General features: G+C 47.7%; 3 protein-coding genes, 11 non-coding genes and 1 pseudogene across 14 annotated transcripts; 14 read left to right on the top strand and 1 right to left on the bottom strand.

Moving 5' to 3' along the window:
* Window positions 1-16,003: 16,003 nt before the first annotated feature.
* Window positions 16,004-18,526, bottom strand: LOC146193909 (uncharacterized). The gene is made up of 3 exons (XM_084600652.1): window positions 18,445-18,526; window positions 17,585-17,589; window positions 16,004-16,300 (listed from the first exon to the last, which is right to left on the bottom strand). The coding sequence occupies exons 1-3, from the start codon at window positions 18,524-18,526 to the stop codon at window positions 16,004-16,006; spliced, it is 384 nt and encodes a 127-aa protein (XP_084456778.1).
* Window positions 18,527-27,872: 9,346 nt separating this feature from the next.
* Window positions 27,873-27,945, top strand: TRNAR-CCU (transfer RNA arginine (anticodon CCU)). Its single transcript has one exon. It is a non-coding gene; the product is annotated as a tRNA-Arg (tRNA).
* Window positions 27,946-35,938: 7,993 nt separating this feature from the next.
* TRNAR-CCU (transfer RNA arginine (anticodon CCU)) lies at window positions 35,939-36,011 on the top strand. The gene has a single exon. It is a non-coding gene; the product is annotated as a tRNA-Arg (tRNA).
* A 7,597-nt stretch (window positions 36,012-43,608) lies between these two features.
* TRNAR-CCU (transfer RNA arginine (anticodon CCU)) lies at window positions 43,609-43,681 on the top strand. Its single transcript has one exon. It is a non-coding gene; the product is annotated as a tRNA-Arg (tRNA).
* A 128-nt stretch (window positions 43,682-43,809) lies between these two features.
* On the top strand, window positions 43,810-43,882 carry TRNAR-CCU (transfer RNA arginine (anticodon CCU)). The gene has a single exon. It is a non-coding gene; the product is annotated as a tRNA-Arg (tRNA).
* An 8,750-nt stretch (window positions 43,883-52,632) lies between these two features.
* On the top strand, window positions 52,633-74,966 carry LOC146193904 (uncharacterized; annotated as a pseudogene).
* Window positions 74,967-86,455: 11,489 nt separating this feature from the next.
* Window positions 86,456-86,527, top strand: TRNAR-CCU (transfer RNA arginine (anticodon CCU)). The gene has a single exon. It is a non-coding gene; the product is annotated as a tRNA-Arg (tRNA).
* Window positions 86,528-94,899: 8,372 nt separating this feature from the next.
* Window positions 94,900-94,972, top strand: TRNAR-CCU (transfer RNA arginine (anticodon CCU)). Its single transcript has one exon. It is a non-coding gene; the product is annotated as a tRNA-Arg (tRNA).
* Window positions 94,973-95,160: 188 nt separating this feature from the next.
* On the top strand, window positions 95,161-96,351 carry LOC146193901 (uncharacterized). Its single transcript, XM_084600137.1, has one exon. The coding sequence runs from the start codon at window positions 95,161-95,163 to the stop codon at window positions 96,349-96,351; it is 1,191 nt and encodes a 396-aa protein (XP_084456263.1).
* Window positions 96,352-100,028: 3,677 nt separating this feature from the next.
* On the top strand, window positions 100,029-100,101 carry TRNAR-CCU (transfer RNA arginine (anticodon CCU)). Its single transcript has one exon. It is a non-coding gene; the product is annotated as a tRNA-Arg (tRNA).
* A 131-nt stretch (window positions 100,102-100,232) lies between these two features.
* On the top strand, window positions 100,233-100,305 carry TRNAR-CCU (transfer RNA arginine (anticodon CCU)). The gene has a single exon. It is a non-coding gene; the product is annotated as a tRNA-Arg (tRNA).
* Window positions 100,306-100,638: 333 nt separating this feature from the next.
* Window positions 100,639-100,711, top strand: TRNAR-CCU (transfer RNA arginine (anticodon CCU)). Its single transcript has one exon. It is a non-coding gene; the product is annotated as a tRNA-Arg (tRNA).
* A 157-nt stretch (window positions 100,712-100,868) lies between these two features.
* Window positions 100,869-102,377, top strand: LOC146193897 (uncharacterized). The gene has a single exon (XM_084600136.1). It carries the CDS (start codon window positions 100,896-100,898, stop codon window positions 102,117-102,119), a length of 1,224 nt encoding a protein of 407 aa, XP_084456262.1. The 5' UTR covers window positions 100,869-100,895; the 3' UTR covers window positions 102,120-102,377.
* A 3,337-nt stretch (window positions 102,378-105,714) lies between these two features.
* On the top strand, window positions 105,715-105,787 carry TRNAR-CCU (transfer RNA arginine (anticodon CCU)). Its single transcript has one exon. It is a non-coding gene; the product is annotated as a tRNA-Arg (tRNA).
* A 133-nt stretch (window positions 105,788-105,920) lies between these two features.
* Window positions 105,921-105,993, top strand: TRNAR-CCU (transfer RNA arginine (anticodon CCU)). Its single transcript has one exon. It is a non-coding gene; the product is annotated as a tRNA-Arg (tRNA).
* The last annotated feature ends 19,987 nt before the right edge of the window (window positions 105,994-125,980 follow it).

Below are 125,980 nucleotides of genomic sequence, written 5' to 3'. Positions count from 1 at the left end.
CCGCCTACTGCCTCCACATGCGTCTAACTTTCGAATTGGCATCATCGTCGCATCACCCTGTATTGTTTCAACCATTTGGCAGAGCGTTTAGCGTGCTGGACGATAGCTACATCCCGATGCCTACATCCACGAGTCTAATAGGCGGAACACAAAAGCATGAAATAAATTAAGGGTGGTGTCACCTATGCGCCATCTTTAAGGGTAGGACGCCATAGCATGAATGAGCCCCGTTTACCGACTCTCCTCGTTCGCGTACATGCACCTCGTCACTTGCCTAATTACTAATTCTGTTTTTAAAAGTTGGCTCATAAATTTTAGTTTATACTCGTAAACTATCACATTACATATGAAAGACCACCCAATGTGAACGTACAGAGTAGCCTTAACCAAGCCGTGCCAATGCTGGACTTGAGCGGCGACGGCGATACTGCGTGGCGTATGGAGGCGCCGCGTCTAACTCGGTATTCAATGCTCCGGGTGGGATGGATTTCAATACCACTATCCATTCTTAAAGACAAGGCCCAGTTGGCACCGCCTGCAGCTTGGCCATGTCCCGTGGTTTCCGGACACAACCATGTCACCTGAAAACTGTACACTATGCCACCTACCAGAGTCGTGGCCGTGAGTTTACGCTCACCAATCCGACGCCAACGCCGACGCCGAATTCTCTTGATGGCGGGGCCTTTTTTATTGCAGGGGTGGGGGGGCTTTAAAAGGCAACTTCGAAGGTTTTTCGGTATTCGCATATTCTGGTAAACATTTTGCTGTTTGTTTTCCTCTCCACCTTGACGCACATTGCTAAATTTGGGCGCCGTGCGATAATTGATTCAAGCGCACCTCGACTTTAAGCTACAATTTTCCTGGTCTCAGTTGACACTATTTCTGCGGGCAACACTACATTTATGACGTCACAAACATTATACCCGACTAGTTTCTGTGTGATAGTGAAATGTTGAGGCCTGTATTAGGCTATCTCAGACATTTTATTCTACTGCGTCATGATGTGCAGACTTTATTTCCACCATACAACGCGCGTGCGAGCGTTTTTGCAATAGAGAGATTTAGCTTACGTGATCCGCGATCCGCCACCAAGACCCTCTACCACGCGTGGGCGGGGCGCACAAGCTGATTGGTCTCGACGCGGCAGGTCTATGTGGCGACATCAGTATGTGGCGCCATCTATCCGTGTCAAGGGAATCTGAGCATGCGTAGTCATGGCCTCCGAGATCACCCTCGCGCGCGTGTTTCTCTCCGGCCGTTCCAATCGGCGCGCGCCCCAGCCAAGTGTTGTAAGTTTGTCAGTTCCTTCAGGCGCCACGAGGCGGCAGTGCGCACCTATGCGTCGTAGGGTGGTATCGAGGCACCCTAATGCGTCGTAAAGCGTCGATGCATCGTCCAGCCCGCTCGCGGCGTATCTCCGCTGGCAGTTCTCTCGTTTTTTGCGCGTGTACATAGACGAAAAATTTGTTACGAGCGTGTCACGTAGTCTTTCATTTTTAGCTGGTTTTCGAGCAAAGACTGACCGCAAGGTGTATCCGAAATGCTTCACAATTTAAGTGTTGTGTTTACTACCGAAGCGGAGTGTTGATGTTCTAGCTGCGTTTACATAATGCGTTCCGTTCTACTTAGAATTTGCGCATTGTGCTCGTGTAGATAGTTTTCTTTTCTTGTGAAACAGTTACTCGTCAAGACTACCGCGTGTAGGTGGTAGTCTTTGAGTGCCTAACGGTCACTTGTGAAGCCGGCATCAGTCAACCTTATGAGCGTATGCTCGAGTGGTCAGAGGCATGCATGTTTCTCAGCTGCAAGGTCTTGTTGCAGTTTGGTGAACTGATGAGACATTCCTTTTCCTCCCCATTTTAATCCTAAGGCTTCTGCGCTTGCTTGCAAATAAAACAAATTCCAGTGGAGCGTACATCGCTACACTCCATGTGTAGCGTACATGTCGCTAGATTATGTTGCTTACTTCGAGAGGTGCTCTAGCTTTGTGCACTAAGAAAGGACCACGCCACTGAAACAACGAAGATAATCATAGAAAAGTTGCTTAGGCCACAGCTAATCAACGCAGGAAAAATAGTAATTGATCAAGGAGCTTACCGGAAAAAAAAAACCTGCTGAGCAAGATAGGAGCTGCGGGCATAGTCTGGCGAGTTTTATCTTTGCGAATAGAAAACTACGCAAGTAGTCATCATATGTGGTGACTGAACTTTGTAAATAACGAAATGTTTGTGTGTACTTCTTGATTGTGCTTGTCTATATTGTTTTTCTCTTGTTCACCTCATGAGTTTTGTAAATAAAGAAATATGTACGTCTTTTTTAAATTGCTCACAGTGTTTGCCTCGTAATTTTGTTCAGAAAGTGGCTAGTATCATTACAACCGGGGGATGTTTAGTGCCAAAATGTTCTGATAAGTTTCGCATATCATTGAAAATTAAGGAAATATTCCTAACTAGTGTGGCAGGCGTGTATGCCATTTTATAGTCTAATCATAATTCGTTTGAATTAACTTATTTGCTCGGCTTGGCCCTCTCCGTGTATAGGCATAGGAGCAAAAATTAAAAATAAAGCACTGCAACCCAATCTGTAGCATTGCAAATAAGTGAAAACAAGAAATAAGCTGAAACTCTCGTGATAATTGCGGACATTTATGCTATGGCGGGCCGCGTAGTTTACAAACGAGGTAATAGCTTTTTCTCACTTTTGATCGTATAAGCTGATCCGTTTTTATCTGGATCACTTCCGAAAACCTCGCATATACTCATATGACGGCAGAGGTGCCTGAACGTGCCCCGATTACCCTTCACCTTTATCGAACTTTTTTTTTATTACGCAAGCTTGCCATAAGACATATTGTAAAAACACATGTAAATTGTTTTCCGTAAGGACTCTAGCGAACTTGCGTGCTTACGATCTTCCAAGGTTGCTTTAAAACCGTGCGAGAAAAAAGATAGCTATCGTGGCATGCATCTAAGTAAGCAATAATCATGTGGCTGTGGCGGAACCATTTAGAGAATTCATTTCTTGCGATGGATGTTCATGTAAGTCGCCGCACTCGTAAATACAGTATTTAGCGAGTTAATGAACTCGCAAATGTGGGGCGTGTATATACACACTGACAAAAAAAAAAGAAAAAGAAAAGACGCGGAACCGCAGCAGAGAGCGTCAGAGCACGCATGCATGTTTCGGGCAAGCATGCAGCTTCGGGTAGTCGCTGCCTAACTTTGCGCATGTGGGCCTTATATTATTAGCACTTTAACGATAGCGAAATTGTTGGCTGCTGTCTTGCCCGTGGCAATTTAAAGCTGCTCGACTGTGGTACGAGCGCAAGCTGAGAAAACTCGTGTTTTATAGTTTGTGCCAAGCTGCGGCGGAACACTTGATGCATACAAGGCTCCTCTATTTTTTAAAGGTAGCGACAGGTCTTGATCCAGCCGCCCCTCCCTCCGATAGGCCAGTTGGTTGCACGTGACCTCTTCGCCGCCAAGCTCCGCCCAAAGGGTCCAGCGGTGCTCGCTGCGCCGCTGAAATGTATGGCGGTCTGCGCTTGCCAGCGTGATATTGCCCGATACGTTAAGCAAAAAGTACTTCAGATGCCTCTATTGCATCTTTAGGAGTCTATATGCAGTACTTAATGTTTAAGCGGACGCAAGAATTACATCTCTGAACTCAAATCTTGAAGCGTGCGCGTGACATGCGGCTGCGTCGGTCTGCTGTGCTTTCGGCTGCCGATACAGTGCGGAAGACGCAAAAAAGTCATTTTCCATTCTTTGCGGTGGGCACGGGGGCAGAGCTTGCAGCATGATGTTTTACGCTCATCCTCCTACAATGCAGGTTCTACTTGCGCTTTTCGCGTTTTGGCCGTCAACGTCATCCTGTGGCTCGACACATGTTACAACGCCCCTTGGAACATCAAGCACATCCAAAGACGAAAGTGATACGATGCCCTTCTTCAGCCGAGTTCCTGCCGTGATGCTCGCCTACGATCTACCAGCCGCATCAACCATGCCATCATCTTCGACAACCGATACAAGTGGACCGCCTGTCTGTTTCACCTTGAGTGGGCACGGGGGCAGAGCTTGCAGCATGATGTTTTACGCTCATCCTCCTACAATGCAGGTTCTACTTGCGCTTTTCGCGTTTTGGCCGTCAACGTCATCCTGTGGCTCGACACATGTTACAACGCCCCTTGGAACATCAAGCACATCCAAAGACGAAAGTGATACGATGCCCTTCTTCAGCCGAGTTCCTGCCGTGATGCTCGCCTACGATCTACCAGCCGCATCAACCATGCCATCATCTTCGACAACCGATACAAGTGGACCGCCTGTCTGTTTCACCTTCAGTGGGCACGGGGGCAGAGCTTGCAGCATGATGTTTTACGCTCATCCTCCTACAATGCAGGTTCCGCTATTCAGTCTTCTGTACATGAAATATCAACGCAAAATAACCAATTTCAATCCCGGCTCGATGAACTAGAAGACCGATCGCGTAGAAACAATCTAATCTTTCATGGCATTTCAGACAGTAAAGAATCTTGGCAGGAAACTGAAGCAAAAATAACATCGCTTCTAAACTCGTCATTAGTCACATTTTCAGCAGACTCAATTGATCGTGCGAAGGTTCCTTTGCGCCTAATAAGTGCCGTCCGATCATTGTTAAGTTCGGCAACTACAAAAGAAAAGATACTTGCAATGCGTAGTGATTTCAAAGACAAGGACATTGGTGTTAGTGAAGACTTCTCGGCCTCTACCCGTCTCGCCCGTAAAAAATTAATCGAATTTGGCAACAGTCGGGATGGGTCTCCCAAGTTTAAATTACGTTACAACAAACAGCTTCTAAACCACAAGTGCTACATTTACGATCCCATTTCTTGCAGTGTTAAGGAAACCAAGTCAAGCGATAGCAACGTTAATACCGATGCTACCTCGTTTATTGAAGCCGCAACATAGGAGAGAGTGAGGGGTAGTAGCCATTTAAGAGTAGCTCCCGTTTCTGTTCTTTTTACTAATATTAGAAGCGTGGTTAATAAATTTGATTCCTTATCGTCAGCAGTCAACTCTAGTTCTGCAAACATAGTCGTTTTGACTGAGACATGGCTTTCTACACAGATACAAGATTTTGAAATTTTCTAAAATGCGCGTGACTTCACAATTTACCGTTGTGATCGAAATGGCCACCGTGGAGGGGGCGTTCTTGTTGCTATTTCAAGCGAAATTCCCTCATTGCGCATCCAAATTGACACTAATCTAGAAATAGTCTGGTCACTAGTAACCCTAGGTCATGTGAAAGTGATATTTGGTGCATGTTATCGCTCCCCTTCATATCCCTCTACATTTAATAACGACCTTCATGACGCCATCAACGCGGCTTGTGCATTATATCCTTCGTCCCCCCCTATTCTTGCTTGGTGATTTTAATTTTCCAAATATTACTTGGAACGATCCTTTTCCTAGCTTGTTATCCTTTTCAGCCCAAGCCAAAGAATTTCTAGACGTTTGTTCTATTTTTTCCCTAACACAATTGATATCGCGTCCCACAAGAGTCACCGACCATGTTGCAAACACCCTGGATTTGATTCTAACTAATCGGCCTAACTTAGCTTCTGATATTATATTTCTACCTGGTATAAGTGATCACTCGTTGCTAAACTTCAGTCTCAGCCTGGATTGCCCTAAGCCGAACAAAAAAAGCAAATTGATTCTTGATTACAAAAAAGCCAACTTTGAAGCTATCAATAGAGAATTATCGGCCTTTCTGGACAATTTTTTGACTAACTTTCACGACAGTACTGTTCAGACAAACTGGGATAATTTTGCAGCCAAGGTAAAAGACTTAACTGAAAGATACGTTCCAAACCGCACCATCATTTCAAATAGTCACGCCCCGTGGTACAACGGTCATATCAGACGCCTTTCTAACCGAAAGAAACGCTTCTATCGTGCAGCTAAAGCATCGCCTACTAATTCACGTTGGACGGCTTATAAACTAGCTTCTTCAGAGTACATATCCGCCCTAAAAAGCGCTAAGCGTCATTTTCTTTCCAATACTTTGCCTTCCATGTTGAAAACTAGCGTCCGTAAATTTTGGCGCGTAGTTAACCCTTCCTCTGAAAACTTAATTATATTACAGAACTCGTCTGGCCAACAGGTTTCCAACACCCAATGTGCATCTTTCTTAAACGATATATTTGTTAAAAATTTTTCAAGCGCTCCTAGTCCTCACTTTCCTGAATCACAGAACTACAACTACCCGACCATGTTCCCAATTTTGGTAGACGTAGCTGGTGTTGCAAAACTTATTGAAAATCTCGACTATCATGCTTCTCCCGGTTTCGATTCTATCAACGCTAAATTTTTGAAAAACACTTCCACTTATAGTTCCATCATACTAACAAAGATTTTTCAACAGTCTCTTGACACATGTACATTACCTACGCAATGGAAGATTGGGAAGGTGGTTCCTCTTCATAAGTCGGGAAGCAAAAACATTGCCAACAATTATCGTCCCATCTCTCTAACAAGTACATGCTGTAAGTTACTAGAGCACATAATCTTCAAAGCAGTGACAGTATTCCTTGAATCAAACTCGTTCTTTACAATGGCACAACATGGTTTTCGTAAGTCGTACTCATGTGAAACTCAGCTCTTATCTTTCACCCATAAACTGCACCGCATTCTGGATCGATCCTCATTCGCTGATTGCATATTTTTAGATTTTTCTAAGGCTTTCGACAAGGTTTTTCATAAACTGCTGCTTCAAAAACTTCGTCATCTTAACATTGAACCAAACGTTTTAAAATGGATTGAATGCTTTCTTACTAACCGCTCACAATTCGTATCAGTAAACGGTCATAACTCTTCGCTTTCTGATGTGAACTCCGGTGTACCTCAAGGATCCGTACTAGGACCTTTACTCTTTTTAATTTACATAAACGACCTGCCCTCTGAGATAACTTCTAACATGCACCTCTTTGCCGATGATTGCGTTATTTTCCGTGAAATTAAAAACCCAGATGATATTAACCGTCTTCAAACTGATCTCACTGCGATTGCTACCTGGTGTGAAAAATGGTTAATGCAACTTAATATTAGTAAATGTAAATGCATGCGTGTAACAAGGATTTCTAATGACTCGCATGTTTACTATTTGAATAACGTTCCTTTGGAATCAACAAACTCGTATAAGTACCTGGGCATAATTATTTCATCTAACCTCACGTGGACAACCCATATTGAATATGTAATTAACAACGCTAACCGCATGCTTGGTTACTTACGCCGTGCCTTTTCGAGAGCTCCATCGTCATTAAAGTTATTGCTATATAAAACACTAATACGCCCTAAATTAGACTATGCATCATCTGTATGGGATCCAGGTTATGAAAAATTAATCACCGCTATAGAACTTGTTCAAAATAACTCCGTCCGTTTCATTTATTCTAATTACAGCCGAACCGAAAGTATTACAGCCATGAAGTCCGACCTTCAACTTCCATCATTAAGATCACGTCGCAAAATATCTCGCTTAGTCCTGTTCCACAAGCTCTATCATCATCCTAGCCTGAGTGACGAATTCTTTCTTCAACCTCACTACGTATCCCATCGCATTGACCATCATCATAAAATCGGCCTCGGTAGATGTAATACACACGCTTTCTTACAGTCATTCATACCCCGAACATCGACTGAATGGAACCATCTTCCCGCAGATATTGTTTCCATCAATGATAACTCAAATTTTCGTACTGCTTTAGCTAATATTGTATACTGACAGGACTTTTGCACTGCTTCTTATTGTATCTAATTTTTTGTATTTATTGTTGTATTTTAGATATTTTTGAAATTCATACCCTTGTAAACGATACGGTTATGCTTTGTTCTGTTGTTAACCCACTCCCCTCTTCAATGCCTTTACGGGCCCTGAGGGTATTGTAAATAAATAAATAAATAAATAAATAATAGCAACCGCCTCATGAAATCGGGCGTAAGATTTTCATGGCCACGGAAAACGCCCGACTATGCGAAGTGATTTCTGTCTGCTTAAAAAGCCGTTCGCTTACATGGGATGGCCTTTGTTTGGGCATATGCTATTTCACGAGCAAAATATCAAGAACGCTATGACTATGTAGTCATTACTTGCACTGTGGATGCCTAGTGAAAAGTCACTGCCGTTTCGAGCCTCCTTACTTTCCCGAAGAGATCAGGACTGCAATATTACGCGTGGAGTCAATGCTGCCAAAATGCTCAGAATGAAAAGCCAATGCTTGATTATGCTTATTACGAAAATTTAGTCCGTACAATTGATCAGTTAATTGATATAAATGAAAAATGAAACACTGGAAAAAGAGGAGGTTGCGAATGTGTCAAAGCGATCGAATTGGAAAGTCAAAATTTGCCTATGCTAAATATCAGTGTATAAAATTAAAAAATAAAAATAAAACTTTGTACCATAAAAAGTGAAAAAACAACGTGTGTATGAAACGCAATTGAGCCATTGTTTTAACGGAGGAGTCTCGCAGCTTTGCATCGAATGCTAACAAGTTCCGCTGAACGCGCACAGGGACTCGTCAAGTTTCAAGAGGCGGCATCCAAGTTTACTGGTGATATTATTGCCCGGCAGGCTATAAGGAAACCAATAAAAGCAAATAAATAATAGAAAAGTCAGAAAACATTATCAGTGAGCTCTGTATCACAGCATACCCGAATTTTTTTTGGTATTTGTTGGAAGATATACATGCGTTGGTAATGCACACCTGCAAAAAAACTGACTTTTTCTCCAAAATAAAGCTATTGGAATACTGTAAACGAAATAAACTCCAGCCAAAAAAAAAAAAAGGTTGTACAACGGAGTATATCCGAACAGTTACAAACGCAATGACTCCCTTATTTCATCAGAGCTCTGTGCGCAACGATGTTTCCAAAAGTTGCAGAACACTCGCAGTCTACTGATTTTTTAGTAAGGAAACGAGCCCAATAAGTTTACTGAAATATCGTTTCTACTCATAGTTTGCTATTAATTTCGAAGCATAATTAATGAACAGTTTCCTAGCTGCTGTACTGTTTAAGTAATGTTTAAGTAATTATTCCTGTCTTTTGAAGTTTCCTGAGCAGCAGAGAACACAAATCTGTTGAGTTCACCGGTTTATGTGTGCACAGAGCGCGGCTTCATGAGTACGCGGTATACGCTAGAGTGCCACGCGTCGTCTGCTAGCGCTGCTCCTGGACCCCTCGAGAGGGCGCTCGTGTAGTTGTCGCTACCTTTAAAAATATAGAGGAGCCTTAGGATGGATGGATGGATGGATGGAAGATAGGAGCGTCCCCTTTGAAACGGGGTGATAGCAGTAGCTATCATGCTCATTTTTCTCCATATATCTTAATTATTGATTTGGAATGGTTAACTAACCATCATTCTATTTATTAAATTTTGCTCCTACATTATTAACATTATGTCACTTCTCTGCTTTTAAGCCACCAATCTTCCAGCCGTTTTTTGCTAGTTTCCACCACCGGTTTATTCACCCGGCCACTGTTATCTCTAAACCCCAGAGCTTCAGGAACAGTGATTGCGCCTGCATCAACTTCCGGATGGATACCATTGCATTCGAGTATAATATGGTCAATTGTTTCACTGGAGTTTCCGCATACAGCACATGCGTCATCTCCATTCTTAAATTTCTTTTTGTAGCTGCGTGTTCTAAGGCACCCTGATCTAGCTTCAAAAAGTAGGGCACTGCCTCTTGAGTTATCAAAGAAATCTTCCTTCCTGATCTGCATTTTCCACTTTCGGTATAATTCCACACTCTGTTTTTTTTTACATCGAATTTATCCAATTTTTACCTTCTGTGTTTTTCACCTGTTGCTTAATGCTCTTTATTTCTCCGTCCTTGTTACTAGCATACTTACTAGTTAGTTTCCTAGTTCTTTTCCTCCATTGTGAGTCAACGCTTTTTAGGTACAGGTATTTAAATGGTAATCGGTTACTACTACGAAAGGCTCTCCGTACAGGTAGCAGCGAAACCGCTGCACGGCGAAAACAACCGCGAGACATTCCTGCTCGGTGATGGTGTAGTTGTGCTCAGTCTTGCTTAGAGTCCGACTGGCGTAAGCAATCACATGTTCACAGTCGTCATAGCGCTAAACGAGGACAGCACTGAGGCTTATGCCACTTGCGTCCGTGTGCACTGAAGTTGGAGCAGAAGGGTTGAAATGCCGTAAGATAGGATGGGATGTTAGGAGGAACCTCAGTTGTCGGAAAGGATGAGTCGCATTACCTCACGTACTTGAACTTGTGCAGTGTGCAAAATGTCTCCATTCTGCACAGCTAGTACACTGCAAGTCATGTACTTTGCGCTGTAGCCTGACGAGTCACAGCGACCATCCCCTGCCAGGTCTGTTGTTGTCCCTACAAGCTCACTAGCAAGTTCTGCTTGCCTTTGCTGAAAAAGCTGCAAAGAAGGAGATGTTCAATTTAGAGGCTACAAACTTGCAGTCATGTGGTTGCCTTAATGCATATTAGGATGAGGGGGGCAGGTTTCAAATGCTGCATTGCTTTTCACTTTTCTCACAGCACATTTACTAAAAAAAATATTGCAAAAATTATGCCTTCAGTACTAGAGCATGCAGCTGGTCTATTAAACATGTAGCCAAAGGCAACAGAGATGTGCAGTAGCAGGTGCATTGCACTACAATGCCTCCGCTGTTGCATATATGCTGCATTTTATATGTTTTATATGTTGCATTGTAGCTTCAAGTTGTTGTCATGAAAGGATGCGACATCTAGTTATCGAGTTAATGACATATACTTTGACTTGAATGTTGTATGAGAGATATCCTTATTGTCAAACCTCATTTCTGGCAGGTAGCAAGTATGCCCGTTGGTAGTTGTAGTAGGTCCTCTCTGTGATGCCTTGCACCCCAATGGATTGCAGGAACCGAAGAACTGAAGCTATACCGCAGCCAGAGAACAAGATGCCTGCAGCCAGGAGGACATTTCTTGCTGCTTTTCCTTCAACCAGTGGTTGGCTTTTCCAGAGGAAAGAATGCTGCAGTGAGCATGTCCCCTTCACAGTCACAAGGCTTCCCGCTATGCTAAAGTAAAGGGTTCTTGTTTGCCCGCACATTGTTCAGGTCTCAAGAAGCTGCCGCAGGCAACCCCACGAACACAAGGAATTTTCGCTCTTTGTAGAGGGGTTCCTCAATCGCTGACTGGGCCGTTTCATCCTGATGGTCGCTGAAAAAGAAGTGCAGTGATGTCAGCGATTGGTGCCATGTGATTGTTAATATTATGAACTAATACGTAGCAGCCGTGGATGTTCATCTCGGAATGTCTTGGCTGTAAAATGTGCTAAATAAAGCTGCTGTCAAAGTTTATAGTAGGTATGCATTTTGTTTTTTCATTCTATCAACAGGGAACAGAAAAATGCCATGGCAAATTAGGTACACTTTAGGGCTACGCAACATATATTTTTTTCACAACAGAATCAAATATCCTTGTGCATCTTAGTGACTTGTTCAAATATTTGTGCAAAATTAAACTTCAAAGTGCATGTGATGGCTCCGTAGTAGCTCTAAACACAGCACTAATGTAGACTAGGCAGACACAGCATGACCATATTATGTAAGGAAAAATTGCTCTTTTGCTACCTGACGCAACTGTGAATATCCTAACACCACGTCCGAGATTAGTGGTGTGCAAGGTATGTATGAGGCATGGTCTCTATAGACTCATCAATGCAATATTTGTTGACCCATTGTGAGTATTATCACATCCTTAATCATGTCAAGCCATGCATGAGAGTTATGAACGCTATCATTCGAATGGACTGTGTCACAGGGAGGGTATATTTGCAGGTTTGAATGAGTGAATATGTGACACATAGGTGACGTATTTCGTCAAGTTTTCTTTTTTTTTTTGCCTAATGAACAGTGCTTAAATGACAAATTTTCTTGCCTGCCACAGCCAGCAAATGCACAAAAGTGGATGAAAGAAGTTCTGTTCTAACGAGCGGCCAGTGATAGCAGCCTGCCACCGACTTCTCTGTTGGCAGGCTTCTCTGTTTGAACCTTGGTGCTGACTAGAGATTTAAATCCCATAGACACCTGTGTGCCTGGAAAAATTTCATATATTTAAAGTTATTCGCAAGCACCCCATCTACGTATTTTCACAACACTACAACATCTTTATCAATAATGACTTACCAACAGAATGGCACTCCCACATTGTGTTGCCACAGTATGCGTGCGAGTAGTTGAAGGCCCCGCTGGTGATGCTTCCAGCAGACAGATATTCATAATTATAATGATGGTTGCAGATTTGAAATTTTTCATGCTTTCATTTTCAGGTGCTCTATAGAGTTAACTGCCCGTAACAAAATGCAAACATTGTCAACTTGCTACACATACACAAATATTCTGAAAGTGGAGAACTGATATGACTAAAAAATTTGCACAGACAAGCTGTAGTTTGTGGAGTTTTAAGAGCCCTGAAAAATTTGGAGGCATGTTAGCAGCACAAACAAAAGACACAGTGCAGGACAGTCGACTAATACACTGTTCCATGAACCAATCCAGCAGCTCATTATTTTTGAACGTCGGGTCTCCCATGTTAATCCAGTTAATACATGTGCTCCGAGTTTCTTTTTTTGGTGTGCCAGTGCACACCAAAGCCTTGCATCATCCACTACACAAAATTAACTATTTGAACTGCAAAATAATCTCATCTATACAGGAAGAGCTACATTTTAATTGCTTCCAGAAGGTGCCTCAAGCGATGATCGAGCTTGTGCATGGAAGCAGACATAACATTTGCACTGATTTGCATAGCTTACTTACTCGGGCAATAGAGCCATCATATGCAATATAATACAAAGCTGTTCAGTACAGTTGAAAATTAAGCATGTACATATGTCAAAAGACTTGCATCATCCACTGGACATAATGAACTATCGAAAATATTCTCACCTCTACAGGAAGAGCTGTGGTATTTGGATCACCTCCGGTAGATGCCTGAAGCAATGGTTGAACACGTAACTGCATGAAAGCATAATGACATAGCAACAGTTGTGCTAGTTTATATAGCTTCTAGCAATAGAGCCATCATATATGTGTGCAACATATTCCAAAGTTATATATGTGGCCTAAATATATATAAATATAAAAGTATATATACATTGTTATTAATACCATGATAACAGTACTAACCTGTCCAAAGGAAACCTGTGTAGTGCTGAGGTCTTTCGGGCTTCCTGGCGATAGTGGTTTGCCATGCTAGGAAAAGAAAGGAAATTTGTGCGTAACTAACATTGTGTTATTGGCAATTTTATTATTCTGCACATGAATGAGAATGAAAGGAGACAACAGTCTGCAAGTGCAAGGTCATAGGGGATACCTTTTTTTTTTTATCTATATACCACATGTTATTTTTCCTTCCACTTGGTATTTAATTATCTTTCTGCCTAAAATCGTTACATGACTAATTCTGATCAATATCAACCACAAAAGTATTTAAAAAAAAACACATTTACCTTGGACTCGACTGTTGGCTCCTTTCATTAATTGTATCATAACGAGCCAATTTCCCCTTCAATTTTCCGCTTCATGAATGAGAAAGACATGCATATACAGGTGTTAAAGGCAAAGATCAAGAGTAGACTAAACGCACTGTAAAATAAGCATATCTTTAGGTGGATGGGGGTGGGGGAGGGGGGGATGCAGTTGGTCTGTATTGTTATTAGTGTGCTGGTATTTTTTTATTACAAGTCAGGCTTGGTTTATGGGGTTCAACGCCCCAAATTCGACTCAGACGAGGCGCCGCACAGCACTGAGTGACATCGCACAGCACATGTACAGGTGTGGACGTAAGTAAACGGAGCAGTTAGGCTTTTTCAGTCAAATTAAAATAACGCCTTCCTCACTGGAGATCAGGAAATATTTGTCCGTGAAAGGGCACTTGCGTCTACTACCGGTCCACGCATACCACGACTACCAGTTTCAAATATGCACCGAGTGAAAAACGAAGAAAAAGCGTGCTCCGTTTACTTTTGTCCGCACCGGTACGCGGGCCCCTTGCTGCGCTTCCGTTGAAAAGCGGCCGCTGTGCCTTGGGCACAGCAGTCGACCACCCTAACCCACTGCACCACCCAGGCAAATTATACTGCAATTGTTGTGATCGCGTACACGTTAGTGTATGTTAATTCATGGTTCCATGTGCGCAGGTCGCCTTATCTTTTTTTTTTTCCTTATCCGCGCGCCGCAGGGCGAGAGCTCCCTTTCATACATTTTCAGCGCCTTAACTTGTTGTGGTCCTCTCGCAAGAGCGGTTTGCGCGCAAGGAATCTGCGCCTGCAAAACTTGCGCTAGGCTTCATGCACTTCCATGCGAGACTCCGAGCCATGCTACGCGTGTTTCCACAATAACTCGCAACCCAGAAAACTTACCATTCCAGGGAGAAACTGCGTCGGCAAAGCGTCGGACTTGAGGCGTTGACGTCTCACGTTGAGGCCAGTTTGCTGCGCCAAACTGGGATTATACTGGTATGCGTCACGGGAAAAGTGGCGGCCACAAACTCTGAGCTCCTGGCGCTTGTCCGACGATGACAGCCCGACGCGTTGGAGCCAGCTTTCCCGCGTGACACCTTGCTTTGTAGGGACACGATGTCGCATTATAACATCTTTCCTGTCCTCGGCTTTACAGCCAACTACACAGCAATGGTGGTCAATTGCAAACCAGAAAAAAAGCAGCAGCAGTTGGGATCGCGAGATTTCAAGACTGACAACCGGGCAACACGTGCTTTTGCGAGCAGACGGATCTCTCTCGGCCGGAAGTGTTCCGCTTCTATCAAGATGCGCGCAGAATTCTTACCTTTCTTTAATGTACAATAATAACTAACGAATAAAGTACTACTTTCAGGAAGAATAGTGCTAATTTTAAAATCTATAATTGCAAAAATTACACGTGACGTCTTATGGCCATGGCCAATGATAACGCTAACCCCAATGACGTCGCATGGGCTGGGCGGCTGAAAACGCACGGTGGTGAGTCGCCCAAATCGGCTGCGAGCGGCAATTTTCCGAAGTTATTTGTAAATTACAGCTAACACGCAGAGCTTTTTGAATGTGATCTCGATGCTCACTAAGACCACCTCTAAACACATGTAGCATCAAAATACGGCCGTAAATGGCGTTTCAGGGGCCCTTTCACTGACCTAGCTCAAATATATTATTTTGTAATGCTTGGTTTTATTTATTTATTTATTTATTTATTTATTTATTTATTTATTTATTTATTTATTTATTTATTTATTTATTTATTTATTTATTTATTTATTTATTTATTTATTTGTTTATTTATTTATTTATTTATTTATAGGTACTGCGATCTGGTACAGATCATAGCAGGGTGGGAAAAACAAAAAGAAATACAAGCATATAAACGCACTCAAATTCATAAAATTTGCAGGCACTTTTCAAACATTGGTAAAGAACTTTGAGTTACAGTCTCGCTATTAAGTTTATTCCATTCCGTAATTGTCCTCGGAAAGAAAGAATATTTAAAACAGTTATTTCGCGCGTTCACAGGGGTTATTGTTAGTGCATGCCTTTGTCTCGTATTATAACCTGAAGAGTAAGTAATATAATTGGAAGTGTTAATATTATAATGACCTTTTACGAGCTGAAAAAGAAACTTTAATAGGCAGATACGATTGCGCTCAGTCAAGAAGGTAATCCACTACGCTTCACAAGCTCGCTGACAGACGCACGGCCATATGAATTAAATACAAACCTCAAGTTAGCTGGGACACCCGGTATATATATATATATTTCCAGTATTGTTCCAAAATATCCTTCGCAGTGTGCTCTTATACTGAATATTACATCAGATTTAAGCCCATACAGTTTGCTTCAGATGCATGGCAGCTAAGGCGTGAATGCATGTTCAAGTAAATAATACCTGTTTGTATTACAGTGTGCTGCAGTAAAAAAAAACGTTTATATACATAAAATATGTCAAGATATGACGCACAACACTTCAGAGACAAAGACAACGTACCGGAGCACTCTTGTTTTGCCCACTAAATCTTTCATTTCTGAATACTTCGAAATAAAAAAATTAGTCTTCCGGGCACTCCAGAGCTCTGCTGCTTCGTCTACAGAAGCGGGTGCCTCTGCCAGATCAGGGATGGCATCAAAGTCTGCAGCGTCTGCACTGCCAGCTGCATCATCGACGTTGTCGGCGGCGATGGTACCGGAGGGGTAGGAGGGCTTGCCGAGGGGCCTCGAACAGCACCGACACACGCTGACCGTCTGCAGAGGCAAAGACGGTTACTGAATATATTTGCACAGCACAGCGCGATGCTAAAGAAGAAAAACTCTGCTCTAAAGCACCCACGGCTACTTGTGGCCGCGACTAACAAAAGACGGGACTAGACTCGCGCTTGTCATGCAAGTTGCAATGCATAGACAAGCGTCAGCCCGTGACGTCAGTGGAGGTGCGGCGGCGCTGGCGACAGCAGTGACTTTCGTGGTGTAGGCAAAAGCATAGGCCGTCTGCATTGGAAGCGCGGCGCTTGCTGCGTTTTAGAGCATTATTCCCAATATTCCTGCAATGTGTGGAGGTGTTGGTCGCGCCACAAGGCACAAAAAAGAAAGTGGTACCTGTTTTCACTTGTTTCTCGCGGTCGGATGAAGATGAGAGCGAATGACAGAGGCAATGAGCGCGACAATTGTAGACCCTTCGGCGACGGATTGCCTTGGCAGCTAACGTGCGTTGCACTTCTGCTCTGAAACTTGACCAGTTCGCTTGAAACTCTTAATTGCCGTGATTGGTTTTCGGCCACACGACGAATAGCGCAATAACAAACGCCTGCAGCTCGTTCACGTTTTGGTGTATATACTACCAGGCCATAAGAAGTGTAGGCTTGATATTGCGTGCGCGTATGATTTTAATCGAACGCAGCTAGGAAACCGCGCAGTAAGTTCCATTCATCTGCGGTACTACCCGTGCACATTTTCGTACAAAAAAGGACACAAAAGCTGCTGCAAAGGAAACTGCAATTAGCGGTCACTTCAGCGCGATCATTGACTAAACAGGCCAAGAGAATAGTGAAGTAATTTTTCTCTGTTTTCACTTTCCCGAATATCAACGAGTGACGCACTCTTCATCAACGGTCCTAGAAATCGAATGAATATATTTAGAATCCGGACAAAGTCAAGCAGCGCTATTTCTCAGAGTATTAACTTTTATTTTTGAAGGTCATTAAGATTATAATGAACGAATTAACCAGACAACCAGCTCTGATTGAGCAAGATATTTAATTGTGGTATACACGGTACATTACGTTTATTGTCCCTAAGTAGAATTGGCTATGGGGGATGAAAAATAAGCAGAATAATATGACGCGCATTTGAATAAAAATGTTCCCAATATATTAATATGCTCAGCAGATCGCGCAAGTCGCGCTGCAAGTGATCGTAGACATCGTGGAGAACATGGCATTTACACTAATAGCAAAAAAAAAGAAAAAGAAAGAAAGGAACACCATTATTACGAGCTTTTTATTTATAAATTAACCTGTGAATGCCCCTGACTGCATCTGTGCGATTAAACAGACGTCGAACGTCTTTTTATCGAGCAGGATAAAACAAGTTGGCAGCGCACCCACTAGGTGAATGTTACAAAGAACTAGAAGAGTTCTTATTCAGTGAAATTATATGACTTAATTTGCTGGTACAGTGAGCTAAAAATATGATTTCTAGTTCAGTATAGTTGCCGATAATTTTGTTCTTTAGAGTGAAGGTGCTTGGAGAAGCAGAAAAGGTACCCATCAAAATAGTCGTCAAATGAAAAACGCACTTCCAATCATACATATTATCGTCCTTGCATGCGCTAACAATAGGCTTGTAAGTTGGACAGTGTTGACTAGGTATTAGTTTTTTTATACATTGCGATTGCTCGTTTTCATTTAATTTAATCAGTCACTACAGTCCAACGTTGCTACACTCGCCCACCGTAGCCGCGCGCTCTTGATTCCACGGAGAAGGAAGCCAATGCAGCGCTCTTCTCCAACTAATTCCATCAGTAATCGGCTAGTAAAGTGCTGAACTACTCTCCAGACATAAACCAAACTATTTCTACGCACAAGCAAAGCTTACGCTTTAGAATATTCGCACTCGCGAACTGGTTTCGAAGGCGGCGTCGCTTGGCGCAGTGTAGGCACGCAGCGTTTTTGCCTACACCCTTGTCGCTGCCGATCGCAGCGCCACCTTTGTTTACAAACATGACGCTTGCCTATATGTGTCTGTTTGTATGTCTTCTCCCCACATCGTCACCTATCATGATTATCTTCTTCTCCTTTCCAAGTGCAGAGTAACAGGCCAACCGCTATCTGCCTTTCCAATCAATAAATTCGCCAGCCACGTGCTTAACGCCATCATGCAGCATTACTCACCTATTGCTTCGTAGATGCACCCATTATCATCGGTAATCGCTGACCCGTCGGGTCCAAAAAGCAGGCGAACTTCTTTTCTCATGTCGTTAACATGAACGTGGAGCGTCGTCTGCTCTGCGTTGGGTAGAACGCGCGCCATGCCAGCCATGCTGCACTAATCTCAGCACTACCTTCCGAACAAGTGCAAGGTGTCAGAGAACTCGTGCGGAACTAGGCTTGCACCTTGACAAAACGAGGAGAAGAGTGCAGAGGGCGCGCGCGTCACTGCAAAAATGAGGACGACGGTGCTGCACCATTGAACTAGTGCAGGTGGTGCAGCCAAATCGAAGAGATCTTATATCTCTCCAATATTGTATGTGACGTGACCGTTTCGTCAACTGGAACGTCATTCTTGGCCATGAAACCAGTTTCGGTTTCGATTTCCTTTTCTTTTTAAATATAGTCCCAATTGGAATTTCGAGAAACGGTTTTTTTTTGTGTGTCAGAGTCGGGACGCAATGAGCAATCTAATGCCATAAATAACTCAAAATGATGAAAAGACTAATATTTAGCTCTTGTGTCCTTTCCTTGTCCTCTTTCTGCGTTGTGGAACATAACGCCTACCCCATATCTCGAACCCTCCCTTGTTAAGATGAAATAAACACAGCAGTTTACCTTTAAAGGGTAACATTGGGTCAAGCTTCATATCTCGAGAAATGCTGCACATTTTAATGTTAATTTTTTTTTCATGCAGTAAGAATGCTTCTCGCGTTAATTTGGCAGAGTGTTCGCACAGTGTCCTTTCTTACATGTTTAATAGCAGGAACCCCAACTTTATACTGTGGTCTATGTACGTTTCCTGCAATGTACCCTTCAGAACGAAGAGCGAAAGAGTAGGATAAATATATTGATAAAAACGATAAAAATGAACTCATGTCCTACCTGCGAGAACAAATGTGTTGGTTTGGTCTTATGCAGTTTCCCATCCCAAGGCAGCTTAAGCTATAAAGGAAGCTATTTATTTATTTATTTGTTGATTTATTTATTTATTTATTTATTTCAAAATACCTTACATAGCCCAGAAGGGCATTGAGTAAGGGGGACAGATAATATATATGAAAGGGAAAGGGGTAAAAGAAGATATGGTCCTCACCTGAAATGACTCTAAATGTTTTCGAATGTTTGGATTTCAGCTATTAAATAGAAAATTTAGTAAGATCTAAGAAAAATTCAGCATAATCGATGGGATTGCTTCCAGAGATATATGTGTAAATGTCCAAAATTGTCAAGGAACTCATTGTAATAAAAACACAATTTTATGTTTGCACATATACTAAATAGCTCAGAATGAACCAGCAAAAGACCAGGACTTGCTTGCATCCTTGATATCTTTCCAGAGGTCTGTCTTGGTGTTTATTTTCATTATTTAAGCGCTTTCCCACGTTTCTTGTCAAGCAAGTTGAAATAGACTTCACAGAGCCCCCCTAGCTATAGATGCCGAATATTTTTAAAACATCGATCCGTGTTTTATTGTCATCAGTACAGTACGTCATAGCGTAGCACGTCATAATTTTCAGCGCGTCAGATCAGTCCCACAGTGTTAATTGTTTAAGGACGGCGGCACCGATCCGCTTATTCTATTGCTCATTAAGTTGTGCACTGCCATGGAGGCATATGGTTAGAATGCATGATGCTTATAAAGACTCCAGTATTGGCCGGACATCTAAAACAGCAGTTGGCAAGCTGTTTTTCTTTTTTCTTTTTTTTTTTTTTTTTTGCTGTAGTATAGAACAAGATTACCATCGCCAGTGGCGTGGCTAAAAGTATTTTTCATGGGGCGTCATATGCCGTCGAAACAAAAGACGGTCGAAAAAAGGCCGAAAGGAGGTTGGACGCCGTGGCAGCATTCATAAAATTTCAAGAGGGGGGGGGGGGGGGGGGGTTGACACCGAAACACACCTCTGGCTGTGCTCATGGCCCTTCTAGGCCCCCTGACTGAGGGCATGGTTGTGACCACACCATTTTTGAGAAACCAACACTTGACGCACTGGTGTTGTGGCGGTTGTTGCCCTCATAAAAACAACGATGCCGGGACACCTCCTCTTCCATTGTGTATTCACTTAAGCCATAATTTATCATAATATACTGTGCATAATCAAATACGACAACCTACGTGTTGTCGCTTTTGATTATTTTCTACACGCGTCTAGAAAATGATTCTAACAAAAACCAACTATCACTAGGCTTCACTGCTCTACAAAGCATTCCTGGTTAAGTTTTGCAATTACAAGTCCTAAAAACATGCAGAATTGTAATGTCTTTTGGCCTTACTCTTTAAAAGATGATATATGCACAAGAAAAAATACGGTGGAAAACAGCATGTAATAAAACAGCCGCTTGTCTCATTTTTTTTAATATCACAAGGCGCCGTTTTCAGCGCCATTTGGAGCACGTTGCCGCAGTACCTTCGCTGCACAGTTCTCCTCAAAGTGAACGCTTTTTCTACAACTATAGAAATACTTCTTTCTTGACGGATTTACCCTACGATACCCCCTTACATGCTCTAGCAGCACTTAAATATTGGTGTCTGTTTAATACATTGCATTAATAGCTAAAACCGCTCTCACCTTCAGCGTGGATACCAGTTGATGTATACCTCTTGTCTATGCACGACCAATGAATATACATCAGGAGAGCGTAAGCATGTCAGGGAGTTGTGCTATACATTGGCTGCAGTCTTCCAATAGACCGTTGTGCACCCCTTCTCTGTCAACTATAAATGTGCACCGCCCGTGCCCTCGTGGCCTAATGGATGAGGCATATGTCTCCTAAACCGGGGATTGCGGGTTCGAATCCCGCCGAGGGTATGAAATTTTTTTCTCGCTTTTGAATGCTTCCTTATGCCGGCAGATACACCTGACCTTCACTGCTATTGGAGAGATTTAGCTTACCGTGATCTGCGATCCGCCACCGTGGCTCTCTACCTCGCGTGGGCGGGGCGGTCAAGCTGATTGGTCCCGACGCGGCAGGTCTGTGTGCATGGATGGATGGAAAATAAGAGCGTCCCCTTTGAAACGGGGTGGTAGCAGTAGCTATCATGCTCATTTTTCTCCATTTATCTTAATTATTGATTTAGAATGGTTAACTAAACCATCATTCTATTTATTAAATTTTGCTCCTACATTACTAACATGTCACTTCTCTGATTTTAAGCCACCAATCTTCCAGCCGTTTTTCGCGAGTTTCCACCGCCGGTTTATTCACCCGGCCACTGTTATCTCTAAACCCCAGAGCTTCAGGAACAGTGACTGCGCCTGCATCAACTTCCGGATGGATACCATTGCATTCGAGTATAATATGGTCAATTGTTTCACTGGAGTTTCCACATACAGCACATGCGTCATCTCCATTGTACAAACTTTTTGTAGCTGCGTGTTCTAAGGCACCCTGATCTAGCTTCAAAAAGTAGGGCACTGCCTCTTGAGTTATCAAAGAAATCTTCCTTCCTGATCTGCATTTTCCATTTTCGGTATAATTCCACACTCTGTTCTTTTTTCCATCGAATTTATCCAATTTTTACCTTCTGTGTTTTTCACCTGTTACTTAATGCTCTTTATTTCTCCGTCCTTGTCATTATCATACTTACTAGTTAGTTTCCTAGTTCTTTTCCTCCATTGTGAGTCAACGCTTTTTAGGTACAGGTATTTAAATACCTTAGCTGCCCATCTGTTACTGTCCAATTTCCTCAGGCGTTCCTCATATAATATTTTACTCTGAGCCTCCCGTACTTCGAAAGATGCCCAGCCCATATCTCCCTGTACCGCCTCATTTGTAGTTTTGCCGTGGGCACCTAGTGCTAATCGTCCAACGGATCTCTGATTTGTTTCTAATGTCGACTGTACCTCTGATTTTAGGCACAAAACCGCATTTCCGAAAGTAAGTCCGGGCACCATAATTCCTTTCCAAATACCCCTCAATACATCATACCTATTGTATCCCCACAATGCCTTATGCTTCATTATCCCGCCATTCCTTCGCCCTTTGGCCTTAAGTGATTTCTCATGATTTCTATGCCAATCCTTCGTTTACCCATACCCCCAAATATTTATATTCTGCTACTCTAGGTACAGTCGAACCCGGATATATCGAACTCGAAGGGGATCGCGAAATAGTTCGATATATCGATAATTCGATATACAGAAATCGGCTTGTGAGGGCACTTACGATGCGAAAAAACGATACCGTATTTGTCGCGTAATCAACTCACTCGCATAATGAACCCACCCTCCACTTTTGCACCCGAGAATTTGGAAAAAAAAAATGCGTTAAGGCTAGCTCGCTCACATGCAAGCGACGAGCGGCAGCGACAGAGCGAAAATTTTCAGACTTGTTGGAAGTGCGTCCCTCTCGCCGCTCGAGCCACCGCGGCAGCTCAAAACAAGGTTTCTGGTGGCAGGAAATCGCGAGCATTTTCGCTTGCATGTCGATGGCGCGCGTCAGTCCGTTTCGGTCGTCTCATCCACAGCTCATTGGCAGCGTGCCAAGATGCTGCGCAGCGATAACGTCAGGGCGCGTTTATCTTTTTATAGCTCCTGCGGTGGCGGGGAGCGAACTTGGCTGAGTGCCCGTGATGGCTTGATTGCACAAGCCTGGTTCGATTTATCACGCCTCGCTTGGGGCGGGCGTCATGATCGCAGCAGCTGACCGCGTGCTTGCGCTGATTCATACATGCAAGGATAAACGATTAAAAAAACATCCCCGCAAAAAAAAAATCCCTGCCGCTTTTTAACGTCCGCAGCCGCCATATCTTACGCTACACCGCGCATACAGCCCAACGATAGGAAAGGATGACTTTCGCAAAAAAAAAAAAAAAAAAACAAACGAACAAAAAAGAAACAGAGAACTGGCGCAGGCGCCATAGCCACGTCCGGCGCCGCGCTGCCGCACGTAGAGGGTTCGCAACACACGCTGAAAACGGGCTGAGCTGGCTTGGAGCATGCGTTGCGCGTGCTGAAGGAGAGAGATAGCTCAGCAAAATGGGCACGCCCACGCACATGGCTTGCAAACGTCGTATTGGCGCGCGGGAAACTACAACTGCAGATGCGCGCGCCTTTGGGGAATGGGCGCGGCGCTGCCCAGACCAGCTGTCGCCGAACTGTCCCCTCTAATTCCTCCCGCGCTATGAAAACGGCACGCGGCACACGGCCAAGGGTGATGCGATCGTGCAGTGCGTGGTGCGGAGTTCGATATATCGAACGACCGGAGAAATTGAGTTCGATATATGACGCGGCTTTCCTATACTTTTACATGGGATTTTCAAGGGGATATTTCGTGAGTTCGATATAACCAAAATTTGATATATCCGGGTTCGATATAACCGGTTTCGACTGTATTTCAAGGCCTTGTATTTTAAGACCCTGATCAGTTGAGCCGTTGAGGAGGAGGAGGAAAAACTTTGAATCATCAGACCCGACTTAACTGCGCTGAAACTGAAGCCTAGAGCGTCCCCTTCGTCTCCGCAATACTTAACTAGAGTTTGCAGTTCTTCCACACTCTCAGCTAGCAGCACAATATCGTCTGCATACATCAATCCGGGGAGGCGCTGCTCTACCGCCTTAGCACCTAATCTATATGACAGGTTAAAACCTAGGTTACTGTCTTGTATCTTCCGTTCCAGGTTTATCATATAAAGCATGAACAGCACCGGTGATAGAGGACAGCCTTGTCTTAATCCTTTGCATACTTTGACATCCTCCGTACTTCTTATCCCTTCCCACGTAATTTCTACGTTGTTATCCCGGTATATTTCCTGTAGGAACTAGTATCTCATAACCGATACCTTCTTTTAATATGTACCACAGGATTTCCCTGCTTACGCTGTCGTACGCCCCATTAATGTCCAGGAAGGCCAAACACAAAGGTCTATTTTCCACTCTAGATAATTCGATGCATTGGGTAAGCACGAACAGGCTATCATCTAAGCGCCTACCATTTCTAAAGCCGTTCTGAAGTTATCCGAGTATCTTGTTACTTTCTACCCATGCTTGCACCTTTAATTTCACCGCCTGCATGGCTAACCTGTACATAACAGATGTTATGGTAATTGGTCTGTAGGATTTTATGTGCATCCTGTCTCCTTTCCCTTTATAAATCAAATTCATTTTACTCTGCCGCCAGCTGTCCGGAATTTGCTTATTCGTTATGACTGTTTCCAGAGCTTTTAACAACGTTTCCTTACTCCTTGGACCAAGTTCATTAATCAGCTTGATCGGAATTCCATCTATTCCTGTAGATGTGTTTTTAGGAATACGTTTTTCTGCCATTGTCCAACTTTGATTGGTCAGTTCTATGCTGCTTTGTATTCTGCTATCTTGTGTTGCTTCCTGATTTGCGGAGATTACCCTATCGTCGCTCTTAAATGACTCGGCTATAACTGATGTAATGTAGATCACTGCGTTATCTCCATTTAAACAATTTCCCTCGTTATCTTGAATCCGATCTTGCTTTCTTTGATTCTTCTTCCCTAGCCAGCTTATATGGTTCCAGAATTTTCTTGCTCCGCCTCTAGAGGCATCGTGTATATCAGCCATCCAACGATCGGTGGACTGTCTTATTTTACTTTGGACGAGGGCCTGCATTTGAAGTTTCATTTGTCGATAGGATTCCCATTTTTGGTCGATTTCTTCCTGAGAAGCCTGTGCTTTCTTCGCCATTCGGTGTTCCCTTGAAGCAGCCCGTCGTTGTTCAATAGCTTCCCTGTTTTCCTTATTCCACCAGCTCCGTGGCTTCCTCTTTCCATTCCAGCGGTTTGCTACTTTAACCTCCTGAATTTTACTCCTTATGAGTAGTTCTACCTGTACATAATCCCAGTCTTCCATAGGGCTTTTCTCTATTGCTTCCTCTCTGTCTGCTGCTATCTGCGCTATTTGATCGTCGTTTAATTTTGCTTTTACGTTTTGTCTAAGTTCCATTTCTCTTTTCATCAAGGGCCCCATCTGCAGACTAATACGTTTATGATCACTTCCCAGACTACACTCCCCTTCTTCGTCTATTTCCATTTTTGTGACCTTGCTATAAATTTCCTGCGACATTAGACAATAGTCAATGGACGTCTGCCTGTTGCGGAATTCCCACGTGATTTGGCCTTCACATTTTGTTTCTCTATTTACTATAACTAGATCGTGTCGCTCGCAGGAATCTAGCATTAGCTTCCCGTTACAATTCGTGTATCCATCCAGATCGTCGATGTGGCCGTTCGTGTCCCCCAGCAGAATAATATTGGGCCCGTTTCCAAACTGGCTTATATCGTCACTGAGACATTCAACAAGACCCCTGTTTTCTTGCCTGCATTGATGTCCTGTTCCTAAATAAACTACCCCTAGCCATGTCCTTATGCCGGCAATGGTTCCTCAAACCCAGATATGTTCTTTACAAGATGATTTATTTCTTTGCCAATTTGTTCCCTGGTGTATCAACATACCTACCCCTCCACCCTTTCTTTCCGTTCTCGTTCTGTTGCCCCCTTCCCAGACGTAGCCTTCTATAAACGGCGGATCTTCTAGATCCCTGAGATGAGTCTCGCAAAGAGCGTACACACCTATTTTGTCATCCTTCAACTGCTGTTCTATCTCTAGCCATTTCGCTCTTTTTCTACCTCCTTGCATGTTTATGTAGCTGATCCAAGTGTTAAATTTCTTTTTTGTACTTTTCTTTCTCGACCTACTCTTTGCCATTTTTGGGGGCTCAGCCTCCATTATTACACTTTCTTCTGCTTCATTTCTAACTACCTCTGTGCACGGAGTCCTCGCGGGCCCCCTAAAAAGGCTACAGCCCTGCCTGCCAAGCGCCAGCCGATCTCTGCTCCGACCCTTCTGTTAAAATGAATGCCATCTCGCTGAAAAGCCCTACCAAAGCTTGCTTTATGTACCTCCATGTTTACCTCAACCACTTCGAAACGCTTCTCCAGGCTTAACTTTCTTATGTCCTGATTAACTGTCACCACGTCCTTTTCCATCTTTCCGTTCAATCCTAGCACCTCTGGTACTGTGCATACACCTATCTGCGTCTGCTGTGCTATCTCCCTGATCTCGTCAACTCCCTTAGATAAACTTTCCACCACTCCTGCAGCGTCACCATTTAGGACATCGTTTAGACCCGCGGCTACTATTACCATACTGCGCTCTGCGGAATTCTTCAACAGCCTATTTTTACTCTCTTTTAGCACAGCCCTCATTGTTCTCCCTGGGAAGGCTCCAACCAACACTCTCTTATCACCCCTTACACGTTCCAAGATATCTCGCTTGCACCTGTTCATGTTAGAATCTCCGGCGATAAGCACCTGGGTCTTCTCTCTCCCTCTTCCAACTGTTGGCTTCTGCTTTCGGTTATCTGTGTCCTTATCTCTGAGATTTTCATTCTTCCTTACTTCTTCCTTTTCTTCCGGCGTCTTAGCTGCTTCTAAATAACTCTGGCGGTTCGGATCCGCCTGACCTACTTTGCTTATGCCTTCCATGCCAGTGCTAGCCCCAGCCACATGGCCCGCATTGGAATGTTCGTCCTTGTTGGTTCCAAGGACAAAGTCGGCCCCTTTCTTTTCAATTTGAGTAAGCTGTCCAAGCAGTTTCTGATTTTCCGTCCTTAGCAAACGTACTTCATTTTCTAAATCCTTCACACGAGACACTAAACTGCCCCTTTCTTGATCAAATCTATCTAGACGTGCATTCAGTACGCAACACCGACACAAAACGTCGCTGCCTTCCGCTTCACCTACAGAGTCAAAACCCGTTTCTTTGAGATTAACCTGCGCCTCACACTGAGTACACTTTACCTTCTTTTGATTGCACATCTTAAGCGCTCATCGACTGAACTATAACTATTACGAATTCTTAGAACATACAAATTACCAAAAGAAGACACAAGAAACGACTAGTAAACACGCGTTAAAAACAATTCTGCGAATGTCAATAGCCTAGAAAGAAAAATATTTATCTAAACAAGATAGCTAAACAATGAACGCCAAGAAAACCTAGCTGCCGGCACGAAAAACCAGGCCGCTAGGACCAAGAGCTAAAATCTATTCTTTAGGCTGCACCTAACCTAACTAGCTGAAAACGAAATAAAGTTAATAAAAGAAAGAACTCATCTATTTGACGCTTCGGAAGCTCCCGCTGTCGCCAGTCCACCCGTTTCCGGTAGCCACGTGCAATCGGAGGAGCGATGGAACACGCGTCCGCACCACACGGCTGTCAACTGTCAACCAGACATCCAGTATCCAGACATCCAGTATGTGGCGCCATCTGTCGGCGTCAAGGGGGGTCTGGGTATGCGCAGTGGAACGCGCGGTGGCGGATCCCAGTAGCGGACCGCGGATCACGGTAAGCTAAAACTCTCTACTGAGGCCCTTGCGCAACGCTTGAAAAGTCATCCACCGGTAATGCTAAAAAAAAAGTGCCCTCGTGACCTAATGGATAAGGCATCGGTCTCCTAAACCGGTGATAGCGGGTTCGAATCCCGCCGAGGGTATCAAATTTTTTTCTCGCTTTTGTGAATGCTTCCTTATGCCGGCAGATACGCCTGACCTTCAATGCTATTGAGGCCCTTGCGCAACGCTTGAAAAGTCATCCACCTGTTATGCTAAAAAAAAAGTGCCCTCGAGGCCTAATGATTGGCATCTCCAATCTTTCCTTCTTATCCTCGTCTAGTCGCGGCATAGCTGCAAGAAACTTTTGTTTGAAAGCTTTCATGTCGACCGCATTTTTGCTGAACAGTTCCTGATAATATTGGAAGAAACCATGCCTGATATGATCGTCTTCCGTCGATAGCACGCCCCCCCTTCGATCTTATCAATGCGGCTTTTCTCGGCATGAGCCTTTTCAATTCCCAGTGCCCTTTTCGATGGCATCTCGCCCAAGGCCCAATTTTCCGCTCTTGCACGCACTAACGCTCCTCGGTATCTGTCGTCTTCTATCAGGTTAATCTGTTCCTTTATTTTTCGAATATCCTCTATCCATCTGCCGGGTGCCTTACAAACTACACGAACAGAAGTTCGTGTAGTTTTGCGAGCAATGCCTTCAGCTGGGTTTCTGTAATTTTCTTCTCGTACAGCAGGCAACTGGAGCTGTCAATGGCTTTAATTTTAATCTGTTCCTTGCACAACTCCCACTGTTTCCAGATTTCGAGCAAAGTCCCTGGCCTCACTTTACTCAATTCATTCAATACCACGCGTCTCAAGGCATCATCCTTAAGCAATTTATTGTTCAATTTCCATAACTCCCAGCTAAATGCATTGCTTCGTTTTTTGATGCCGAATAAGCATTGCACCACACAGTGATCCGTGAATGTCATAGGCACAACTCGGTATTCATTGCATGAAGCAATCAAATTCAGCGACGCGTAAATTCTGTCCAGACGCGCGTGGCTAGAACCTTGGAAGTGCGTGTACTGAACGGCACGCCGTCCTTCCAAGCAATCAGCCACATCCTCCATATTCCATTCGCTTGTTAACTGGCATAACATTTCAGTGCTCTTGTCTCTGAATCCGCGTGTGCTGGTTTTGTCTCGAGCATTCAGTACACAGTTAAAATCGCCCAGCAATACTACCTGCCTTTCCGTACTTAACTGCTGCATAACATTCTCGAAAAACACTGTTCTTTCCTCCACACAGTTAGGAGCGTACACACAAATAATGCGCCACTCAACACCGCTGTATACACAATCAGCCACTACACACCATCCAGAAGAGCATGAGGAGTAGCCCTTTACAACCAGACCAGGCAGCTTTTTGACAAACAATACACACCCGGCCGATGTCCCAACTGCGTGGCTAACAATGGCGTAAAATCTAGCCGTGAAACGTCGCACCATGCTCCCAGTCTCTTCCTCCCCGTCAACCTTAGTTTCTTGCACGCCAAGCACGTCAATATCGTTGTCAGTTAAGAGCCGGTGCACGTGGCTCTGCTTCTTTTTGCCTGCCAATCCCCTGACATTTAACGTGGCTACTCTTAAGGTGGTTTCAGGCGCCATTTTCATCAAGGGTGAAGAGACCGAAAGCATGGTGCTTACCTTTCCCGTCTAGCGCGTTGCTAGACGCCGTCTTTGGATCCATCCCCGTCCGGTGCGCGCGGCAGACCCGGCAGCGGGGGCACTTTATCCGCTGCCCGTCTCTCTGACGAAATGTTTGGCCGCGGACGTAGCGTGGACCGCCAGGATTACCCCGTTTTTGCTGGTGGCTCGTCGACGCTGGGGGCTGGCGCATGGTTACCTTCGGGTTCGGACTGTGTGTGGGATCGCTTGGCTGGGGCTGGGACGCCTGGCTTACGAACACCGCTGGTGTCCGAGTGCTCCTTCCCATTATCCTGTTCCATGGCGTTTACCAGCTCAAGTGACGTGCCTTCCTCATTGCTAGGGAGCACAGGTGTAGAGTCTGCTCTCCCCACATCTCTCGCAGCATTGCTGTTTTCTGCCGAGTCCACCGACGAATCTGTCTCCCGTGTCTGCGTTCGCACTTCTCCGGCACCTTTCGCCGCCTCCTCCGCCTCGACTACGTCTATGGTGAGCTCCGCCGACCGTTCCGTAGTTCCATGTCCCGCGGCCGAAGCGTACGAAAGCACACAGGCAGCCTCGTCATGTCCGTAGAGTCTACACTTTGGACAACGCGGTACCTTACATTCTCGTCGAACGTTATCGGTACCGCGGCAGCGCAGGCACTGCATCGCTCGCCCAGGCACCACGACAAGGGCTAGCTCTCCGGCAACTCGCAGCTGGTGAGGTAAGTCGTCGACCTTAATGCCGGGTTTCAATTTCAGGAGCACAGTCCTCGTGGTGGACCCCTTCTCCTTGACGCCTTGAACTCTCCACCTTCCCGGGTCACCTCGGTCACATTCCCAAGAGCAGCAAAAGCCGCCAGGATGTAGTCGTCTGCCACACCGTGCAACATCCAGTGAAGTCGCAGCTTCAGCTGTTGGTCTTCGGGATCGATAATGAGGCAACGGCGTCCCTTAACTTCAGTAAGATGTGTTGTCGGCCTAGTTGGTGCAGAACTTCAGACATGTTATAGTAGCGCGAAAAATACATACACAAGACAGGGTACAGGACGAGCGCTCGTCCTGTACCCTGTCTTGTGTGTGTTTTTTTCGCGCTACTACAAGGTCCCTAAACTTCGAGTTCCTTGAAAGCCGCCAATTTCTTCGTTGCTTCTGTGCTGCTTAACGTCACCGCCCAAACATGGTTGATCTGATACGCCCCCAACGCCACAACGTCGGGGAGCGCACCAGCGTTGGCAAGGGCGTGGCGGAAGTCCTCGACCCTGCATGGCCTGACTCGCACATCGCCGTGTAAAAAAAGTCGTGTTAAAAACATTGCGTCCGGTCGGCAAAGTTGGCAGAATAATCTGATACTCGCTATCATCCATGTCGTCGAGCCTCTTTCCGCGGCTGGAAAGGGCCGCTATCGCCGCTCCGCTGGAGCACACGATTCTGCGACCGTTCACTACGGTGGCTTGAAAAGTCATCCACCGGTTATGCTAAAAAAAAGAGCCCTCGTGGCCTGAGTTTTCAGGCGGCTGAGCCTGAAAATGTTGCTTGCTGGAAACAGCGCATCGGCCGTTGGCCGAGGTCTTTCGACTCCTTAGGACACTACCGAAGCGTGCAAAGTTGTCCTTCCACGCCTGCCCACCGGTAATGTTGTCCTTAATACCGTTTTCCTGCATGCCGACCTTAAGGGTCGCCCCTACCGAGCACCTGACTTTCGAGACGCACTTGCACAGATTTTGGACCTCCGGGAAATTTCGTGCATTGGTCAGTACCAAATGAGCCACGTGTGGATGGTTACCTGCGAGAGTAGTTCTTCAAAGCAGAAGCTAATTAACAAAGCAGAGTTCCCTGTGAAAGGACTTCGGTGCATGGTGTTCGACCCGGATACAAAGAATGTCAAGGTTAAGCTGCTTTGGCTTCCACGCTATATGGAGCACCGGAGGATTGTGGAAGCTTTCGAGCCTTATGGAACGATTCAATCTGTGGAGCGTGAAAAGTGGCGGTGCCCAGGGATGGAGCACATGGAAACGGCGAACCGTGAAATCTCCCTCACGCTCAAGGACGGAGCGTCAGCAAGTACAATTCCTCACACTCTTAATGTTTATGGGGTGCAGGCATTAGTGCTTATCCCAGGGAGACCTCCACTGTGTCTTCGATGCAGCCGGGTAGGTCATGTACGGCGTCAGTGCCGAACGCCTCGATGCACCCAGTGCCGGCGCTTTGGCCATACTGTGGAGAACTGTGTATTAAGTTATGCCGATAGACTGCGTCAAGGCCAGTGGTCACGAGAAGATGACGTGGCGTCCGAACATATCATGGATGTGTCAGAGGTTGTTGATGTAACTGGTGAGTTAGGTCGTGAACATCAAATTGATGGGGACCAGAAGCCTTCTGCACTTCACACCAACTCAGAAGAATTTGCAGTGACTGGCCATCAAGAACCAGCGTCTCCAGAGCCAAAACCGCCGGACCCGGGCCCGCCCGTGAGTGCCACTCAGAGTGCTGCGCTTGCTGCCCAAGAACCACCTGTCATTGAAGGACGTCTGGATATGCCTCCTGTGGAATCCATGGGGAAGATACTGCCAGTGGATGCTCGCCTATCCTCCTTCGTCATTGATTCTCCTTCGTCGCTGGAGGGTAATAGTGAGCCGTCTGTGGCGCCGATCTCTGGTGCGTCCGGTTCTCTGTCGGCTGTCAGTGTGGCAGCGAGCGATGTGCTCCAATCAGGTTCGTGGGCCGAAGCCTTGAGTGTCTCAGAGGAGGACATGGACAACACAGTGCCTTTGAAGCGTCCCGCAGATGATGAGGTGTGTATCGATGGTGCTAGCCAGAAGGCACACTGTGTAGAGGCCACAGGAAGGGTGACTTTAAAGAGGAGGGCGATGTCTGCCCGAAAGGCCGCCAATTTGCAGGCGGGCCACCCCATTCCAGGGGATGATGTTTAAAAGGACTAGTACCAAAAATGGCTACAGTCGCAGCATATCAAGTCGCTACCCTTAACGTCAGGGGTATGCGTAATCGTCGGAAGTTAAGACATCTGTTAAATAAATGGAATGTGTCTGTAGCAGCAATTCAGGAAACAAAGTTGTCCTCCGATGAAGAGACGGAAGCTGCTCTTGAGCCGTTTTTGCCGGAATATAACATCATTGTTAGCCACGCTAGAGGCTTGTCCGGAGGGTGTATGCTATTCCTGGCCAAAACACTAGAGATGACAGCCATGTCTTATTGCATAGATGGCGAGGGACGACTTATATGCTGTGACCTCACAATCTCAGGTGTGCAGTGGCGAATTATTTGTGTTTACGCCCCTGTAAAACAGCGAGACAGAAGGCATTTTTTTCTTTCATTAGTTAATCATTTGTGCACAGATCGCAAAATTATGTTGTTGGGAGATTTTAATTGTGTTTGTAGGGATGAGGACCGATCAGCAATATGTAAGAGATATGACCCTAGTGCTGCATTACTTAACGATTTGGCTTGTGAATATAACCTTGTGGATGTGGGGCAGGAAAAAGGCGACAGTATTCATTTCACTCATTTTCAGTTCTCCTCTAATGCCCGCCTTGACAGAATGTATGTTTCTGCAGACATGTTAGCAAATTTGTTTGGTTACTGGGTGCGGCCCATCTTCTTCAGTGACCATTGTATGGTGTCTCTTCAGGTAGGGAGGTACAGTCGGCAGATACTTCACCCTCGGTGGGAACTGTGGAAAATGAATAACTGTCTGCTCTCAGATGAAATCTTTAAGCGTGCTGTACCTACTTGTTTGAAAGACATATGGTCACGCCATGATCTGTCAGTTTTTCAAAAATGGGACTTGTTCAAACAGGAAACCAAAAACTTCGCAATTGAAGCCTCTGCAAGAATCGCGTTCCTAAAGAGACACCACATTCGTGAGCTTGGGCGCACTCTAACTGAGCTACATGAGCTAGAGAGGGTTAGCCCGGGTGCCTATGTTGAAGAAATTAATAACGTAAAGGCAGAGCTTCAACAAATTGCGACGGAAAGATACAAGGGGGCCCTAATAAGATCTAGGACTCGAAGGTTTCTTGACGAGCAACCTTCACGTCGGGCCCTCAGTGATGAAAGAGAGAATGCTCTTACGAAGGAAATATTGGAAATTCAGTATGGTGGTTGCACATATAGTGATGCTCCTAGTATTCTTGCTGCTTTCTATGATTATTATCGAAAGCTGTTCGGCAGTTGTAAAGATCCAAAACAGGGTTTCGATTATAATTCCTTACTTGAGAACTTTCCTTGACTAGACGATGAGAAATGTGCTGTAGTAGAGGGACCCATCACTTTGGAAGAAATTAAATCAGCCATTTCAGACCTTCAGAACCAGAAATCTCCTGGCCCAGATGGTATTACTAGCGAATTTTATAAAACATTTTCGCCTTGCCTAACGCCTGTTTTGATGGAAGTATTCCAAGCATCTTATGATGTGGGTTTCCTGCCTCCCACTTTCTATTCAGGCCACACAATATTAATACCCAAAAGCAAAGATATTAATCGGTTGAAAACTGTTGAAGGATATCGTCCAATTTCCCTCTGTAATGTTGATTACAAAATTTTTGCCAAGGTCCTTTGTTCTCGTTTGCAGCTGGTTATCATGGACTTGATAGGTTCGCATCAGGTATGTGGTATCAGAGGGCGCAGTATTCAAACACACATCCATATTGCACGTTCAGTAATCGAGACAGTATCAGATGAGACAGGCCAAGTAGCTCTGATTCAAATTGACCTGGCGAAGGCGTTTGATAAAGTTCGGCACAATTTCTTGTTCGCGGTCTTGGAGAATGCAAACATTGGTGACGTTTTGCTCAAAGGCATAAGGCTGTGCTATATGAACTCGTATACAAGACTAATTGTTAATCAGGAGCTAACGAAACCAATACCACTGGAATCATCTGTTCGTCAAGGATGTCCACTGTCTCCATTGTTGTTTGGCTTATATCTGGAACCCCTCTGTCTCAGTATAATTAACAGTGCAGCCATCCGTGGTTTCTCTCTGGCTCAATGTGAAGTTAAGATTTTAGCTTACGCGGACGATATCGCCCTCTTTTGTTCTGACAAAAAGAGTGTACTTGAGGCTTTACACTTGACTGAACAGTTCTGCGATGTATCAGGCGCGGCCCTTAATTTAGATAAATCCAAAGGTTTTTGGTTGGGACACTGGGGCACTAGACCAAGCCAGTTTGGAGGCATATGCTGGGACTGTAGTCCTCTTCAGTACCTAGTGGTTCCGCTGCACCAAGTTCGTAACAGCGCAGCCTACTGGGATTCACAAATCGTACCTATGCGGCGACAAACGCAGGCTTGGATGGGTAGGGAACTCTCAGTGTTTGCTAGGGCACAGGTCTGTAACATATTTTTGTTTGCAAAGCTTGCGTATGTCCTTCAAGTCCTGCATTGTGCGAGGAGCAAAGTACAAGTTATACACAGAATATTTGCAACATTTGTGTGGCGCTCTCAATGGGAATGCGGCGTGACAACTTGTTTCTTCCCTTAGAGTCTCGTGGAGTGGGCCTTGTTCACTTGTTTGTGCATCAACTTGTCTCCCGTTTTTTCTTTTTCAAATCGGCAAACCATCTGTTTCTTGTAACTGTGCTCATTAGGCGCCTTAGTCCACATTTGCCTTACTTATTCGCACCAACTGGGCAGGCTCGTGAGGGGCGTTTATGGGGATTCCTTAAGGAGGTTGCTGACACTTTCAATTTTCTCACTGTGCGTTTCTCTATAGATTACCTGTATAGCCTCTCGAGAAAGCAGATGACCCAGGCTCTCACTGAGTCTTTGTTCCCTACACCGTTGTATCGGCAGCCTTATCTGGGGTTTTTGGACACCACTGTTCTAAAGCGTGTTAGGCAAATGTGCATTCAGGCAGCTGCAAAAACGTTCTTTTTCAAATTACATACAGCGACGTTGCCTGTCAAGACATTTCTTCACAATAAGGAGATGTTTGTGCCCTGGTCGGTAAATTGTCGTCTCTGTAACGTGCCTGAGACAATTGATCATTGCTTTATTCTGTGCCGTGATGCTATGTTCTTTTGGGACATACTACAAAGAACTCTTAAAAAGGACATTGAAATTACGCCTTATACAATTAGATTTTTGCCTCCCGACAAAAACTCTGTCGTGCCTTACGATCTATTTGTGTTGATGGGACTGTTCAGCCTTTGGAAAAGCCGCATGATCGACAGGCATGCAGAGCCACCAAGATCGTCGAAATCCGTGTTTCGGGAGCAGTGTGCTTTGGTGAGAAGCGTATATGCTGCACGTGAACAACCTCCAAACTGGATGCCGTATCTAGACGCATGTGTATGTCTCCCAGACTTTTGATGTTCTGATGATTGTGCATTGTCGGGCTGAGGATATGACGGGCTCGTATTAAGCAGCCCGATAACTTTAGACATGGACATGTTTAAGTAAGTGGAGTTGTTCCTTTTTACGGAAGTTTTTCCATGCAATAAAGAAAAAAAAATGCCCTCGTGGCCTAATGGATAAGGCATCGGTCTCCTAAACCGGGGACTGCGGGTTCGAATCCCGCCGAGGGTATCAAATTTTTTTCTCGCTTTTGAGAATGCTTCCTTATGCCGGCAGGTACGCCTGACCTTCACTGCTATTGAGGCCCTTGCGCAACGCTTGAAAAGTCATCCACCGGTTATGCTCAAAGAAAAGAAAGTGGCCTCGTGGCCTGAAGTAGAAGTAGAAGATATCGAGAGTTTCAAGAGAGTTTATTTGCCTTTAATGCCACAACTCGATGAAAAGACGACACGTGTGCTAGAGACCCCCATCACGGAGGACGAAGTGAAATGTGCTATTGGGAATTTGAACCCCGGCAAATCGCCTGGCCCTGATGGACTTAGCGCCGCATTTTATAAAGCTTTCCAGGATTTTCTCTCGCCGGTACTGGAAAAAGTGTATAATGAAGCATATGACCTTAATGTGCTGCCGCCGTCCTTTGCATCTTCTCATACTGTGCTAATTCCCAAAACGGAGGACCGAGGTCAATTACGCAGTGTTACCTCTTACCGGCCGATTAGTTTAACCAATGTCGACTATAAAATTTTTATGAAAATACTAGCTAAAAGACTGCAAACAGTTATTAAAGATATTGTTGGAGACCACCAAACATGCGGTATTAAAGACAGGTCCATTTTTACGAAACATTCACATCGCGAGGGCCATTCTTGAATGTTGCGATACTGGTGGACTTGGAGTAGCAATGCTCCAAATAGATCTTGAAAAGGCTTTTGATAGAGTGCCCCACGACTTGCTTTTGTGTATATTAGACTATGTCAAGGTCGAATGCGTCATCAGAGAAGGAGTGGCTATGGCTTACAGTGCTTGTACAACTAGACTAATTGTGAACAAATCTGTCGGTGACAGTATTGCTGTCCAACGCTCAGTTCGTCAAGGTTGCCCCCTTTCACCTCTTCTCTTTTGTATCTATCTTGACCCCTTATGTTTAAGCATTATCAAGCATGAGAAAATGCGGGGCTTCAAGCTGCATCAAGCAGAAGTGAAGCTTTTGGCTTATGCCGATGATGTCGCGATGTTTTGTGTAGACTACGAAAGCATCGTAGAAGTTGTGAAAACTGTAAAAGATTTTTGCACTGTAAGCGGCAGTGCTGTTAACTGGGGCAAGTGCCTGGGCTTCTGGCACGGTGACTGGCCAGCGACCCCAGGCATTTTTGCTAACATGAAATTTGTTACCAACCCTGTCAGCTACCTTGGTGCCCCTCTTGAATCGTATCGGGACAGTGACCCATACTGGAAAAACCAAGTCGGTAAATTGAAAGATAGAGTGGACAAATGGAATGGATGGCAGTGGTCGGTGTTTGCGAAGGCCACGATTTGTAATTTGTTTTTAGTGACAAAAGTTTGGTACGTGCTTCAAGTGTTATATTGTTCAAGAGCTAATGTCCAAAAGATGCATCGTATCTTTGCCGTCTTTGTGTGGGGGTCTTCGTGGGAACGGACAAGTCGGACAAATCTCTTCCGCCGGGTGAAGGACGGCGGGCTTGGTTTGGCACATCTGTTTCTGCGCCAGTTAGTCAATCGTTTCATGTTTTTGAGGAATGTGAAAAATCCATTTCTTCGTACGGTCTGTCAGTTACGCCTGGGTCAAGCTCTCCCGGGAATTGTCGTTTCTTCTGACCGCATGTCAGGAGGTGTCCACGGGTATCTAAGGGAAGTGGTCTTGGCGTACAGGTTCTTGATGGTGCGGTTTACTTTAGACTATTTGTGGAGTGTAAACCGGAAAAAACTGTATAAAGACTTGTGCGATGTGGTGCTTCCAGAACCGTTGTACAGAGCTGTGTACTCGTCTAACGGGGGCAAAAATGTTCTTAAAAGAGTGAAGAGGATGATGGTGCCGGCAGGGATGAAAACGTTCTTTTTTAAGCTGCACACTGGAACATTGGAGGTAAAGAAATGGAAGGAACAGAAAGGGCTTTTTGTACCCTGGGGTGTCCACTGCATAATATGCAGGAAAGAGGAGACGATTGAACACGTGTTTCTCGAATGCTGGGACGCCGTATTTTTATGGGACGTGCTCCAGAGGACGCTTAAAAAGGAACTACCCATAAGCCCACATGGTATTCGATTCTTGAAAGTAGAAGCGAACAATGATACACCGTTGGATCTTTTGATGCTACTGGCTCTCCACAGCATATGGAAAAGCAGAATGGCTGTGGAGCATGGTGACGTCGATGCACGTTCAGCGAGACAGCTCTTTAGAGAGAGCATACGGGCATATGTGGATGAACAGAAAGCGTTAAAACTAGAGTCAGAATGGTTGGTTAGTTTTGAAGGGTTGTCACATATGAGGGATTTTTAATCCGACAACTTCAGCTAAGGAAGGCCGAAGCTTTAAGTCAATGCTTGATCTTTTATTTTGTCATGTTATTGATGTCACATGTGTCTTTTTTGTGTACGTCCTCGGTCAGGAAATAAAGAAAAAAAAAAGCCGCCGTGGCCTAATGGATAAGGCATCGGTCTCCTAAACCATGTACTGCGGGTTCGAATCCCGCCGAGGGTATTACATTTTCTTCTCGCTTTCGTGAATGCTTCCTTATTTATTTTTTCTTTATTGCCATGAAACACAAACCAAAAATACACATGATAAAACACGTCAACTACACTTGAGCTAACGCGCACGCGGCTAAAATCTTTTCAAGTGCACCAACTCATCAAACAGAGAATGCCATTGTGGCGGATCCTGCTGCATCCTGAAAGTTTCGCGTATATACACAGCACTTTCAATAAAGTTTTCACGCGCAGATCGTGTATCTGTATCTGCATGACGCACCTGCATTAGTGTTTTCCACAAACTATGGAGGCCAAGAAGCATAATTAAATCATAAGGTGCATCATCGTTCTGCACTGGTAGGAATCTTATACCGTAAGGAGTTAATGGAAGTTCCTTTTTAATTGTCCTTTGGAGGACGTCCCATAGAAAAACAGCATCCCAACACTGTAAGAAAACGTGTTCAATTGTTTCGGGTTTTTTGCACAACAGGCAATTTGTTGTCCATGGGACGAAGATACCTTTTTCATTCAACCAGGTTTTAACAGGGAGCGTATTGGAGTGAAGTTTGAAAAGGAACGTTTTAGCTGATGGCCTCACGGGCATCTTCTTAACTCTTTTCAAAACGTCCTGCCCTGGGCCTCCACAGTGTAATGCCCGGTAAAAAGGCACTGGCAGCATCACGTCAATGAGATCTTTATACAGCTTTTATCTGGGAACATTGGAAAGATAATCAAAAGAAAACCGCACTTCTAGCAACTTGCACGAAAAAAGAACCTCGCGCAGGTAGCCAGTCACAGTACCAGGCATGTTTTCACATGACACAATCCATTCAGGGAGCAGCCTCTGAAATCGCACTTGCATCACAGTTCTTAGAAAGGTATCTTTTTGATCACGGAGGAATATAAATCGCGAGACCACCTGACGCAAGAACAGACGTGCAAGGCCAAGCCCACCCCTTTTAACAGAAATAAACAAATTCGTCCGGGCGGTTTTTTCCCATGTGGATGCCCAAATAAAAACAGCAAAAACGCGGTGCATTTTCTGAATTGAGGTTCGTGAGATACACAACACATTTATGAGGTACCACAGCCTCGAAATAAGAAAACATTGCAAATAGAAGCGCGCGAAAGCATTGACAGTTGCCTTCCTTGCCAAGCATCCGCTTTTTCTTTCACTCTGGATGTTTCTTCCACCCAGTGTACGTTGGGATCTTGATAACATTCTAAAGGCACGCCTAGATATCGTGTTGGGAGAGCAGACCATCGCAGCTTACAGAAGAAATCAGGTGTCACGTCCCAATCACCGTGCCAAAACCCAGAGCTTTTCTCCCAATTGATCTTGCATCCGGTTTGATCACAAAATGTTTGGACGACACCAGTGACTTCACAGATGCTCTTTCTAGTTGCACAAAAGACTGCAATGTCATCAGCGTATGCTAGCATTTTCACGTGTGCTGATTGCAGCTTGAATCCTAAAATGCGATCGCTATCAATGATAGCCAAGCAAAGTGGCTCTAAATACAGTGCAAAAAGCAGGGGTGACAGCGGTCAGCCCTGCCTTACTGATGACCGTACTGCGATGCTGTCAGTCAGTTCACCATTCACAATAATACGGGTCGTGCAGTTCGCATAAGCCATTTTAACACCCTCCACTATGACGTCACCAAGGTTAGAATGCTCCACAATGGAGAAAAGAATTTCGTGAGAAACACGGTCAAAGGCTTTCGCCAAATCTAATTGCATCATGGCTATCTGACCACCGAGTGCATCAACGCATTCTAATACGGTTCTTGCGACATGTATATTCGTGGCAATGGATCGACCCTTGATGCCGCACGTTTGATGAGGCCCAACCAATGTTTCTATTACGCTTTGCAGTCTTTTTGCTAAAACCTTCATGTACACCTTATAGTCAACATTGGTGAGACTTATCGGTCGATATGACCCCACCAACTGTCGTTTCTCCGGATCATCTGTCTTGGGTATTAGAACAATGTGCGATGTAGAGAAAGACAATGGAACAGTATTACGTTCATAAGCTTCAGTGATTACACAGAGCATAAACTGAGCCGCATACTGCTGAAACGTTTTAAAGAATGCGGCGCTTATACCATCCGGCCCAGGGACCTTCCCAGGTGTCAGGTCATCTATATCAGATAGTATCTCCTGCAACGTTACCGGTGTTTCTAGGCGCGCATTACTTTCGTCATCCAGTGCAGGCATCAGTCTTAGAAAATCTGTTTGAAAGCCGCCTACAGTCTCAAGCTTAGCGCTAAGCAGTTCTTCGAAGTGCTCTGTTACCGCACGCTGAATATCTTTAGCATCTTCAGTGATATGGCCGGCATATCTTATACTCCTTACTTCTTTCTGGCAGGCGTATCTTTTCTCGTCTGCTAGCGCTTGTTTTGTCGGTACTTCTCCAGCCCAAAGTTTTTCAGCCCTTGCCCGTATAACAGCCGCTGTGTATCTTTCACTGTCGATTGTTTCCAACTCACTTTTTATCTCTCGTATTTTACTGGCGAAATGCCCTGGAACTGAACTTTCCATGCTCAAAAGAAACTGGAGTTGCTCATTCAGCTCTTTTTCTTTCTATTTATGCCGCACCTTACTGCTCTTTTCTGTGGATTTCAATTTGACCCACTCTTGGAAGCTGTCCCATTCCGCTGCAAAACTTACTGGTCGCATAGCAAGACGATTTTCAAACTCGGTCTTAACTTCCGTAAGGAACTCTTCATCGGCGAGAAGCTTGGCATTCAGTTTCCATAGGTGCCAGTTAAAGCGCGATATCTTTCCTTTCCTACCAAACACTGCACTCACGAGACAATGATCGCTGAAAGACACAGGTTTTACCTCATATGCAGTACATAGGGAAACAAGATCAACCGAGGCATACACCCTGTCCAATCTAGCATGGCTATCTCGCTGAAAGTGCGTGAACTCTGGCTGGTTTCCAGTGGAGAACACACTGCCAACATCCTCAAGGCCATACTCATGCACAAGTGCATTCAACAGGTCGGAGCTTCTGTCTGTTCGAGGTTTACACTTCGCCGCTCGGTCCACAGCTGAGCACACACAGTTGTAGTCACCAAGTACAAGCAAGATTTTGTCAGTCTTCAGCCACAATTCAATAGACTCAAAAAAAGATTCACGTTCGCATTTTGAATTGGGAGCATACACACACACAACACGCCAGCATAAATTACAGTAGGTAAAATCAGTAACCAGAAGCCGACGACTTGGACAGGCAAAAACGGACTCTACGCTTACTCCCAGCGTGTTACGTATAAATAAAAGGCATCCACCCGATACACCAACAGAATGGCATACACACACGTAAAAGTTTGCTTGAAAAGAAGCCACCATACGGTCAGTGCTTTCTTGGCTCTCAATCTTTGACGCTTGCACAGCTACTATATCTATATCATTATCCAAAAGGAGGCGACTGAGCTGGCATTGTCGCCTTCTCGCTCCCAGCCCTCTGACATTCAAAGTAGCTACGTGTAACGGCAAATTAAGCTTAAGAGTCATGAATTAGAAAGAGACGCCCGTACCAGCATGGTGCCTACCTTCATGGTTGCGTGGCCTCCGCTTCTGAAGAACAGTGGCGTATGTGTGCATGTAATGTCCTCCCAGCAGAACATCGGGCTGCATTCAAACGAAGTCCAAGCACCGTCTTTCATTTTTTTTCGCACACGCCCCTCTTGGTTGCAGAATGTTCCTGACGCTGGTCGGTAGGCAGCCGACCCACAAATCGTTCAGGACACCACAAAACTACGGAGGCGGTTTCCCCGCCTGCCGCGTGTCGGCCGAGAAGTTCGGCTTCGGTCGCAAAGTTGCTCTTCGGATGCCCGCAGTTTTCGGAGGCGGCTCACCACAAACACCGCCTGGCAGCTGAGTCTCCTCGATGCTTTCCTCGTGCGGACGTTTCGCGGCAATTAAGGCTGCTGTCTCCTGCCCACCCTCCATGGCATCAGTACAGGAAGGCTCAGTACTGAGATGGTCCTCAGCATCAGAAAATTTGATTACGTCTTCTGACTTTTCCTTCGACGCGCTTTCATGGTCCTGGGATGGAACGTTCAAGACATGCAGAGTTTCATTCTGTTCATTAGAGACCGTCACCTTATTCTTCTTTAAAACCGTCATGGAAGGCGCGTCCTGTTTCGTTGACTGACCTCTAAAGTCAGTAGCCTCCTCCGCATCCGCCTCGTCCATAATTAACTCGGACGAGTCTTCGCTGGTCCGAGGCCCGGCAGTGCTAGCGTAGGTTCGTGCACACTGGCTGTCTTCATGCCCGAACCGTCGACAGGTTCCGCAGCGAGGAACCCGGCACTCTTTGCGGATGTGACCCGTAGTCCGGCAGCGTAGGCACAACGGGGGTCTGCCTGGCACAATCAGTAGCGCCAGCTCGCCGCTAACATTCAACTGATGAGGAAGGTCGTCGAGCTTCAAGCCAGCTTTCAGCTTCAGCGTGACGAGTCTAGTGGTGGAGCCCTTTTCTAGCATACCTTTAACACGCCAGCGCTCCCGGGAAACCTCCGACATCTTTCCGTACGGCGCAAATGCAGCACGAACGTCCTCGTCTGGCACGTTGTGTAGCAGCCAGTGAAGTTTGAGTCGCACGTCCTGGTTCGCCGGGTCAATCACCAAGCAGCGACCGTTTTTTACACACAGCTCACCTACACTTACAATCTTGTTCACCGCTTCAGTATCTTTGAGAGCGACGGCCCAGACGTGGCTCATCCGATACGCCCCCATTGCGATATCGTCGGGGATTAGCGAGTGCTGCGCCAAAGCATCCCGGAAATCTTCCACCCGGTACGGGCGAGCCCTGATATCGGCATGCAAAAAAACGGTATTCAAAACAAACCGACCTGTTGGCAGTGCAGGCAAAACAACCTGGTAAGTATTGTCCTGTTCCGCAGTCCTGTTACCGCGGCCTGACATGGCCGCTGAAGCCGCTCCTGAGGAGCCCTGCATCCTGCGTCCGTTCACTGGCGTGGCCGGAAGCAGAATCCAGTGCTTCCTTATGCCGGCAGATACGCCTGACCTTCACTGGTATTGAGGGCCTTGCGCAACGCTTGAAAAGTCATCCACCGGTTATGCTCAAAGAAAAGAAAGTGCCCTCGTGGCCTAATGGATAAGGTATCGGTCTCCTAAACCGGGTACTGCGGGTTCGAATCCCGCCGAGGGTATTAAATTTTCTTCTCGCTTTTGTGAATGCTTCCTTATGCCGGCAGATACGCCTGACCTTCACTGCTATTGAGGCCCTTGCGCAACGCTTGAAAAGTCATCCACCGGTTATGCTCAAAGAAAAGAAAGTGCCCTCGTGGCCTAATGGATAAGGTATCGGTCTCCTAAACCGGGTACTGCGGGTTCGAATCCCGCCGAGGGTATTAAATCTTCTTCTCGCTTTTGTGAATGCTTCCTTATGCCGGCAGATACGCCTGACCTTCACTGCTATTGAGGCCCTTGTGCAACGCTTGAAAGGTCATCCACCGGTTATGCTAAAAAAAAAAAGTGCCCTCGTGGCCTAATGGATGAGGATTCTGCTTCCGGCCACGCCAGTGAACGGACGCATAATGCAGGGCTCCTCAGGAGCGGTTTCAGCGGTCATGTCAGGCCGCGGTAACAGGACTGCTGAAGAGGAATATACTTACCAGGTCGTTTTGCCTGCACTGCCAACAGGTCGGTTCGTTTTGAATACCGTTTTTTTGCACGCCGATATCAGGGCTCGCCCGTACCGGGTGGAAGATTTCCGGGATGCTTTAGCACAACACTCGCTAATCCCCGATGTTATCGCTATGGGGGCGTATCGGATGAGCCACGTCTGGGCCGTCACTCTCAAGGATACTCAAGCCGTCAACAAGATTGTAAGTGTAGGTGAGCTGTCTGTGAAAAACGGTCGCTGCTTGGTGATTGACCCGGCGAACCAGGACGTGCGACTCAAACTTCACTGGCTACTACAAAACGTGCCAGACGAAGATGTTCGTGCTGCATTTGCGCCGTACGGAAAGGTGTCGGAAGTTTCCCGGGAGCGCTGGCATGTTAAAGGTATGCTAGAAAAGGGCTCTACAACTAGACTCGTCACGCTGAAGCTGAAAGCTGGCATGAAGCTCGAAGACCTGCCGCATCAGTTGAATGTTAGCGGTGAGCTCGCGCTCGTCATCGTGCCAGGAAAAGAATGAAACTCGGCATGTCTTGAACGTTCCATCCCAGGACCATGAAAGCGCGTCAAAGGAAGCGTTAAAAGACGTAATCGAATTTTCTGACGCTGAGGACCATCTCAGTACTGAGCCTTCCTGTACTAATGCCATGGAGGTTGGGCCAGCCAGAGACAGCAGCCTTAATTGCCGCGAAACGTCCGCATGAGGAAAGCACGGAGGAGACTCAGCTGCCAGGCGGTGTTTGTGGTGAGCCGCCGCCAAAACCTTCTGGCATCCGAACAGCCACGTTAAGACCGAATCCGAACTTCTCAGCCGACACGCGGCAGGCGGGGAAACCGCCTCCGTAGGTTTTGTGGTGTCCTGAACGATTTGTGGGTCGGCTGCCTACCGACCAGCGTCAGGAACCTTCTGCAACCAAGCGGGGCGTGTGGGAAAAAAATGACAGACGGTGCTTGGACTTCGTTTGAATGCAGCCCGACGTTCTGCTGGGAGGACATTACATGCACACATACGCCGCTGTTCTTCAGAAGCGGAGGCCACGCAACCATGAAGGTAGGCACCATGCGGGTACGGGCGTCTCTTCTAATACATGACTCCCAAGCTTAATTCGCCGTTACACGTAGCTACTTTGAATGTCAGAGGGCTGGGAGCGAGAAGGCGACAATGCCAGCTCAGTCGCCTCCTTTTGGATACTGGTTCGACGGTACCGGAACCATGGAAGAATGCAAGCATTATCCTCATTCACAAGAAAGGGGACTCTAAGGACCTTAAACATTACAGACCAATCAGCTTACTGTCTGTTACGTATAAGGTATTTACTAAGGTAATCGCTAATAGAATCAGGACAACCTTAGGCTGCAGTCAAGCAAAGGATCAAGCAGGGTTTCGGAAACGGTACTCTACTATCGATCATATCCATACCATCAATCAGGTGATAGAAAAATGCTCGGAATATAACCAGCCCTTATACATAGAATTCATTGATTACGAAAAAGCATTTGACTCAGTTGAAACCTCGGCGGTGATGCAGGCATTGAGAAATCAGGGGGTAGACGAGCCGTACGTGAAAGTGCTGGAAGATATATATAGTGACAGCACAGCAACTATAGTTCTGCGTAAAGAAACTAACAAAATTCCCATAAAGAAAGGTGTTAGGCAAGGAGACACAATCTCCCCAGTACTATTCACAGCTTGTTTAGAGGAAGTATTCAGAGACTTGGAATGGGAGCAGTTAGGGATAAGGGTAGATGGAGGGATCAGTAATCTGCGGTTTGCTGATGACATTGCCTTGCTAAGCAACTCGGGGGATGAACTGCAAATAATGATTGATGGCCTAGGCAGTAAAAGTAGAAAGGTAGGCTTGAATATCAATATGCAGAAGACTAAGGTAATGTTCAACAGCCTCGGGAACAGCAGTTGTACTGTGATAGTCAGCACTTCAGCCATCGACATGCACCAGTGCGTTGTGCGACGAAGACAAAGAAGAAGTACGCTGGGCTCGCTGTTGCAAGGTCCTCTCCTCACAGCTCTCCATCTGAGCGTCAATAAACGCCCTATTACAATTGGCGGAGGTGCAGGGTACGATCCCATCCAAACTGGAACTGCGAAGCCGTACACTACCCTCTACAACCGCCATGCAAGACGAGTCCACTTCTACGCTGCCGGCCGTTCCACCCACGATCATGTGTTCTGGCGTCGTGCGCCAGCGTGACCCTTGCCTCTTCAGTGGCACGGCCGACCAAGATGTCGACGACTGGCTGTCACCGTATGAAAGAGTAAGCAGCTATAACAAGTGGGATGACTCATACAAGCTCAGTAACGTCATATTCTATCTGACGGACGTGGCGAACCTCTGGTTTCGCAACCATGAGGCTGACCTGTCATCTTGGTCGACATTTAAAAAGAATTTCGCGGAAGTGTTCGGCCGCCCGGCAGTGCGTAAGCTTCGTGCCGAATAACGTTTGCACGATCGTGTTCAGCGCGCTGATGAGACATTTACCAGCTACATAGAAGACATCGTTGGTCTCTGCAAACGAGTCGACCCGGCCATGCCGGAAGCGAACAAAACCCACTACATCCTCGAAGGTATTTCTGAGGACGCCTTCCAGATGCTGGTAGCGAAAGATCCCACCAGCGTTAGTGAACTCGTGAAGCTTTGCCAGAGCTACGACGAGCTCCGCAAGCGGCGCGCTTCTAGGCGCCGCTCCAGTGTGTGCGACGAAGGCGTATCCGCATTAGCCCTGGGTGGTTCGCCAACTTCTGAAGGGAGCCCGCTGAATCAACAGATCAAAGATTTTATTCGTGAAGAGGTCGCACGTCAAATCTCACTCCTTCCCCATTTTCAAGACTCGGGCCGCCTCGTTCCTGAACTGGCTCCATCTTTGGCCCCTACTATACGCCGTGTCGTGCAATAACACGTCGCTGATGTCTTGCCGTCCAACGCCGTGCTGCCGCCTGTGACGGCACCTCTCACATATGCCCAAGTAACGGCTAGGCCACCACCTTCGCCCACGTCTGGCTCCTATGTGCAGGTCCCTGCCTACCATTCACCGCCGCATGCTGAGCCTTCGTTCCAATCCCCACCCTCAAGGTTCCGCCCACATCCTATGAAACCTTGGCGTACTACGGACAACCTTCCAATTTGCTACGCCTGCGGTCGGCCGGGCCATGTTGCACGCCTTTGTCGCCAGCGCCTCCAAACTTCACAGCCTGACATTCGATTTTACCCGTACTATACCGACTCACGCTCACAAATGATTCCGCCCGGTTCTCAATTTCTCTCACAAGATCGCCAAACCTATGCCACTCGTCGATCACATTCTCCTCGGCGCCGATCGCTTTCTCCAATGCTGCGACGTTCTACTAGCACCGTTGAGGGAAACTAACAGTCGCAGTTCCGGGGGCAAGAACTGCGCTTGTTTCGAATTCCTCAAGTCCTCCGTGTCGTCCCGCTAATGTTATCAAAGTTTCTGTAGAAGGCGCCACAGTTCTCGCTCTCGTCGATACCGGTGCAGCCGTCTTCGTCATCAGTGAAGCGCTCTGCCGTCGAATTCGCAAAGTGACCATTCCGATTTCCGACTTTTCGCTCCGCACCGCCTCATCACAGCACATTCAACCCTCCGCATCTTGCACAGCCCGTGTGCTCATTCAAGACGTCTTGTACCCCATCGAGTTTATTGTTCTGCCGAACTGCTCGCATGATATCAGACTTAGATACGATTTTCTATCGACTCATCAAGCCATTATTGACTGTGCTCGTGCGCAAATTGCCTTCCCTACACTCTGTGGTGCCCCCTTCTGTGATACCCCTCCCCGCACTACAAAACTTCTCGTCGCCCATGACACCGACATTCCTCCGTTCTCTGCTGCCCTCGTACCCCTGTCTTGTGAGTGGGTAACTCCTTTGACTGCGATTTTTACACCTTCCGAAGCCGCCTCCCGTCATCCCTGCCTCCTTTTTCCGTTCGCAATTCTCGAAATTCAAGACGGCAAGAGTGCACTTTACGCCTCGAACCCATTTTCTTGCCCAGCAGTCCTGCTCCGTGGGGAATGCATTGGATGTCTTGAAGAGCTTGATCCCGGTCATATCACCACTCTTGCTGACTCAACCCCCTGGGTTGCAACGCTGGGCTCGCCGTTGCAAGGTCCTCTCCTCACAGCTCTCCATCTGAGCGTCAATAAACGCCCTATTACACAGTTTACATTAGGTAGCGAAATACTGGAAGTAGTAGGCGAATATGTCTATTTAGGACAGGTAGTAACCGCAGATCCGGACCATGAAAAGGAAATAACAAGAATAAGATTGGGATGAAGCGCATTTGGCAAGGACTCGCAGATTATGACTGGCAGCTTACCGGTATCGCTCAAGAGGAAATTATACAACAGTTGCATCTTGCCTGTACTCACCTATGGGGCTGAAACGTGGAGGCTAACCAAGAGAGTTCTACTTAAGTTGAGGACAACCCAGAGGGCTATGGAACGAAAAATGGTAGGGGTAACATTAAGAGATAGAAAGCGTGCAGAGTGGGTCAGAGAAATAACTCAAGTTACCGACATTCTAGTGGAAATTAAGAAGAAATGGACATGGGCAGGACATGTAGTGCGAAGAGAGGATAACCGATGGTCGCTGAGGGTAACAAACTGGATTCCAAGGGAAGGAAAGCGTAGCAGGGGGCGGCAGAAAGTTAGGTGGGCGGATGAAATTAAGAAGTTTGCAGGGGTCAAGTGGATGCAGCTAGCACAGAACCGGGTTAAGTGGAGAAATATGGGAGGGGCCTTCACCCTGCAGTGGGTATAATCAGGCTGAGGATGATGATGATGATGATGATGATGATGATGATGATGATGATGATGCTAGATATAGCAGCTGTGCAAGAGTCAAAGATTGAGAGCCAAGAAAGCACTGACCGTATGGTGGCTTCTTTTCAAGCAAACTTTTATGTGTGTGTGTGTGCCATTCTGTTGGTGTATCGGGTGGATGCCTTTTATTTATACGCAACACGCTGGGAGTAAGCGTAGAGTCCGTTTCTGCCTGTCCAAGTGGTCGGCTTTTGGTTACTGATTTTACCTACTGTAATTTATGCTGGCGTGTTGTGTGTGTGTATGCTCCAAATTCAAAATGCGAATGTGAATCGTTTTTTGAGTCTATTGAATTGTGGTTGAAGACCGACAGAATCTTGCTTGTACTTGGTGACTACAACTGTGTGTGCGCAGCTGCGGACCGAGCGGCGAAGTGCAAACATCGAACAGACAGAAGCTCCGAGCTGTTGAATGCAATTGTGCATGCGTATGGCCTTGAGGATGTTGGTAGTGTGCTCTCCGCTGGAAACCAGCCAGAGTTCACGCACTTTCAGCGAGATTAGCATGCTAGATTGGACAGGGTGTATGCCTCGGTTGATCTTGTTTCCCTATGTACTGCATATGAGGTCAAGCCTGTGTCTTTCAGTGATCATTGTCTCGTGAGTGCACTGTTTGGTAGGAGAGGAAAGATATCGCGCTTTAACTGGCACCTATGGAAACTGAATGCCAAGTTTCTCGCCGATGAAGAGTTCCTTACACAAGTTAAGACCGAATTTGAAAATCGTCTTGCTATGCGACCAGTAAGTTTTGCAGCGGAATGGGACAGCTTCAAAGAGTGGGTCTAATTGAAATCCATAGAAAAGAGCAGTAAGGTGCGGCATAAAGAGAAAGAAAAAGAACTGAATGAACAACTCCGTTTTTTTTTTTTTTTGAGCATGGAAAGTTCTGTGCCAGGGCATTTCGCCAGTAAAATACGAGAGATTAAAAGTCAGCTGGAAACAATCGACAGCGAAAGATACACAGCGGCTGTCATACGTGCGAGGGCTGAAAAACTTTGGGCAGGAGAAGTGCCAACAAAACGAGCGCTACCAGACGAGAAAAGATACGCCTGCCAGAAAGAAATAAGGAGTATAAGGTATGCCGGCCATATCACTGAAGATGCTAAAGATATTCAGCGTGCGGTAGCAGAGCATTTCGAAGAACTGCTTAGCGCTAAGCTTCAGACTGTAGGCGGCTTTCAAACAGATTTTCTAAGACTGATGCCTGCACTGGATGACGAAAGTAAAGCGCGCCTAGAAACACCGATAACGTTGCAGGAGATAGAATCTGCAATAGATGACCTGACACCTGGGAAGGGCCCTGGGCCGGATGGGCTAAGCGCTGCCTTCTTCAGAACTTTTCAGCAGTATGCGGCTCAGTTTATGCTCTGTGTAATCACTGAAGCTTATGAACGTAATACTGTTCCATTGTCGTTCTCTACATCGCACATTGTTCTACTACCCAAGACCGATGATCCGGAGAAATGACTGTTGGTGGGGTCATATCGACCGATTAGCCTCACCAATGTTGACTACAAGGTGTACATGAAGGTTTAAGCAAAACGACTGCAAAGCGTAATAAAGAAATTGGTTGGGTCTCATCAAACGTGTGGCATCAAGGGTCGATCCATTGCCACGAATGTACATGTCGCAAGAACCGCACTAGAATGTGTTGATGCACTCGGGGGTCAGATAGCCATGATGCAGTTAGATTTGGCGAAAGCCTTTCACCGTGTTTCTCACGAAATTCTTTTTTCCATTTTGGAGCATTCTAACCTAGGTGAAGTCATAGTGGAGGGTGTTAAAATGGCTTATGCGAACTGCACGACCCGTATTATAGTGAATGGTGAACTGACTGACAGCATCGCAGTACGTTCATCGGTAAGGCAGGGCTGCCCGCTCTCACCCTTTTTGCACTGTATTTAGAGCCACTTTGCTTGGCTATCATTGATAGCGATCGCATTTTAGGGTTCAAGCTGCAATCAGCACACGTGAAAATGCTAGCATACGCTGATGACATTGCAGTCTTTTGTGCAACTAGAAAGAGCATCTGTGAAGTCACTGGTGTCGTCCAAACATTTTGTGATCAAACCGGATGCAAGATCAATTGGGAGAAAAGCTCTGGGTTTTGGCACGGTGATTGGGACGTGACACCTGATTTCTTCTGTAAGCTGCGATGGTCTGCTCTCCCAACGCGATATCTAGGCGTGCCTTTAAAATGTTATCAAGATCGCAACGTGCACTGGATGGAAGAAACGTCCAGAGCGAAAGAAAAAGCGGATGCGTGGCAAGGAAGGCAACTGTCAATGTTTTCGCGCGCTTCTATTTGCAATGTTTTTCTTATTTCGCAGCTCTGGTACCTCATAAATGTGTTGTGTATCTCACGAACCTCAATTCAGAAAATGCACCGCGTTTTTGCTGTTTTTATTTGGGCATCCACATGGGAAAAAAACCGCCCGGATGAATTTGTTTATTGCTGTTAAAAGGGGCGGGCTTGGCCTTGGACATCTGTTCTTACGTCAGGTGGTTTCGCGATTTATATTCCTCCGTGATCAAAAAGATACCTTTCTAAGAACTGTGATGCAAGTGCGATTGCAGAGGCTGCTCCCTGAATGGATTGTGTCATGTGAAAACATGCCTGGTACCGTGACTGGCTACCTGCGCGAGGTTGTTTCTTCCTGCAAGTTGCTGGAAGTGCGGTTTTCTTTTGATTACCTTTACAATGTTCCCAGAAAAAAACTGTATAAAGATCTCATTGACGTGATGCTGCCGGTGCGTTTTTATCGGGCATTACACTATGGAGGCCCAGGGCAGGAAGTTTTGAAAAGAGTTACGAAGATGCCCGTGAGGCCATCTGCTAAAACGTTCCTTTTCAAACTTAACTCTAATACGCTCCCTGTTAAAATCTGGCTGAATGATAAAGGTATCTTCGTCCCATGGACAACAAATTGCCTGTTGGGCAAAAAGCCAGAAACAATTGAACACGTTTTCTTACAGTGCTGGGATGCTGTCTTTCTATGGGACGTCCTCCAAAGGACAATTAAAAAGGAACTTCCATTAACTCCTTACGGTATAAGATTCCTACCAGTGCAGAACGATGATGCACCTTATGATTTAATTATGCTTCTTGGTCTCCATAGTTCGTGGAAAACACTAATGCAGGTGCGTCATGCAGATATAGATACACGATCTGCGCGTGAAAACTTTGTTGAAAGTGCTGTGTATGTACGCGAAACCTTCAGGAGGCAGCAGGATCCGCCAAAATGGCATTGTCTCTTTGATGAGTTAGTGTACTTGAAAAGATTTTAGCCACGTACGCGTTAGCTCAAGTGTAGTTGACGTGTTTTATAATGTGTATTTTTGTTTTGTGTTTCACGGCAATAAAGAAAAAAAAGTGGCCTAATGGATAAGGCATCGGTCTCCTAAACCGGGGATTGCGGGTTCGAATCCCGCCGAGGGTATGAAATTTTTTTCTCGCATTTGTGAATGCTTCATTATGCCGGCAGATACGCCTGACCTTCACTGCTAATGAGGCCCTTGCGCAACGCTTGAAAAGTCATCCACCGGTTATGCTAAAAAAAAAGTGCCCTCGTGGCCTAATGATTCCACTTCCGGCCACCAAGAGTGACGGACGTGTTTATCATGTGCTCCCAAGGAGCGGATTCAGCGGCCCAGCTGGGCCGTGGTATCAGGAGTAGGGAAAGGCCTGCCAAGGATTATGAACTGGTTCTGCCGCATCTGCCTACAGGTTCGCGTGTTTTGCATACTGCTTTTTTTTTTTTGCATGGCGACATAAAAGCTAGGCCGTACCGAGTGGAGCACTTTCGAGACTCCCTTGCTCGTCTTTCACTTTTGCCGGAAGTGGTCGCCCTCGGAGCATATCAAATGAATCATGTGTGGGCAGTAACGTTTAAAGGGGAAGAGACGAAAGCGAAGATTTTGCAAGCCGAAGCTTTTGAAGTGAAGGAGCACCGATTCGTGGTCATTGACCCCTGCAACCAAGGCATCAGGTTAAAACTTTTCTGGCTGCTTCACGGCGTGCACGACGATGATGTGCGAGCGGCGTTGGCGGCTTTTGGAAAAGTGACCGAAATATCAAGAGAAAAGTGGAAATGCAAGGGTGTGTCGACAAGGCTTCAACGATTCGAACGGTCACGCTGAAGCTAAAAGTAGGCGTTACCATTGAGGACCTGCCGAATCAGCTTCGGGTCACCGAGGACGTCGCTCTCGTCCAGGTGCCAGGCAGAGCCCCGCTTTGCCTCCGGTGCCGGGGGAAAGTACATATACGTCGTGATTGTTGTGTGCCGCGCTGTGGGCTTTGTCGTCGCTGCGGCCATGACGAGTCCCAGTGTGTGCGCACGTATGCCAACGTTGCAGGCCCCGTGCCGAGTGAAGTGACAGGCGAGCACTTGATGGACGCAGTAGACGCCGAGGAAGCTAGCAGTAGAATCACTGAGGATGCAGAGCAGAAAGAACAATCCTCTGAGAAGACCCCTGCCCTTAAAGAACACTGTGAATCAGATGTGATTGTTCTGTTGCCGAATGTTGCTGGGACCGAGACGCCCACGAAAGAAGACGGCAATGCCAGTGCTGTAAGCCCAGCTTCGACTACACAACACAGTGAGGAACAGGGAGGCACTGAAGCTGAGATGCCAGCTGCTTCTACCTTGCCTGTGAAGCGTGTGCACGAAGACAGTGTCAACGAGGGATCAACACAAGGAGGAGCGGAGAACGGTCAGCCTCCACTGAAGGCGGCCCCCCTTCGCCGGTCGGCCTTCAAGCCAAGGCCAAACGTGCCTCCAGACCGGAGAACTTTGTCACCTGTGCCTCCGCCATAGCGGGGGTACCCTTTTCGGTCGAGACGCTACAAGCCCGGTCCATGATCGGGAGCAGCGCTTGGAACGGCGGACGGACTCGCCAAAACGGAAGAATGGTCATCCCGTGCAACAGATCAACCGCAATGCTGTCTTTCTGCAAAAGAGATGCGAGTGATATGTTTCGCGATTTATAATTTCTTGAGATGGCGACCAATTTATCCACTAGCTTGCGCGTAGCGACGCTAAATGTGAGGGGGCTGTCAACGCGTCGGAGACAACAGCAGCTGAACCGCCTTCTGCTGGAAAATGAAATTGATGTGCTAGCAGTTCAAGAGAGCAAAATGGAAAGCGAACAACAAACAGATACAATGGCTGAAATATATCGTTCTAGATATAGTGTTTGCGTTTGTCATGCGGTTGGAAGATCGGGGGGATATGTCATTTTCATTCGAAATTGCATAGAGTGCGTGCAGTCTGTGTTCTCGTGTGAGAGTGGTCGGCTTTTGATATGTGATTTTAGTTTTTCTGGATTGGACTGGAGAGTGATCTGTGTTTATGCGCTTACTAGAACGTCTGAGCGCGAAGAGTTCTTTCACTATATGAAATCCTTCCTAATACATGAGGCGTGTTCTCCTGCTTGGAGACTTCAACTGCGCCTGTAGACCGGAAGATAGAACAACAGACCGTGTCCTTCGTGACAAGAGTGCAGAGTTACTTATTGACATTGTTAATGAGGCAGAGCTTGAAAATGCTGGCTGTATACTGACGCATGAAGGCCAAGCAAAGTTCACGCACTTTCAAGGTAACTGTCATGCAAGGTTGGACCGAATATATGTTATTTATTATTTTATTTAGGAATACTGTCAATCCCGGGCGGGATCGTTACCATTGATTGTGTGCCCTTTTGCTCGGAATATCAAACACTTCAAATGAGGTTTAGTGACCACTCACTTGTAATGATCACTCTAGGCACGGCCGCTCGATGGAAGCGCACTAGGTGCGGCCTGCTACGTCGCCCGAAACCAGCGGGAGGCGCCTACTTCCAGTCGCCACCGTCGCGGAGCCACCGTTCGGGGACAGCCGCACGCGGAGAGCTGCGCCTGGATGCGCTTTGAGGGAGGCGTCGGCGTGGTAGAAGCCTTTTTTTTTAAGGATATAAGAGCTCCGCTTCACATAGTTTGGCAACAAGAATTAGTATACACTGTCATGTCTAGTGTGACCATGTCAGCACTTGGCGCTTGCTCGGCAAGGATGTATACTGGAGTGTACCCCGAAAAACTTATAGTGACGGTGGTTCAAGGCCACTCGATTGGAGAGCTCGCATTACCGTGATGTTCTATTCGGATCCAGTTGTTCGTAACATTAAAATGTGACCCGGCTGTGAACAATTCGAAGCTGTTCAGCTGCCATGGTAGCCTAATGCATAACCACTTAATTAACTATGTCCCGAATTCCGTGTGTCATTTTCACATCATTTACTTATTCCTGCATACAGCTTTTATACACAAATTGATGCCAACCTGTTCTAAGCTGCCAGCGCTATCCAATAAAAAAATTTCCTGCTATGAGCAACCTCTGTGAAAATGCGACATGTAACCAACCTTTCTATCTCATTGTGACAAATTTTACAGTGGAAATATGAAAATGTTTATTAGGTTAAATCTAGATGATAACCTGGGATCTTCGACTCAGTTGGATACCTTAAACTTTGTACGCCAGAACGCTATCCGTCATGGCTTCCCGCATTTCGCATGACCGGACAAAGTAAGCGCGCTTGATAGAGCCGGTGTGCCACAAGGTGCTACATATCTGCGCCGAAAGTTTTTATTACTATTTTTATTGGCTGCTCGCAAACCCATACAATTTTGCTGGTTCGTAATTTTCAATGGAAGAACGCGCATCAAGTGTTGCTGTTGTGAAACTCTTACCTTTGACCACAAGAACGTTCACGCGTCAGTGCGCAACTGCAGCCGAGATTCAGCGAGCAGCCGAGTACGCTCATTTAATGGCCACACAAAAAAGGAAGAAAATTACCAATCACAGACGGAAAACCTTTCTTAGAGAGGTTTATTTCATAGCCATAAACATCGCTCCACTGTTGAGCTGACATTTCCAGACCAGCTCGCTATCAGTGGGGGCAGCAACTTAACGATATCTTGCATAACGCCTTAGCATGGACACGATCATTGTTTTTATAGATTAGCTGCAGGTACTGTGTACAGTGAGAAAACAATTGAAACCAAACGTTTACACAGCTTGCTACCGGACCTCTTCAGACTTCATTATCCTGTTAATAAAGGTGCTCGTAAGCTGACAAAGCTTGATTACTTCCTTTGCGGGGTACATCAAGCCTCCATTGTCCTTGGTTTTCATTAACCTGTAACTGGTCCAGTTGACTATATTTCCTGCAACAGGCTCTTGCTCTACTGACATGTCGCCTCAAAACCATTACCAAATATCGCATAAATTAAGCAACAACCTGGTAGTGATAAACAAAACTTGGGGTTCCCAAGTCTCCTTGAGGAGCCTCGTTATAGTGCCCGCACTTTGCTACCTGCTTATTCACCGTATCCCGTAATTGCTGCCTCTGCCGCATATCATTAGAATGCAGCCTTAAGACACCGCTTTATATGAAATAGGACCCTACGCATAGCTATATAAAGCCCCTCTTTACCGAAGCCGTACGAACGTGCCCTATAGGAGTATAGTGTGCCTGACTTGGGATCTGAGAGTCCCGCTTTCAATAATTCCCATTTCACCCTTACACCTTATTGACTCTCTCTGGTTTGGCAGCTCCTGCCAAATTGATTATGTCATGTGTTCTAGTTGCGCCAAAGGTGTCTGGCCATATCACCAACTAAAATGCCTCTTACCAGAGAGGTTTTTTTTCGACTTTCCGCCGAGAGAGCGGGCGCTGGATTTTCTGTGGAACGTGGCTTTTCATTTTATCGCATCGGCTCAAACAGTCTCAACAGTATAAACAAATGTTGTATGCACAGGCTCCTTTACTTGCAAGGCCACTCGGACTAGCGCGGCAAACTTTAGAACAAATGCATGCTTATATAAAAAAAAAAACCTTCGTAGCTTTTTCTGATATGTTCTCACAACATAACCTGCGAGAAAAGCTTCTGGTGCTACCTCATCGTGTTCATCTTCGTGTTCATCTGCTTCACAACACATCGTTAAAAATCCTAGTTCACTGGCCAGCTCCCTGATAACTAAATAGGTTAAACAACGTGACGAGAACACAGGAAAAGAGGACTACACAACTAGCGCGGTTGTGCCGTCTTCTCCTGTGTTCCCGTCACGTTGTTTGCCTGGTTAACCTAGAATTAATCTCCAACAAGTCCAATCTGCTATCCCTTGTAGTAAATTCTATGGCAGCTGATAGGGCATTATGTTTCAGCATCTGGACTTTTTAACCTCAGCGCTGCTTTCATTTCAGAGGAAGCGAGTGCATTTCCACTCCTCGCTGCTGTCTTTGCCTGAAGCGAGCTCAGCAGATAAATTAGAGGGTCTTTTAAGCGGAGGACGGCGAAAGCCTACCCTGTGAGATAACTTTTGAGCTTGGGTTCGACATTAGACAAAAGTAAAGAGACAACTACGTTTTTTTTGAGGAAAACTAAACAGAGGACTATATTACGTACGAATACATGGCACGTCCGAAAAGGACGGGGTACAAAAAGCTTCTGGCTTGCGTCGCTGACTTGAAACACTTGGCCGCCGTCTTCCTCCTTTCCCTGTTACTTCCGGCGCTCGGCTCCTCAGCTCCGACAGCCCTGCGCCGGCGCCGCGGTGTCAAAATTTATGAGCGCGGCTGTTTACAGAGCGGCGTTGGTGAGTAGCTTTCGTGGAAAGCGCTCCCGTTGCTCCCCACGACCGGGAACGCCCTTTTCATGTTCGACGCTTCCTGTCGGCTTCGCTTCTTCTGAGAAGGTCGCTGCTGGCTGGAAAGACGGAGGCCTGCAGCCGTTACATTTGTCTGTTTCACAACACACTCCCCCCAAATGAGTATACTCATTTTACATTCGTCTCTAGAGGGTAAAGGAGTTGCACCGGTCGCCGTAGCTGCGTTCCCGATGGCATCTTTATGGCGCAAGAACGCACGTGGCCATCTCGACCTTTGAAAAGTTCCACGACGCGAGCGGTATGCCACATGTGCTTTGGTGCATTATCGCCGTGGACAATGACGATGTCACCTACTTGCAGGGTGTTGGCCGGACTTGTTGCCGCTGTGTGAGCCGACCGTAGTTGCAAGAGGTACTCTCTTCGCCATCGCTTCCAAAATGAGTTGACGATAGATTGTCGGTACTTGAAGCGACGAGTAATGTCCGAAGCAGTGGCCGACGGAACACGGGCCAAGCTTGTTTTAGGGAGGGAAGTCAGCCTCCTGCCAGTCAACAAATGTGACGGCGTCAGAATAGATGGCTCACCCGGATCATTTGTCGTATAAGTTAGCGGTGGGGAGTTTATGGTGGCTTCTACATCGGTCAGTACGGTAGCAAGCTCTTCAAAGGCGAGGCTCTGACAACCGAGGATTTTCCGTAGGGCTATTTTTACGGATTTAACCATCCGTTCCCACCAGCCTCCCCACCAGGCTGCTTTTTCAATTATGAACTTCCAGCTGATTTGGCGTGTTAATTTACAGTTACCGCGATATATTTGGTACCAAAGTGTGCGCGAAGGTGCGGGGCATCGACCGGTACCAGTTTTGACCAAGCGGTACGTGATTCTCCCGATTTACGAGGACTTTTCTCTGGTGCGGTGCGGACTTTTCTCTAAGCCTAACGTCGGCCTACCACGAGTACGGCCACCGGTGGCGACGGGCCCGGCCGCTAGGCCTAACCCGGCGACGAGTACGACCAAGATGGCGTCCGAAATGGAAGTGGCCACGTCGATGGAAGACAACATGACGTCAGCACCGAGCATCGGCAGTCTCGGCGGGCGTACGTGCATTGAAGTTCAAGGAGTGGACATTACACCGGAAGAAGTCGAAGGCTGGTCGGCCTCCGGCAAGCGCGTCAAGCAGATCATGGCCGGCAAGGAAAACGGTGAGTCCGCCGCCATTACTCGCCAGTCTAGACCCAAGACTAGGGCCAGCTTTGCTAAGAGAGTTGCAGCCTCGGTAACGAAAGCGGCGAGGATGCCGATGGACATGCCGAAGGAAGACACTAAGATAGTCATGAGACCACGGGGAGGTCTCAACGTAGCGAGAACTGAGGTTTCAATAATTATGTCGGCCGTCATGACGGCGGCTCGAGTAACGAAGGAAGAAGCCAAAGCAGACACCATCTGCACGAACGCGCAACAAAACATCATCGTGGTCAGCACCCCGGACGAGAGGCGTGCCACGCTGTACTCTAAGGTCAAAACCCTTAACGTAGGAGACAGGACATACGAAGTCAGCGCCTACCGAACGGCGCCGGACGGCACGGTCAAGGGAGTCATCCGAGGCATAGCCGTAGCCGACACCCCGGAGGAGATAGCCGAAAACATCGTGAACCCGTGCAACCCCCTAGCGGTGGAGGCGCACAGAATCGGCAATACAACCACGGTGATAGTACTCTTCGCAGGAGAGAAAGTACCGAACTACGTCAAGTATGGCTCGATATTAGTCAGGTGCGGGCTTTACCGCAAGCACTTTGACGTGTGCAGGCAATGCGGCAAGATCGGCCATAGAAGAGACGTATGCCCGAATCCCAACACCAGAGTATGCTTCGGCTGCGGAATCACGAACCCCAGCGAGGATCACAAACGCGAATGCAAGCCCAAGTGCAGGCTCTGCGGGGGACAGCATCCAACGGGCGAGAGGGAATGCAAGAACAAGTACAAGATGCCGTATGTGCTCAAAAAACGGCAATGGGAACGCAAGATGGAAGCCAGGCAGCAACAACTGGATCCGAAAAGCTTTCCGCCGCTGCGAGAGCCGTCTGCCGAGAGACCCCGCGGAGATTCGAGGCAGCGCGACAGCAGCTGCAAGAGGGACAACAGCAAGGGAAGCAGGAGCGCCAGCCGCCACAGACCGTCGCAATCGGGGGAAAGAGTCGCCTGGGCCGAAACAGTCAAGGCAAACATGGCAGAGAAGAGACAACCACCGGCGCAAAACGCCACGAAGTTCCAAGAAGAGAACGGGGTGGTAATAAAAGCCCTAAGAGACGAGAACGGGAAGCTAAAGCAGAGAATCGCCGAACAGGACGCAACCATCAAGGAAATCAACGCGAAGCTAACGACATTAATTGCGATGCAGCAAAAGCAGCAGCTGCTGCCGAAGCCCGAACAAGAGAGGAAACAAGAAGAGATAACCGAGGACGAACCACAGGTCGAGGTGGACCCGAGAGCCACGAAAGCGGCGGGACCGGCTCCCAAGAGGAGAGCCATAGAGGGCGCCAAGGAACGAAAGACAATGGAAAGAATCGAAAAACAGGACGACAGACTCGACCGTCTTGAGACGATCAGCAAGGTAACCAACGAAAGCCTTACTGCGCTCACGCAAACGGTTCAGCAGATGACAACGAACATACAGAGCACAATCCAGAACATGATGGCGCAAACGCAAGCACAGATGCAGACGCAGATACAGGCACAAATACAAGGTATGGAAGCACAGATCATCGCCAAACTGCAGCAATCATGGACGGGACAGCACGTACAGCAACATCCACACCACCAGTGAGAGACCTCTTGGTCTGGCACTGGAACTGCAACGGCTTTACCGGCAAGAGAGCGGTGCTGCAGCAACACTTGCAGCAACTAACGAGGAAACCAGACGTCATAATGATTCAAGAAACACACAGCGAAGAGACGCCGAGACTGCCGGGCTACCGATCGCACGACAGCCCGCCGAGCAAAAGGGACACGTCCAAGGGCAAGGGCAGAGGGGTCTGCACCTTCGTAAGGAAAGGGATCACCTTCGTGGAACACGAAATGATCGGCAGAAGCGCCATCGAACACTGCACGGTGGAAGTAATCACGGGCAAGAAGAGGAAGGAGAGCACTTTCCTGGTGAACGTCTACAGCAATCCGTCCCACGGACAACAGAAATTCAAGGCACTGCTCCACAAGGCAACTTCAGTCGCGGGGAGCAATACGCTCGTAGTGTGCGGAGACTTTAACGCTCCGAGCCAAGACTGGGGCTACCACAGAACGACGGTCAAGGGGAGAGAGCTGATGCAAGACGCTACCGACGTCGGACTGAACCTAATCACGGATCCGGCCTTTCCCACCAGGATCGGCACATCTGTTACGAGAGACACAACTCCGGACCTTACCTTCGTCAAAACTGACGGAGGATCAAGAGAAGCGAAATGGAGAAACACGGGCCAAGAGCTGGGCAGCGATCACTACATCGTGGAGGTCGTCGTACCGCTCGAAGGCCAAGGCAACACCGGCATAAGGAAGCATCGCATTACGGACTGGGACGCCTTTCGAAAGGCGCTATCCGCGGTGCAAGTGGACATTACGGACATAGAGCAATGGGCGGCCAACGTCGTTGAGACGACGGAAGGAGCCACCAAAGAGCTAGAGACGGACGAACGGATAGACAAGATGGACAGTCGGCTGGCCCACCTGATAGAAGCCAAGCATTCCATAAAGGCGAGGTGGCAGAAGCGACGAACCAACCGAAGTCTAAGGAAGAAGATCGCCGAGCTCAACAGGCAGATCGAGGTCCACTGCAGGGTGCTATGCACCCAACAGTGGAACGAGGCCTGCAACGAAGCCGACGGACAGATGCACAAGGGCAAGACGTGGAACATGCTGCGGCACCTCCTCGACGAAACCAAGACCAAGGGCCACCAACACAACAACCTGGCCAGGATCCTACACAAAGCAATCTGCGAACACGGGGAAGACGAGGTCAAGCGGCGCTTGGACGCCAAGTACCTGCCGACCACCCCCACGGAAAGACACCCGGATTACCAAGGCAAAGAGAACGAGACGCTAGATCGCGACATCCAGACCTGGGAAGTCAGAGTTGCCCTGCAGGATCTCAATGGAAGATCTGCCGCGGGTCCCGATCGAGTGACCAACAAAGCGCTCAAGAACCTCAACGAAGCGGCCATCGAAACGCTCACGAACTTCTACAACAAGTGCTGGCAAGAAGGAAGGCTACCCAAGCAATGGAAAGCAGCCAAGACGATCCTCATCCCCAAGCCTGGCAGGCCGCCCAGCATAGAGAACCTCAGGCCGATCTCGCTCACTTCGTGCGTGGGAAAGGTCCTCGAGCACGTTCTCATGAACAGGTGGCAGCGTTACCTGGAAGAATCGGAGTTTTACCCAAATTCCATCATCGGGTTTCGGAACAAACTCGGGACGCAAGACGCCATGATCTTACTGAAGAACGAGATCATCGACGATACGACGGGCACCAAGGACAACAGAGCCGTACTCGGGCTGAACCTGCAGAGCGCCTTTGATAAAGTGAGGCACTCGGCTATCCTGGCCCAAGTATCCAGGCTAAACATGGGCAGGAGGACATACCAGTACATCAAAGACTTCCTGACGGAACGGACCACCAAAATCTGTGCGGGAGACCTGCAGCTCGAAGAGAAGAAGCTGGGCAGCGTCGGAACTCCGCAGGGGTCGGTAATCTCCCCGCTACTCTTCAACCTCGTGATGATCGGGGTGGCCACCCGGCTAGAAAGAGTAGCGGGAGTCCGGCACACCATCTACGCCGACGACGTTACGCTATGGGTACCGGGAGGAAGCGACGGACACATCGAGACAACGCTGCAAGAAGCGGTCAACGCTATCGAGGAGCAGCTGGACGGGTCTGGACTCGTTTGCTCTCCGGCAAAGTCAGAACTGCTGGTGATTCCCCCGAAAGGATCGGGCCGGAAAAGAAAGAATATGGAAGTCAAGTACGAGCGTCCCAAGATCACGGTCAAGACGGCGGGAGGACAAGTAATACCGGAGGTCGAGAAGATTCGAGTACTCGGGCTGCTCATCCAGCGAAACCGAGCCAACGGTGAAACGGTCAACAAGTTCGCGGGCAAAGCGGCTGCGGCAATGAGACTCATCAAGAGGGTGTCCAACAGAAAAGCGGGGCTGAAGGAGGAGAGCCTGACTAATCTCGTTCAATCCTTCGCAGTTAGCCACATAACGTACGTGGCCGCCTTCCACAACTGGAGGCCGAGTGAACGTAACAAGATAGACGCCACCATACGCAAGGCGTATAAGGCGGCACTCGGTCTCCTCGGGGGCACGAGCACCGAAAAATTCATGGCGCTGGGAGTCCACAACACGCTGGACGAAATAGCCGAAGCACAGAGAACGGCGCAACTCGAGCGTCTCTCTGAAACGAGAACCGGAAGACAGATACTGCGGGACCTTGGCCTCGAACCGAGGGAAGGCAAGCAGCAGAAAGACGTACCTATACCAGATAGCATCAACAGAAAGCTCAGGGTCTTCCCGATCCCGAAGAACGTGAACCCCGAGCACAACAGGGAGCGGAGGTTGGCGAGGGCCAGGGCTCTCGTAGACCTCCACGCCAGAGAAGAAGGCGCCGCCTACGTGGACGCGGCGGAGTATCGAGGGAACACCAACGCATACGCGGCGGTGGTTGTCGGGGCATCGACGGGTGCAACGAAGACCGCGGTGAGCGTCCGGACTCGAGAAGCGCACCGGGCGGAGGAGGTGGCCATCGCCTTGGCCGTTTCCGACCCCGGATGCACTACAGTGTTGTGTGACTCTAGAACGGCAGTGAAGAACTACGCCAAGGGTAGGGTATGTAGTGAGGCCGCGCGCATACTGCGCAAGGCCGAAGACGTCGGACGCAAAAGTCCTGTGGTGATCAAGTGGTTTCCGGCCCACATGGGCAGTGACGTGTCGGAACGCGGAAACGTGAACCACAACGAGACGGCCAACTCGGCCGCGCGAGGACTAACCAACCGCGCGGCTGCAAACACGGCCGACTCGGAGTCTTGGTCGCGGCGCAGTGCCAAGGACAAGATGACCACCTTCAACGAAATAGTGAAATGGTACAGACTGAACAGACAGACTATGCCGCCACCTCACCCGGGGCTTACCCGGAAGGAGGCAGTGTTATACAGACAGTTACAGACGGGGTCCCTGCTCACCCCGGTGCTAGCTAAGCACATGTGTCCGAGTGTGCACGCGAGCGACATGTGTAGACTGTGCGCGAAGGAGAGAGCCACCGCGGCTCACATCCTTTGGGACTGTAGAGTAAATCCGCGCGAAGCCAGCGAGAAGATGACGATTCCGCCGCAGCTAGAGGCTGCAACGAGGAGCTGTGATCAAGAGACACAACTCAAGGCCGTCCAGCAGGTCTCGGCAGCTCTAGAGAGGCAGCGACCGAGCGAAACCGAGGAGAGGGGAGGCAGCACCCCCAAGAAGGGGGCGGCGGCCCTCTCGAACCCGCGGAAGTAGCGAGGGACGTAACAAGACCTCAAGGAGCACAACGCACGAGACTGACGTAGTGGCCGCGTCACGGTAAAAGCTTGTCCTCCCTGCTTGGAGGGAGCCTAACCGATTCTGCAGGCATTTTAAATAAAAGTTGTTCTCTCTCTCTCTCTCTCTCTGATTTGGCGTGAACTGCAGTAGTCCTGCGTTTCTCTACTGCGAGCAATGTTCCACAGTGTCTCGATGTCTTTTGATGCCTTCTTAAATGTCAATGCGTTGTCGCTATAAATGACCGATGGCATTCCTCTCCGAGCAACAAACCGTCTCAAGGCCAGCAGAAAACACTCTGTAGTTAAATTGGAGACAAGCTCCAAATGAATGGTCCTCGTTGTAGCGCAGGTAAAAAGGGCAATGTAGCTTTTGGAGCTAACTTTCTTGGTCGTTGTGTATAATGGTCCTGCAAAGTCAATGCCAGTGACATCGAAAGCATGGCCACCACTCACTCTATCGCTTGGGAGAGGCGCTGTTGGAGCGGTCGCCGGCTTTATTCGGTCTCGGAGGCAAACAGGACACCTGGCTATTATCTTCATCGCTACTTGTCGGCAGCTTTGGATCCAAAACTTCTGGCGAAGTTCCGTCATCGTTGTCTGTAGCCCACCGTACAGTGTCCGCAGATGAGCTGCTTGTATGACAAGTTTCGTGATCGCATGGTCTTTGGAAGAAGCACTGGGTGTTTGATATCTTCAGTAAATGGTGAAAACTGAAGTCTGCCAGTTACACGTATCAAACCGTCTGCGTCAAGGAAGAGCTTGAATTGTATTATCCGCGATGATGTCAGTGCGCTCTCCCCAAGAGACAAAGCATTCATCTCTAACTGGAAACACTCCAGCTGAGCCAGCCTTATCCAGTATTTTTCAGCGTCACGTATCTCTGCATCTCTGCTGTTGTGAGGTATGCATGAGTGGTTTTGTTTTCAGTGCGGCAATTTTTCACAAATCTCATGACCCATGCACTGACTCTCAGCAAGCGAGTGTAACTGCTGAAAGTGTCTGCCTGTAACAAAGGTGGCAGATGCGATGCCTCAATCAGGAGCTGGCTCGACTGCTTCTTTCTTTCGTCATCTACTAATACGTTGTCGCACTCGAGCAGACATTTCGATGACCAGTTACCTGCGGATTTAGCGAGCCAATCAGGACCGTTCCACCAATATCTGCTTGTCAAGAGTATCTCTGCTTTCATTCCTCGAGTGAGGCAGTCGGCTGGATTGTCCGCACCCGGGCAGTGGGTCCATTGTTCTGGTTGACTGGCACTTTGCATTTCTTCAACTCGATTCCGCACGAAAGGCGTCCAGTTTTTGGCTGAGCTCTTGATCCAATTTAGACAAATTGTTGAATCAGACCAAAAATACGTTTCCACTTCCTGAGGGACTATATCTTGTAAATATGTTGCCATTCTTGTTTCAATCAGGGCTGCCATTAATTCGAGTCGAGGTAAAGACAGAGTTTTCAGAGGTGCTACACTCGACTTTGCAAAAAGAAGGATGACGCTCACCTTCCCGTTGTCGTCCTGAATCCTCAAGTAGGCGCAGGAGCCGTAAGCCTGTGGGCTTGCATCGCAGAAAATGTGCAATTGCCAGGAAATTCCATTATTGGGCACGATGCAGCGTGGCAAATGTAGTTGCTTGAGCTTCACGAGATCTGAACACCAATGTGTCCACTCAGCTTCCAAATCAAAGGGCAAAGGCTCGTCCCAACTTAGCCCCTTTTCCCACATTCTCTGAAACAATATTTTCGCCCGGACGACAAATGGAGACACAAGACCCAATGGGTCAAACACTCTTGATGACGCTTGCAATACCGCACGTTTAGTTTTGTTGCCTGTGCTCACGCTAGTTAGCACGCTTGTGAGCGATATTGTCATGCTGTGCTGTCATTCACGGGCACCCAGTGAAGGCCAAGTACCTTTTGTGTCTCGTCAGAGGCAGCGCAGTCCTCACTGCTCAGGGCACTTCGTACTGCGGCCGAATTTGAGGTCCACTTTCGCAAGCGCATTCCGGCATTCTTCATTATGTCTGCTGCTTCCGCTGCTATCTTGAGTGCCTCGCCGTCTGATTTCGTTCCCGTTACCAAATCGTCTACATAGAATGATTCCTTCAGTATGTTTGCTGTTTCTTTCAGAGCGCCCGTTTCCTTCTCGAAGTGATGGAGAAGTGTGGCTGTGAGAAGGTAGGGGATTGCTGTAGTGCCAAACGGCACTCTACACATTCTCCATTCTTCTACGTTTGGCAATGGTTCACTGGCAATAGGTAGGCTGCTGTACCAAAGGAACCTCAATGCATCTCGGTCTTCAGGTCGCACACTGATTTGCAGAAACGCCTTCTCTATATCGGCAACAAGTGCTACCTCATGCAGGCGGAATCGCGCTAATATGCGCACCAAGTCACTGATCAGTTTCGGCCCTTTTTCTAGATGATCGTTCAGTGACTCTTTGCCGGGAGCGTGCGATGAGGCATCGAACACTACGCGCAGTTTGGTAGTGGTCGACTCATTTCTGAAAACTGGTTGGTGTGGCATATAATACATCTGGCCGGTCTTCGTTCCCTGAGGAACTCTTTCCGCGTGTCCTGCTTCCATGTAACCTCTAATTGCTGAAGGGAATTTTTGTTGTTCTGCTTGAAATTAGGTTCTTTTCGGTGACTTGAAGACGTGGCAAATTGCACCACAGGTGCGCCCCGTCCAAGACGGTGATCAGAGACGACGAAATATGGATAACGACACTTCAGAGTTACAAAGAGATTAACTGAAGTTTATATACAAAACTTTACAATAATTACAGCAAGGTTAGGCAAAATATACATGGATCTGGCTAGCTCGGCCTAGCCGAAGATGTACACATCAAGCCATAGCTCAGAACATCAGACTGGTCTCTCGGGCTTGGTTCTAAGCCCTCCGTGTCCAGCCCACATTTCAGTTGCGTCCAATCGCCACGAACTTCAACATGATGGGTTCGTGGCCACGTGCAACTTCAGCAGTGTGAGTGAAACCCTTTCCCCACAACGAAAGAAAGAAAAACACAAAACACAAAATGTCACATGCTGTCCACATTCCACTGTACACATTGCCGCGTTGTCACGTCAAGATCATCAAAGCAAATGAGCAGGGTCGTTAGCGGACCGCCGCCGTCTCTCGCCCCCGCTCTTCCTAGAACTTGTAAAGTCCGTGACCTCCGGCTTAGCGGCGGCGCGACGAAAAGACGCCCGGTCAATCGGTCCTCCCGCGGACGTCTTCCCCTTTGTTCAACGTTCCCCATCACTCTTCCCCCGGCGCCGAATGTCACCTTTCTGTCTGGACGCGGTGTGTCTATGAACGGACGTTTCAACCGCGACGGCGGTGTGTCGGCTTGTATGAAAAGCATACTGCAGGTATGCACAAAGCAGCTTAACTTCCCCCTCTTGGGGCATCGATCGCCTGTCAGCCGCCCGGTGACACTCGTCACTCTAATGGCTTTCCCTGCTTTATCCGGTGATTCGCGGCGCCTTCTCGTCTACATGCAGCTAGCACCAATTCATGCTACAAGCAAACCTACCACGAGGTACTGAGTACATAGCCGCTACTCCGGGGGTGCCTAGCGATACCTTACACGTAAAGCCCTTACGTGTAAGGTAAGTAAGGCTTTACTTACACGCCCCTCCCAAGATTTTACAAGGGGCCCAAATGACACCTTTGAAATTACAACCAACAAAAGGTATCGGCATACGTCACGAAACCCTCCTGAGGGTGGTGAAGGTATACCTCTAGAATGTAACCACTGTTACCGCTTCACGCATGCACTCCAACAAAATCTTGCTGAGTGAGAACGGAAGATAGCATGCACACACACAAATATATGACACTTGTTTGAAGTCCATGTTCGTGCGCGGCGGTCACTTCACACTTTCACGCACGTACCCGTTCTGCTCGCGAACAGCACAGAGAACTCAAGTGCATGAAATAAAGGGAAACACCAGAAAATTCGGTTGCACGCTTGTCGACGTCAAACACTGGCATCGTAGGGCATGCAGCATGTCCGTCACGTGTCCCTCACAGTTTCACAGTGTCCCCCACGTCACACCTCACTGAACTTTGTCAGCATTAGAGGTGTCCTCCCTTCCCTGCATCCCGGCGCAATCACCACTGTCTGTCTCCCAGTTTTCGTTTGGTAACCTGGACAGTGCGTCGGCGTTGCCGTGAGCGCTTCCCTTCCGGTGTTCCACCACCACATTATATCTTTGCAGGGCAAGTGCCCAGCGTGTCAACTTTGCGCCCTGAGGGGTGGTCCGGGTGAGAAAAGAGAGGGGGTTATGATCAGACACCACCGCAATCTGGGCTCCGAACAGCCAGAGGTCAAACTTCCCCAGCCCCCAAATCACGGCAAATGCTTCCCTTTCTATAGTCGACCATCGCGCCTGGGCTGGGGAGAATCGATGGCTCGCGAATGCGATCGGTCGCTCGGAGCCATCCTCCGCGCGTTGAGCGAGACAGGCTCCTGCTGCTAAAGCTGAGGCATCCGTGTACAGCCAAAATGGCTTATCCATATCAGGCGTCCCGAGGGCAACGGCTTCACAGAACGCCGTCTTGAGATTTTGGAACGCTCTTTCGGCTCTCGCAGACCATGGGATTGTGTTCGGTATCTTTTTCCTTGTCAGTTCCGTCAACGGCGCTGCGACCTCGGCGTAAGTAGGTACGTAGCCGCGGTAGTAGCCGCACAACCCGAGCACGCTACGAAGCTCCTTTTTCGTTTTTGGCGCCTTCAGTCCCTTCATCGCCGACAACTTGTCGGGGTTGGGTGCGTGGATGCCTGAACCAACCACGTGACCCAGATAACGTATGGATCCTCTCGCCACTTGGCACTTTTCTAGCTTAACCTTTAAGTTGGCTTTTTGCAGGGCTCCAAAGACGGCGCGCAAATGGCATGCGTGGTCCGTCAGCGTATCACTAAAAACAGCGATATCGTCTAGGTACACGCACGCGTAGGCAGAGTGCGGTAGTAATAGCGCGTTTATCACTCGCTGAAATGTTTGAGCTGCATTTTTCAGCCCGAATGGCATGACTTTCCAAGCAAACTGCCCCCGGTGGCAGACGAAAGCAGTGAGCAGCTGGGCGGATCGGGCCAGCGGTACCTGCCAGTATCCTCTCCGAAGGTCGAGGAGGGTGATATAGTGCGCCCTTCCTACGCTCATTATAAGTTCTTGCTGCAGGGCCATAGGATAGGCATCAGCCACTGTCCCCGCATTAAGTTTCCGAAAGTCCACACACATTCGTATGGTTCCGTCCTTCTTGGGGACGCAAACAACAGGGTGAGCGTGCGGGCTTTCACAGGGGAAAATCAGGCCCAATTGAAGCAGTTCGTCAACTTGCTTCCCCACTTCTCCTTTCAAGCTGGCAGGTATGCGGTAATGGTTACCTGGTCTAGGGTTAAATCCCTCTTCTAAGCTGATCTTATGCTCCCATACGTCAGCTATCCCGGGTTTGTCATCGAACAGTCCTTGATACCCCTCAAACACCTTGCGAATTAGGGCACCTCCTTCTATTAGGTGAGCAGTCATCCCCTCGGGGAAGATCGTAGTCGTAGTGAGTGTTGCCCTTGACCTGGGTACGCATTCCACTTCACCGAACGCGCGATCATCGTCAAATATCATCCCGATCGTCATTACGCGCCTCTGGTAAGGTCGTAGTTTGCTGGCGTGTACCAGTTTTCGGCCTCCTCCCGGCATATCCACGAAGTACGAATGCTCGCGGTACTTTTCCACTACACTTCCAGGCCCTTTCCACTGAGGGATCATTTTTCCACGGCGCTGGTCGTCAAACAGCAGCACGCTGTCGCCTACCTCAAAAGACTTCTCCTTTGCCCGTCGATTGAATTGGGTTGCGTATGCGTTCTGCTGCCTCGAGCTTATTAACTCTGCGGTCTCTGCTACGTGCTCTAGGCGCGTCTTCAGTTGTCGCATATACTCTAATGGGGACGGCCCCAGTGTTGCTGGTACGCTCATCCGCCCTGCCCAACTACGCTTTAGAACCGATAATGGGCCAGTTGGTTCTCGCCCGTACAACATCTGGAATGGCGCAACTCCCGTCGTATCGTGTGGCACTTCTCGGTAAGCCCACAAAAGGAATGGAACGAACTTGTCCCATTCTCTTCCTTCCTCTTGGATGACATGGTAAAGCATGTTTTTGAAAGTTCGATTCCACCGCTCTACCGCCCGTTGCTCTCCGGGTGCCCTGGCGTAGAAAACCTCGGGGAACACCCCAACCTCTTCAAAAACTCCTTGGTGAGTTCAGCTGTGAAGTTAGTGCCACAATCGGAGGCCACTATTTCAGGAATCCCTGTTCTGCTGAACACCGTCAGGAGGGCGTCACAGGTAGCTTTAGCACTGAGGGAGCGCAAACACACCACCTCAGGCCAGCGCGTGCACAAGTCGATGATGCAAAGCGCATACCTGTGACCTCTCGCTGAGGGCGGCTCCAGTGGCCCGATTATATCCACGTTAACCTGCTCGAACGGGTCCCGCGGCCTCGTTAAGGGCTCTATGGGTACATTGTCTTTCTGCCGGCGCTCAGACCTCGTTTGACATCCGTGGCAGCTGTTGCAGTACTCGCGTACGTCGCTTTCCAAACCTGGCCAATAAAAACTGTACTTAATTCGAGCTTGCGTTTTTCGGACCCCTAGGTGCCCCCCCAGCTAGCTTCATGTGCTAATTTTAGGACTTCTGGACGCCGGGATTTCGGGAGCACAAGCTGCATTACTTTTTGTCCAAGCAAGTTTTCCTTATGATAGAGCAAGCCATCTATCTCTGCCATGCCTCCTCTCCCTTCTATACCTTGTTTCCAAGCTCCTGTCAATGTGGGGTCACTCTTTTGATCCTTCTGGAAAACTGCATACGCGTTGCTTTCTCCGGTTGTACTAAGAGCCCTGTCTTCAGTATCTCGAGCACCGCCTTTTGTTTCCTTACTGGTTACCGCCTTTACTTCCTGTGCGATAACGACCCCATAGGCTTCCTCTCCCTGCGCGCCTGGCACCAGTTCTGTCAGGTCGACTTTCATCTGGTCTGTGGCTTCCACCTTACTCGCTGCTACAACGCCTTTCATATCACATTCGGCCCTAAGAGACTCCCAGGCTTCCTCCGAGAGTAAGCAATCTGTCCTCGACACAAGTTTGTCGGTCAGGGCGCATACCAGCGGTACTGCCCCTTTATTTTCGGCGAAAATGCCCGAGTCGCGGTCTATCGTGAGGGGGACAATAGCAAGTTTGGCCTGCACCTTCTCCCCAAAAACCGATACCAACTCGATGGTTCCGTGCGGCTTAACCAACTCTAGGGGTACTATATTTTCGCGCACTACTGTGATTTCGGCCCCAGTGTGGAGAATTGCGTTAATCCGTCGGTTCTGGCATGTCAAAGAAATCGGTTTCAATTCGCTCATTGCGACAAATCCGTCCGGCGTCGCTACGCGTGCCGACAGTTTTTCCTCTTTTGTGTGCGGCGCTTTCTGTACTGTTGGTCCCCCGCCGTGTGGGCAGTCAGCCCTTCTATGCCCCATTGAGCCGCACGAGAAGCACCCTTTGTACCTCTGCTTTACGTCTGGCCGCTGCTCGGCTCCTGTCTCTCGCTTAGGGGGGCCCGCGTCTCGCCTTCCTTCTCGCCCGCCAAAGCCTCCCGCGCCTCCCGGTTCACGCTTTTTGACCGCGCTATTCTTTCCTTGGGCCTCTTCAAAATTTTGTAGCAAAGTGGCAAGCTTTGGTGCTTTCTTCCACCTGTCACCTTCTTGCAAGGTTACATAGCGAAGGGTGTCTTCCGAGAGCGTGTTTTTTAACTGGTCGGCCACTAGCAATTCGGCCAGCTCCTCAAACGTATTGGCTCCCCTTGCATCTGCATAGAAGTTAAAATAACTCTGCAGGCGGGTTGCGAACGCTTTCCAGCCTTCGTTGGGTAACTTTTTGGACCCCATGAATCGTCTGCGGTACTCTCCTGCAGAAAGTTTAAGCTCTTCCAAAACCACTTTCTTCAGAACCTCATACTCGCGATGCTGTGCCGGTGTCAAGCGCGTTGACAGGAACTGAACTTTTTCCGCAACTAGCGGGAATACAATGTGACCCCACAAGTCCCTTGGTACCGCGCAAGCCTCTAGCGTATGTTCGACTGCCTCGAACCAGACCGGGACTTCTGCCTCTGCCGGGAACTTCGGGATCGCACCGGATAGCCATTTTGAGTAGCGACCGAACTCAGCGCGAGCGTCGTTTTTCTCCACAACAGCGGCGTTCTTCGCCGCGCTTCCTTCCTTACTTGCTTTAAATTTTGCTAGCTCAAGCTCAAGTTCGAGAGCTCGAACTCTCAGTTCCTCCCTTTTCACCTCCATAGCCGTCTGGCTATCGGGAATCTCAGTAACGGATAAACTGTCCTCAGTTACCACCGTCTCATCTGTAGCGCTCATTTTCCCCGCCTTTCGCCTGTCCGGGTTTAAATGTGCGAACCTGGTGTTCATGCACCCCTCGGAATCCTACACAGACAGTAATGCTTACGCCAAAATGAAGGGCAAAGAGGACTCACTCGCTTGTCGGAGCAGAAAGTGGCTTCCGATCTTCGTCGCCTCTCCTTTGTCCTTCCTACTGTCGTTGTCTCCAGCCTCCTTGTAGCCGATGATCAGGATCGCGATGCCTGCAGCCGGTCCTGATGACGCGCCGCTGCAGCTCCCTTTCGGGATCTTTGTTTCAGCAGCCGGTCCTTTTGACGCGCCGCTGCTTGCTCCAGATCAAGCCCTTGGTGCCTGCAACCGGTCCTCTTGACACGCCGCTGTACGCTTCACCTCGGGATCTTAGTTTCAGCAGCCGGTCCTTTTGACGCGCCGCTGCTTGCTCCAAATAAAACCCTTGGTGCCTACAGCCGGTCCTTGTGACGCGCCGCTGCACTCTTCACCTCAGGATCTTGGTTTCAGCAGCCGGTCCTTTTGACGCGCTGCTGTTCGCCTCAGCGGTAGCCTCTGCCGCTGTCCTTGCTGCTGCTTCTCTTGTCTGCTCTCCTGGAATGCCGCTTCCCTCCTGCGTCTGCGTTTCAGGAACGCCGTCGTCTCTCCCCTGTGCTCCCACAGGGTCCTCGTCGACTGCGCCAGTGACGTTTCGTCGTTCTTCTCGAAATTAGGTTCTTTTCGGTGACTTGAAGACGTGGCAAATTGCACCACAGGTGCGCCCCGTCCAAGACGGTGATCAGAGTCGACGAAATATGGATAACGACACTTCAGAGTTACAAAGAGATTACCTGAAGTTTATATACAAAACTTTACAATATTTACAGCAAGGTTAGGCAAAATATACATGGATCTGGCTAGCTCGGCCTAGCCGAAGATGTACACATCAAGCCATAGCTCAGAACATCAGACTGGTCTCTCGGGCCTGGTTTTAAGCCCTCCGTGTCCAGCCCACATTTCAGTTGCGTCCAATCGCCACGAACTTCAACATGATGGGTTCGTGGCCACGTGCAACTTCAGCAGTGTGAGTGAAACCCTTTCCCCACAACGAAAGAAAGAAAAACACAAAACACAAAATGTCACATGCTGTCCACATTCCACTGTACACATTGCCGCGTTGTCACGTCAAGATCATCAAAGCAAATGAGCAGGGTCGTTAGCGGACCGCCGCCGTCTCTCGCCCCCGCTCTTCCTAGAACTTGTAAAGTCCGTGACCTCCGGCTTAGCGGCGGCGCGACGAAAAGACGCCCGGTCAATCGGTCCTCCCGCGGACGTCTTCCCATTTGTTCAACGTTCCCCATCACTCTTCCCCCGGCGCCGAATGTCACCTTTCTGTCTGGACGCGGTGTGTCTATGAACGGACGTTTCAACCGCGACGGCGGTGTGTCGGCTTGTATGAAAAGCATACTGCAGGTATGCACAAAGCAGCTTAACTTCCCCCTCTTGGGGCATCGATCGCCTGTCAGCCGTCAGGTGACACTCGTCACTCTAATGGCTTTCCCTGCTTTATCCGGTGATTCGCGGCGCCTTCTCGTCTGCATGCAGCTAGCACCAATTCATGCTACAAGCAAACCTACCACGAGGTACTGAGTACATAGCCGCTACTCCGGGGGTGCCTAGCGATACCTTACAGCTGAGTCGTACTTTTCATCATTTCCTTGTTGCTACTAAGGCGCTTTGTCAAACTGCTTAGTCGATGCACCACCATAACTTTGTTATCCGCCAGCTCGGCACAGTCTTCTTTCCATGGCAGCGCAACCTCGTAGTGGTCGCCTGTCCGTGCAATATCTAGAACTGACGGTTCACATGTGTGATTTTCAGGCTTGTCATTAATACCGATTGCATCCAACTCCCAAAATTTCTGTAGTGTAATTTGGTCTGCGGATTCGATTCCAATTTTCAGCACACACACGTTGGTTACCAAAATGAATGCGCTGGTGACGTTGAAAGGACCTTGGAAAGTCCACACTAAGGTGGTGTTCACGGCAGTTAATCCTTCGTCCTCTTTGGAACGCCGAAGTTCTCCTGTTACGAATCTCCACAGGTGGTCTGACCCGATTAGTATGCCAATGCCAGGCACTGCTGGCATGCCGGCGCATAGAAATTTGTCGGCTATCAATGCCCCATTTTTCTCCATCTCTTGTACGAAGTTGTGCTCCACTGGGACCTGCATAACATCGCTGCATATAAATGGTACTTCGACAGCGTCCACCTTCGTTTCTTTTTGGTCGTATTGTCCCTGCAGGCGAAGCTCGACAACTCTACATTTTCGGACATCTGTGTTGGCACCGCCGGATGTGTTTAGTTGGAAGTCCTTCTCTTCAAGACTCTCAGTTTCAGCGTTCGTGAGACGTCTTCTCGGATAAAGGTGCGCTGACTTCCTCCATCCAACACTCCGCGTATGTATCCCTGCATACTGTCCCCAACAGCCCATGTACGGAACGTCTGCAGAGCCACTTCTTTATTTTCTTCTTTGCTAATAGCAGCGTGTACGTTGGCTGTGGTATGAGCAGGTACCATATTTGTCACTCCTGCTTTCGTTATGCTGCTCCCCGATATCCAATTGGGATTGCAAACTGACGACGCGTGCCGCTTTTTGCAGTGCATGCAACTAATCTGTCGTCTGCAGTCTTTCGCTTGGTGGCCCCACTTTGTGCAGCGAAAGCATCGTCTTGCCTTGGCTAGTTTGGTCCTTTTTTCACCGATGGAGAGGGCTGATGGGCAGCCTTCTGTATTGTGCTCTTGAGATGCACAAAAGAAACAGTTTTCGGCCTTGGAAGAATTAGCATGCAGCACCGCGGCACTTGCGGTCGGGGAGAATTTACGTACGCGGGTTTGGCGGTCGTCTTGGGTACTGCGCTTGGGTTTGTGACTTTCATGCACAACATTGGCATTTCCCATGCATCTCTCTCTACTCTCTGTTTCCAATAGGAGAAACTCTAACACTTCTTTAAGTCTTTCCTCGCTTCTTTCGCTTGTCGTAGCTGAGGAATCAGTGGCCAATTCGAGCTCGGCATTTTTCCTTGTCGCTCGGCTAGCCTGTCAATGAAATTCGACCACTAGCTCTCTCGGCAGAACCAAGAAAATGATTTCAGTCAACATTGCCGCATATGTTGACGGGCTGACTCATTCCTTTGAGTCCGCTAACATCAGCTTGCACGTGACCATGCAGACGGCGAAGCCCCCGTACATCACTTGATGACAAAACAGTGGGCAATGCTCTTAATCTTGAGAGGTACTCCTGCTCAATCCTGCTCTTGTCGCCGAACCTTCTTGCAAGTATTTCTACAGCATCGCTGTAGCATGCTTCTGGGGCCTGCAGCCCCTTGATGGCTGCCAAGGCCGGTCCGGAGAGCAACGTTCTCAAATAGTGCATTTTCTCAGCTTTGGAGAGGCCCTCATTTTCATGCACAGCGCTCCTGTAGCATTCCCAAAATGGTTGCCAATTGGACAGCTCACCGTTAAATGTCTGCAGTTGAAGCTCTGGAAGCTTGATCCCGGTTTGTGGCGGCGCTGATGGTATCGCTTGTGCCGTGGCCACGTCGCGCGATGAAGCTGTAGTCGTCTCCACTGCAGCTATTCTTCCTTTCAGCTGTCCGATGGCCTGAATCGCTCTGTCGTCGTATTGGATGGTCTCAATGCATTCCGACTCGAACGTCTCTTCTGGGATAGAAGCCTCTAACTCCTCGTTGATTTTTCGCAGTTCGTTATTACTGCATTCCAGTCGGTACAATAGAGTTGTCAGGGTCTCGACGCTGGCATCCCGGCTCTGTACTGCTGTTGCGACCTCCTTGATCAGGACTGTATTTTGTCCCCGCCGCGCTCTCCTCTTCACTTTAAGTTTCTCCATGGTTCTCGGTCACTTCACTGTTGTCTTCGTTGAGGCTTTTCCTAGGGGCAGCCGGTACGATGTCGTCCGCTCACACACAATGATGAAAGGCTCCCAAGAAACTATGATCTAAAGGTCCCGGGTTTCGGCACCAGTATTGGAGATAACTTTTGAGCTTGGGTTCGACATTAGACAAAAGTAAAGAGACAACTACGTTTTTTTTTTTTTCAGGAAAACAAAACAGAGGACTATATTACGTACGAATACATGGCACGTCCGAAAAGGACGGGGTACAAAAAGCTTCTGGCTTGCGTCGCCGACTTGAAACACTTGGCCGCCGTCTTCCTCCTTTCCCTGTTACTTCCGGCGCTCGGCTCCTCAGCTCCGACAGCCCTGCGCCGGCGCCGCGGTGTCAAAATTTATGAGCGCGGCTGTTTACAGAGCGGCGTTGGTGAGTAGCCTTTGTGGAAAGCGCTCCCGTTGCTCCCCACGACCGGGAACGCCCTTTTCATGTTCTACGCTTCCTGTCGGCTTCGCTTCTTCTGAGAAGGTCGCTGTTGTCTGGAAAGACGGAGGCCTGCAGCCGTTACATTTGTCTGTTTCACAACATACCCTTCTCCTATCATGTGTCTCTCATCGTTTTCCACAGTTCGTCATTCGAAGTCGTTGATATATTGGTCGTTTCTCAGTTATGATGAGTCTGCCTTCGTAGTCATTGTAGCCCTTATCACTCATAACTAAGCAGGTTACTCATTTAGGATCAGCAGTGGTCATTCATTACATGTCATCGTTTCACATATTGGTCATTTCGTAGTCATTAACAGTAATGATGAGTCATGCCTAGCTGTTATAGTCATTACCACACATCGCTAAGCAATTTTACTCATTTCTAATCAATTGCGGTCATTACATGTCGAAGTTTGATATACTGGTCATTACAAATCATTTTATTCATTATTAAGCATTATTAGTCATTAACTCTATCAATGTCTATTTATACTTTTATTGACTACCTAACACCATCAATCATTTTTATTTTTAATCTCCCTCCTTGCACGTCCGCTTTTGTGACTGGCACACCAGTGCACAGATGCGACGCACAGATAACAGGCACAGCTTCTGCGCATAGATTTTCGCTCCATGAGCCTAGAACGGCTTCCGCCTTAAAAAAAACAAACGCATCCAGTCTCAACGTTAACGTGCTTGCACACGCGCGCACAAAAAAGTTTGCATTTACCACCCAGACGCGAGGCGCACGCCCCCAGAAAGGAAGCAAACCGCGCGCTCAGAGCCGGCGACCCCGGCGGCGACGTGTCCCCGAACAGTGGCGCCCTCAGCAGAAATAGCGGGCGCAACTGTAAACTCTCCAAGGACGCGCTTGTCCATTGACGGCGGCGCGACGCACCAGGCCGCACCAGTGCGCTTCCATCGAGCGGCCGTGCTCTAGATATGAAAAGTAAGGCAACAAAGTTCAATTGGGATCTATGGAAATTTAATGAAAAACTACTGCTGAATGAAGAGTTTATCACTAAAGTGAAAGAATATATTACGCATATGTTACAAAATGACACTAATTTTACACAAGCATGGTAGCAGTTTAAGTGCGATATAAAGATAGCTGCTATTGACCGAGCATGCACTCTCCGACGTAAAGAAGGAGAACAAGAAAAAGAACTTCGTAGCACACTTGAATACATGCTTAGCATGGAGACCGTTAAGCCTGGCTTGTTCGCCCAAGATATTAAAAGGATAAAAACAAAACTTGAGGTGACAGACGAAGAGAAGTATCGCGGTGCGGTGATAAGGGCACGCAGCGAAAAATTGTGGCTCGGAGAGACGCCCACGAAAAGGGCACTTAGTGATGAAAAACGGTACGCAGTGTCAAAGGAGATAAAAGAAATCTGCTATCAGAACGTAGTTACCTCGGAAAAGAAAACGATTGAACGGGCGTTTGTACAATTTTACAGGGAATTGTTTAGCCTGAAAACACCGGACATTGAACGCTTCAGAAAAGACTTTCTGTCGCTGATGCCAAGAGTAGAAGACGAAGTGGCGCAGACACTTGAAGCAAGTATTACTTCCGAGGAAATTGAGGCCGTTATCGGGGAATTAAATTCCAATAAGTCACCCGGACCAGATGGTCTCGGTGCTGCCATATACAAGGCCTTTCCAACTGAAATGGCTGTTTTACTGGAAAGAGTTATTAGTGAATGCTACGAAAAGAACGTACCTCCTCCGTCTTTTCGAATGTCACAAGTTGTACTCATCCCGAAAACAGATGACTCAGTTAGGCTTCAGTCTGCAACGTCTTACCGTCCTATAAGTCTAACGAATGTTGACTATAAAATATACATGAAAGTATTAGGGCGACGACTCTAACGTGTAATTACTTCTCTTGTAGGCCCACATCAGACATGCGGTATAAAAGGAAGGACCATTTTTACTAATATACACGCAGCAAGGAGTGTTCTCGAATGTTGTGACGCGATGCATGACCACGTAGCCTTGATGCAATTAGACCTCCACAAAGCATTTGATAAAGTGGTACATGAGATTTTGTTCTCTGTTTTAGAGTATGTCAATGCTGGTTCCGTGATCACAAATGGCGTGAAAATGGTTTACGAGTGCTGTTCAGCTAGACTGGTCGTGAATAAGCATTTAACCGATCGTATACCTGTTCAGTCGTCAGTAAGGCAGGGCGGTCCTCTGTCTCCCCTTTTGTTTGCGCTTTCTCTGGAGCCTTTCTCTTTAAGATTGCTTACAAGGCCAAACATACGTTGTTATAGATTTTTTCAAAGTGAAGTTCGGGATTTGGCTTACGCGGACGATGTTGCGGTTTTTGTACTGACCATGAGAGCGTGCAAGAAGTTGTAAAAGAAGCCATTGCTTTTTGCACTGCAAGTGGAAGTGAAATTAGTTGGGCAAACTGTTTAGGATTTTGGAATGGAAACGCAATACGCGCCTGAACTGTTCTCCAGTATGCAATGGACAATAACGCCAGGCAATTACCTTGGTGTGCCACTAAAGCATTACCGTGAAAGCAAGGAATGTTGGGCCGGGGAAGTTGAGCAAGTGAAAACCCAAACAAACAAATGGGGAGGACATAACTTTTCTATGTTCGCAAGAGCTACCGTTTGCAATATGTTCCTAGTTGCAAAAATGTTTTACATGCTGCAAGTGTTATCTATGTCAAGAATCTCTGTTCAAAAACTGCATAGGGTATTTGCGACGTTTGTGTGGGCTTCAACATGGGAGCGTACCAGTCGATGCAATGTGTTTCATACGGTGCATAATGGTGGAATGGGATTGTCACATTTATACTTAAAGCAGATTGTAACCAGGCTCTTTTTTTGCGCGAACAAAGCGATGTTTTTCTTAGAACGCTAATCCAGGTGCGATTGCGGGATTCACTGCCGGAATATGTAGTTTCGACTATGTCTACAGGGCCAATGGCTCTAAGTGCTTTTCTTCGCGAAGTTGTCGCGTCCTTCCAAATAGTGAAGGCGAGATTTTCAAATGAGTATATCTGTACTGTTATGCGAAAACGGCTGTACAAAGATTTATTGGAAACCTTTTTACCTGTGCCTCTTTATCGCGCTGTATATGCTTTGGGTCCGGAGCGGGACGTGTTGAAAAGAGTGAAAAGAATGCCCATCAGATCGTCCGCTAAATCTTTCTTTTTTCAATTGCATACCGGCACTCTTCCGGTGAAGCCATGGCTGGAAAGCAAAGGCCTTTTTGTGCCTTGGTCTGCTGACTGTTTAATTTGCAAAAAGCTGGAATCCATAGAGCATATTTTCCTTGATTGTCACGATGCGATTTTTTTTTTTGTGGGACGTGCTACAGCGTACTATTCAAAAGGACTTACCAATAACGCCGTTTGGCATACGCTACCTTCCATGCGCCCAGCCAGGAGAAGTGCCCAGTGATTTATTAATGGTCTTGTGTATGCACAGAATATGGAGAACGCGGATGGATGTTCGCCGTGAGCATGTTGTCGTACACCCAGCCCATCAGTATTTTGTTGAAAGTGTAATGTACACGCGTGATGTTTTCGGAGGGCAATCTGAACCCCCGGAATGGCTGCCAGTCTTGGACAAGCTCATGCCACTTAATCCATTCTATCACAAGAAACCTGTCAGAAAGTGACTTGTGTTTTTAATTCCATGTGACTTTTCATCGTTCTTTGTAGTTGCCAAGTCGGTAATAAAGAAAAAAGAAAGAAAGCAAAAAGCCCTCGTGGCCTAATGGATAAGGCATCGGTCTCCTAAACCGGGGATTGCATGTTCGAGTCCTGCAGAGGGTATCAAATTTTTTTCTCGCTTTTGTGAATGCTTCCTTATGCCGGCAGTTACGCCTGACCTTCACTACTATTGAGGCCCTTACGCAACGCTTGAAAAGGCATCAACCGGTTATACTCAAAAAAAAAAAAAGTGCCCTCGTGGCGTGATGGATAAGGCATCGGTCTCCTAAACCGGGGATTGCGGGTTCGAATCCTGCCGAGGGTATCAAATTTTTTTCTCGCTTTTCTGAATGCTTCCTTATGCCGGCAGATACGCCTGACCTTCACTGCTATTTAGGCCCTTACAACGCTTGAAAAGGCATCTACCGGTTATGCTCAAAAAAAAAAAAGTGCCCTCGTGGCCTGAGCATTCTACTTCCGGCCACCGAGCGTGACGGACGTGTGTATCATGTGCTCCCAAAGAGCGGATTCAGCGGCCCAGCTGGGCCGTGGTATCAGGAGTACGGAAAGGCCTGCCAAGGATTATGAACTGGTTCTGCCGCATCTGCCTACAGGTTCGAGTGTTTTGCATACTGTTCTTTTGCATGGCGACATAAAAGCCAGGCCGTACCGGGTGGAGCACTTTCGAGACTCCCTCGCTCGTTTTTCACTTTTGCCGGAAGTGGTTGCCCTCGCGGCATATCAAATGAATCACGTATGGGCGGTAACTTTTAAAGTTGAAGAGGAGAAAGCGAAGATTTTGCAAGCCGAAGCTTTTGAAGTCAAGGAGCACCGATGCGTGGTTATTGACCCCTGTAACCAAGGCATCAGGCTAAAACTTTTCTGGCTGCTTCACGGCGTGCACGACGATGATGTGCGAGCGGCGTTGGCGGCTTTTGGAAAAGTGACCGAAATATAAAGAGAAAAGTGGAAAGTGCAAGGGTGTGTCGACAAGGCTTCAACGACGCGAACGGTCATGCTGAAGCTCAAAGTGGGCGTTACCATTGAGGACCTGCCGCATCAGCTTCGGGTCGCCGAGGACGTCGCACTCGTCCACGTCCCAGGCAGAGCCCCGCTTTGCCTCCGGTGCCGCGGGAAAGGTCATATACGGCGTGAGTGTCGTGTGCCGCGCTGCGGGCTGTGTCGTCGCTACGGCCATGACGAGTCCCAGTGTTTGCGCACGTATGCCAACGTTGCAGGCCCCGTGCCGAGTGAAGTGGCAGGCGAGCACTTGATGGACGCAGTGGACGCCGAGGAAGCGAGCAGTGGAATCACTGAGGAGGCAGAACAGAACGAACAGTCCTCTGAGAAGACCCCTGCCCCTAAAGAACAATGTGAATCAGATTTGATAGTTCCGTTGTCGAATGTCGCTGGGACCGAGACACCCACGAAAGAAAACGGCAATGCCAGTGGTGCAAGCCCAGCTTCGTCTACGCAACACAGTGAGGAACAGGGAAACACTGAAGCTGAGATGCCAGCTGCTTCTACCTTGCCTGTGAAGCGTGTGCACGAAGACAGTGTCAACGACGGATCAACGCAAGGAGGAGCGGAAAACGGACAGCCTCCACTGAAGGCGGCCCCCCTTCGCCGGTCGACCTTCAAGCCAAGGCCAAACGTGCCTGCAGACCGGAGAACTGTGTCACCTGTGCCTCCGCTATAGCGGCGGTGCCCTTTTCGGTCGAGACGTCGCAAGCCCGGTCCATGATCGGGAGCAGCGCTTGGAACGATGGACAGACTCGCCAAAACGGAAGAATGGTCAACCCATGCAATAGTTGAACCGCAATGCTGTCTTTCTGCAGAAGAGATGTGAGTGAAATGTTTCGCGATTTATAATTTCTTGAGATGGCGACCAATTTATCCACTAGCTTGCGCGTAGCCACGCTAAATGTGAGAGGGCTGTCAACGCGTCGGAGACAACAGCAGCTGAACCGCCTTCTGCTGGAAAATGAAATTGATGTGCTAGCAGTTCAAGAGAGCAAAATGGAAAGCGAACAACAAACAGATACAATGGCTGAAATATATCGTTCTAGATATAGTGTTTGCGTTTGTCATGCGGTTGGAAGATCGGGGGGATGTGTCATTTTCATTCGAAATTGCATAGAGTGCGTGCAGTCTGTGTTCTCGTGTGAGAGTGGTCGGCTTTTGATATGTGATTTCAGTTTTTCTGGATTGGACTGGAGAGTGATCTGTGTTTATGCGCCTACTAGAACGTCTGAGCGCGAAGAGTTCTTTCACTATATGAAATCCTTCCTAATACATGAGGCGTGTTCTCCTGCTTGGAGACTTCAACTGTGTCTGTAGACCGTAAGATAGAACAACAGACCGTGTTCTTCGTGATAAGAGTGCAGAGTTACTTATTGACATTGTTAATGAGGCAGAGCTTGAAGATGCTGGCTGTATACTGACGCATGAAGGCCAAGCAATGTTCACGCACTTTCAAGGTAGCTGTCATGCAAGGTTGGACCGAATATATGTTCCTATTGATTGTGTGCCCTTGTGCTCGGAATATCAAACACTTCCCATGAGCTTTAGTGACCACTCCCTCGTAGTGATTACTCTAAGCAAGAAAAGTAAGGCAACAAAGTTCAATTGGGAGCTATGGAAATTTAATGAAAAGCTGCTGCTGGATGAAGAGTTTACCAATAAAGGGAAAGAATATATTACGCATATGTTGCAAAATGACTCTAACTTTATACAAGCATGGGAGCAGTTTAAGGGCGATATAAAGATTGCTGCTATTGACCGAGCATGCACTCTCCAAAGTAAAGAAAGAGAACAAGAAAAAGAACTTCGAAGCACACTTGAATACATGCTTAGCATGGAGAGCGTTAAGCCTGGCTTGTTCGCCCGAGATATAAAAAAGATAAAAACCAAACTTGAGGTGATAGACGAAGAGAAGTATCGCGGTGCGGTGATAAGGGCACGCAGCGAAAAATTGTGGCTCGGAGAGACGCCCAGGAAAAGGGCACTTAGTGATGAAAAACGGTACGCAGTGTCAAAAGAGATAAAAGAAATCTGCTATCAGAACGTAGTTACCTCGGAAAAGAAAACGATTGAACGGGCGTTTGTAGAATTTTACAGGGAATTGTTTAGCCTGAAAACACCGGACATTGAACGCTTCAGAAAAGACTTTCTGTCGCTGATGCCAAGAGTAGAAGACGAAGTGGCGCAGACACTTGAAGCAAGTATTACTTCCGAGGAAATTGAGGCCGTTATCTGGGAATTAAATTCCAATAAGTCACCCGGACCAGATGGTCTTGGTGCTGCCATATACAAGGCCTTTCCAACAGAAATGGCTGTTTTACTGGAAAGAGTTATTAGTGAATGCTACGAAAAGAACGTACCTCCTCCGTCTTTTCGAATGTCACACGTTGTACTAATCCCGAAAACAGATGACCCAGTTAAGCTTCAGTCTGTGGCGTCCTACCGTCCTGTAAGTCTAACGAATGCTGGCTATAAAATTTACATGAAAGTATTAGGGCGACGACTCCAACGTGTAAATACTTCTCTTGTAGGCCCACATCAGACATGCGGTATAAAAGGAAGGACCATTTTTACTAATATACACGCAGCAAGGAGTGTTCTCGAATGTTGTGACGCGATGCATGACCACGTAGCCATGATGCAATTACACCTCCACAAAGCATTTGACAAACTGGTACATGAAATTTTGTTCTCTGTTTTAGAGTATGTCAGTGCTGGTTCCGTGATCACAAATGGCGTGAAAATGGTTTACGAGTGCTGTTCAGCTAGACTGGTCGTGAATAAGCATTTAACCGATCGTATACCTGTCCAGTCGTCAATAAGGCAGGGCTGTCCTTTGTCTCCCCTTTTGTTTGCGCTTTATCTGGAGCCTTTCTGTTTAAGATTGCTTACAAGGCCAAACATACGCGGTTATAGATTTTTTCAAAGTGAAGTTCGGGTTTTGGCATACGCGGACGATATTGCGGTTTTTTGTACTGACCATGAGAGCGTGCAAGAAGTTGTAAAAGAAGCCACTGCTTTTTGCACTGCAAGTGGAAGCGAAATTAGTTGGGCAAAGTGTTTAGGATTTTGGAACGGAAACTGGCAATACGCGCCTGAACTGTTCTCCAGTATGCAATGGACAATAGCGCCAGGCAATTACCTTGGTGTGCCACTACAGCATTACCGTGAAAGCAACGAATGTTGGGCCGGTGAAGTTGAGCAAGTGAAAACCCAAACAAACAAATGGGGAGGACATAACTTTTCTATGTTCGCAAGAGCTACCGTTTGCAATATGTTCCTAGTTGCAAAAATGTTTTACATGCTGCAAGTGTTATCTATGTCAAGAATCTCTGTTCAAAAACTGCATAGGGTATTTGCCACGTTTGTGTGGGCTTCAACATGGGAGCGTACCAGTCGATGCAATCTTTTTATACGATGCATAACGGTGGACTGGTCTTGTCACATTTATACTTAAAGCAGATTGTAACAAGGTTCATTTTTTTGCGCGAACAAAGCGATGTTTTTCTTAGAACGGTAATCCAAGTGCGATTGCGGGATTCACTGCCGGAATATGTAGTTTCGACTATGTCTACAGGGACAATGGCTCTAAGTGCTTTCCTTCGCGAAGTTGTCGCGTCCTTCCAAATAGTGAAGGCGAGATTTTCAAATGAGTATATGTGTACTGTTACGCCAAAAACGGCTGTACAAAGATTTATTGGAAACCTTTTTACCTGTGCCTCTTTATCGCTCTGTATATGCTTTGGATCCAGAGCGGGACGTGTTGAAAAGAGTGAAAAGAATGCCCATCAGATCGTCCGCTAAATCTTTCTTTTTTCAATTGCATACCGGCACTCTTCCGGTGAAGCCATGGCTGGAAAGCAAAGGCCTTTTCGTGCCTTGGTCTGCTGACTGTTTAATTTGCAAAAAGCTGGAAACCATAGAGCATATTTTCCTTGGTTGTCACGATGCGGTTTTTTTGTGGGACGTGCTACAGCGTACTATTAAAAAGGACTTACCAATAACGCCGTTTGGCATACGCTACCTTCCATGCGCCCAGCCAGGAAAAGTGCCCAGTGATTTATTAATGGTCTTGTGTATGCACAGCATATGGAGAACGAGGATGGATGTTCGCCATGAGCATGTTGTCATACACCCAGCCCATCAGTATTTTGTTGAAAGTGTAATGTACACGCGTGATGTTTTCGAAGGGCAATCTGAACCCCCGGAATGGCTGCCAGTCTTGGACAAGCTCATGTCACCTAATCCATTCTATCACAAGAAACCTGTCAGAAAGTGACTTGTGTTTTTAATTCCATGCGATATTTCATCGATCTTTGTAGTTGCCAAGTCGGTAATTAAAAAAAAAAAAAGCCCTCGTGGCCTGATGGATAAGGAATCGGTCTCCTAAACCGGGAATTCCGGGTTCGAATCCCGCCGAGGATAGCAAATGTTTTTCTCGCTTTTCTGAATGCTTCCTTATGCCGGCAGATACGCCTGACCTTCACTGCTATTGAGGCCCTTGCGCAACGCTTGAAAAGTCATCCACCGGTTATGCTCAAAAAAAAAACAAAAAGTGCCCTCGTTGCCTAATGGACAAGGCATGGGTCTCCTAAACCGGGGATTGCGGGTTCGAATCCCGCCGAGGGTATCAAATTTTTTTCTCGCCTTTGTGAATGCTTCCTTATGTCGGCAGATACGCCTGACCTTCACTGTTATTGAGGCCCTTGTGCAACGCTTGAAAAGTCATCCACCGGTTATGCTCAAAAAAACAAAAAGTGCCCTCGTGGCCTAGTGATAAGGCATCGGTCTCCTAAACCGGGGATTGCCGGTTCGAATCCCGCCGAGGGTATCAAATTTTTTTCTCACCTTTGTGAATGCTTCCTTATGCCGGCAGATACGCCTGACCTTCACTGCTATTGAGGCCCTTGCGCAACGCTTGAAAAGTAATCCACCGGTTATGCTAAAAAAAAAATAAAAGTGCCCTCGTGGCCTAATGGATAAGGCGCATTCTACTTCCGGCCACCGTAGTGAACGGTCGCAGAATCATAGCGGCCCTTTCCAGCCGCGGAAACAGGCTTGACGACATGGATGATAGCGAGTATCAGATTATTCTGCCAACTTTGCCCACCGAACGCGTTGTTTTTAACACGCTTTTTTTGCACGGCGATGTGCGAGTCAGGCCATACAGGGTCGAGGATTTCCGCGACGCCCTGGTCAAGGCTGGTGCGCTCCTCGACGTTGTGGCGTTGGGGGCGTATCAGATCAACCATGTTTGGGCGGTCACGTTAAGCAGCACAGAAGCAACAAAGAAATTGGCGGCTTTCAAGGAACTCGAAGTTAAGGGACGCCGTTGCCTCATTATCGATCCCGAGGACCAACAGGTGAAGCTGCGACTTCACTGGATGTTGCACGGTGTGGCAGACGACGACATCCGGACGGCTTTTGCTGCGTTTGGGAATGTGACCGAGGTGACCCGGGAAAGGTGGAGAGTTCAAGGCGTCAAGAAGAAGGGGTCCACCACGAGGACTGTGCTCCTGAAATTGAAACCCGGCATTAAGGTCGACGACTTACCTCACCAGCTGTGAGTTGCCGGAGAGCTAGCTCTTGTCGTGGTGCCTGGGCGAGCGATGCAGTGCCTGCGCTGCCGCGGTACCGGTCACGTTCGACGTGAATGTAAGGTACCGCGTTGTCCAAAGTGTAGACGCTACGGACATGACGAGGCTGCCTGTGTGCTTTCGTACGCTTCGGCCGCGGGACATGGAACTGCGGAACGGTCGGCGGAGCTCACCATGGACGTGGTCGAGGCGGAGGAGGCGGCGAAGGGTGCCGGAGAGGTGCTAACGCAGACACGGGAGACTGATTCGTCGGTGGACTCGGCAGGAAGCGGCAATGCTGCGAGGGATGTGGGGAGAGCGGACTCTGCACCTGAGCTCCCTAGCAATGAGGAAGGCACGTCACTTGAGCCGGCAAACGGTATGGAATAGGATAATGGGGAGGAGCACTCGGACACCAGCGGTGTTCGTAAGCCAGGCGTCCCAGCCCCAGCCAAGCGATCCCACGCACAGTCCGAACCCGAAGGTAACCAGGCGTCAGCCCCCAGCGTCGACGAGCCACCGGCAAAAACGGGGCAATCCCGGCGGTCCACGCTACGTCCGAGGCCAAACATATCATCAGAGAGACGGGCAGCGTATAAAGTGCCCCCGCTGCCGGGTCAGCCGCTCGCACCGGACGGGGATGGATCCAACGACGGCGTCTAGCAACGCGCTAGACGGGAAGGGTAAGCACCATGCTTTCGGTCTCTTCACCCTTGATGAAAATGTCGCCCGAAACCACCTTAAGAGTAGCCACGTTAAATGTCAGGGGATTGGCAGGCAAAAAGAAGCAGAGCCACGTGCACCGGCTCTTAACTGACAACGATATTGACGTGCTTGGCGTGCAAGAAACTAAGGTTGACGGGGAGGAAGAGACTGGGAGCATGGTGCGACGTTTCACGGCTAGATTTTACGCCATTGTTAGCCACGCAGTTGGGACATCGGCCGGGTGTGTATTGTTTGTCAAAAAGCTGCCTGGTCTGGTTGTAAAGGGCTACTCCTCATGCTCTTCTGGATGGTGTGTAGTGGCTGATTGTGTATACAGCGGTGTTGAGTGGCGCATTATTTGTGTGTACGCTCCTAACTGTGTGGAGGAAAGAACAGTGTTTTTCGAGAATGTTATGCAGCAGTTAAGTACGGAAAGGCAGGTAGTATTGCTGGGCGATTTTAACTGTGTACTGAATGCTCGAGACAAAACCAGCACACGCGGATTCAGAGACAAAAGCACTGAAATGTTATGCCAGTTAACAAGCGAATGGAATATGGGGGATGTGGCTGATTGCTTGGAAGGACCGCGTGCCGTTCAGTACACGCACTTCCAAGGTTCTAGCCACGCGCGTCTGGACAGGATTTACGCGTCGCTGGATTTGATTCATTCATGCAATGAATACCGAGTGGTGCCTATGACATTCACGGATCACTGTTTGGTGCAATGCTTATTCGGCACCAAAAAACGAAGCAATGCATTTAGCTGGGAGTTATGGAAATTGAACAATAAATTGCTTAAGGATGATGCCTTTAGACGCGTGGTATTGAATGAATTGATTAAAGTGAGGCCAGGGACTTTTCTCGAAATCTGGAAACAGTGGGAGTTGTGCAAGGAACAGATTAAAATTAAAGCCATTGACAGATCAAGTTGCCTGGTGTACGAGAAGAAAATTACAGAAACCCAGCTTAAGGCTTTGCTTGCAAAACTACACGAACAGGAATGTAAGGCACCCGGCAGATGGATAGAGGATATTCGAAAAATAAAAGAACAGATTAACTTGATAGACGAAGACAGATACCAAGGAGCGTTAGTGCGTGCAAGAGCGGAAAAATTGGCCATGGATGAGACGCCGACAAAAAGATCGTTGGGAATAGAAAAAGGAAATGCAAGGCGAAATCACGTGGCAGAGGTAGATTGGGCAGGACGCACAGAAACCGATAACGAAGGAATCGCGAAAGCTTTCCGGGAGTATTATGAAGATCTATTTTCGTCCCGAGAGGTTTATTTGGACCGTTTTAAAGAATCCTTTCTTGACGTGATGCCAAAAATTGACGAGGAACAAAAAGAAAGACTGGAGCGGCCAATAAGCGAAAAAGAAGTGCAGCAGGCAATAGAAAATTTAAACCCAGGGAAATCACCCGGGCCTGATGGCCTGAGTGCGGCTTTTTATAAAGCGTTCAAGGAACAGCTATCTCCTTTGTTGTGTGCCTTATTTAATGAAGCGTATGAAGTGAAGGCACTGCCTGCGTCTTTCGGATCGTCGCACACAGTACTTATTCCGAAAACTGACCAACCAGATAAGCTTAGGCAGTTGTCGTCTTACAGGCCCATTGCTCTGACAAACGTTGATTACAAGATTTATATGAAGGTGCTGGCTGGCAGACTACAAACGGTTATATGCGAACTAGTGGGCCCTCACCAAACGTGCGGTATCAAAGGGTGATCTATCTTTCAGAACATTCACAAAGCGAGAAGTGTGCTCGAATGCTGCGATGCAACTCATGAATGTGTTGCGTTACTGCAGTTGGAGTTGGAGAAAGCTTTTGATTGTGTGGCACATACTATTCTGTTCAGTATATTAGACTATGCTAATGTCGGCTCTGCTATTCGAGAGGGAGTGGCTTTGGCGTACCGTAACTGCACTACGAGATTAATTGTCAATAAGTCACTAGGGGCCCCCATCAACGTACGACGTTCGGTGCGGCAAGGTTGCCCCCTCAGCCCTCTTTTGTTCAGCATTTATATTGAAAGTTTGTGTTTAAGCATCCTACAAAACAATGACATTGATGGTTTTCGACTGCAGGAGTCAGAAGTCAAATTGCTGGCTTACGCAGACGACGTTGCGGTTTTTTGTGTAAATAAGGAGAGTATAAAGAGGACAGTGGATGTGGTAAAACATTTTAGCAAAGTCACAGGGAGTAAAGTTAACTGGGGTAAGTGCCTGGGATTTTGGCACGGAGAATGGCAGCTAACCCCCGACACTTTCGCTAATGTATCGTGGGTTACAACGCCTACAAAGTACTTGGGTGTGCCCTTGAAATTTTACAAGGAAAGCGAGCCATACTGGCTAGAGCAGGTCAAAGAAACCCGTGAAAAAGGAGAGAAAGGGAAAAGCGGTCAATTATCAATATTTGGAAGAGCCGCAGTTTGCAACCTGTTTTTAATTAGTAAGTTATGGTATGTTATGCAAGTGTTGCATTGGTCCCGTGTAAATGTGCAAAAATTGCATCGAGTTTTTGCGGTGTTTGTTTGGGCCTCGAGTTGGGAGAGGTGCAGTCGGACAAATTTGTTCCGGCAGGTGAAGCATTGGGGGCTTAGTCTGGGTCATTTGTTTGTGCGACAGATTGTCAACCGGTTTATGTTTTTTAGGGATGCCAGCGATCCATTCCTGCGCACAGTGTGTCAACAAAGACTTGGTCGAGCGTTGCCTGATTTCGTAGTTTATACACAATGTATGCCGGGTTCTCTTTTTGGATTCTTTAGGGAAATTGTTTTGAGCGTGAAATTCTTAAGCGCACGTTTTTCGGAAGAGTATTTAAGTAATGTTAACAGGAGAACATTATACAAGGATGTTTGTGAAGTGGTGTTCCCGGTGCCCTTGTACCGAGCTTTATTTATACTATGGAGGCACAGGAAGTAATGTATTAAAACGCGTAAAGAAAATGCAAGTTGCTCCGGGAGCTAAAACGTTTTTCTTTATGCTACATACCGGTACTTTGAGCGTAAAATCATTTATGGAGGAGAAGGGTATGTTCCTACCGTGGGGGGCCCAATGTCTCAACTGCAAACAGCCAGAGACAATAGATCACGTGTTTTTGCATTTCTGGGAGGGGGTATATTTGTGGGATGTTCTGCAAAGGACAGTAAAAAAACAGTTCAGTTCAGGCGTTCAGTCGTGTCCGACTCTTCGTGACCCTATGGACCATATCACGCCACGCTTTCCGGTCTCTCACTATCTTCTTAACATCACATAGCTTCATCTGCAATGCCTCGAGAATGCCATCTAACCATCACGTTCGCTGCCTACCCCTTCTCCGGCGACCCTCAACCTTTCCCAAAATCAAATCTTTCACCAGCGACTCCTCTCTTCTCATCAGATGACCAAAGTAGCTGAGCTTTAACTTTAGAATTTGACCCTCCAATGATCAGTCAGGGTTTATGGCTTAAGAGTCTTCGCCAGCACCACAATTCAAACACGTCAATTCTTCGGCGGTCAGACTTTTTCACAGTCCAACTCTCGCATCCATACATCACAACTGGAAAGACCATAGCACGGGTTATACGGATCTTGGCTGGCAGACTAATGTCTCTGCTCTTTACTAGGCGGTCAAGGCTAACCATGGATCTCTTTCCCAGAAGCAGGCGTCTCCTAATTTCATGGCTGCAGTCTCCTTCCGAGGTAATCTTGGCGCCCAAGAACAGAAAATCTGTCACAGCTTCCACTTCTTGTCCATTGATGCTCCAGGACTTGATAGGGCCAGACGCCATGATCTTCGTCTTTTTAATGTTCAGTTTAAGCCCAAACTTCTCACTCTCTTCTTGTACGCGCATCAGAAGTCTCTTGAGTTCCACTTCACTTTCTGCCATTAAAGTGGTATCATCCGCATATCTAAGGTTGTTGATACGTTTTCCAGCAATCTTCACTCCAGCTGAAGACTCGTCCAGACCGGCCTTCCTCATGATGTACTCTGCATATAGGTTAAATAGGCAGGGCGACAGTATGCAGCCTTGCCTCACCCCTTTCTCAATCGGAAACCAGTCAGTAAGACCATGCCCAGTTCTGACTGTGGCCTCTTGCCCTTCATAAAGGTTCCTGAGGAGACAGATGAGGGGAATTGGAACTCCCATCTCTTGGAGAGCTTGCCACAATCTGCTGTGATCTACGCAGTCAAACGCTTTCGCATAATCAATAAAGCAGAAGTAAATGGGTTTCTGGAACTATCTTGCTTTTTCCATGATCCAGCGATGGTTGGCAATTTGGTCTCTAGTTCCTCTGCCCTTGCGAAACCCAGCTTGCACGTCCGGAAGCTCCCGATCCACATACTGCTGCAGCCTACCTTGCAGGATTTTTAACATCACCTTGCTAGCATGAGAAATAAGCGCGATCGTGCGGTAGTTGGAACAATCTTTGGCACTGCCTTTCTTTGGAATGGGGATGTAAACTGACCTCCTCCAATCCTGTGGCCACTGCAGGGTTGTCCAAATCTTTTGACATAATGTATGCAGTGTGTTAACAGCGTCGTGGTTGAGGTTTTGAAGCAACTCAGCTGGAATACCATCAATTCCGCTAGCTTTGTTCTTAGCAAGGCTGGCTAAGGCCCATTCAACTTCACTCTTCAGGATGCCCGGCTCGAGATCAGTAATCACAACCGTCTTATGTTGGGTTTGCACATCCGGGTCCTTCTTGTAAAGTTCTTCTGTGTATTCCTGCCACCTCTTCTTTATCTCTGAGGCTTCAGTGAGGTCCTTGCCTCGTTTGTCCTTTATCACGCCCAGCTTAGCACAGAAGCTTCCTTTGATATCTTTGATTGTCTTATACAGAGCTCTTGTGTTCCTTAATTGGCTGTTGTCCTCAACTGCTTGACACTGTATGTTCAGGAAGGCATTCTTATCTCTCCTTGCTATTTTCTGAAAATCCGCATTGAGAACCTTGTATCTTTCTCTTTCCCCCATACCTTTTGCCATCCTCCTTTTCTCAGCTATTTGCAAAGCCTCTTCAGATAACCAGTTTGCTTTTTTCCATTTCTTTTGCTTTGGAACTACCTTAGTAGCAACTTCTTGTATTATATCACGAACATCAGTCCACATCTCTTCGGGCTCTTTGTCTTCTAGATCTAATTCTTGAAATCGATTCCTCACTTCCACAGCATATTCTAATGGAATCTGATCCAGATCATACCTGAAAGGCCTTCTAGTTTTCTGCGTTTTCCTCAATCGAAGCTTAATTTTGGCAACAAGAAGCTGATGATCGGTGCCACAATCGGCCCCAGGCCTTGTTTTTACTGCTTGTATAGCGCTTCTCCATCTCTGCCGGCAAATAATATAATCGATCTGATTCCTGTACACACCGTCCGGTGAAATCCATGTGTACAGGCGCCTCTTGTGCTGTTGAAAATGAGTATTTGCTATGGTCAGGTTGTTTTCTTGACAGAACTCTACTAGCCTCTGCCCAGCTTCATTTGGCTCACCAAGACCGAACTTGCCTGTAATTCCGGATATTTCTTCACTCCCGACCTTAGCATTCCAGTCTCCTATGAGAAAAACGACGTCTGATGATGGGGTGCGGTCTAAAAGGCATTGTAGGTCCGCATAAAATCTCTCAACGTCAGCTTCTTCAGCAGCAGTGGTCGGTGCATAGACTTGGATAACTGTTATGTTGAAAGGGTGACCTTGGATCCGAAGTGAAATCATTCGGTCGTTTTTGGGGTTGTACCCTAGCACTGCTTTGCCCATTCTTCTGTTTACTATGAGAGCGACCCCATTCCTTCTCTTGGATTCATGCCCACATTAAAAGACATAATGGTTGTCGGAGTTAAATTCTCCCATTCCGGTCCACTTGAGCTCGCTGATACCCAAGATATCAATGTTCAATCTGTCCATTTCTCGCTTGACGATATCCAGTTTACCTTGCGTCATAGATCTTACATTCCATGTTGCTATGTGATATATCTCCTTGCAACATCGGACTTTGCGGTCGCTTCCCGACACATCCACAACTGAGCGTCCTTTTGGCTTTAGCCCAGCCGCTTCATTCGTCCTGGAGCTACTAGGAATCGCCCTTTGTTCATCCCCAGTAACATGTGAGACGCCTTCCAACCTGGGGGGCTCATCTTCCGGCGCCATATCGATAATGGTATTGTGACTGGCCATAGGGTTTTCTTGGCAGGAAATACTGGAGTGGGTTGCCATTATCTTCTCCAGTGAATCACATTTTGTCAGAACTCTCTGCCGTGACCTGTCTATCTTGGGTGGCCCTACACAGCAGAGCTCACGACTTCATCGAGTTTCGCAAGCCCCTCCGCCACGACAAGGCAGTCATCCATAAAAAAACAGTTGCCACTTGATTCCCATGGCATTAGGTATTTGCCATTGGATAACCACGATGATATGCCGTTGGACCAGGTTATGTTAATGTGCCTCCACAGTATATGGCGCGCACGAATGGCTGGTTATCACTGTGATCCAGATGCACGGCCAGCCCGCGTGTATTTCCGTGAAAGTGTGCAGCGATGGCTCGACGTGCTTAAATTGCAACCATGTGCTCCTGAGTGGCTGTCAAAGCTGGAACCTTTGACGGTGCTCAAGGAATTTTAACATGACAATGCCTGCCCATCAGTGGGTGTGAGGCAACGCTAACTACCTTTGTGTACATATATTATTCCTTCGTTCCTGTTGTTTTGAGTTCCAGTGCGGTGTATTTGTGTCAATGCCAGGCAATAAAAAAAGACTAATGGATAAGGCATCGGTCTCCTAAACCGGGGATTGCGGGTTCGAATCCCGCCGAGGGTATCAAATTTTTTTCTCGCCTTTGTGAATGCTTCCTTATGCCGGCAGATACGCCTGATCTTCACTGCTATTGAGGCCCTTGCGCAACGCTTGAAAAGTCATCCACCGGTTATGCTCAAAAAAAAAACAAAAAGTGCCCTCGTGGCCTAATGGATAAGGCATCGGTCTCCTAAACCGGGGATTGCGGGTTCGAATCCCGCCGAGGGTATCAAATTTTTTTCTCGCCTTTGTGAATGCTTCCTTAAGCCGGCAGATACGCCTGACCTTCACTGCTATTGAGGCCCTTGCGCAACACTTGAAAAGTCATCCACCGGTTATGCTCAAAAAAAACAAAAAGTGCCCTCGTGGCCTAATGGATTCCACTTCCGGCCACCGTGCGTGACGGACGTGATTATCATGGGCTCCCAAGGAGCGGATTCAGCGGCCCAGCTGGGCCGTGGTATCAGGAACACGGAAAGGCCTGCCAAGGAATATGAACTGGTTCTACCGCATCTGCCTACAGGTTCGAGTGTTTTGCATACTGTTTTTTTGCACGGCGACGTAAAAGCCAGGCCGTACCGGGTGGAGCACTTTCGAGACTCCCTCGCTCGTTTTTCACTGCTGCCGGAAGTGGTTGCCCTCGGCGCATATCAAATGAATCACGTATGGGCGGTAACGTTTAAAGGTGAAGAGGCAAAAGCGAAGATTTTGCAAGCTCAAGCTTTTGAAGTTAAGGAACACCGATGCGTGGTTATTGACCCCTGTAACCAAGGGATCAGGTTGAAACTTTTCTGGCTGCTTCACGGCGTGCACGACGATGATGTGCGAGCAGCGTTGGCGGCTTATGGAAAAGTAACGGAAATATCAAGAGACAAGTGGAAAGTGCAAGGGTGTGTCGACAAGGCTTCAACGACTCGAACGGTCACGCTGAAGCTAAAAGTGGGCGTTACCATCGAGGACCTGCCGCATCAGCTTCGGGTCGCCGAGGACGTCGCACTCGTCCACGTCCCAGGCAGAGCCCCGCTTTGCCTCCGGTGCCGCGGGAAAGGACATATACGTCGTGAGTGTCGTGTGCCGCGCTGCGGGCTGTGTCGTCGCTACGGCCATGACGAGTCCCAGTGTGTGCGCACGTATGCCAACGTTGCAGGCCCCGTGCCGAGTGAAGTGGCAGGCGAGCACTTGATGGACGCAGTGGACGCCGAGGAAACTAGCAGTGGAACCAATGAGGCTGCAGAGATGAAAGAAGAATCCTCTGAGAAGACCCCTGCCCTTAAAGAACCCTGTGAGTCAGATGTGATTGTTCCGTTGCCGAATGTTGCTGGGTCCGAGACACCCACGAAAGAAGACGGCAATGCCAGTGCTGCAAGCCCAGCTTCGGCTACGCAACACAGTGAGGAACAGGGGGACACTGAAGCTGAGATGCCAGCTGCTTCTACCTTGCCTGTGAAGCGGGTGCACGAAGACAGTGTCAACGAGGAATCAACCCAAGGAGGAGCGGAAAGCGGACAGCCTCCACTGAAGGCGGCCCCCCTTCGCCGGGCGTCCTTCAAGCCAAGGCCAAACGTGCCCCCAGACCGGAGAACTGTGTCACCTGTGCCTCCGCCATAGCGGGGGTACCCTTTCCGGTCGAGACGTTACAAGCCCGGTCCATGATCGGGAGCAGCGCTTGGAACGACGGACGGACTCGCCAAAAAGGAAGAATGGTCATCCCGTGCAACAAATCAACCGCAATGATGTCTTTCTGCAAAAGCGATGTGAGTGATATATGTTTCGCGATTTATAATTTCTTGAGATGGCGACCAATTTAACCACTAGCTTGCGCGTAGCCACACTAAATGTGAGGGGGCTGTCAACGCGTCGGAGACAACTGCAGCTGAACCGAATTCTGCTGGAAAATGAAATTGATGTACTAGCAGTTCAAGAGAGCAAAATGGAAAGCGAACAACAAACAGAGAAAATGGCTGAAATATATCGTTCTAGATATAGTGTTTTAGTTTGTCATGCGGTTGGAAGATCGGGGGGATGTGTCATTTTTATTCGAAATTGCATAGAGTGTGTGCAGTCTGTGTTCTCGTGTGAGAGTGGTCGGCTTTTGATATGTGATTTCAGTTTTTCTGGATTGGACTGGAGAGTGATCTGCGTTTATGCGCCGAGTAGAACGTTAGAGCGGGAAGAGTTTTTTCACTATATGAAATCCTTCCTAATACATGAGAGGCGTGTTCTTCTTCTTGGAGACTTCAACTGTGTCTGTAGACCGGAAGATAGAACAACAGACCGTGTCCTTCGTGACAAGAGTGCAGAGTTACTTATTGACATTGTTATTGAGGCAGAGCTTGAAGATGCTGGCTGTATAATGACGCATGAAGGCCAAGCAAAGTTCACGCACTTTCAAGGTAGCTGTCATGCAAGGTTGGACCGAATATATGTTCCCATTGATTGTGTGCTTTGTGCTCGGAATATGAAACACTTCCCATGAGCTTTAGTGACCACTCCCTCGTAATGATTACTCTAGGCATGAAAAGTAAGGCAACAAAGTTCAATTGGGAGCTATGGAAATTTAATGAAAAACTGCTGCTGGATGAGGAGTTTACCACTAAAGTTAAAGAATATATTAAGCATATGTTACAAAATGACTAATTTTATACAAGCATGGGAGCAGTTTAAGTGCGAGATTAAGATAGCTGCTATTGACCGATCATGCACTCTCCGACGTAAAGAAAGAGAATAAGAAAAAGAACTTCGTAGCACACTTGAATACATGCTTAGCATGGAGAGCGTTAAGCCTGGCTTGTTCGCCCAAGATATTAAAAGGATAAAAACCAAACTTGAGGTGATCGACGAAGAGAAGTATCGCGGTGCGGTGATAAGGGCACGCAGCGAAAAATTGTGGCTCGGAGAGACGCCCAGGAAAAGGGCACTTAGTGATGAAAAACGGTACGCAGTGTCAAAAGAGATAAAAGAAATCTGCTATCAGAACGTAGTTACCTCGGAAAAGAAAACGATTGAACGGGCGTTTGTAGAATTTTACAGGGAATTGTTTAGCCTGAAAACACCGGACATTGAACGCTTCAGAAAAGACTTTCTGTCGCTGATGCCAAGAGTAGAAGACGAAGTGGCGCAGACACTTGAAGCAAGTATTACTTCCGAGAAAATTGAGGCCGTTATCTGGGAATTAAATTCCAATAAGTCACCCGGACCAGATGGTCTTGGTGCTGCCATATACAAGGCCTTTCCAACAGAAATGGCTGTTTTACTGGAAAGAGTTATTAGTGAATGCTACGAAAAGAAGGTACCTCCTCCGTCTTTTCGAATGTCACACATTGTACTAATCCCGAAAACAGATGACCATGTTAAGCTTCAGTCTGTAGCGTCTTACCGTCCTATAAGTCTAACGAATGTTGACTATAAAATTTACATGAAAGTATTAGGGCGACGACTCCAACGTGTAATTACTTCTCTTGTAGGCCCACATCAGACATGCGGTATAAAAGGAAGGACCATTTTTACTAACATACACGCAGCAAGGAGTGTACTCGAATGTTGTGACGCGATGCATGACCACGTAGCCATGATGCAATTAGACCTCCACAAAGCATTTGATAAAGTGGTACATGAAATTTTGTTCTCTGTTTTAGAGTATGTCAATGCTGGTTCCGTGATTACAAAGGGCGTGAAAATGGTTTACGAGTGCTGTTCAGCGAGACTGGTCGTGAATAAGCAGTTAACTGATCGTATACCTGTTCAGTCGTCAGTAAGGCAGGGCTGTCCTCTGTCTCCCCTTTTGTTTGCGCTTTATCTGGAGCCTTTCTGTCTAAGATTGCTTACAAGGCCAAACATACGCGGTTATAGATTTTTTCAAAGTGAAGTTCGGGTTTTGGCATACGCGGACGATATTGCGGTTTTTTGTACTGACCATGAGAGCGTGCAAGAAGTTGTAAAAGAAGCCACTGCTTTTTGCACTGCAAGTGGAAGTGAAATTAGTTGGGCAAAGTGTTTAGGATTTTGGCACGGAAACTGGCAATACGCGCCTGCATTATTCTCCAGTATGCAATGGACAACAACGCCAGGCAATTACCTTGGTGTGCCACTAAAGCATTACCGTGAAAGCAAGGAATGTTGGGCCGGTGAAGCTGAGCAAGTGAAAACCGAAACAAACAAATGGGGAGGACATAACTTTTCTATGTTCGCAAGAGCTACCGTTTGCAATATGTTCCTAGTTGCAAAAATTTTTTACATGCTGCAAGTGTTATCTATGTCAAGAATCTCTGTTCAAAAACTGCTTAGGGTATTTGCCACATTTGTGTGGGCTTCAACATGGGAGCGTACCAGTCGATGCAATCTTTTTCATACGGTGCATAACGGTGGACTGGGCTTGTCACATTTATACTTAAAGCAGATTGTAACAAGGTTCATTTTTTTGCGCGAACAAAGCGATGTTTTTCTTAGAACGCTAATCCAGGTGCGATTGCGGGATTCACTGCCGGAATATGTAGTTTCCACTATGTCTACAGGGCCAATGGCTCTAAGTGCTTTTCTTCGCGAAGTTGTCGCGTCCTTCCAAATAGTGAAGGCGAGATTTTCAAATGAGTATATGTGTACTGTTACGCGAAAACGGCTGTACAAAGATTTATTGGAAACCTTTTTACCTGTGCCTCTTTATCGCTCTGTATATGCTTTGGATCCAGAGCGGGACGTGTTGAAAAGAGTGAAAAGAATGCCCATCAGATCGTCCGCTAAATCTTTCTTTTTTCAATTGCATACCGGCACTCTTCCGGTGAAGCCATGGCTGGAAAGCAAAGGCCTTTTCGTGCCTTGGTCTGCTGACTGTTTAATTTGCAAAAAGCTGGAAACCATAGAGCATATTTTCCTTGGTTGTCACGATGCGGTTTTTTTGTGGGACGTGCTACAGCGTACTATTAAAAAGGACTTACCAATAACGCCGTTTGGCATACGCTACCTTCCATACGCCCAGCCAGGAGAAGTGCCCAGGGATTTATTAATGGTCTTGTGTATGCACAGCATATGGAGAACGCGGATGGATGTTCGCCATGAGCATGTTGTCGTACACCCAGCCCATCAATACTTTGTTGAAAGTGTAATGTACACGCGTGATGTTTTCGGAGGGCAATCTCAACCCCCAGATTGGCTGCCAGTCTTGGACAAGCTCATGTCACCTAATCCATTCTACCACAAGAAACCTGTAAGAAAGTGACTTGTGTTTTTAATACCATGCGACTTTTCATCGTTCTTTGTAGCTGCCAAGTCGGTAATAAAGAAAAAAAAAAGCCCTCGTGGCCTAATGGATAAGGCATCGGTCTCCTAAACCGGGGATTGCGGGTTCGAATCCCGCCGAGGGTATCAAATTTTTTTCTCGCTTTTGTGAATGCTTCCTTATGCCGGCAGATACACCTGACCTTCACTGCTATTGAGGCCCTTGCGCAACGCTTGAAAACTCATCCACCGGTTATGCTCAAAAAAAAACAAAAAGTGCCCTCGTGGCCTAATGGATAAGGCATCGGTCTCCTAAACCGGGGATTGTGGGTTCGAATCCCGCCGAGGGTATCAAATTTTTTTCTCGCTTTTGTGAATGCTTCCTTATGCCGGCAGATACGCCTGACCTTCACTGCTATTGAGGCCCTTGCGCAACGCTTGAAAAGTCATCCACCGGTTATGCTCAAAAAAAAAAACAAGAAGTGTCCTCGTGGCCTAATGGATAAGGCATCGGTCTAACCGGGGATTGCGGGTTCGAATCCCGCCGAGGGTATCAAATTTTTTTCTCGCCTTTGTGAATGCTTCCTTATGCCGGCAGATACGCCTGACCTTCACTGCTATTGCGGCCCTTGCGCAACGCTTGAAAACTCATCCACCGGTTATGCTCAAAAAAAAACAAAAAGTGCCCTCGTGGCCTAATGGATAAGGCATCGGTCTCCTAAACCGGGGATTGCGGGTTCGAATCCCGCTGAGGGTATCAAATTTTTTTCTCGCCTTTGTGAATGCTTCCTTATGCCGGCAGATACGCCTGACCTTCACTGCTATTGAGGCCCTTGCGCAACACTTGAAAAGTCATCCACCGGTTATGCTCAAAAAAAAACAAAAAGTGCCCTCGTGGCCTCATTCTACTTCCGGCCACCACCGTGTACGGACGCGGAATCATGTGCTCCGACGGAGCGGCGATTGCGGCTTTTACCGGCCGCGGAAACAGGATCTCAGATAGCGAAGACAGCGATTATCAGCTTATTCTGCCTCAGCTGCCAACCGGACGCATCGTTCAGAACACCGTGTTTTTGCACGGCGACGTGCGAGCAAGGCCCTACAGGGTTGAAGATTTACGAGATGCGCTCTTGCCTACAGGCTTACTGCCGGATGTGGTGGCCCTGGGAGCCTACCAGGTTAACCACGTTTGGGCAGTCACCCTTAAAGGTTCCGAGGCTACAAAACGGCTGCTTGGTGTGAAGGAGCTAATGGTGAAGAGGCGACGCTGTGTTATCATCGACCCGCAGGAACAGCAGGTGAAGCTGAAGCTTCACTGGCTATTGCATGGAGTGGCGGACGAGGACGTCCGGTCCGCACTCGCGGCCTTTGGGACTGTAATGGATGTCAGACGAGAGCGCTGGCGAGTGCAGGGTGTGAGTGACAAGGGCTCCACAACAAGGTCGGTGCTTTTGAAGCTGAAGAACGGCATGAAAATAGAAGACCTGCCGCACCAGTTACGGGTCGGTGGTGAACTGGCACTAGTTGTCGCACCTGGTCGCCCGATGCAGTGCCTGCGATGCCATGGCTCGGGCCACGTGAGAAGAGAGTGCAAGGTGCCGCGTTGCTCGATCTGCAGGCGATTTGGGCATGAGGACTCGCAGTGCGTCCGTACCTACGCCGCGGCAACGAGAACGGCGGCGAGTGATGACACCGAGCACCTCATGGACGAGGTTGAGGCGGAGGACGCTGCGGAGGGGACTGGTGAGATAGCGACTGCTTCGGGAGCAGAAATGCCTCTCCTTAGCGAAGGAGCCCAGGATAAAAGCACGGACAGGGCAAGTGAAATGGTGGAAAACCCATCATCGGCAGCGTCGGACATCAACGAAGATGGATCCAGTCAAGCGCAGCAGCCAGCAGCAGTGAAGGGTCAGGAGCCCCCAGGCAATGGCAATGTAAGTTCAGTGGGTGCCGGAACTGCAATTAAACGCCCCCACGACGCAGCCGGCGATCTCGACGACATGCCGTATACAAGCAGTGTTGACGAGCCGCCTGTGAAAGCGGTGCAGGGACGGCGGTCGTCCTTCAAGCCGCGACCTAACATCGCAGCGGAACGAAAACCTGTCGACAAGCCACCCCCGCCGAAAAGCGAGACCGGCCAGCCGGGCGGCTCCGGAGGCGTCTAGCGGCTTGCTAGACGTTAAAGGTAAGCACCATGCTCCTGGGCCTACCTCATGATTAGAGCAACAATGGCACCTGAACCGTCTCTAAGTGTAGCCACGTTGAATGTCAGAGGACTAGCGAGCAAAAGAAAACAAAGTCAATTGTATCGGCTGATAACAGATAATGACATTGACGTACTAGCTGTTCAGGAGACAAAAGTCGAGGGAGAAGAGAAGACTGGGAGCATGGTGCTGCGTTTTACCTCAAGGTACTACGCTCTGGTTAGCCACGCTGTTGGGTTGTCGGCAGGATGCGTACTCTTTGTCAAAAAGTTACCGGGTCTTACTGTTCAGAGCATCACATCAGGGTCCTCTGGAAGACTCGTTATTTGTGATTTTAGTTATTGCCAAAGAGAATATCGGGTTATTTGCATATACGCACCAAATGCAGTGGATGAGAGATATAATTTTTTCGCTATGGTTCAGCAATATGTGGACCCTGAAAAATGCCTCATTATTTTGGGGGACTATAACTGTGTACTGAAATCTAGAGACAAAACCAGCGGCACGGCTTTCCGAGATAAGAGCACAGATTTATTAGCTGATATTGTTACCGCAGCCGAGTTAATCGACGTGGCCGAAGTCCTAGAGAGTGGACAGGCAGTGAAGTACACTCATTTCCAGGGGACAAGCCACGCACGCCTAGACCGGGTTTATGTAGCACTCGACTTGATCTCAAAATGCCGCACTTACACCGTGCTACCGCTGTGTTTTACTGACCACTGTCTGGTTAAGTGCGTAATAGGAACAAAGAAAGAAGTTAGGAAGTTTGCTTGGGATATGTGGAAAATGAACGTTAAGCTTCTCAACGACGAATATTTTGTAGCAAAAGTGACAGAAGAAACCAACAGAATAAATATGAACGACTACTGCAAGGTGGGACAACAGTGGGAACTATGCAAAGAGCAAATCAAAATCACAGCGATTGATAGGGCCAGTTCGATTCGATTTCACGAAAAAATTAAAGAAAACGAACTGCAGAAAACACTAAAGATGTTAATAACAGAGGAATGCAAAAAGCCAGGCGTTTTCAAAGATGACGTGAGGATTATAAAACAGCAATTACAGCTTATCGAAGAAGAGCGTTATCGGGGCGCGCTGGTGCGAGCTAGAACAAATGCACTAAAAGCGGGCGAAGTACCCACGAAGCGGGCTTTAGGTTTGGAAAAAACGAACGGCCAACGAAACCACGTATGCGAGATAGAGCGGAACGGCGTTGTGGTGTCAGATAACGACGGCATTGGGCGAGAGTTCTTTGAGCATTATCAGGCGTTATTCGCGTTTCATGAAGCTGACTTGGACGGTTTCAAAAAGATGTTTCTGGGTCAGATGCCGCGACTGGCCGACGAGGTAAAAGAAGTTTTGGAGCGGCCAATAACCGAAAGAGAAGTGTGCCGAGCAATTGAAAACTTGAACGACGGAAAGTCGCCTGGGCCCGATGGCTTGAGTGCCGCGTTCTACAAGTTTTTCAAAGATAAGTTGTCTGCAGTGCTTACAGCTGTATTCAATGAGGCATACCAACTGAAAGAATTACCACCGTCATATAGTACATCACATACTGTTCTCATACCAAAAACTGACGATACAGAAAGACTTCGCCTTGTAACGAGTTACAGGCCCATCTCTTTAATCAATGTTGACTATAAAATATTCATGAAAGTCTTAGCAGCTAGGCTCCAGACAGTGATTAAGGACATAGTAGGGTGCCACCAGACATGTGGAATCAAGGGAAGGTCTATAGTAAGCAACATACACAAGATGCGGTGCGTGCTTGAGTGCTGTGATGTCATGCAATCTGGCGTCGCGGTTTTGCAGCTCGACCTAGAGAAGGCCTTTGACTGTGTATCACATGTTATCCTGTTCGCCATTCTTGACCATATTAATGTCGGTTCGGTTATCAGAGAGGGTGTGGTCATGGCGTACAGGAGTTGCTCAACGCGGCTTATTGTAAACAAGTCACTGGGGGCCCCCATTGCCATGCAGCGTGCGGTACGCCAAGGCTGCCCCATCAGCCCACTTTTATTTTGTCTGTACATCGAATCACTATGCTTGACTATTATTAAAAATGATTCTGTTCACGGTTTTCGACTCCAAGCTGCCGAAGTGAAGCTCTTAGCATATGCCGACGACGTCGCAGTGTGTTGTATTGATAGAGAAAGTATTATAGCAGTGGTCGAAGAGGTAAAATGTTTTCGGGACATCACAGGGAGTTTGATCAATTGGGAAAAATGCCTGGGATTTTGGCATGGAGAATGGGCGTCAACCCCAGACACGTTTGCAGGCGTAACGTGGGTGAAGACCCCAGTGAAGTACCTGGGTGTCCCTCTGCAATTCTACGAAAGCAATGATGGCCTCTGGAGAAGCCAGGCGCATGAAATACGTGAGAAAGCAGACAGATGGAAGGGGGTTCCTCTCTCGTTTTTTGCCAAGGCAACTGTGTGTAATCTTTTTTTTATAAGCAAATTATGGTATCTAATGCAGGTTTTGCATTGCTCGCGGCTAAATGTGCAAAAGCTGCACAGAGTGTTTGCCACCTTTATTTGGGCATCGCAGTGGGAAAGGTGCAGCCGAACAAATTTGTTCAGAAAGGTGGAGGACGGCGGTCTTGGTCTGGCGCACCTCTTTGTGCGACAGCTTATTAACAGGTTTCTGTTTTTCCGGGACACAAAAGACTCTTTCTTACGAACGGTGTGCCAAATGAGATTAAGACGGGCGTTGCCAAACTTTGTGATCGGCACGAATGAAATGCCAGGGCCAATTAAGGGCTTTTTCAAGGAGGTGGTGATGAGCGTATGTTTCTTGACAGTACGATTTTCCAACGATTATTTGTCTGCGGTGAAAAGGAAAACACTGTACAAAGATGTGTGCGACAGCATACTTCCTGTACCGATGTACAGAGCCATGCACAGTGGAGAGCCGGGCCAGAATGTGTTCAAACGGGTGAAGAAAATGCAGGTGACACCAGGCATGAAGTCCTTTTTTTTTTAAACTTCATACTGAAACACTTCCAGTCAAAACATTCCTTGAACAACGAGGTTTTTTCTTGCCATGGGGAACTAACTGTCTAATCTGCAAGATACCCGAAACTATAGATCATGTTTTTCTTCACTGCTGGGAAGGAGTGTATTTCTGGGATGTTCTGCAGAGAACAGTGAAAAAGGATTTCCCTCTAGATCCACACGGGATCAGATATTTGGCGACAGATAACGAAGATGGTTTTCCTTTCGATCTCGTAATGTTGGCTGGCCTCCACTCTGTATGGCGCTCCCGCATGGCCGGCTTCTATTGTGATCCTGATGCGAGGCCTGCACGGTTGTATTTTCGGGAGAGCATTTCCCGCTTCGTTGAAGTGCAGAAGACACTTGAATGTGTGCCGCAGTGGCTGCCAAGGCTGGAAGCCTTGGCAGGCCTAAGGGAATTTTAAGTGACAATGTCAGTACAAAACTGACAGCGTTTCCTTTTTTGTTCCACGTCTTGCCTGTGTTTGTATATAGTGTATCGTGATGTACTGAATTGGTTGTCGGAGCCCGGCAATAAAGAAAAAAAAAAAAAAAAAAGTGCCCTCGTGGCCTAATGGATAAGGCATCGGTCTCCTAAACCTGGGATTGCGGGTTCGAATCCCGCCGAGGGTATCAAATTTTTTTTTCGCCTTTGTGAATGCTTCCTTATACCGGCAGATACGCCTGACCTTCACTGCTATTGAGGCCCTTGCGCAACACTTGAAAAGTCATCCACCGGTTATGGTAAAAAAAAAAAACAAAGAGTGCCCTCGTGGCCTAATGGATAAGGCATCGGTCTCCTAAACCGGGGATTGCGGGTTCGAATCCCGCCGAGGGTATCAATTTTTTTTCTCGCTTTTGTGAATGCTTCCTTATGCCGGCAGATACGCCTGACCTTCACTGCTATTGAGGCCCTTGCGCAACGCTTGAAAAGTCATCCACCGGTTATGCTAAAAAAAAAAAACAAGAAGTGCCCTCGCGGCCTAATGGATGAGGCATCGGTCTCCTAAACCGGGGATTGCGGGTTCGAATCCCGCCGAGGGTATCAAATTTTTTTTCTCGCTTTTGTGAATGCTTCCTTATGCCGGCAGATACGCCTGACCTTCACTGCTATTGAGGCCCTTGCGCAACGCTTGAAAAGTCATCCACCGGTTATGCTCAAAAAAAAAAACAAAAAGTGCCCTCGTGGCCTAATGGATAAGGCGTCGGTCTAACCGGGGATTGCGGGTTCGAATCCCGCCGAGGGTATCAAATTTTTTTCTCGCTTTTGTGAATGCTTCCTTATGCCGGCAGATACGCCTGACCTTCACTGTTATTGAGGCCCTTGCGCAACGCTTGAAAAGTCATCAACCAGTTATGCTCACAATTTGTCTCCACATGTATGCGGTGCATGTATGCGAAGCGCAGCTTGCCGTACATCTCAGTCAAAGACTCCAGTGCTTGAGCGCTGAAGGTTTTTTTTTTTTTTTTTCACAAGTTGACGCGAGACACGATGCGTATGTGATTATTACCATCTTTCTGCTCGTCATTGTCGTAGGCTGTACAAGCGAAAAGAAGCCTCTTCCTCTGTCGCGCGTTATGCTATACTCGCACGAGCCCCCTGGTCTGTGCTGTCCGTGAAAACCGTTCGGAGATGAATAGCAGTGCCGTTGAGTCTCAGAGTTCCGCGATCACAAACTGTCCTGATGTCACCGCAGTTATTTTGTGAAAAAGGTTGAGGCCTGTATTTCATTTTTCTTCAACTTATTACAGCGCCGTAACAACTGTGTAAAAACATAGTAATCAAGCAGTTGTGCTCCGCTGCCCCTCAAAATTATACATTTCATCATTTTAAAGTTTTGCATCAATTATATAACTTTAATTCAAGCTCCTGGCGGATCGTCAACATGTTTCAAACGCACGTATACTGATATCAAACTTAGATCAACCATTTTTTTTTGTTAACTTCAAGACCCTCAGTACCAAACCTTTGCGATGAATAGCAAAGAACCAACAAACGGCAGTAGAGCAGAAAATCGCACGTGCATGATTTATTCGTTGAACAACGAAGCACCTTCATACGCGTTCTTCGTTATCATGATCAGTGTGAAATGGATCGTAATGATGATTCAGAGTGAGCTTGTTTCACGTTCTACGGTTTTAGATTGATCTGAAAGCAAACGTAGTCATCTGCTCAACGAAAAGAAACAAGGCGGCAACTTTGTGAAGCTATCCTTCCCTGACTCGGGCACAGAAGCACTACACTACAGCTGCAGGCTGGGATACCCTTACCTTGTCGGTCACATGCCGATGGGGTTCTCAGAAAGACTCGCTACTGCCCGAAATGATAGTACACACCGACGGCAGAGGTAGATGTTCGTCACCTGCTGGGGACTTATCTATTTATTTAAAATACATTTAAAGTGCCCTAGATACTGGTTATTACATCTGTATCTGTATTACAGCTGTCCTAATACAGCTTTTTCGCCTGAGTGCCTTCAACCTCGTGTTAAAAATAAACTGAATTGAATTTAATTGAATTGGATAATAACACAAAATCTAATCAGTAAATAAGTTAACATATCAGTAAACTGTTTTGTTGATGAAACTTTTGAAATGCCATGGACTGGAGTGGACCACGGCAGCAGGGGGAAGATCAGCCCAGTCTTTTGCAGTTCGAATGAATAATGAGGAAATATGCGCAGTAGTATGTACAGGCGGTGGATAAACACTTAGCGGTGGCTGACACTTTGTGAAGTCCGGTGAAGGGCAGGATGACAGAGCTTGATAGCTGTGAAGAAAAAATTTATGAAAATGACAAAATCGAGACATTTTACCTCGATGGGTAAGAAGTGACAGGTTAGACAGGTTATCCTGAGACTTTAGACATACTAGTGAAGTAGTTGTAGTCGGAGTAAACAAAACGAGCGGATCGATTTTGTACAGATTCGAGAATGCTGCCAAGGTATGATTTGTGCGGATCCCAAATAGCATATGCGTATAGAGTCGATCCCACTTGTCCAGAGTGGTCGAGCGGTGCTGTGTGGAAGAAGTAAAGTGAAATTTTCAATTAGGTACTGGCTTGAACTGACAACACTTGCAATCAAGCGCAGCCGAGAAGTCATGCGAACCGCACAGGCACAAGCGCATCGCCTTTAATAAAGCGGTTGCGTTACAAGTGCATTAAATTATTTCCGCATCACACCGCTCGAGCGCTGTAGACAAGTGTGATTGACTCTGTACTCTACGCGTTTGGCTTTCGCTGATAGTGATTCGAACATTTTTTCAGATGTGAAATATTTCGACCAAGTACCGGGGCTATTGACGAGTTTAGCTGTTTTAAATAGACATTTCTTTTCATTACGAAGGCGCTTTAGGAACAAAAAACGAGGGCGTCAAGAGCACAGATTCTGCAGGAAGTGTGACCAAAGACGAAAGGGGAAGAGGATTTTCGCAAGAGGGTTACCGACAACAATAAGAGCAGGAGCCATCTCCGGCACCTGCAAGACAGTGGTTTACATGATTTCATGTGCCTTATCGCAAGCTTGCGACATAGAGAAAACGCCCCATTAAGCTTTTCATTGCGATGCATTGCATTGCCTTATTGGCGATTGTAGCTGTGACAAACGAAATATAAAAACGTTATTCAATGTCGAGCAAATACTAGGGCGATGAATCATATTTTAGAGTTGAGATTTGAAATACGTATAGATGATACATAATTTAGTTTCACTCGAACCAATGTTTCGTGTATGAAAGCGACTTCATTGAAACGGGGAGAGAAGGGAAGTTTTGAATGGTGTATCTTAACGTGCTGTTAAAGTCAATTATTATCTCCCCTAATCCGATTTGAGCAAGTTAGGTAGCGGGAGAATCTCCTCCAAGGTAGTAGTGGGATAGTACGGCTCCACGTGCGTTGTTATTACGATGATGAAAATCGTTACAAGCAAAATGTGTCAAGTAGAAATTGCATTTGTATGGTAAGATGTCCTCATTATCGCAATGCAAAAAAAATAATTTGAAAAAGATGAATATTAAATCATACGCAATATGCAGGCTCGTCAGTGAAATGTAGGAGTAGAGGACCTAATGATCCCGACTTTTGCGGCATGCCAGAATGAAGTATGCTGCAAGCCAGTGAGAAGTTATTTGCATTGAGGAGTTATCTTGATGAGAATATCAGGGCCAAGTTTTATTTCACTTATTTTCAATGGCTGCAAGTTAGAGCACTTTTTCAACACCAAAGAATTCCACGGAGTGCCGATCAGCGCATGAGCGGTGGTTAAGAATTAGATAATTCTTAATCAGCGCTCATGGGCTCACAAGCTTCAAGGAGTGTAGACACCAATTTTTGGGGGCATTTTCTTCTTGTTAATAATGCCGAAGAAATTCCTGTATATCTACAATCACGCGGCTTTCGCCTACCGTAGCTAAATGATTTATAATTTAATTTTCTTTTTTATCAGTTTCGGCTTCAGCTGCTGAAAGATGGCTGTTACGTCATTATCAAGTCTTGACGCGCGGTATGAAAAAACAGCGATATAATCGCTGACTCTGCAGTTTTTGTGATTCCTCTACTTGAGACAGGTTGACTTTATCATTGTAGCGAATTCAAATCGCACAGGCATAATTATATCACTGGTTTTTCTTCCCTGACGTCATCCAGACTTCACTTTGACGTCATAGCCATCGGTAGACTGTTGAAACCGAAACCAAAACAGATGAAAAAAATCTTTCGATTATAAACTATTCAGCAATTGTAGGCGAATATGACGTGGTGATCCGTGTACTTACATCTCAGACATCACTACAAATGATAGAACAAGAACCCAAAAATTAGGTATCTATATTCCTTTAACCTAGGTTAAGCTTGCGAGCGGGCATCGCAAGGTACGGAAGCCGTGTTGGGAACACGAAAAGAAGTTGGACTCGGTAATTGTGAATTTTAGGGGACTGCAAAATGTGTTACCGAAATTCGTATGGAATGCTAGCTAACAAAATCGGATCCGTTATCAGTTGACGGGGAATACCATGAAGCAGGATGACGTCATAAAGGAGGAAATCAGCGATGTCTGAGGCACAGCTGGTCGGGATAGCTCGCGTGATAGCGCACAGCGGTATGTAATCAGTGGCGACCGCAATCCATCGTTACCCGGAATTCGATGTCGGGAAAGGCCCAAGAAGGTCAAGGCCGACGCGGGAAAATGGATCAGGAGAAACTGCTATTGCTTGAAGGTGACCACAAGGCTGAAGCTGCGGCTTCTTCCTTCGCTGGCACAAGTCACAAGTTGCAACGTAGCGGCGACCAGAGCGATAAAGACCTGGCCAGAAAAGCCGCCGGCATACGCTATCATCCGTGCGAGACACTCCCAAGTGCCCTGATGTAGGGTCTTCATGAAGTTTGGCTAAAATAGTAGAGCGCAGATTAGAAGGGACAATGAGCAAAATATCCACACCATCTCGGCGCAGTTGCGCCGGAAGAATGTATCGTCACGCAGCACGAACATACTGACGGAAAGATCGGAGTCGTCGGAGCGCAGTTGGTCTATACTGGGTTCTTGGGAAGGGTCAAGACGCTGTTCGGCACCGATATGCAGAAATTCTGATATGGGCAACACGTAGTTCTCAGCAGTACTGTCAAGTAATTCAGGAGGATCGACGGGATGGCGGGACAAAGTCAGCGCCTTGACGCAATCGGCCTGACATTAGACAATATCAAATGTGTATTCCTGTAAGCGCAAGGCCCAGCCACCTAAGAGCCTTGTATACGGTCCTTAAGTCAAGACCACCCACACGAGGCATGGTGGTCTGTCAGTACGCAAAAGGGCGTTCCAAACAAATAAGGGCGAAATTTAGTCAATGCCCAAATAAGTGCGAGGCATTCCCTTTCAGTAATTGAATAATTGCACTCGCATCGAGAGAGCAGTCGGCTGGCGTAGGCAATTACACAGGAGACGCCATGCTGGCACTGGGCAGGAATACGGCCAATACGATGGCCACTGGCGTCTGTTCGAAGTTTCGTAGGTGCCGAAGGGTTGAAATGGGCCAGGGCAGGTAGAGCAGTGAGAATCGAAGTCAGGGCTTGAAAGGTGCGATCTTCATTAGGGCCCCAAGATAAATGTGCGTTCTTCTTGAGGAGAGCGGTGAGCGGACGGGCAATGTCGGCGAAGTTCTGGGTGAACCGTTGGAAATAGGAACGCAAGCCAAGGAAACTGCGCACTTTGGAGCGCGGAGTTGGGAAATCGTGAACGGCACGGACATTAACAGGGTCAGGCTTGACTCCTGTGGCGTCAACCAAGTGCCCAAGAGCCTTTATCTGGCGTTGGCCGAAGCTGCACATTTTGTTTTATTTAATTAGAAACCGGCATTGCGGAAGACGGAAAGGATCGCAAAAAGACGAGCGACGTGGGTTTCGAACGTCAGGGAGGATACTACAGTGGCATCACAAGCAGGATACTACAGTGGTAGCGCAAGCATGTGGTCCATTTAAAACCACGCAAGAGAGAGTATGCTCTAAGATCGCGGGAGCGTTGCAGAAGCCAAAAGGCATGACTTTGAAATGGTACGGGCGGTCAGGGGTAACAGAGGTGATTTATTCACGATCACATTCGTCTACCACTATTTTCCAGTATCCTGAACGCATATCAATTCGTGAGAAATAGATGGCTCCATGCAGGCAGTCCAGTGCGTAGTCTACTCGACGCAGGGGATGCCCCTTAAGAACGCAGTGTATCGCAGGGGGAAGTGTATGTTGTGGAGAGCAGTGACCGGGAGGTGAGAGATGGATGCGAGCAAGGATGTTCCGGCCGGTGAGGGTAGATGCTAATCGCTCCAACTGGGCTGAGCGGTGGGCTTCCGTGAGCTCAGCTAGGGAGTTATGGATGCCCATGTGAAGAAGGCGTTCATTGGAGGTGTAGCGGGGTAAGTTGAGGGTGGCCTTGTACGCCTGTCGGATAATATGCACCCAGAGCACCATGTCGCTCGCCGCAAGGCACGCGCAGAAGCTCTTCACAAAGACTATGGCTTCCAGCCAGAGACCGCTTACGTAGACGCTGCCTCATATCCCTCCCGCCCTTCGTTCGCCCTCAGCGCTGTTTCCAACTCTTTGCAACTGGTCGCGGCCGGTAGAACTTTTGCCTCCACTTCCCTGGAGGCGGAGGACGCGGCGGTTTCCCTCGCCATAGCTACTACCCGAGCCACAACCATCCTCAGCGATTCTAAATCCGCCGTACGGAACTTCGCTCGCGGTCGGATCTCTACCCCAGCCTTCCGGTTCCTCGCCTCCCTCCCCCCACCCGAACACCCTATTCAATTAATGTGGGTGCCCGCTCACACTCGTCACCCAGGCAACGAAGCAGCTCACTCTTTTGCTCGAGGATAGGTCAGCCGAGCAGGGACTGCCACTGCCTGAGGAGATGCTCGCGAGCGCATGTTATCCTATCACGAAATCTATTTCCATTACCGTGATCAACGAACCATCTACCCTCCTCCTCATAAATCTATGACTAAGCTACAACAGGTGACGTGGCGCCAGCTTCAGTCCCGTACATTCCCATCCTTTGATTTCTTATCTTTGATCCATCCAGGACTGTTCTCGCCGCAGTGCACCCTGTGAGGGGCACCTAAAGCTGATTTTGAGCATATTATGATCAAATGCTCAGAATTCCACCTTCCAGCCACTTGGCAACTCTCCGACCTCGAGCGATGGGAGGCTGCGGTGTCCAGCTCTGACCCGGCCGTTCAAAAGCGGCTGACGGACTGGGCTTTGGGTGTCGCTGGGAAGCACCAGCTTCCGGCCACAACACGCAGCCAAGAGCCGACCCGTCATTAGCATGTAATCACTTAAGGCTCCCAAATGTAAAGCTTTACACCACCACCACTCGACGCAGAGGGTAAACGTCTTCGTCGGTGATCGCATTCAGGAGGCGGTAAACAACACAGAATCTCCAATTGTCGTCTTTCTTTTTCGCTAAGACGACAGGTGACGCCCACGGACTGCCGAAGAGCTCGATGATGTTGTTCGCTAGTATCTTGTCGACGTCAGTCTGTATGATTTGGCATTCAGAAAGGGATACACGGCACTGCCGCAGGTGGACCAGGCTAGCATCGCTCGTGTTAATGTGATGTGTCACAACGGAAGTTCGGCCAAGAGGACAGTTGCCGAAATGGAAGACGTCCTTGAAGGAATCCAAGAGTTGCGAGAGGGCGCGGGCGTGGTCTGGTGGCAGATCTGTAGCAATCACTTCAGAAATAAGGTCGAAATGGGAAGTGGCCAGGAGCGTGGGTGCACAATGATCAGGTTAACGTTGGGAAAACAGATCCGAAAGTACGATGCCTTTGGACAAGACGTAGGCAGAGACGCTGAAGTTAAGAATTGGAAGGGTAGGTGCGGTTGGCAGTTACGATGACGACAGTGTGAGGAAGGATGACATTGCGCTGAAGGACAACATCGGGGATGGGGCAAGTAAGGTAGGTGCCATCAGGAAAAGAGGGAAACGGAGACATGGGAACATTGATGGCAGCGTCTGGCGGCAGGCGAACAAATTCAGCAGTGCGGATACGGGTAGTCAGGGAGGTTCTGTAACAATATGAGTGCAATTCAAATATAGCTACCCTGTTACAAAAACACAAGTTGTTTTCAAAAACCTCAGAGCCACTGAACATACTCATCTCCATGTGTAGAAGAATTCTACAACATTTGCAACGATTATTGGGCTCACTTTTACGTCAGAAAAAAACGAAGTAGGCACGATGCACAACTTTTTAAGCCAATGTTTGCCAGGTTATCTTTGTGCTCTCATCGCGTGAACTTCCTTTTCACGGAGACCTGTACTTATGCAGTTTCATATCGATCTCACTTGAGCTTACGTGAACAAAGGGTCACATGAAAATCATTCCCAATTCTTGCTTTATCTAGTGACTATACACACTGATCACGAGGGACGCCGAATAATAAGGCACTGGATAAACTGGACTGCATGTGGTTACCAGACGTGGGCATCCTCACGAGGGTGAACCCTGATGAGGGCGTCCTCAGCCTCACCTCGTGAGGATCTGACTCGGTGAGGTGAGGGCGAGGGAGGATCGGCGCTGAAAAATTCGTGAGGACGAGGGTGAGGGAGGGCAGAGGCGGTGAGGGAAGGGTGAGGAAGGGAAAGATAAAGAGTTTGAGGGGAAAGGGCAAATGCTCCACGAAAGGTGTAGTTTCTGCAGTAAGAGAAAACACGTGGCAACCCGAAAGGCATGGGTGACAACACGCTTTCGCCTCCACTGGGCATGCGTTGTATAGAAAACAGATGTAATGGAACGGGACACAGGCGTTGCAGCTATAGAGGAAGCAGGAACGAAAGCCACAAAATTGCCCCGGCGCTCGTGGGGAACAAAAGTCTAAAAACGACCCCAGGAAGCTGCAGGAAGTCACCGAGAACGAGGTTGCTGTTTCCAGCCTCACAGAAAACGACAGGATCGGCAAAATACACAGGACCCTCGTTTCTAACTGCTAACGTTTCTTTGCCATTTAGGGAAAAACGAGACCAGAAAAAAAAGCGCGTCGAAAGTAGAGGGGACGCGTAGAGAAAGTTGAACACAAAAGACTGAGGTGGGGTTATCTTATCTGCTGGGACCGTGCCACATGTTTGTTTGTTTTTTTTCTCGTCCAGATAGCTTGCATGAGTAGCCGACGCATGCGAAATGTTTCTTGACAGTGTTACTTGACTGTTTGGCTAGCAAGAGTAAATATCAGGTTCTTCTTTTCTTGTTGTTTTCTTCAAATTTCTCTCATCTCCCGATTACATGGCCGGAATTCACTCTAATTGCAGAATACAGAATTCATTTACACTATATACAAATTGCAGCACAACTTCAATCACGGCGCGGCCTCTCGTCACGGCACCCGAAACGAGTCTCCGTTTTGCCGCGTCGATCGGACTCCTCGGAGCTTCTCCCCCTCTCCGGGGTCTGCCTTTCCCCCGTCGTCCGGCGTCAGCGTAGCAGCAGTTTCAAGCTCTCCTCCGAATTCCTGGAAAACAACTCGCTGGCACGGCTGAGGGGTGGTTTAGGGAGGATCGAGTGTCCTCTCGGGAGCGGCGCTTTTCTTTGGCCGACATCGCCGGCCGGCCGTGCGGCGCCAGCCCGCAGACTTCCTCCCAAGTTCGGGTCTTTCACAGGGAGGCGTCATCCACGGCCGCTTCGCTTGCACACACGCGCGCACATACACACAAACGCCAACACATATACGTCGCAGTCTTTCTATTCGTTCGTTCTTTCTGCCCACGATCAGGACGCGCACTTAACACCTCCACCGCCACTGTGATACGTGACTTATTGGAACGCGTCAAATCTCACACAACACCAGTGCGCGGCTGATGTCCGTGATCCCCCTCTGGCGCACCATGACAACAAAAACAAACGCAAAAAAAAAAATAAACAAAAGGACCCTCGCTCCCTCTAAGCAACGGAGCTGGTGCACAAGCGCCGGCAGCGCGTCAGGCCAGGCGCGGGATGCCTCCGACCCCCTGCGGCGGTGGGCGGTCTGTCGGTTCAGCGTCGCCCATTCAAATGATCTTCAAGGTTGCGTCCCTTTTGGTAATTTGATGTTTTCGCGTCCTGCTCTTTGTCCACGCACCGGATTTCATTCGTCGCTCGCAAAAGCTCTGATCGAAGCGCTTTTTGCCCACGTTTCTTTCTGTCGAGCGGGATGCGCACTTCTTCCTTTGACGAAAATCTCTGCCAGCCTTGTGACCGGCCCGCACGCAGTCAATCGAGGCCCGCCCCATTTTTGCCCGGTGCGACTGCCGTGCTGCCCGCGGATCGCGCGATTGACTTGCGACTTTAACTCCCTTTTCAAGCAAAATTTCTGCAGCAGCCTCACCGTGAAAGCACGCGCACGAGCTGTCCTCCGTTTCGTTCGACGTACCGCTGCCAGTTAGCTCACACATGAATCCGTTGAATTCAGCAGCCCTGTCATGCGCGCAGTGTCCTCTTTCTGCACTGTCGCCATCATCTGGCTCTGCTGCGATGACCGTTACAGCCACATTTGCCTGAGCACATAGCTTACCGTCGTCACAATCCGCATCCCGAGCTGTCATTCCTACGCGCGCCACGGGTGTCGCTTCTACCCTTTCCGGATTTGTGACAATCTCAACAGCATCTCCCTCGGATGCCGGCGTGCTGTTCTGAGCATCGAGAAGCGCAGTGTCAACCGTGTTTACGTCTGTTTCTTTTGTTTCGCCAGAACGCACCTCAAACACCTCAACAACTGCCTCCTCCTTCTCAACCTCGGCCTCATTGTCGCCTCCCGAATCTGCCAGTCTGCGGTCCAAACTTCCGCTCTCTGACCTTCTTCGAGACTCTCCTAGATGCCCGCCTCTTTGTCTGGACTCGCCGCTTGTTTCTTGCCGGCCGCCGCTGCCCTCACAGCTTCCTCGTACTGCAAATCCGCTGCTGCCAATTTCATTTCTGCAATTTTCAGTTTCAATTTTAACCGCGCCATCTCGTCGGCGAACGACAACCACGAACCTCCGCTGACGCCCCCTACCTTTGCGCCCGCCACCAGCTCCATCTGCCCATCTCCAGCACCCCGGCCCCATCCTTCCCCGCTACGGTCCCGCAAACTATGCCCCACAGTTGTCATAGTGCGCCGCGGAAGAGGGACCTACAAGACACCAACCTGTGCCGTGCTCCGAAGATGGCTTGGCCCGCTGGTCAGCGCCCGAGGTTCATGGCTCAGCCATGGCTCCTTTGCTGTCTTGCCTCCGTCGACCCGATGGCCGGTCCGCTTCAATTCGGAAGATCCTGTCGACGGCGCCAGTTAAATATCAGGTTCTTCTTTTCTTGTTGTTTTCTTCAAATTTCTCTCATCTCCCGATTACATGGACCGGAATTCACTCTAATTGCAGAATACAGAATTTAGTTACACTATATACAAATTGCAGCACAACTTCAATCAGGGTGCGGCCTCTCGTCACTGCACCCGAAACAAGTCTCCCTTTTGCCGCGTCGATCGGACTCCTCGGAGCTTCTCCCCCTCTCCGGGTTCTGCCCTTCCCCGTGGTCCGGCGTCAGCATAGCAGCAGTTTCAAGCTCTCCTCCGAATTCCTGGAAAACAACTCGCTGGCACGGCTGGGGGGTGGTTGAGGTAGGATCGGGTGTCCTCTCGGGAGCGGCGCTTTTCTTCGGCCGACATCGCCGGCCGGCCGTGCGGCGCCAGCCCGCAGTCTTCCTCCCAAGTTCGGGTCTTTCACAGGGAGGCGTCATCCACGGCCGCTTCGCTTGCACACACCCACGCACATACACACAAACGCCAACACACATACGTCGCAGTCTTTCTATTCGTTCGTTCTTTCTGCCCACTATCAGGGCGCGCGCACTTAACAGCGAGGTTTTACATAAAACTTTCATAAGTTGTGTAAATTACAATTCGCCATGAAACCAACGGAAATAAACAAACAGCATTGAATTTGTGCTGATAATAGCTGCAATAAAATAAACCGCAGTTCAATATCCGTTGCAATCTTTGCCATGTGTTTGCAGAAACAAGAAGTATTTTCTTATTTATTTTATCATTTTTCTCTGTTGTGAATTAGCAAAATTGTCAAATCGTGCATTAATATGTGCGGCTCGTAATTGCAGCGCATTGTTTTTTCTGCAATTTCTATACCATTAAGTTTTACTTTTTTCTATTTTCCTAAGACAGTTTTCTTGAGATGGCTGTTAACACAGTATCGATTTGAAAGCAATAACTACAGCGTGTGAGCATTGAGCACAATTTCGCGAAAGAGTTGTTTCATTTCCAGTATCCAAAGTCTTTAGAGTGTTCTCATTTCGTGTTAACCTGCTGAAGTCCTGCACCGCAGTAAGGTTCTTTAATATTCTTTGATTTTAGCATCTGTTCTGTATTCAGAATAAGTTTAATGCATCGTAATGCCCGACGATCGTAAGGCCGAATGCTGTCATAGACTCACGCATGAGGGGGGTATGACAATACTGTACCGGGTTTAATTCTTTGCCGAATGTGCTTTCGGGTTGGGTGCGCAAGGATGCTTGCAGTTCTTAGATACATGTGTTGCTGTTCGCAAAATCAAAGCATGCTGGAGGTATCAGCCTCGCTATAAAAAAAGAAGGTATTTTAAGCCACCAATTAGCTCATTCAAAGGTTCCTAAGAAGAGCATTGCTAAAAACTACCTGCATGCCGCTCTTGACAAATCTTGCCTACGTGAAATGACACATATAGCGTGGATGTCTGTCTGCAAACACTGACCAGTGCAGGATTTGCCTCTGAGGTGGTCACCTTAGTTTTAGAGGACCTTGCCAGGGATGCTAGGGATATAGAGCAGCACCGCTGCGCTGAAGGAAGCGCAAGGTACAAGATCTGTTGTCATTCCATATAACTATCAAACTTCGCACCGCTTAAAAAACGTGGCTCAGAAAGGTGACGTATTGGTAGTCATCACTGTACCCGAAAAACTGGCTAGCTTGTGCAATATGGTGCAAGGAAAGCACAAGCAGCTAAGGATGCAATATCAAACACTTAGGCAGGTTCGTGCCGAGGGAGAGTGCCGTCATTTACCATATACCGATCTGCCGTGTCAGAAGCTACACAGAACAAATTGGACGTTGCACAAACGTCGCACTTCAGAGCTTCACGCAGGATTAGACGCACTGGCGGGGTGGTGGGGAACTGGCCATCTATGTCGTCAGTGTCGTGGTTCTGTTCCAAACACGTGCGTGCGCCTCGATTCTGCGAAACGACAATCTTGAAGAAGTTCGCGTCGAAACAAGCATAAAACTATACGAAGCATACTACATTAAGATGGAATTCACCACTTGTGTTAGCAATTGAAGCCTCCGTCGCCTTATCCGATAACTTAAGTAGTCGCACGTACGGCAACGTGCCAGAGTTCTTATTTTGTCATTACTTAATTTGCCAAGATCAGCTTCACTCTAGGGGCGGACCACGTTTATGTCGGCTTTCAACAACTTCTTATTCGAAGCATGGTTTACTGTGCTTGGTACGTCACGATATAAAGCGAAAAAGTGATGTAGGCTCAATGCTACAGAATAAGGCTACCGCTAAACTGGAATTTTTAACTGACGTAAAGCAGGGTTTTAGATTCGAGAAAAGCTACAAAACATCAATTCACATTTGGTTATAGAGGTCCGCACTGAGTGCTTTTGACCTATGAGATGGGAGTGTGACGTCGAAGTCCAGCCCTCCAGGACGCTTAGACTTCGAGTAAGACCCACTGCCTCAAAGCCAAAGCTTCGGACTTTATGAGAACGTTTTAATAAGTGTCCCTACATTTTCTTAACATAAAAATGACCAGCTGGGATACATGCCGCTAAAGCTAAAGTCGCACCAGAGAGCACCTGTCTCGCATGCTGTTAAAACGTCTACCAGGTTTGAAGAAGAGGAAGACTTTAGGGAAGAAGGCTTCGAGGGTTTGCGTGATACCTGCTCTCGAACGCTCAACACTACCTCCCAGCTTCAGTGCCCCACATTCACTCTAAGACTGACTCAATATTAATAAACCAGACCGCTGAGATAAAAGTAAGCCCAATTCCGCGTAGTCATGGTATGTCCTAGGATCTCAAGCTGGCAAGTTGAAACTATGACAGCCCTGATTTTTGTGCACCTGATTGTGCTTAGCCATTTCTGTGGAAGGAAAGAGGCCTCCTCTCTTCCGCGGATTTCCCGTGTTGTTGTGCAAGCTGTTGGTCGCTTCTCGCGTGAAGCAGTGGAATGATCAGCGAGATGCCTGCTACTTTTTCTGTCTCGTGCCATACGCACGCATAGACCATCTGTGTGTTGCAAACTAAAAACGAAGCAACGAACGCCATCACTCGTACTAGGCCGCGGGAAGATGTTACAGGGCTACAGTGTCCTACAAGGCTGTAAGCCGGAACGTTGTTAACCGGGGTGCACCTCAGCTTGCACACCCGAGAGCTTTGGTTAGCGGTGCTTCGTTTGAAGACCGCTTGGGAGGGCGACAGATAACGCACAAAACAGTGTGCGCCTAGCTTTGCACCCTGTGGCAATGCGCCGACGACAGGCGCTTGACGCCGCCCCCCCCCCCTCCCCCTTCCATAGCGAGGGCAGCTGTCATTAGGAAAGCTGTTAAAAAAAGAAAAAAAAATATCCGAGCAGTGGGCAGACCACGCACGCTGGTCCACGGCTGGGCTCAAAAGGCGGCTGTGGCTGGTCTTATCAGATCTCCCTGAGGCACCGGGTGGAGACATGGATGGACGTGGCAGCATTGCTCTCGGAAGGATGCACACGCGTCGACCACCGTGCGTTCCTTTCCCGCTCTCTGTCCAAAGAAAGGGTTTTCCTTCAGCTCAGTTCCCCCATCCCCCCCCCCCCCCCGCCCCCGAAAAAAGAAAAGAAAAACAGCGAACGGCAGGAATAGCTGGGGAAGCCCTTCAGTTTGTGTTGCTGTGTCCTTTCGATCGGACCACTCAAGTTGTTGACGCTTGTTGAAACAACACTTTGGTGCGCTGTTGCAAATTCTATATGCTCAAGGACGTCCGTGTACTATGTGCGCGAATAAGTTTCCATTGTGGCAGTGTCCTCGGATATTGGGAAATGCGCGGTCCAAGTAAAAGGTGTGTAGGACGTCATGCAGGTTACGGGTGACTTTCATTTTTTTTTTTTTTTTGCCGCTCTTGCCTTCACAGTGCAGACAATCCGTTTTCCGGCTTTTGCATATGCGGGTTTTTTCGGAATGAAGCAGATCAGCTATGGAGATGTGAACGTAGGCGAATTATAGCAGAGTGCTGATTTCGGCTAGTTGGCGCATATGTGTTGCTCTTCTGTTCCCGTTCTGTAAGCACTGCTTTTTTCATAAGTGATCCTAGATTTAGGCACACTATTCAGGAAGCATAATCAAACCTTATACATGAAATTCTGGCCTGTTCACTTTGCACATCGTACTGCTCTAGTTAGGCGCTGTCTCGTCCTGTTCTCGTATAACTTTAATTGAAATTGAAAAAAAAAAAACGATTTTACGCAACACTGAGGCGGCGTAAGGCGGGATGCGGTCGGGGCACATCGTCGGTGGCATTTACGGCGCCGTGTCCTAACAACCGCATTTTTACGCTGCGTTTCCCAAATGACACTACATATACATGTAGAAAATTGTCGCGCACGGCCCCGGGCTCGCATGCTATGTCCCCCTATTCCAACCCCCTCTGCGAAGCGATCGAGGGTCATGATCCCCTGACTCCCTCGAAATTTGCGCTTCTGTGTGATAGCGTTTTCCTGTTACTTGAATTAGATTGCATTGTTCTGTTGTCTAATATGCCGTACTAGCCGCAGACGGAACTAGCCGCAGACGGAACTAGCCGCAGACGGAAGGCATGAGGCGTATACGCCTCATGCCTTCCGTCTGCGGCTAGTTAAAAGTTAGAACCTCCTCCTTCCTCACGCGCTGTGTAAACGTATTTCATCACTCTACCTCCTTCAAACACATGCCGTGTACACCGGTGGGCAGGTTTGCCTGGTAGCTATGACAGTGGTTATTTTTCTTACTCCTCGAAGTTTCGCCTTTGATTGGCATGCTTAGGGCACTGACAGAATTGTTCTTTGCACTTTTCACAGTCTCTGGTTTCCATGTGCAGTGCATATCTTATTCTCAACAATTGTCGGAACAAGTACCAGATGGCTCTTGCCAGTGATAGGCTACAGCATGAATGCAGCCCCGTCATTTATTTAAGTCCATTGTTAGCTTCGAGAAATTCGGATTGCTAAATGATCAACGCGGCTTGACACTGCCGTAAACAGACGCAGATAAGAATAGTTTGCGCCCACTTTGACTCGCTGTAACATTGTCATAGATCGAAAGTAATGAAAACTAACTAAAATATTCAAACTGCTGGGCATGAGGTTGAGGGTGAGGGAGGGCAAATGAGATGAGGGTGAGGGTGAGTGAGGACCAGCAATATTTTTTAAGTGAGGATGAGGGCGAGGGAGGGCGAATAAATTTTTTTTTAAATGAGGGGGAGGGTGAGGGAGGGCTGCCAGTTGGAAATTAAGGGCGAGGTAGGAAAGGCCAAAATGAGGGCATTTGCCCACCTCTGGTGGTTACGCCCTCGCTGGTACTGGAAGCCACAATTGGGTGCTCTTGTATTTGGCTTATATCGAAATGCTGTCGCGACCGCCGCGGTAACTCGGCTCGTTTGGCTACCGATCCCAAGCGGCTGGATTGCGTGCCAGCCGCAACGACCATATTATGATAAAGGCGAAAAACAAACAGATTTTTGATCTCCGTGATTTATGGCGCATTAAGGAACACTTGATAGTCTAAAGGACTCCACTACGGCATCCGTCCTATCCTCTTCCTTCGTAAAACTAAGTTTCCTTCTCTACCCCGCACGACCACCGCAGCACGTATGGTGCGCTTTAAGTAGCCTTATTTACCGGTTATGAAAATATTTTCGTTGTTATATCGCGAGAGAAGAAAAGAAAAAAAGCAAGTCACCAAGGTGAGTCAACCGCTAATACCTGAAGCCTTATCCTTGTTCTATTTGTGGTACTTCGGCCACTGTTGTAACGCCCGTGTGAACGAACTTCAGTTAGTGTGATACTTCCAGTTGTTCATCAGAAGCGTTATTCATATTTGCAGACTCCAGCATCATTCAGGCTCTGCTCTGAGGCTGTCATGTTGCAATTGCTTCTGTGGGACAATTATCTTCGGGTCATTTTGTAAATACTGAGTGAGTCCGACGAAACACATTGCGACGCAAGAACACCTGCGAACAGGTTTAGCACTTCCAGAAGGTGAAGAAAAAAGAAAATCCTAACAGGGACAAAGCAACACGCAATAACAGAGGCACTCGACTGAGAACACCAAATCCAAAATTAGTATAAACGAATCGACGCTTCCCTTCCGCCCTACCGTCCTTTATGACATCTCTATCTCACTGGCATTCACCATTACAAACCACACATTTAAGTGCGTACCCTCAAGGAGCTATGACATTTATTGGCGGCAAAAAAATGGCAGTGTGCGGATACAACATTCCACGCAATCCCTTCTACCATCACCCATACCATACGTGTGATGTACGCTCTTTGAGAGCCCAACCTTTTTTCGGCTCTTTCAGGCAGTGATCCTCCATCTGCCCTTAGAAGTACTAGCGAATGGGCAAACAGATTAGTTGGAGGGCCTACTATGTACAGCATACGAACTACCGTTCAGAATCCCTCAGAGCACTTGCACTGAGTGTCTACGTGGCTTGGGCGCAACAAAAACTTTCGATTAGTTAGCGGTGTCCGAGTTGCACGGTCCACCCCACCGCTTAGCTACCACCCCTTTGTCGCACCTTCTCAGTAGATTTTACTGTAATTCAGGAGTATTCTCCGAGGTGATCACTGCTATCATCATTATTGCTTCGAACCTCTAACATTGCACTGCCCCCGCCGAACATATGCACCTCGTCTTGCTCCGTTGGAGATGAAAGGCCTGCATCGGCTAAGGGCCTCTACGGGCCCCCCTTTCACCTCCACTACTTGCTCACTTCGACATATAGGGATGGCAGCGCGTAGAAGGCGGCAGTTCTTGACAGGCAGATTATGTAGCGAGTAAGCTTGACTCCTTCCTCATGCAACGCCCGAAGACGGACCATTTTCTTCGTTCTATATGATGCCGCCCACGTCAAAATCATCGTCATAGTCTTCCAGGATCCCTAAAGACCGATTCACACGACGGGCCGTAGGTCCGCGAACCGCGTATTACGTGTTCACACGTCAATACTATGTGTGGCATGCTGTCGGCACTGTCCTGCCCCATTCAGGACCATGAACACTACAACTGTGCTTTTTTGTGGCGCACTATACGGGACAATTGTGCTCCTACTGTCGCCCCCCTCCATAAGTTCAGGGCACAAGAGTTGCGTATGAGCACATTTGCCTATACGCATCATCTTGTCTATGCCTGTCTATCTTGTGCGCATCATCTTGTCTATGCCGAGCCGCCCCAGCCTTTCGCAGTGCTGCAAACAGCTTGTGATACGGAGTATAGTTGATTGTTCTGGATAGGGGTGTGGAGGGGGAGGTTGAACAGAGGGGTCAGTAAGCCTGAAGGGCGCGCGGACAAAAGCTGATTTCCTTCTTTGTCACTTCTATTCTAGCCACTGTATTCTTGGTCTGCCGAGTCACTTCATGGCGCCGGATCAATCAGCAGTTTTCAGTAACGAATGAACACGTAATACAAAGTCCGCGGACCTACGACCCGTCGTGTGAATCGGCCTTAAAGGGACAGAACACTGGCCAAAATATGTCATGAGATTATGGTGATGAAAAGATCTTGCCTCATACAGTACAGATCAAGCACTACATTATCAAAGAAAATAGGCTTTACAATTTTAATTTGGCATTTAAAACCGCATAAAAACAACCAAGGCGCTAGCTAGCGCAGAAACGCTAGTACTTTCAGTGTAGTCCCCACGTGACTACATGTCAGCAAAATATCGCTGATTTTCATAACTGCACATTGTTCTCTTTTCTTCTAGTAGTGCTTGCCAAAATTTATTATATTTTGCGCTCTCTCCAGTGCGTCCTTAAATAAAATCCACCCCTGCTTTCGCACCGCGAGAGGTATGCTTTCAGGTTTTGCCAGTAGATGGCACCACAGTGTTTGCAATTTCGTGAATGAAACAATGACAGTGCCCACTAAAACTTTCGTCGACGAGGTCGTGCGTTATTGTGCCGTAGCAGCATTGAGTGTGAAACTGAAAAGGACGTTACTCTACGCAAAAAATGTCTGATTACTGTCTAGCGAGTGAAAGTTATATTTGTTTTCTGTACGTCTTTTTTGTCGACCACCAGTCGTCATCGCGGTCGCTGCTCATGGTTTCCAGCATCGGACTACATGAAAACGGGCACACGCATTGATCGAAAAATTCCCGGTAAAACTTTTCTACAGCGTTTCTAACAAAACCGTTATGGAATCGAACATTTTAGACATCAATCTTTTCACTGCGGCAAAAAAATATCGAGACCTAAATTCGAGTGTTCTGTCCCTTTAAGCGAGTGAGCCGGACGACCACGTATATCCTTCGCCAGCTGGCCCTTCCCAGGGCGAGCCCCACTTGAATATGTGGGTGCCAGGCTACGCGTTGGGTCCTCCAATTTCCTGAACCATTACCATGGATTTTGCCTTCCCTTACAAACTCTTACCATAAAATCACTTTGGGACAGGTACTGAACTGTGGCACCTCTTTATATACAATCTCCAAAAGGTCGATTACTCTTTGTACTTATCACACCACTGCGGTGCGAACAACGCCATTTTTTTTAACGAGGTAGCGTTAAATATTCCTTCCTCCAGAAAATATGGCGTCGGCGTTGACGAAGCAAATCCTGAGCATGCCTCCACATAACAGCAGCGCGAAAAAATAACGAACATAAAGGAAGGAAAAACACGACACGGACAATAGTGAAATCAAAGTAACCAATTTGCCCAAAAGTTCGTTTTATGAGCATCCCTTCATCAGGCTGCAGCTAATAGCTGATATGGCCAAGCACAAAATGGTATACAGGTTTTTTTGACGTCAAAAACGTACCGGACAGGACTAAGTAGGCAGCAGCTGCCATCTTTGGTTGCTCCTTTGAAATGGGTAAGTAAGAAAGGAGTTGAACTAGGGTCCCTTGCATTTCGAGTCGAACACGCTGCCCGCTAGCCACGCAGGCGCATGAGTACAGCTTGGTTAAAGCGAGTCGGTATGTTTATATTGACTGCAGGACTTTGCGCATTAACTCACATCTTATGTTAGGGGGCATGTGGGAGATAATGAGTGCATAAGTTACGGCTTCTATTTCAGTATGTCTTACTGCGTCTTGAAGTATT

The sequence above is a fragment of the Amblyomma maculatum genome, chromosome 4 (genome assembly GCF_055883805.1).
Source record: "Amblyomma maculatum isolate TAMU_Amacu chromosome 4, ASM5588380v1, whole genome shotgun sequence".
Classification (NCBI taxonomy): Eukaryota; Metazoa; Arthropoda; class Arachnida; order Ixodida; family Ixodidae; genus Amblyomma; species Amblyomma maculatum.
This window is presented reverse-complemented; position numbering and strand designations above follow the sequence as displayed.

Excerpts from the sequence above, each read along its gene's own strand:
- LOC146193909 (XM_084600652.1), bottom strand. The coding sequence starts at position 18,526 with ATGAGAAAAGAAGTTCGCCTGCTTTTTGGACCCGACGGGTCAGCGATT.
- LOC146193901 (XM_084600137.1), top strand. The coding sequence starts at position 95,161 with ATGGGCTCCCAAGGAGCGGATTCAGCGGCCCAGCTGGGCCGTGGTATC.
- LOC146193897 (XM_084600136.1), top strand. The coding sequence starts at position 100,896 with ATGTGCTCCGACGGAGCGGCGATTGCGGCTTTTACCGGCCGCGGAAAC.